The 125,384-nt window shown below is 51.5% G+C and overlaps 7 protein-coding genes across 20 annotated transcripts; 2 read left to right on the top strand and 5 right to left on the bottom strand.

The window, feature by feature from the left end:
• The first annotated feature begins 5,780 nt into the window (after positions 1-5,780).
• Positions 5,781-7,495, top strand: LOC119878038 (melanoma-associated antigen 8-like). Its single transcript, XM_038586645.1, is given in 2 exon segments — positions 5,781-6,610; positions 6,613-7,495. Coding segments are annotated over 2 exon segments (942 nt in total). The 5' UTR covers positions 5,781-5,919; the 3' UTR covers positions 6,864-7,495.
• Positions 7,496-11,464: 3,969 nt separating this feature from the next.
• LOC119878128 (melanoma-associated antigen 10-like) lies at positions 11,465-14,004 on the top strand. The gene is made up of 5 exons (XM_038588847.1): positions 11,465-11,526; positions 11,722-12,515; positions 12,611-12,718; positions 13,148-13,226; positions 13,985-14,004. The coding sequence occupies exons 2-5, from the start codon at positions 11,997-11,999 to the stop codon at positions 14,002-14,004; spliced, it is 726 nt and encodes a 241-aa protein (XP_038444775.1). The 5' UTR covers positions 11,465-11,526; positions 11,722-11,996.
• A 10,130-nt stretch (positions 14,005-24,134) lies between these two features.
• LOC119868535 (heat shock transcription factor, X-linked-like) lies at positions 24,135-25,728 on the bottom strand. Its single transcript, XM_038588510.1, has 2 exons — positions 25,594-25,728; positions 24,135-25,217 (listed from the first exon to the last, which is right to left on the bottom strand). Exons 1-2 carry the CDS (start codon positions 25,624-25,626, stop codon positions 24,720-24,722), a joined length of 531 nt encoding a protein of 176 aa, XP_038444438.1. The 5' UTR covers positions 25,627-25,728; the 3' UTR covers positions 24,135-24,719.
• A 157-nt stretch (positions 25,729-25,885) lies between these two features.
• On the bottom strand, positions 25,886-61,669 carry TMEM185A (transmembrane protein 185A). Of its 3 annotated transcripts, none has more exons than XM_038588508.1 (7): positions 61,430-61,669; positions 39,990-40,166; positions 37,058-37,265; positions 32,663-32,746; positions 29,336-29,512; positions 28,679-28,802; positions 25,886-27,555 (listed from the first exon to the last, which is right to left on the bottom strand). In XM_038588508.1, exons 1-7 carry the CDS (start codon positions 61,465-61,467, stop codon positions 27,311-27,313), a joined length of 1,053 nt encoding a protein of 350 aa, XP_038444436.1. In that variant the 5' UTR covers positions 61,468-61,669; the 3' UTR covers positions 25,886-27,310. The 3 variants fall into 3 exon arrangements, with proteins under 3 accessions (XP_038444436.1, XP_038444437.1, XP_038444435.1); XM_038588509.1 differs by lacking the exon at positions 61,430-61,669 and adding an exon at positions 60,502-60,742; XM_038588507.1 differs by lacking the exon at positions 61,430-61,669 and adding an exon at positions 57,960-58,021.
• An 8,424-nt stretch (positions 61,670-70,093) lies between these two features.
• LOC119868248 (melanoma-associated antigen 10-like) lies at positions 70,094-74,312 on the bottom strand. 12 transcript variants are annotated; one of them, XR_005386034.1, is made up of 4 exons: positions 73,751-74,312; positions 72,142-72,238; positions 71,806-71,899; positions 70,094-71,380 (listed from the first exon to the last, which is right to left on the bottom strand). XR_005386034.1 is itself a non-coding variant. In XM_038586636.1 (3 exons), the coding sequence occupies exon 3, from the start codon at positions 71,189-71,191 to the stop codon at positions 70,742-70,744; it is 450 nt and encodes a 149-aa protein (XP_038442564.1). In that variant the 5' UTR covers positions 71,192-71,380; positions 71,806-72,238; positions 73,751-74,162; the 3' UTR covers positions 70,094-70,741. The 12 variants fall into 12 exon arrangements, 11 of the variants coding, with proteins under 11 accessions (XP_038442564.1, XP_038442570.1, XP_038442567.1 ...); XM_038586636.1 differs by having other exon boundaries at positions 71,806-72,238; positions 73,751-74,162; XM_038586642.1 differs by lacking the exon at positions 72,142-72,238 and having other exon boundaries at positions 70,094-71,614; positions 73,751-74,162.
• Positions 74,313-95,382: 21,070 nt separating this feature from the next.
• LOC119868250 (melanoma-associated antigen 10-like) lies at positions 95,383-97,169 on the bottom strand. Its single transcript, XM_038586633.1, has 2 exons — positions 97,108-97,169; positions 95,383-96,912 (listed from the first exon to the last, which is right to left on the bottom strand). Exon 2 carries the CDS (start codon positions 96,635-96,637, stop codon positions 95,870-95,872), a length of 768 nt encoding a protein of 255 aa, XP_038442561.1. The 5' UTR covers positions 96,638-96,912; positions 97,108-97,169; the 3' UTR covers positions 95,383-95,869.
• A 3,970-nt stretch (positions 97,170-101,139) lies between these two features.
• Positions 101,140-104,877, bottom strand: LOC119878092 (melanoma-associated antigen 8-like). The gene is made up of 2 exons (XM_038588506.1): positions 104,728-104,877; positions 101,140-103,077 (listed from the first exon to the last, which is right to left on the bottom strand). The coding sequence occupies exon 2, from the start codon at positions 102,783-102,785 to the stop codon at positions 101,772-101,774; it is 1,014 nt and encodes a 337-aa protein (XP_038444434.1). The 5' UTR covers positions 102,786-103,077; positions 104,728-104,877; the 3' UTR covers positions 101,140-101,771.
• Between the last annotated feature and the right edge of the window lie 20,507 nt (positions 104,878-125,384).

The following is a 125,384-nucleotide window of genomic DNA, read 5'->3' as shown; positions in this document are numbered from 1 at the left end:
GAATAAACACCCAGTGCTCATCCCATCAAGTGCCCCCCTCAGTGCCCGTCACCCAGTCACCCCCACCCCCTGCCTACCTCCCCTTCCACCACCCCTAGTTCGTTTCCCAGAGTTAGGAGTCTTTGTCTCATTCATTTGGGGGATACAAAAAATAAGTGGGAAATATCAGAAAGGGAGACAGAACATAGAAAGAACTTAACAAGAAAGAAACAAAGAAGGAGAAAAAAGAAAAAAAAAAGCGATTTTGATGAGACAGGTGAAGAAAACAGAATCATATACCGTACACTACGTGTATTTTGGTCTGGTGGAAGAAACTGCACCGCAAGGGTGTAAAGAAAAAAAAAAAAAACTTACACAAATAAAATTAAAAACAATGGAAGGATAGCATGTAACTGTAAGAATGAAAACTAAAAATATTTCCTAAAAGTTTGATAAAATAAGAAATTGGTTGCAAAAGGAAAGCGAAAAAAAAAAAAATAAATAAATAAAATGGAAAGACCAAAGAATCATGGGGGAAAACGCTATGAATTGTGTATGTTATATTCCCCTAGCGCTGGAGTTTTGCGGTTCTCAGTGTTCGGTAAAGTTGGTCTGGGCCGCACGCTCTTGCTGACTTTCTGGGGGAGGGACCTGTTGCGCTGATTCTCAGGGGTCTTTGCCCCGAGTGGGCGTGCACCGCCCTTGCCAGGGGGCCAGGCTAAGTAATCTGGTCCGGGTTGCTCTCTGTGGATTTTGTTCCGTGAAGGCCTTGCAGGCCTCTTTAGAGGCTGAGAGCGAAAGTGGTGGCCTCCTCATCCCCAGCCCCAGGGCCGAAAGCTCAGGGTCCCGCTCCTTAGCGCACCCCCAGTGAAAGGCAACCCATCACTCCTGTCTCCCTGGTACCGGACCGCACACTGTGCTCACCCAGCCTGTGACCAAGCATTTCCATCTCAGGCACGGACCCTGCTTCGCCTTCCAAACCCTGCAGATTCCTGCTGTGTGGACATGTGCGCTGCTCCTCCCCAGGGGGAGCAAGGGGGGGCTTGCCGGTTCTGCCGCCTGCTGGGCTCCTGCTCGGAGAGCCTTTGCGCTGAGGGTGCTGGGACCCACTGACCCTGCTGGGTTCCAGGGCTACGGCCACCACTGGCCAAGAGCCCGCTGCAGCCGGCTTCCCTGCTCCGATGTCTGGGAGCTCTGCTGCACTCAGGCACTGTCAGTGTTCCTGTGACCCCGGGGGATCCTGAGACCACGCTGTCCCACCTAGGATTCTGCACCCGCTTCACTGTCTGAGCACCGGGCAGGCAGGGCCGTCCCTCACCGGAGCGGACTTCTAAAGGTCCGGATTCTGCGCTCTCTGCTGCTCCATCACTCTCTGGTGGAGGCTGCTGGAGCTCGCCCCCTTTTGGCTCCCCCGTATCTTCCCATGTATCGCCTCCCTTTTGCCCCCCCCCCCCCCCCCCCGCCCATCTTCCCATGTATCGCTTCCATTTCACTTCTCCACACCTCCTGTCTTGCAGAAACTGGATGCTTTTCTCTTTGTAGAGTTGCAGCTATTCTTTTTGTAGATCTCCGGTTCAGTTCTCAGGGGTTCAGAATGATTTAGTAGCTGTCTCGCTGAATTCCGGGGACCAGAGGAACTTAGGTCTCTCAACTCCTCGGCCACTTTGGACTCCCACCTCCCCCCCCCCACCCCCACCCCACCGCCCTGTGGTCTCATTCGGCCAAATGGTTGGGGAGAAGTCATCATCTTAGCAAAACTCCTTCAAACTAAAAAAAATATGGGCATTGTTTTCAATTAAATGTCCCACGCTAGTGCTCCTGGATGTAAATGCTAGAGGAGAAATCCACCTTGAAAGAACGCTTAAGCCAAAAGCACTCATATAGCAGCAAATATCCTGAATAAGTATATGCATATTCAAAATCGTAGTGAACGAAACGGACGAGAGGCGGTGCCCAGTGAACAGAAATCTGCCTTAACGTCAGAAAAATCTTTCAACTGTATTTGGGCAGCCCTGGTGGCGCAGCGGTTTGGCGCTGCCTGCAGTCTGGAGTGTGATCCTGGAGACCTGGGATCGGGTCCCACGTCGGGCTCCCAGCATGGAGCCTGCTTCTCCCTCTCCCTCTGCCTGTGTCTCTGCCTCTCTCTCTGTGTCTATGAGTAAATAAATAAAATCCTTAAAAAAAAAAAAAAAAAAGAAAAATCTTTCAACTGTATTTATCTACATTAACAAAATAATGGAACTAAAAACATCTGATCACGACTGGGTATAGAAGACTCCTTTGAAAGAAATTCAGCACTAGCTAATGGAAAAAGCTTCTATCAGAATACGATGAGGAAGGAATTTCCGTTTTCATTTCTGTGCAACTAAAACCTCACTTAAAAAAAAGGAAGTCTTGGGCAGATACTTGGTCCTGGAGAGCCTGGATCGAGTCCCGCATCGGGCTCCCTGCGTGGAGCCTGCTTCTTCCTTCTGCCTGTGTTGCTGCCTCTCTGTCTCTCTCTGTGTGTCTCATGAGTAAAGAAATAAACCTTAAAAAAAAAAAAAAAAGAAAGAAAGAAAGAAATGAAAGTCTTGAAAAACACACACAGAATAAACAACGTCCGAACAATAAATGAGGAGAAAGCCTTGGGGGACCCTGAAAGACTGCTGAGCTGGATATTGAGTCTGGGTTGGGGATGCAGGGAACATCAGGGATGTGGGGAGGGAATGCAGCCTGCATCAATGCAGATGACAGGATTGATAGGCGGAGCAATTTCCAACTTCTGCTTCTGCTTCCCAGCATAAATCTGAGGCAAGGCCTCAGAGTACACATGACATTAGCCCTGGGGTGCTAAGAGGACACGGGGAAAGACAGGATGATTGAGGCATTGGACTCTAGAGTCTATGCAAATAACCCCCTGAAATCATCTTAGTGGCAAGGAATGCCCCTTAAAAAAATCACTTAAGTAGAATATACAGAATCAACCTGAAATAGAGTAGGGAGTATCAAAGCAATTCACACAGTAAGAAAAGGTATTTTTGATAAAGTATATATATAGTCTACACCTATATAAATACATATACAAACGCATGTATAACGGGAACACACACGCACATACGTGTGTCGCTGTCCGTATTTAGGTGATATGTACGTACATTTGCATACCAGCACCTATAATCTGCACACCTTATACATACGCGTGCACTGGACACACGCTAGGTAGAGAGGGACGGTGTGTTTCTCCCGATGACGCAGCATGTCAGGGGAAAACTCCCTGCAGTGGGCCCCGCAATACGGGACACCCCTAGACACCCTTGCAGCTGCTCGGCCGCCCCCAGGAAACTAAACCTTTAACACGATGTCCCTAAAGTCTGGCTGCTGGCCAAGGGACCCCGTGGGAAGGGGCGCTTCCTCCCGGCCCCTGCCCCTGCCCTGCCCCGGGGCTATGGGCGCTGCGGCTGCACAGCAGGCCTGTGTCCTGATGAGGGCCTCCTGGGTGAGGACTGAGAGCCGACCTGTGCCAGGACGCTGGGGGCCGCCGAACCCTGCTGTGCCCCTGCCGGCAGCCCTGGGCCACCCCGGGACCAGAGCCGGTGGGGCCCGAGCCGCAGCAACCACCCCTCGGGCGCTCAGGGACGACACGTCGGGGCCTGAGAGGCTCGGTGTAAGGGGCACCGACTGAGGTCTGCAGAGAGCCGAGGCCGCAGCCCGCCCGAGTCCAGGGCAGGAGCCCGGGGAGGACAGGGGGCCCCCGCCTTGCCAGCCGGCGCGCTTCCCTCCTCCCACCCTAGCCTGGAACTCATCTCAACCCAACGTGCTGTTAGCTGTGGGGACCCCTGGCAACGGGGTCAGGACGTGATGTGACGTGGGCCGACCTCTGCGTCAGAATTGAGAGAGAGCAGAAGGCCTCGGTGCGGGGGGTCGCACTGGGGTCCCCTGGAAGGAGGCCAGGCCCGGGCCGGCGGCAGCCAGGGGAGCAGGTAGCCCCGGGAGGGGGCTCGGAGGGGGGGGGAGGGGCCCCGGAGGGCGGGGGGGGGGGGGGGGGAGGGGGGAGGGGGAGGGGGCCTGCCGGGAACCCCGAGAGAGAGGACCAGACCGGGGGAAGGGGGGCCGCGGCGTCGAGCTGAGGCCTGGATGCCGGGGCCGGGGCAGTGGCCTCGGGTCCCGGAGGCAGGACGGGACCGGCCCTCCCGGCGGGGTGAGGACTGGGGGAGAACTGCGGGGGTCCCCCGGGGTCCCCCACCCCCACCATCATGCCTCAACCCACGGCCGCCCTCCCGAGAGAGAGAGAGAGAGGAGAGAGAGAGAGAGAGGCACTGGGCCCCGCCTCGGGCTGGGGGGCCGCCTGGGGAGGCCGGACACAGCGGCCCCCAGGGAAGGATAGGGGGGGGGATGGGGGGGGTGGGTGGGGGGGGGGGGGGGGGGACCCGGCCCAGGGAGCTCAGGAGCCCATCCGGAGGGAGGTTTGCCAGGGCCTGAGGGGGGGAGGGGCACAGGGAGTGCCTGGGGGCGGGGGCCCTGGAGCCCAGGACAGAGGGGACTGGCAGGAGGTCGCCAGGGATGGGAGCCTGGGAGGCCCCCTGGGCAGGCTGGGGACCTGCCTTCGGCGGGCCGCCGGGCGGCCAGACTTCCACATCCGGGTCTCCCGAGAGACTGGGGGCCCTTGGCGTCAGGAGCACGGCCTACCTGAGGGGGCAGACGGGGAACCCCGCCCACCCTACATTGAAGGGGTGAGTGGCCCCAAGGCAGCCCTCAGGCCCAGGAGGGGATGGCCCCGAAATCTGGGTGCCCCTCCCTGGCAGCCCTGGGAAGAGAACGGGTGTGGCCTATCCCGCGGAGACCTCCTCCTCTCCAGATCTCTGGGCTCAGGGAGGGGGAGGGCCTGGGTCTGAGGGTCTGCACTCAGGCAGCAGAGGAGGCAGGTGCCCTGCCCTGCCCTCTGCCCTGCACTGCCTGGTCCGAGGGGCACCTGGCGGGGGTCGATGGTGAGAAATGAGGGGGATGCCTTCCTCAGCAGGATCCCCTGGGGACCAGGCCGCCCCGGCCGCTTTGTGTGGGCCATGGGGAGAGGCGGGACGGGTGGGCCGACTGATTTCTCTGGACTTTGGCTGGTTGCGGGGTCGGGGTAGGGGCCCTTGCAAGGAAGGTGAAAGGAGGGTGCATAAGGCCGCCGGCGAGTTCTTCCCACGCCTTGCGTGGGGTCCAGGTGAAGAGCGAGAGGCGCCCCATCCTGGCCCAGAGGGAAGCTTGAGTTGGGCCATTTCCTCCCCTGGTGCGTGATCGTGATCCGTGATACCCTTATTTGACGGCACAGGACTGAACCCCCAGAGACCTTTGGCAGGCCTGCCCAGAGCCGGTCCCCTGGCTTCCTCATGGGGAGGGTCGGGGCAGCCTGGTCTTGTGGGGGACACTTTGGCCTCAGGACCCGCAGGACAGAGGCATGGGTCCCAGGCCCTGCCAAGGGCACTGGCAGGCCAAGGAGGGGACTTGGACTGCTGGGGCCTCCCAGAGTGCGAGCCAACCTTCCTGTGTGCACTGGGGGCCCAGGGCTGGGCTGGCAGTCTGCACCCTGAGGTGCCCCTGCTTCCCTCCTGCAGGGGCCTCCAAGAACTGGCAGCGCAGCAGAGGCCTTGGTCGCCGGCAGGAGGCCCTCAGGTCACAGAGTGAAGGAGGCCATAGCAGGTCTGTGTCGCTGGACCTGGTGAGGTCCACGTGTCTCCGAGCCTGGTGCCAGGGGCTCAACTCGCCCAGCCCAACACACAGGGGACTCCTTGTGTAGCCAATCCTGATGCGGCCCGCTCTCTGCCCTGCACGGGGCCTCTCTTGGCCCACCTGCACCCGACCAGCCATCCCACCGCTGTCTTCAGCTTTAGCTCCACGCCCACACCATGCCCCTGAGGCACACGAGTCAGCTCTGGAAGCTGGAAGAAGACCCGGGAGAAGCCCAGGGCCTGGTCAATGCCCAGCTGCCAGAGGCTGAGGATGAAGACGAAGTTTCATCTCCCCCCTACCTGTGTTCCTCTTCCTCCTCCTCCCCCCTCCTCCTCCTCCTCTTGCTCCTCCCCTTCCTTGTCCAGCTCTGGCCTGTTCTTTGTGCCCCCAGAGGAGGGGTCTGAGACTGCCTGGAGTCCTCCCCAGAGCCCTCAGAGTGCCGGGCCCTCCCCCAGTGGCAGGGCACCCAGTGGCTGGAGCCAGGTGGAGTTTGCTGGCCCCAGTGGCCCAGAGGAGGAGATCTGGAACCCCTGGGAGGTGCCCGAATATGCGCAGCCCTCTGCCCAAGGAGGAGACACAATGCTCATGAGTGGGGCTGACCTGGTGGGGTTCCTGCTCCGCAAGTATCTCAACAAGCAGCCCACCAGCCAGGCAGAGGTGCTGGAGGTCCTCAGCCCAGATATGCAGGATGCCTGGCCCGAGATCTGGGGTCAAGCCTGTGAGTGCATGCAGCTGGTCTTTGGCGTAGAAGTGAAGGAAGTGGACCCCATCGCACACTCCTACGTCCTGGTCACCGTCCTGGGCCTCAGCTACGATGGGATGCTGAGCGGTGAGCAGGGCCTGCCCACGACCGGCCTCCTGGTGCTGCTCCTGGGGGTGATCCTCCTGGAGGGCGACCGTGCCCCCGAGCAGGAGGTGTGGGAAGCCCTGGGGGTCATGGGGTGTTTGCCGGCAGGCAGCACGTCATCTATGGGGAGCCCAGGGAGCTCCTCACCCACGTCTGGGTGCAGGAAGGCTACGTGGAGTACCGGCAGGTGGCGGGCAGCAACCCTGCCCGCTACGAGTTCCTGTGGGGGCCCAGGGCCCACGAGGAAACCAGCAAGCTACGGGTCATGGAGTATGTGCTATGGGTTAATAGCAGGTGGCCGGTTTCCTCCCTGGCCCCGTTTGATGAGGAAGAGTGGGCCTGAGCCCCAGAGGCGGCCAGGCCCTTTCCAGCCTTTGGTGGGGTCGGCAGCTTCTCCCGCGGGATGGGCACGAAGGGAGGCATCCCTTCGGCTGCTTCTTCCCCGTGGGCGCCTCTGGGTCTCCCTGTGTGTGTGTGTTTGTGTGTTTGTTTGTGTGTTTGTGTTGGAGAAGACAGACCACTGGGCTTTCTAGGAGTGCAGGGCCAGGGCGGCTTGGGGGCAGAAAGCAGGGTGAAAAGCCACTCTGGGGGCCTGTTCTCTGCCGCGACCCGGAGATCGAGAGCTTGGTTAACATGAGGAGGCTCTTGCACATCGCTGCTCGGATTCGGGGGATTCATCAGCTTGGGAGGCTACGTGTGTCACTGACATTCCCCCCGCCCGGACCGCCGCAGCCGCCGCCCCCCCCCCCCATCCCGAACTTCTGTACATCCCCCAGTTCAACAGTTAAGAGTTTCATCCTGTCCTGAAAACCAGCTGGCCAAAGTCCACCTTCGTCCCTGTGTGGGTCCCACCCGGATCCTCATCCCAGGCAGGGCACTGGGACAGAAATGGGTTGGGAAGCAGCAAGGACGGAGGGGTCAAAGGACGGGGTCGGGTCGTGCAGCCAATAAAAAGGAAAAGTCTTTTGTTCTGGCTTCCTGTGCCTCCTGGCCCGTTCATTCTGCAAGGGCCCAAGGAACCCGGACCGGTGTGCTCCGGCATGGGCGGGGGCCGCGGAAAGGGCGAGAAAGGGCCCGCCGGAGGCCAGGGGAGCCCTGCTGGCGGCTCCCTCACGGCCACACAGCGGCTGAGCTCTGCTCCCTGCAAGGCCCTGTGTGTGAGCAGTGAGGACACGAGGGGCCCGGGGACACGCCGCCTTCGGGGACTGTGTAGAGGCCGCCGTCCGGCAGGGAGGTGGGGAGGGGTGTCCTGAGGCCTGCGACAGCCCCAAGGGGCGAAAGGGTGACGGGGGCGGCGGCTCCCGGGGGCAGGCTCTGCAGGGTCCAAGGCCCCGGGGCCCGGGGGGGCTCTGTGGGCAGCGCGACTCCTCGTGTGCAGCTGAGGAGCGAGCAGCGGGCGGGGGACGGAGGCCGACCTCCACTCTGCCTCCAGGTCGGGAAGCGGGGACCTGAGGCTTGTGGGGGGGCGGGGGGGACACGCGCAGATTGCCTGGCGTGGCGGGAGGGCGGGCCCAGGCCGGCCAGAGTCCCTGACCTCCCAGCCTGAAGGAGGGCCCCGCCCACCTGCTCCCCCCCCCCCCGACCCCCCAGCCCGGAGCCCATCTCCGCCGGGACCCACCTGCTGGGAGCGCTGGGGACCCCTGGCACGGGGTCCGGATGTGAGGTGGGCCGACGTCCGCCTCGGAGGTCTGAGAGAGCGGAGGGCCTCGCGTGGGGGGTCGGATTGGGGTCCCCGCCGAGCGAAGGCGGGCAGGCCCGGGCTGGCGGCAGCCAGGCGAGCAGGTAGCCCCGGAGCGGCCCGGAGGGCGGCTGGAGGGGGCCTGTCGGAATCCCGAGAATCCACGCGGGGGAAGGCGGGGCCGCGGCGTGGAGCTGAGGGGTGCCCGGAGGCAGGACGGGCCCGGGCCCTCCCGGAGCAGGGGTGAGGAGCTGAGGGAGAACTGCGGGGGTCCCCCACCCCACCTTCATGCCTCCACTCCTCCCGGAGAGATGGAGGCACTGGGCCCCCTCCTTGGGACTGGGGGCGGCCCTGGGGAGGCCGGACACACGCGGCCACCCGGGAAATGCGCACTTGGGTTGTGGGGGTGGGGACAGGACCCCACGGAGCTCAGGATCCCCGTCGGAAGGGAGGTTTGCCGGGGCCTGAGGGGGACAGGGGCACAGGGGTTGCCTGTGGGGGCGGGGTGGGAGGGCAGGGACACAGGTGCACAGGACAGAGGGGACCCGGCGGAGGTCAGGGCCCACGCTAGAGGGGCCCCCGGGAAGCCGCGGAGGAGTGGGATGGGGCCAGATGGTGGCGGGGGGTGCTGCAAGCCTGGCACAGCCAGGTACCCGAGAGCCTGAGGCCTGGTTTGGTGGGAGCAGACGCTGAGGGGGGAGGGGAGGGAGGGTCCCGGGGCTAAGGGGAGGCGAGGGATGGACCCTGAGGGGGACAGAGGGGACCCGGCGGAGGTCAGGGCCCACGGTGAGCCCGGGAAGCCCGCGGGGGAGCGGGATGGGGCCGGATGGTGGCGGCGGGTGCGGCAGGCCTGGCACATCTGGGTACCCGAGAGCCTGAGTCCTGGTGTGGCGGGAGCAGACGCTGAGGGCTGAGGGGAGGGTCCCGGGGCTAAGGGGAGGCGAGGGATGGACCATTGACAGGGACAAAGAGGACCCCAGTAGAGGGTCGCCAGGGCTGTGAGGCCCCCGTGGGGATGGGTACCTGCTCTCACGTGGCGAGTATGGGTGCTCAGACTTCCACATCCGGGCCTCCTGAGGCACTGGGGGCCCCTGGCGTCAGGAGCAGGGCCTAGGACACGTGGGCAGAGGGGAGGGCCCCGGGTGGTGCTGGGAATCCCGGTGAGGATGCAGAAGAGGCCCGGGGGACCCCGCACCCCAGCCCAGAGTCGGCCCGGGAAGGTCGTGGGGGGGGGGGGATGGGAACACGTGGTGAGGCCCCACTTCTGCATCGGGGCTCTGAGAGACCAGGGGGCTGGTGTTCAGAGCAGGGCCTCCCTGAGGGGGCAGACGGTGGGCCCAGGTCCTGCTGGGTTCCTGGCGAGGATGTCCATGGAGGACGGAGGGACCCCGCACCCCAGTCCACAGTCAGTCCCGGGAGGCAGGCCGAGTGGAGCCAAGCAGAGGCCTAGGCGCCCAGGGAGCCCCGCCAGCAGGGGTGGGGAAGAAGGGCCCAGGGAGCCTGTCCCCCGCCCCCCAGCTCAGCCCCCTCTGTGAGCCCTGGGAAGCCCCCAGGCTGGGTCATGGTCCTGATGGAAAGATGGTCACTCCCTGTCCCCGGTGGGGTCCGGGAGGAGGGGAGGGCCTGGGTGTGAGCGCCCTGGCCTCCGGTAGTCTGCCCGAGGGGCCCAGGGTCAGCTAGGGCTGGAGGCGAGGATCCCCGAGGGACTGAGACCCCCGAGGGAGTGGGTTCCCAGGGAGCCCGGAGCACCACGGCCCTGCCCCTGCTTCAGCCTCGGGAGGCTGCCGGGGGTTGGACGAGTCCCGAGCTGCGTGGTCGCTTGCTTATGTGACAGGGCCTCCCACACCTGTGGCGGTTGGGCTGGAGCACTGCCTCCAGGGTGTGGGCTGCGGTGGGGTCAGGTGGAGTGGGAGGCAATGGCCCACGTGTGGCTGGTGGCCAAGGCCAGGACTACAGGGGAACTGCAGCCCTAGGAACGCAGCCTAGAGTGGGTCCTGGGAGCCCCCAGGGCCCGAGGACCTCCTGGGGCGTGCCCTGGCTTGCCAGCCAAGTCTCCTAGAGCCTGGGGAATTGGAGGAAGGAGCAGGGTTGCAGACTGCCCAGAGCCGACCCGGGGCCTGAGGGGATTGAAGGTGAGGACCAGAGGGAGGACTGACGGACCCTGGGCCCCAGCACGTGCAGTCCAGGGAAGAAGGAGGCCCCTGTGCAAGATGAGCCCATGCTACGGTCCTGATGTCCACCTCTGAGTGTTAGGGCCTGAGGGCTTGTGCTTCAAAGTAGCAGGACCTCGGGGTTGCTTGGTGAGGGTGTGTGTGGAGGGTGTATGGCCAGCGGGGAGTCAGGGTGAGGACCTTGGGGACGTCCTGGCTGGCCCCACCTGGCCCATGAGCCAAGAAGCCAGTGCAGTGGAGTGGGGCCCTGCCCTCTGGGCAGCCCACGGAGGATGGGAGAGATCTGGCCCTCAGTGGAATGCTCACTTGTCCCTGGGGCGGGTGGGGGCAGGAAGGTGGGCTGACCTGGGGTTGGTACGGTCTTGGTGTGAGGGGCACGTCTCCTCTATGGGAGGTTGGGGGCCCGGAGGAAGAGCAGGCCCTGGCAGGATAATGTTTCAGGGAGCGGAGGGCCTGGGCCTGAGGGTCTGGACTCAGGTCAGCAGAGGAGGCGGGTGCCCTGCCCTAGCCCTGGACCAGGCACTGGCGACAGTCGACGTGACATATGAGGGGATGCCTCCCACAGCAGGATCCCTAGGGACCAGGCCGCCCCAGCCGTTTGTGTGGGCCATGGGGAGAGGCGGGACAGGTGGCCCAACTGATTTCTCTGGACTTTGGCTGGTGGGGGGTCGTGGCAGGGGCCCTTGCAAGGAAGGTGCAAGGAGGGTAGCCTCAGGGCCAGCCGGAGAGTCTTCCCAGGCCTTGCGTGGGGTCCAGGTGAAGACCCAGAGGTGCCCCCATCCCAGCCCAGATGGAAGCCAGAGCTGGCCCATCCCTTATGCATGATCCAGGAAGAATCCTGGAGACTTTGGCAGGTGTGGCCAAGGCTGGGCCCCTGGCTTCCTCCTGTGGAGTGTTGGGGACCTGTGATCTTGCAGGGACAGTTTGGCCAGAGAAGGACAGGGCCGGGGCAGTCTTTTGAGAGGCTGAGGAGGGGACTCCCCACCTTGACTGCAGGAGACCTCCCAGAGAATGTGGCAGCCGTCCTGTCCACACTGGGCCCCAGGGCTGGGCTGGCAGTCTGCACCCTGAGGACCCTCCTCCTTCCCTCCTGCAGGGACTTCAAGAACTGGCAGCAGAGGCCTTGGTCTGAGGCGGGGGTCCCTCAGGACACAGAGGTGAGGAGGCGCGAGCCAGAGCCACTTGGCCAGGTGAAGTGCACGCTCTCTCTGAGCCTGATGTCAGGGGTTCTCCCAGCCCAACACAGGGGACCCCTCTGCAGGGGAGCCGGGCACGGCCCCCTGTCAGACCTGGTACCTCGGGGTGTCTTGGCCGGGCTGCCCCCTGACAAGCTCTCCCAACTCTGTCTTCAGGTTCAGCCCGAATCTGACACCATGCCCCTGAGGAATAGCAGCGAGCTTTGGAAGCAGGGAGAAGACCTAGAGGAGGCCGAGGGCCTGGGGATGCCCAGCTGTCTGGGGCTGAGGAGGAGGAGGAAGGGGAGGAGGAGGCTCCACCTTCCCCCTCTACCCCATCTCCCCCATACCACCTATCTCATCTCTCTCTATCCTCCTCCTCCTCCCCCTCCTCCTTCCCCTCCTCCTCCCCCTCCTCCTTGTCGTCTTGCCCTTCATTGTCCTTCTCTGGCATGGTCTTTGGCCCCCCAGAGGAGGGGTCTGCTACTCCCGCGGCCCTGAGTGCTCCCCAGAGCTCTCAGAGTGCCGACCGCTCCCCCAATGGTGGGGCAGCTGGTGGCCTTGGCCAGCCCGAGCCTCCTGGCCCCAGCGGCCCAGGGGAGGCGGGAGATGAGGAGCCCTTGGTGGAGGGCAGTTTCCGCATGAAGACGGCTGCCCTGGTGGTATTCCTGCTCCTCAAGTATCGCAACAAGCAGCCCACCAGCAAGGCAGAGATGCTGGAGGTCTTCACCCCAGAATACCAGGACGACTTCCCCGCCATCTTGAGCCAAGCGTCCATCTGCTTGCGGCTGGTCTTTGGCCTAGACGTGATTGAAGTGGATCCCAGGGAGCACTCCTACGTCCTCAACCCCATCCTGGGCCTCACCTGGGATGGGATGCTGAGCGATCAGTGGGGTATCCCCAAGACCAGCCTCCTGGGGCTGGTCCTGGGGTTGATCCTCCTACAGGATGGATGTGTCCTCGAGGAGGAGGTGTGGGAGACTCCGGGGTTCACAGGGGTGGCGATGGCCAAGAGCACATAGTCTATCGGGAGCCCAGGGGCCACTTCACCAACGTGTGGGTGCAGGAAGGCTACCTGCAGTGCCGGCAGGTTGCGGACAGTGACCCTGCCCGCAACGAGTTCCTTGGGTGCCCAGGGCCTACGAAGAAACTAACAAGTTTCCACCGTAGCCACGTGAGTGTGCAAAGTAGTGGCAATGAGATGTGATCCTGCCTTGGAAGCACCCACCCCACAGCTGGTGGGCACTTGGGGGCATTCTGTAGATGAGCCGCTGTGTCCCACAGAGAGGGCCAGTGGGCAGTCCTTCCTGCCACCTGACCCTTGGGTCTCCAAGACACGGCCATCAAACCCCTCAGGCCCCGCACGAGGTTCCTTTGGGAGGCCATCTGCCCGTTGCCCAGTGGCCGGGCCAGGATTGCGGGCGTCCTGCTCCTGGGGTCCAGCTGGCAGCCCCCATAGCCCCTGCTGCCTGCCCTGTCCTGTCTCTCCTGACCGTGGCCTCAGCCTGCAGACCTTTGGGCTTGGTCCTGTCTCCCCACTGCCAACTGCTCCCTCCCCAGTGCTGCTGCTCACGGCCACTCATCTTGCTGTCGGGGTCCCCAGACGGGGATCCCCTCTGCCTACCTGTGTTCCAGGGGTGCTGACCAGGCTGTGCCGCCGGCGGTGCATGTCCTAGGGGCCGGTAAATGACACTCCTAGCTGGTGACCCTGGCGACTGTGCCAGGTGGATATTCTCAGAGAACTCCTGGGTCATAGCCATAGTTCTGTGAAGCTGATGTCCTCATGAAGGCCACTGTGAGGTTGGCTCTCTGAGGCTGAGGCAGAGATGGGGTGTGTACCTATCAGCCATCCCCAGAGCTGCCGGGACCCTAGGGTCCCGAAATGGCACTTTGAGCAGAGGAAAGTGTAGTGGGTGACGGCGGTGGTAACCAGGATGCTCCCCCACACCCCGCAGGTCCCCAGGCTCACATGAGGATTTTGTAAGCAGCCGGGCAGGAGGGCCTTTGGGTCCCCAGGAGCCAGGCACTGCAGAAGGTCGGTTGCCCTACGAGAGGGGGGAGGAGGAGCACATGCCATCCTGAGGCTTGTGGCCTTGGCACAAGTCCCAGGAGCAGGCCCAGTGGGACAGTCCTGGGGGGAAGTGACTGCTGGGGCCCGGGGTTTGATCCAGGCCACCATGGACTGCTGACACTGAGCACTCAGGACGCCTGAGCACCAGCATGTGGGTCCTCGGGTAGGCATCTCTGGGATGCCAGGTCCTGTCCCACATTATCTGTATTCACACACAGCGGCCAGGTGTCTGGCAGTTGTCAGCAGGCCAAGGTGGATTATGCATGATGTCCCCTGTCCCCAGCAGGAAGTCCTGACGTTATGCAAATGCCTGAGCTGGTGTCCTGACAGGCTGGCACAAGGCACCTCAGCCATGGTCCTGCTCCTCAGGAGACCTCATTGCCGAGTGATGGCCATGCCTACTCTGAATGCACCCCCTTGGCTGGCCTCTGACCTGCTATCTGGCCTCCACCTGCCTGCCCTGTGTGACAAATACTGCTGGCACCTGCCCTGGGGTCATTCCTGGGCCCGACTTGGGCTTACCTGCCTGTCTTCAGGCACTGAGTTGGCCAAGCCAAGCTGGCCCCACCCTCAGAGAGAGCAGGAATGCCAAGGGTCCCCGGGACTGTCCCCTGTGGGGATGTAGTCGGGTCCTGAGACCCCCTGGGTTGTGTATTGATCTGCTGGCCTGTTGGGTGGCTGACGATTGGCCTGACTAGGGCAATGAGCCTGTGGGATGACATGGGGCCCCAGTCAGCTGGGAGACAAGGGGCCAGACTGGGCCAGGGTCAAGCCTGAGCCCCAGGGAGGTCCTCGAGGGGCCACAGCTCCTCCAGCCCCCTGCGTGTGCGATCCTCTCCCTCCTCCCACACTCAGTCCTGCCCCACACGGCCCCGGGTTTGGCAACCAAGTAGAACGGATGGTGACCCTGAGGCGCTGCTAAGAGGCCGCGTGGGCAGGGGTCTGTGTCAGGCTGTGGGTGGCATCGGTGCCCAGCCCTCCCACGGTCCCCCAATCATGGGACGTAAGCATTGGTACGATGTCCTCCCTGGAGGACAGGTGGACTCCTACTGATGGCAGTGAAGACCCTCAGGCCCAAGCCACCAGGCTTCGCCCTTGGAGGGCACTCAGCTGGATGGGGCATTGTACCGCTCCCCCTGCCCCTGATGGATGCTTCGCGAGGCTGACCCTGTGCATGGTCACAAGAGTCACACGGTCACAAGGGTGACACGGGAATAGTCTCCCTGTAAGGTCAAGCATTGCTGTGCATTGGGCAGGGTGACACCCGGACGTACAGGGCCCGGTCCACATTGGCATCTATGGACCCCGCAGTCGTTAGCGTGCGTCTCGGGCCTGCTTTCCCTGGGTGTGGAGATTGGGAACCAGGCAATGGTTGTCTTCTGATCCCTGGGTCCGGGGAGGAAGGAGGTCCTGCTCTCCCGGTGTGGATGTGTTACCCAGGCCTGTTCCCCACCCAGGTCACAAGTGAGCAAACGTGGTCCCTCTTGCCTGGAGCCAGCTAGCGTGACTGTCAGGTCCCTGGATGGGACACGGAGAGTCCAGCGCTGGGCTGGCCTCTAACGTCCCTGGGCTCCCTGTCCTGCTGTGGACGCTCAGCCCAGTTCTCAGAGCATGGTGGGGTCCCACCTGGAGGCTGTGGGGACGACGCCTGCTCCAATGCACCCCCAGGGATGCTCTGATGCCCCCTTCCCTGGACTGGCCCCTCCTGAGCATCCGGTTTACTCCAGGCTGCAGGGACGCAGCTAGGCAGCAGGTGGCTCATGGGGTGCTGAGCTGGGTCCTCGAGATGCCCTGGCCGAGAACAACACCTGCCCAGTACCCGTCGGCAAAGGCAGGACCGGGGGAGACCTCGTTGTGCGTGGCGTCTTTGGACAAGGCCTCGGAGTCCTGGGTGGGCCCACAGGGGCTTCTTCCACTGGTGAGGGTGGCGAGGAGCTCTGTGCGGACGCAGGACACAGGGGCACCTGTGTGCCAGGAAGGCCCCTTGGGACCCCCACGTGGAGGCTGCCAATGGACCTGGGCTCTGAGGGAGCCCCTGCCTCAGTCCCACTGAGCCAGAAGCAAGATGGGTTGTCACCTGGCCAGGCCTGCAGGGAGGGAGCGGGTCCTGAGTTGTGCGCGATGCGGAGGAGGTCAGAGTGGCAGCGGGGTCCGGCAACGAGCCGCCTGGGGGACAGAAGGCTGGAGTCACCCTGCGGAGGACACGCCCTGTCCATGTGTGTGTTGGCTTCGGCTCTTGCTTTTTAAAACGTGTTCATCATCCATTGAGTTCTGTACATTTCCGTGGACTAGATGTTGGAGAGTCTCGTGTGCACAGAAAGTGTGCTCGCCTTGCACAGAGTCTCCGGACCCTGCCGCCCCTGTTCCCCTGGTACTAGCATTGCAGATCTTGGGTCAGGGAGTTACGACTCGAGAGCTCTCTTCCTTGGGATAGTATGAGCTCAAGGTCACCAGGTCCTCAGATTGCCTCCATTTTCTGCTTGCTGCGCATGTTTCCATTCCAGCATCCCGTCCAGGGTGCCCCACCCCAGTGGGTGGTCGCGGCGTCTCCCTAAGCCTCCCCTTGGCTGCGGGAGTCTCTTGGATGCTGGTGTTGATGAGCTTGCCATTTCTGAGAAGTCTGGTCGCAGGCGCAGTAGGATGTCTGTCACCTGGGGTTGGAGAGATTTCTCCAGGCTTAGAGGGAGGCTGCAGCTTCTGGAGAGGAAGAGCACAGAGGAAAAGTGCATTTGTAGCACGCAGTCGGGAGGGTGAGGACAGATTAGGAGGAGGGTTTGCCTCTGTCCATGTTGACCTTGACCTTGTGGGGGAGGCAGTGGCAGTCAGGTGTCCCCAATGCAAAGTGACTCTTGGGCGTGCCTGTTCCACATTGCCCTGTGTGGCAGGAGTTCACTGCACAGCTCACCTCTGGGGTGAGGGACGATGCTCCCCCTCTTTGAGGGCAGAGTATCTACCCTGGTTCTCCAGAGTGTTCCCGTAGGGCAAATTTGTCTACTCCCATACAATTTTTCCTTTCCCATTCCATCACGTACTTCTCTCACTAGGGACTCAGAATGTTTCTTTGAGTTGTAGGTTACATTCCTAAATGACTTTATTTGGTCGGTCAGCTGCTCCTAGCGTCGCTCAATGAAAGGTGTCTCAGTTTCCCTTTGATGAACAATGTAGTTGGATTGGAGTTTTGTTTTGTTTTTTGTTTTTTGGTTTCTTTGTAACCAGGTCCCTACTTGGAGGCACCACAAGATACTCCAGATGCTCCAGGCTCCTTGGGAAATTAGAATATATGGATTTCTAGATTTCTAGATCTCTGTGTCTATATTATGTCTGACTCTCTCTCCATCTCTGTCTTTTTCTCCATTGCACAGGTGTCTGCCCCCGCTTCCTGACACAGGCTCCTCAAGCCCTTGTCCATGTGGGTGCTAGGAGGCTCTTTTGCCCTACCATGTAATCCTTGACCTGTGCTTTGACACAGGGCTCCTAAGCCCTTGTCAGCTCCCAAGCTATAGGAGCACGAGGGGCACCTTTTGTCCTAACCAGGGGCCCCGAGGGGGGCTCCAGGTGGCCCTAGATGCAGATTGCTCGCCAGAGAGATTAACCATAATTAGAAGGTTGGAAAGTTCAGCCCCATCCCACCATTCTCCAGAGTATGAGTGGCCCCGGACAAGCAATCAATAATCAATCATGACAACACGAGGAAGCCTCCATGAAATCCCAATATTAATGGGGTTTGGGGGCTTCCAGGAGAATGAACACCTCTACATTCCAGGAGAGTGGTGCACCCAAGTCCTCGGGCACAGGTGGGCCTGTGCTCAGGATCCTCCCAGGCCTCCCCTGGGGGTTGTCTTCACCTGGCCGCTCCTGCCCTCTACTCGATGGGTAAATGTGTTCCTCTGAGTTCCTTGAGCTGTTCTAGCAAATGTTCAGCTCCAGGGTGGGAGGGCCGAGAGAACCTCTGGTTTGTAGCCCTCTCAGTCAGAGCCGTGGGGAACCTGGGGACCTGCTCTATGGGACTGGCATCAACGGTGGGATGCGGTCTTGTGGGCCTGAGCCCCTGACCTGTAGGTCGTGGTGCTGTCTCCGTGTATAGAGTGTGGGAAGCGAATCACTAATGGAATCGGGACACCCAGCTGGTGCTGCAGGGAATCGCTTGGTGCGAGGGGTGGGGGAGGGAAAGCCCACAAAACTGTTAGATGTGTTTAGGGTGTGTCCGGTGTGTGGGAATAGAGGACAAGCTCATGGGGGGAACCGTGACGGTCTGTTAGTCGCTCATGTGGTGTATCTCCTGCCCCAGTCCGGAATCATCCTGACGTCTGAAGGCCCTGCTTACTTTCCTCCATGAATGGTTTAGAAGCCAAGATGTGCCTGCTGAGTGTGTTCCTTGCGACTGGGGTGTTACTAGTTCTTGGCCGTGTCTGCTGACAGAGCGGGGAAACCTATACACGGACCTCAGCCCTGTGTGTGTCCCTACACATTTCCTGTGCTGTGATCTACTGTTTCTACAGGAAGCTTCCCGTGGCCTCTTGCTGACCACCCCCACTCACATCCAGTTCCAGCTGGATCCTTGTTATCCTGGTTGATAAGTAAACATCCCTTTCAACAGTGAGAAACTCGGTTCCTCCCAGTGACCACCTTTTGCATACTTGTCCATTCCAGTGTTCTTGTCCGGTAGCATCAGCGGTGTTCACCTGTGTTCACCATCTCGGGGAGCAGCTCCATGGACTGGAACACTGTGCTTATGTCATCCCCTGGGGCTTTATTCCCGCAGAGTCCCCTGCCTCCAAAGCTCCTCAGCTCAGCAGGCCATTCCCTGGCCCCTCCCGTGACAGTGAGTGACAGATTTGTAATACTCCTGCCAGGGTTGGGTTCCTGGGACAGTCTGCGTGCCTCCCTGGGATTGCAGCGATGGTTGCTGTGATTGTCTGCACATGTGCACTGCACGTCCCTGAAGGTACCCTCTCGTGTGTGCGCTCTCTGGGTTTAGAGAAGCGCGTGACACCGTAGAGCCACAGGTACAGGGTGGCACTGAATGGTTTCAGTGTCCTAATGTATCCCCAGCCTTCTGCTATCGGGTCCTTCTTCCCTTTGCCCAAACCCATGGTACTAGCCCATCTTTTCAACCCGTCCTGTCATTCAGCCTTTTCTAGTTGCCACACACTGGGACCCACAGGGTGCGGGACATTTAAGACTGATTGGGAGTAATTCGAATGCTCTTTCTCTCTCGGTGAGTCTAGCTAAAGGTGGTTCACATCTCTTGATCTTTTCAGAGAACAAACATTTGTTCACCTCAATCTTCTCTGTATTTCCTTTGTCTTTGTAAGGCGTTTACGTGCAGGGAGTCTCCCACCCAGTGTGGGGCTGCAATGTCAGAGCTGTGCGCTCCCCCGACGGAGCCAGCCGGGCACCCTGTTGTCTCTCTGTTCTGTTTCACCTCTGTGTATTCTGTTCTCTCTCACTGCCTTCCCTGTGCCTGCGTAGGGTTCACTTTGCTCTCTGGCCAGCTTCCCGGTGTTGAGGGGTAGGTGTGTGGGGTTTGTGTTTGTGTTGTTGGGCCTTTATAGCTGGAGAATTCTCGGGGCTGCTTTGGCCTCATCCCGTAAGCTTTGACACGCCTGCCAGGGTTTTTGTTCATTTCAAAGCATTTGCCAGTTTCCTGTTGACTCCTGCGGTGTCCACTGATCATTGTTAGGGACCGAATAGCCATGCCTCCCAGATTCACATGTTGCCACCATACGCCCGCACCTCCGAGTGTGTGTGTTGCTGGACTTTGGGCCTTCCACGTGCTGACTGGGTTCATAGGGAGTCAGTCAACATGAGCTCTGATGCCATATGGCTGGTGTCCTCGGGAAGAGTAGGTGGGGACGTGGGGAAGGCGACAGCACCTGGGGCATGCATGCACACATGCGGGAGGACCGTGTGCAGAGGTGGCAAGAGCGTGGCCACCTGCGGGAGGAACAGAGAGATCGCAAGCTTGCTGGCACTGTACCCTTCGACTCCCGGGATTCAGATCTGGGAGAGAACCCATGACTTTTGTCCTGGCAGCCGGGACACACACACTGGAGCATGTGGGAGTAGGCTGCTTGACTTCCAGCTCTTTGAAAACTTAGAGGAGGGCTCCCAGGGTCGAGAACCGTGCTCCTTCCACCTTGGCCAGGGAACATCCGCTGTGTGACGTTGGGGACAGATGGGCACAGTTGTTTTCCAGCCCTGGGGTCTCCTGGCGCCAGGCGAGGCTTGGGTTTCCCTCCTGATCTCTGGGCCACTCGGGCTCTGCTGTGTGGGAAGCCAGCCTTGTCCCCACAGTCCCTCATGTTCTCACAGGTCTGGAGGCTCCAAGTCTAAGAACCAGGCGTTGGACATCCGGTTTTTGGGGTGGGCAAGGCTCTCATCCCGGCTCGGAGAAGGCCATATCATGTTGCTGGGTCTCTCCCGGTGCCTCGCCTCTGTGTGCAGGTGGGGCGGGGAGGCAGATGTCCACGTGTCCTCTGCTTCTCCTGGGGATGCTAGCGCTGCAGGATTAGGGCTGATGACCCGCATGGCCTCGGTCAACCTCCCCTCTTCCAAGGGGCCTTCTCAGTACATCCAGTGGTGCCAGGGCGTAGGGCTGCACCAGAACAATTTGGAAGAGGACTAAGCTGGGTCCCTCACACAGGGTGGAGATGCCTCCTGGTTCTATTGGATTCTATTGGGAGCTTCTGTCCTTCCCGACTTTGGTCTGTGCGAGTACATTTTGGGGCTCTGCTAGGTTTCCCGGGAGGGCTCCAACCCCACTAGCTGTGGGACTGTGACCAGCAGGAGTGGGCAATGACACCAGGACAGACCCGGGGCTAGTCTGGCTCATCTGGTGGACGTACCATCCTTGGTACCTGAGCTCAACCCTAGCTCCACCCCCGCTGGGCTTGGACCCTGCTGTCGTGTCAAAACCGGGAAAGTCACCTAGTCCCGCCCAGGGCCGGAGGCCTAAAAGTGGGCTCCGGCCTCCCTGTGCCCGTCCACAGGGGGTCCTGGGAGGCCAGGGCTGCCTCTGGCCTAGACTTGGGTCGAACCCTGGTCGGACCCTCCTGATGGAGGTCCGGGGCTCCCACTTCCCTCGCTGTGCCTCTGTGCATCCCGGGTGGCGGAGGTCACAGAGGAGCCTGGGGCTCCTGAAGAGCAGCTTGGCCTTTTTGGCAGGACCACCCTGGGGAGGAGGAGGCTCCTTTGCCCGGAGGCTTGGGGAGCACAGTGGACACGGCCCTTCCAGGGACCTGACAGTGAGGTCCATCCCAGCAACATGGCTGCCCGATCATTTCTGAGGACCTGTGTTGGGCCGAAGGTGGTTGCCCGGGGTACATCCCTGCACCTGTCACCACGCCACTGACCTCCTTGAGCCGGAGGTATGGACAAGACGCTGGTGGGGCCTCTCTGACACTTACCTGCTGGTGCACACTTCCCCGCAGAGGCCTTCCTCCTGAAGGTTCTCTCCAAACCCCGCCGCTGTCCCCCCCACCCCAGCGAGAGCCCAGTGCCCGAGCCCGGCGCCCGAGCCTCAGCCGGTGTCCATCCCCACAGGCCAAGCCCCTTTAGTGCCCCAGCCTGCTGGGGCTGTGGTCGACTTCTGCCGTTGATGTAGCTGAAGCGCCGGGAACGGACCAGGTGAGGAACCTCAGCACCTGGCCTCGGACTTCTCTGGGGCCCGCAGCCACCATCGGCGGTTGGGGCCGTGAGCTTGGCCACCAGGCCACAGAATGCAAGCTGCCCCCTAGCTGGAGACATGCCACTCTGCCCGAGCGTCATCCACATGGTGGCCTCACACCCCTGAAGGCCCAGCAGGCCACCGGCTCACGGGAAGGCCAACCACCTTTCTGGAGGACCAAGAATAGGAGACCTGTGGGTCTGCGGCTCCCAGGGGCCCAGTGCTGAGGCCCAGTGGGGCGGGCAAATCCATGCTAATCGGGAAGTTTGGAGGAGGAGGCACTAGTAGGCAGACTGGAGAACTAGGGACAGGGTGGGCAGGGGCAGCTGGCTCTGCCGTGTAGCTCCGGCCAGGGTCCCCTGGCATCACCCCCTTCCCTCGCAGCCGGGTAGGGGGACGATTTGAGGCAAAGCAACACCAACCAAGCTCTGTGCGGACGCTTGGGAGGGTTCTGGAGAAAACTCCTTGCACCTCCCCACCCGTGGGCTTTATCTGAATCTCCAGCCCCAGGTGTCTGGCTTTTGAGAGTGGCCTGGATCGGGAAGTGGTTTTCCTTTCAGGGAAGGATGTGTAAGAATAATTCTTCCCCTGCCAGAGTGTAGAGATGAGGCCCAAAATCAGATTCTGGGCCCCACTCCACCGACCTCTGTCCTCTGTGGGGAGGGAGCCTCTCGGGGGCAGCGCAGGCTCCTTCCCCATCTTGTGTCATAACCCACTCGTGGGATGGGGCGCTGAGGGCTGTCCCTAGCAGTGGGTTGTGACGGCCGCCATGAGGCTTGAGAGGGGAAGATCCACAGAGCTCCTGCTCCTAAGCTCACTGCCACGCCATCCTGGCCTAGAGGATTTTCTGTCTTTGCTCCCTTGCACAACCCCAACTTGGGCCCCACGTTCCGCAGGATGCCAGCTGCACTAGCTGTGTGCGAATGACGGATCTCGTGCTTTCTAACTCTTTTGGTGTAATAGAGATATTGTGCTTCTGTGTCTTGTGTATGTTGATCAAAGGCCCTCGATCCTGCGCTGGGCTCTCAGGGACACGGACAACCCCAGGGATAAGTCGGCAGCAGCTCCAGGTCTGCAGGGCAGGAATGCTTTGTGCTTTCTCAGCAGGGAGAACGAGTATGTGGAGTGCGTAGCCTACACAATGACCTCGTTTTTGCCAATTAGAGCTGGCTTTTCTGCCGTAGTGTTGTCTTGAACCCCTCGACCTGCAGTGTTCCACAGGAGTCACGAGGTCTTAAGTCAGTTGCGCCATGACGTGACCTCCCCCCACTGGAGGATGGGAAATTGGTCTGAACAGGAAGAGCTGGAACAGGAGGCAGGGTTAGGAGAGGCCCCACCAGCAGACAGGTGCCGGAGGAGGCCGGGATGAGTTGAGGGTTGTCCAGACGTGTAACCCGGGATTCCCGATCCAGGCCCAGGGCACGGGCCTCACTTTACATACCAGACCCATGCTTTGCTGGGTTGGGCCGGGCTGACCTCGCACAACAGGGAGTGTGTATGTGCATGTGTGTGCCCATGTGTGCATGCGGGTGCATGCACGCATGTTTTAAACATGAGTTGGTGAGGATAGGTTACGGATAGTAACCCTGGGCCCAGGTCGAGCTGCCCGGGAATGGGGGTAGGAAGCAAAGGCTGATTGTCTTAACTTTAGCAATTTTGGGCTTTTCCTGGCTTCCAGAGAGACCATAAGACACAGCTCCTTTGCGGTGCCCAGAGCCAGAGTCCTGTCCTGCTGCAGCAGTGATTAGGGTCATGGTAGCGAAAGGATAAAAAAGGAGGTTTTCCTCACCGTGCGGCCAGACCGCCACAAACCTACTTCACTTGTGTTCAAACGGGGTACATACCCTGGAACGCATTGTGGGGTGCATGTCTGCCCCTGGGTCCCTATCTCCTCTGTTGCAGCCCCCTCTCGTGACCCCATTTGTCTGGGTTTTGTAGGACTTCATGCATGGCTTTCCCTTTTTGGGCCAGGTCTTGGGTCCTTAAATCTTGGTTCTTCCTTACCCCTCTTCTATCCACCCTGCCAAGAAAAGCCCCACACTCTGAAGAAGCAAAGAACACTTCCTCCCTCCTTCCCCATCTCCTGTGTGGAGACCATTGCTGGGTGTGACTCATACTAATACACTTGTATTTGCATGGAGTGAACCTGCTTTAGTCTCCGGTCTGACGGTAGAGGGAAGCAGAAGCAATGAAGGGAGACTTGCATGTACACAGGAGCTGTGGAAGACCCAGAAAGGGGAGCTGAAGGTCACACAGGAAATTTTACGCAGGTGCTAGAAGCTTCTGTCAACGTGGCCGCAAGGCCCTTTAACAGGCGACAGGCGCATGTACCTCCCTTTGGACTGCCACAAACCAAAGCTTTGTGTGAAATCTCCAATTTCTTGGGGTGGTCGGAGGGGGTGCATCTGGAAAGCTGTAGCTGCCTGCTCCCTTCCCCTCAGCTCTGAACTGCAGGACCCTGGGCCCTACGGGGCTAGACCCCTTCCAGCTCTGGGGAGAGTTTATTTGCTGGGTGATGTTGCTAGGCGGGCACTTCTTTTCCACTTGCTAGTGTCTTGTAACACACATGCTGACTCTTTTCCCTCCTCTCTTCACCCCGGGAAAATACAATAAAAACCTATTGCTACTGGAAAAAAAAAAAAGCCTCAGAAACTTAGCAAGGAACAGAGGAATAGGACACCTGGGAGGCTCAGTGGTTGGGTGCCTGCATTTGGCTTGGGGCGTGATCTCGGGGTCCTGGGATCTAGTCCAACTTCAGGCTCCCTGCAGGTAGCCTGCTTCTCCCTCTGCCTGTGTCTCTGCCTCCTCTCTTTCAGTGTATCTCAAGAATAAATAAATAAAATCGTTAAAAAATTTAAAAGTAAATGTATGATTATAAATGTTTTGAGAGAGGGATTCCCAGGTCCAGTTGCTGGGGCAAAAGTCAAGTGTAGGTGCTACCGTTTGGGTACCAGCGAGCACCCCTGCACTGCAACGCTTGAGGGTTCTGGGGGACGCTGTCCCCACCCGCATCTTGGTGCTGGGGACCGGGGGGCACCTGTGAGCCCTCCGCTCCAGGGAGACCTGACATCCTGGTGTGGGGAACGCGAAGGCCCTGTGGGACCCAGGCCCCCACTCGACAGGGAAATGGGCCTGCTGCGCAGGAGCACAAGGCCCTGGTTAGCCCTGGGCCCTGATGCCCGGTGTTTGGGCCCGCCCAGCGCCTCCACACACCTCTGTTGGAGCAGAGGCGGGACCTCTGGCACCTAAGTGAGCATGCAGGGCCCCACACATGACAGCGGTGGACTGTGATCCATCCTCACCCAGGGCAGCAGTCAGAGCTCTGGTCGCCTGGCTGCTTGGCAAGAAACGTGCCAGAGGCCAGGAGCACCTGGCTTCAGCAGACAACGGCCCGGTCACCGTCCAGTTTATTGCCCTGCCCGAGGTCCGAGCCCTCTAGCTGCGGTAGGGAGAGCTGTAGGGGCAGTCTGGGCGCCCAGCCATAGGTGGCAGGTATCCCAGGAAACAGTGGCACACCGGGCAGTAGGGGAACGGGCCCAGGGAAGGAGGTATGGGGGGCATGGGGGCGACGGGCCCTGCAGCCACAATGGGCAAACACGAGTGGCACAAAGGTAGCAGCTCGGCCACGGGGAGCACCAGGGGCAGAGGGCGCCTGGCTGCCGCCCCGAGGATGGCGGGAGGGGCGGACTCGCTCCTGACCTGGGTGGTTGGAAGGTCTTGCTCTGGGCCACCTGCAGGCTCCCGCTGCTGCTCCCCCTGGTGCTCTCTGGGGGCCAGGAGCTCCTCTGGTGGCCTGCTGGCGGGCTCCGCCTCTGCTGGGCTTCCTAACTCTTCCGCCTTGTCCTCATCTTGCCTTTGGGCTGCCTTCTCGCCCACTCTCCTCTTCTTCAGCAGGTGGGGGCAGTCCTTCCTGAAGAGAGGGCTGCTGTAGAACTGTAATTGAGGTTCCAAATGGAAAGGGGGACAGAAACTCCAGGTCATGGCAGGGCCTGGGGCACCGGCAAGATGGCTCTGAGCCCCTCTGGGCTCTCAGCCAAGTGTCCCAGGGCCTCCCTCTCCGGGGGTTGCAGCCCCAAAGGAAAGCTGTGCACCTGCTGTCGCCTAGGCCTCATTCGCTGACTTGAAAGCCCCAGCGCCTTTGGCGAGGACAAGAGCCACCTGACCTGGGATTGCAGACAAGCCCACAGGGGAGTGGGGTTGGGGCTTCCTGAAGGAGCATTAGGGGACACTCAACTGCCCCCCAGCGAGCTAGCCAGTAATCACATGGCATTTTATGGCAATGTAAGCGGTTCTCAGCCTCTAGTCTCACCAGGCGATGCCTCGGGGCCACCAAAGTGCCCATTTCAGGGTAGACTGTCTCAAGCCTTGAGAATCCTCTCGGAAGGCTCCTCAGCTGTAACAAGGTGGCTCCATGGTCCCCAGCCAGAGGTCGAGTCTCCAGGGTGTCCGTCTTTCCCTCTACACTCTGTCCGTTCAGGCTGTACCTGAGGACTCATCAGAGATGTTTGGCCACCCCGGGCCACCCGAGGCCATGTGCACGCTGGCTGGGAGTTCCTGTGTCCTGGACCACATCTAAAGTAAGATGCACACGGTAGCATGGAAAAGGAGGAATCGGTTTATTGAACAGCTGCAGGGAGCAAAACTAGTGGACTGCGCCACCTTTGTCACACACCAGGGAGGGAAGGCTTTGCCACTCCAGATGCTCCCCCTCTCCCCCGGAGATGGCAGTCTGTCGGGACCCAGGCCCTGGGGTACCCAGGGTGCTGGGCATCAGTGGGGCCAGGCTGAGACACGTCAGCAGCTCCCTGCATTAAACCCTCCCCTCCTCTCCTGGGTGAGATGGTCGGTGCCCCTTTCCCTCCTGTAACAAACGGCTGCTTGTTCTCAGGCAGGAGGCTCTCCGCCTGGAGGATCTGAGTCCCTCTTTGCTCATTCAGGGCTCTCCTAGCAGCTCTCGGAAGGACTGTGTTCTTAGTTAAAAGCCTGGGGCATCCGGAAGGCTTTTTGTTTGGGGTAGACAAAAGGCCTCAGACCTTTGCAATTCCACAATCCAGTGGCTCTTCCCAGTCTCCGCAAGTCCAGCACTCTAGTTGCAGGTCATGCTGGATAGTTTTCTGACAAATGAGTATTCCCAGTACGCAGGAAAAGCATAAACCATTTCTTGCTTATTGTGGCTGTTCTGGCAGTAGCAGCTACTGTGTATGTGGAGGATTTCAGGGGGGAAATGATGATGTCCCATTAAGGGGTGACACCCCCTTTGTAGGACAGGTGTGCCAGCAGCTTTCTACTTCTGCAACAGAACACGTATATCTCCAATACAAGCTCGTAAAAAAATACTTTAACAGAATATACTGTACAGAACTAGGATTTAACACGGTATATTACAATGCTAAAATATTTGTATAAATACTATACAGGCTCGGAATCACTCCATTAGAAAGGGCTCACCAATGAGGCCATTAAAAACTGCTGTCAGCCTCACTGGAAGAGCAACTACTTCCACAGCAGGAACACAAACAGTAATAATGACAGTGGGTACTGGAGCTCGATGCCCTCAAGGAATATTTAGGTTCCTACTGACTATTCTGCAACAGCAGACGCTAAGCTACGTACTGAGGCCAGCCTGGTTTAAAAAAACCTTTTCAAAGAACACTTTTGATGGGAATTTTAGCACTTTGAAAACCAATTCCTCCTGTGGCCTGATCAGCCACCCCTAAGAGATCCAAGTTGGCTCCTGAGGCACCTGCCCAGAGGGGGTTGCTTTCTCCATGTCCCTCGTGCTCCCTCCATCACACCCACGGCTGCCGACACACACCCCACCCCAGCCCGGCTGCATGTGCCAGTCACCTGCCATTTGTGTGTCCCATCATGGCGAGTCACTGGTAGGCATTGAGTGCAAACAAGACATGAGATGGAAGTCCCCAGAGCCCCAGCTCCAGTTCTGGGTGGGGTAAACAAAGACGCAGAGGAGGGTAGAAGAGAGTGTGTGCCCCAGTCCACTGGCGTTCTGCCCGCGGGAGTGGTATCTAATCTGGCATTTCAATATTTAATTTGGGAGGTGGGAGGACATATTTCCCAGGGCTCTGGGTGATAACCACCCTGGTCTTCTTACGGAACATCGGGGCAATCTTAGGAGGTTCTGGAACGGGTGTTTCTTCTGTTTCCTCATTATCTTCATGGTGGAGGTCATAGGAGATGTTCCCATATTCTCTCAAAAACGGGAAGAGTTCAAGCAGAAACTGACAGAAATCCTTGCGAATCCCAAACCACCCTGAAAAACAAGGATGCACTTGCTTACCACACTGGCCTCCATGGGATCTGCTGTGGCTGTGCTACCCTGAACAGGAAGTTTTACTTGGACCACGTAACCCTTTCTCCCGATGCCTTAGAAATGACAACTAAGCAAGGCCTGGATACCCATGAAGGGCAAGAAGATGGGCCTGTGGCTCGCAGCTCTCTAAGCGGGGCTCCCGGGCTGGCCCACTGCGACCCCATTAGAGATCAGAAAGTGGGGGAGGTGGGGTGGTCCACTGACACAGGCCTCCCGGGTGCTCTGATGGGGGTCCCAGCAGTCAGGACTGCTCTAGCGAGCCTCAGACACATTCCCGAGGCATTGGAACTACGTCAGCATCCTCTCGCCTTCCCTATCTGGGATATGCTCACATGCGACAGAGAATGTCACCGGAAAAAGGGACTTGTCAGCATCTGGCAGGCACTGGTCCAGGCCAGCCGGCAACCCGAGCTCACAGGGCCCTCTCACAGCTGCTCCTCCAAGGCTTTGTTTGTGCTACCTATACCACAGGACCATCCACTCAGTGCTGGCTCTCCCAGTGCACCCCCCACCATCCCCTGGCTTCCAGAATGGCATGCTCTGGGGCTACCTGCAAAGGAGCTTATGGTCTAGTGAGGAAAGGACTCTTGTCAAAGATCACTTCAAAACTGAGTGTCCCATCACACAGGTGGAGAGAAGGGAGAGCAAGCAGGGCCCCACTGACAAGACACAGTGATGTCGGGAATGTCCCTTGGGAGAGCAGGGCGAGGCACAGAACCTGAGTGGACTCCCAGGGTTTGGAGGGTGATGTGGATTTTTATCTAGTCCTCAGGAGCCCCTGGAAAGCAGGTAACTTCATCCTCATGTTGCAGCAGAGGGGACAGGGCTGAGAGGCCTACCTCAAATGGCACAGTGTGCCATAGGAAGGGCATGGTGCAGGTCAGAGAAAGCAAGGTTGACAGCGCACTCTTCCCTCAGAATATTCCAGGCCTTCCTCAGGCCTACATTTCCTCTGTGACCTCCCTAACTGGGACTCTCAGGCTCATTGTTCATAGAATGGGGCCACATGCACACATGCACAGAGACACACAGGTCGAGGGCTTCCGAAGTGCTGAGTACATACAGTGGTTTCCTCCCTTCTGTCCAAAGGTGGTTGCCATCAGAGTGATCAAGGAGAGCCAAAGAGGGACAAATATTGGGATACAAGAGAATGCGTTGTGGCCATCCAGTTTGTGAACCAACAGGATCTAAGGAAAGAGAAACAGGTGAGGTCCTATTGATAAAGCATCTGAGGACGGACAATGTCTAAGGCCAGTCCAGCCCTCCCTTGTCAGGTCTCACAAGGGGTAAGGTCAGCTCCACAGAAGACTACAGATACGCTCTATCTTGTGGGGTAGCATGACACCTACTTTCATGTCCTTCTTCAGGACCAAGCAGAATCTGTATACTTGGGAGGCTTCCAACAGCAGGACTGTTATGGGAAGCTCCTTCTGGTGATCGTTCTGAGGAGTCAACGGTGCCCATTCTATAATTCTGCACAGAATGCTAACGAAAAATAACCAATTCTCTTTCTAGATATAGACAAATCCACACGTACTGATGCATCACGGCCACAAGGACTCACTTCTCACTGCCAGTCCCCCAAAAGAAAGGATGCTCTAATTTTGGCATCATGCCCTCCATCCCCACCCCCATCTACCGTGCTTTCTAGGTATACAGAGTGCTGTCACAGGACAGGGAGGGACCCAAGGCCTGAGAAGTTCTGCTGTCGAAAGCTTACCTCAAAAGTAAGGAGAGGCACGACGATCGTCATCCAGCTCAGTGCCATTGTTATGTGTGTCCTTCGCTGTTCTGCAATCACATCCATGGAACGCAGGAACAGGACAGACCACACAATGTAATAGAGGACCACCAGGCACAGAAAGGACATGAGAATCCAGAGAGGGACACACACGACCTGAGGGAAGGAGGAGAGAGAAAAATCTTTATAGTTTGTGCCCAGTACCTGAAGGGAGGCATAGCCAACCCCCTGCCGGACATCTGCAGTTAAGACAGTGCAAACATGAGTGAGGATGGCCGCCAAGCATCCCAGGACTGTGGGGACACTGGCTCAGGGCCACCGCCTGCTCCAGGACATGCTCTGCCATGGGCCACACTTGGGGAGAAGAGCTTGGTGGTTGCCCTTCTAAGATATGCTCTCACTCAGCCTGCACCTGGCTCTGCTGCAAGGGAAGCAGAGCAGTCTGCCACCCTCAGCACACCCTCTCCACAGCTGTTTGCCCATCCTGCTGGAGGCACCATGGTGGTAGACTGTGGGGCCCATGCCCCTGGGAACTTCAGCTGCCCTCCGCTCACAGGTGCAGTGACGCTGAGAGTGCTCTGCCGCCCAGTCCCTGCCCCCTCGCCAAGGCGGGTCCCATGTCTGCTGCTGTTGCACCAGAAACACCTTGCTTCACCTCCACATGAGCCCACGGGAGAAGCCCAAGGGGCCTCACCAGGCTCCCTGGTTAGATCATTCTCCCTCCTGCGCTGCTCCTTGGATCTGTCATCCCTGTCTTATGTTATCACACGGTCAATTGCTTTCTTTTGGTGTACAGTCCTATGACTTTTCACACATACGTGTGTAGAGCTGTGTAACCCCAGGCAGGACACAGGACAGCTTCTCCACCCCACAGGACTCCCTCATGCTGCCCCCTCACTGTGTCCTACCCTCACCCCACCCCCAACCCCTGGCAACCACTGATCCACTCCCTATCACTACACTTGTGTTTGTTCAAGAGCACGATGTACATAGCATCACACAGCATGTCACCTTCTGAGACTGCCTTCTCTCAATCCACAGAACGTCTGTGAGGTTCCTCCACGTTGTTACATATAACGACAGCCTGTTTCTTTTTATTGCCAAGTGGCATTCCATAGAATGGGGGCACCCACTGCCTGTTTGTCCAGCCACCCGTGGAAGGAAATGTGGGTGCTTTCCCGCTTTTGGCTGTCACAAATAAAGCTGCTACAAACACTAACACATGGGTTTTTGTATGGCTGTACATTTTCATTTTCTAGGGGAAATACCCCGGATCAGCATTGCCAAATCACATTCACTCCAGTCTGTGTCAGAGTGCCTCTACAATTCGGCAATCCCAGCAGCGAGGTGCCAGCATCCCTGCCCTCCACACCCTCACCTGCACTCCACGCTGTTTAGCTTTGCCATTCTGATGACTGTACTGTGGACCTCATCCTGGTTTTTATTTGCCTTTCCCTACTGGGTAAGGATATTCTGTTTGTGCGCTTACTTGCCACATGTATATCCTCTTTGTGAATTATCTCTTCAGGTCTCTTGCCAATCTTAAAATGAGGTTTTTTTGTTTGTTTGTTTGTTTTTTAGTTTTGAGAGTTTAGATGTTTTGGATACAAGTCCTCAGCTGGATATGTGCCTTGCGAATATTTTTTTCTTACTCTGTGGCCTGTCTTTTCATTCATTTCATTTCCATTCTGACCTTCTCTTATGGACCTTACTGTTAGTGTCACTTTTAGGGACTCCTCATCGAACCCCAGGCCCCAAAGGTTTTCTCCTATGTTTTCTTCAGACACTTTTTTGGTTTTCCATTTTGTTTTTACACCTAGGACTTGAATTGCTGTGTGGTTTTTAATCCTCTCTAGTAGCTTGGAGTTCCTGATGGTAGATTTTGCTATAAAATCTATGGAGAGTCTCCTTCCTATGCCCCTTCTCACTTAGCCACACTCACATGGGGGCCTCCTTCAGGTGGAATGCTAGGGAGCGAAGTGGCCTCCCATGGTCTCTCTTGGTCACTGCAAGAAGCATGCACTCAGACTGTTCCATCTGCTGGGACCTGCCCAGAACTGGGGCTGGAAAAAAATCTCTTCACTCACCTACAGAAAACATTCATAATTCTTTTTTTTTTTTTATATTCATAATTCTTAATCTTTTTTTTTTCTGATTGCACCTTACACTAAAAGTTTGTCTGATATTTGTTTCCTCCACATCACAACAGAAAATCCTGAACCCAATTACCATGCTCCAGATATACCACTCTAAGGATGTAGGACAGGTACCTGAACTTTTTAATCATAATTGTTTTATCAAAGACTTTGGGCAGAGGTGAAGAGTCTTGCCTTTATTCATTATGGAGATGACTATGTTCCCTTATTTTCTTCCCTGTCACCAAATGAATATTTTTTTTGGTATACTTGTTACTTTTTAAAAAGGTAAACCATGTTCATAACAGAAAATGTCTTATATGCAAAAGTACACATCAAGCAACACTGATATGACCTCATCTCCCAGAGGCACATCTTCCACCTCAGTTCTCACCTGCTTTCTAGGCATTCATAGTTGGAAGTCTAAGTCCTACTGGATTCTCTAATTTGTAGCTTACATGTATATATGATTACATATGTTTGTATCTAGACTGATCCATCCTCCTATCCACCTGCCCTTCTCTCCATCTATGCAGTCAGTTTTAACCAAACACCCAAAAACTGAAGGAACAGGTTCCAAGCATGACTTGGACCTTGCCCCGGGCAGGAATGTAAAGTGGCACAACTTTTTTGACAAGCAAGTTGACAGTATAGTTTGTATTTAAAACCTCAAAAAGTTCCCACCCTCTGGCCCAGTAATATGCTCTCTGGAGTCTTTCCTAAGAAAACAATGAAAAAAATTAGGCAAAGACTTTTAGGCACAAAAATATATGTTATATCGTGATTTATAATCACACTGGTATCAACTTCAGTGTTTGGAAGGAAGGGATGGTTTGGTAAATGCGTTTGAAGAATACTACATCAATTAAACTTTAAAAATTATGTTTACAAAGACCTTTTATTGCCATGGGAAAATGCTTCAGATGCATTAGGATAAGAGAGCAGCACACAAAACCGTGTGCATAGCACAGGCTCAGCTACCTTCACAAAGCAATAACCTCCAGCACAGGAAACCCCAAACACTAGCCATACTCTCTCCCAGTGGGTTACGGGTGATTATCATTCTATTACCTAAGCTCGTCTGTCTTTTCCAAGTTTTCTACAATGAACACAAATTACTTTTATAATTAAAAAAAGAAAAGTTTATTTAAGGATTTAAAAAGTTACATACAAGCCAGGGCCAGTGGATGATCTTGTCCAGTCTTAAGGCAATGAATATAAACTGCAGGATGTTGACAGAACACAGTATTTCTAACTAAAAATGAAGAGAAGAATCAGTTAAACAAAGTAAAAGTTGCATTCAATACTGCAATTATTTGGTTAACACACTAAAAGGCAATGCAAATTATAATATGGTAAAAGCTTTATTAAGTTATACTGGGACCTCTTGATCTTCAGCATCAAAGGAGTGAAGCAATGCAGCAGCAAAGAGAAACCTGTCCCCCACCCCAAGTCTCCTGCCTCGTGCCCTCTGCTTACTGGCTGCCCTGCCCTTTATGTGCTCTCTACCAAACAATCATCTTGTTTCCAGGTTCGTTGAATAGAGGCAATCTGTGGCAGGCACTCCAAGCATCCTTCCTGCCCCCACCCACAAATCTCTATTCCATACCTGTACTTCCTTCTCATACCCAGGGCTCAGCTCTGCATCCCACCCCTTCCTTTCTGGCTCCTTGAGGAGCCTGTCACATCCGGACATCAATTCTTTACCTCATCTTTAATCCTGCCCTTTCAACTGATCCCTCCCGGAAGCACAGAAACAAATTCAGCTCAGTCCCTTTAAACACAAAAGAACCCCAAGACCAAATGAGCCCATCCCTCCCTCAAGCTTGTATCCCTCCCAGTGCTAGCACTTGGCTTTGTGAGACATCATGGGTGCTCAGGCCCTCATGGCCTCCCTTGCCATTCTGAGCTCTCAGCACTGTGGCCCAGCCTCCAGCCCTGATCACTGGCAACTGCTTCATCAAGGTTCCCAATGCCAGATCATCCTATGGGGCACATGTGTGGCATCTCTATGAACCCTGCACGGTTTCGCCCTCCTCCTGATGCTCTAGGTAGCTCTTTTTCAGTACCCTCCTCTCCTTGAACCCTGATGCCCCCCAGAACCTTCAACCCAGTCTTCTGTCTCTGTGAGAGACACAGCCACAAATCTGTGTGCGTTCACTCGCTCAGCCTGCTGTCCATGGCCCTGACTGGCGTGACTGCCTGCTGGCTGTTGCTACCAGCTGCCCCTGATACAGCCTTCTTGCTGCATCCCAGGCCCAGCTCTCGTAGAGATGCCGCAGTCAGAGCCAGCCTCAGACTGAGTCCATTAACTGCTCACACCTTTACCCTGTCCCACTCCCTTCCAGAGAGTCCCACTCCCTTCCAGAGCCTCCCACCTTGCTGTAAGGCACCATGGCAGCCCAATCACCTGAGCCACACCACCAGCAAGCACCCTGTATTCCTCTTCCCACCCCTGAAAGCTGTTACCATGTCCTGTCTTCTCTACCACCCCAACAGCTACTGCCTTGTCAGGCCTCTCTCCTCACCAGTGCCCCCAAATGCCTCCAAAGCCTCCCACCCCCCCACTAGCCTCCCAGTCTGGAAGGCTCTCTGTTCCTGCCACTGCCTGCAAAATGAAAATCACAGGAAGCTGACTGATCTGGCCTAGAGTTTTCCCAAAGTGGTCAGTTCACAGGGCATTCAGTGAGGGAGCCATTCTTTCCTAGGCCTCTGGGCTGAAAGAAATCCTTAACAAGTTCCATTGGATTAAGTAATTAAATCTAAACTTCACATTTATATCATTGGTAGCCGTCTAAAAAAATAATAAAAGTCATATAAATCAAAAGGAAAAATTATTTTTATTTCATTCCTAAATAACCACAACTGATTCCTAAGAGGATACATGTGGCCTGCTGGTACTGTACCATTTCTTAAGGCACTGCCATCCTCATTAGCTGTTCTCCAGACAAATTCTTTTTTTTTAATTTTTTTAATTTTTTATTTTTTTTTATTATTTTTTTTCCAGATAAATTCTTACATAGTAAGTACTACCCTCCCCTCACAGTAACTACCAACAACTCCGCTTCTTCTACAATATCATCAAAACTAATGTAGGGTAACCTAATAATAAAACTGTAAACGACTTGGAGGTAGTAGTTCATATCATATCCCCACAGCAGGTTGGTATCACGTTGCTTCCCCCTCAAAAATGGCCAATATCCCATGGTGCCCTGAGAGCTCACTATGGAGGCCTGGGGCAACTCGGCGCATGCTCTGAGGACTGAGGAGCTGGCCTCCCTTCAGCCCAGTTCCTCTCTACATCCTTCCTCTCCCCCAGCTCCCACCACTCTCTCCTTTCCACTTCATGCTCCAGGCAATTTTTTAAACTGTGTGGTAAAATACATACAATGGAAAACTTACTGTCTTAGCTATCTGTAGCTATATAGCTCAGCGTCACTAAGTACCTTCATACTGTTATGCGATTGTCATCAACATCCATCTCTAGAAGTCTCTGTGTCTTGCCAAACTGTGCTCCAGTCATCTTGGGGTCACAAGAGCTCACTGTGCGTGACACTTTCTCCTGCCTCTACATCTTTGTAGAGTCTCTCTGTCTGGGAAATATCAACCCCTTCCATACCTGCATAGGGTGCGCCCTGGCAAAGCCCATTGTTCCTTCATGTCTCTGTGCAAGCCTATCCCGTCACCCCTGAGTAAATGTGGCACTCTTCTCCCCGGACACAAGCACCAGAAGGGAGCTCAACTCCTGACATAGTGTTTCTTCTTCCAGGTCAGAATGCCGAGGGGGATTATATGAATGACTCACTTTTTGTAACTCTGCATTGGGAAAATATGGTTTCATGCCCAATGCGGTCCTAACCCTTGTATATGCTTTTACTTTCTGAAAAACCAAGTTCCAAATTTGAACATGTACCTTAAACTGCTTCCTCAGTTCCTATCCAACTATATTTGGATGCTTTTCCTCAGTGCTTTTCGACCTGAGTGACACTGCCCCTGCCCCGAAGGCTAGGAACTGAGCAGGGGTGCCCCTGGGTCTCATACACACTTGTGGCAAGAGCCTCTCCACCGACATTTAGTGGAAAGAGGGCAGACAGAGGTATCCTGCCATGCATTAGACAGTCCCATTCAACAAAACATTTCCTCTCCAAAAGGCCAACAGCACGTGTCCCTCTCCTACCAAGAAACGTTGAGCCAAACAGAGAATATCTGGGACACCTGGGTAGCTCAGTGGTTGAGCGTCTGCCTTTGGCTCAGGGCATGATCCTGGAGTCCCAGGATCGAGTCCCACATAGGGTTTCCTGTGGGAAGCCTGCTTCTCCCTCTGCCTATATCTCTGCCTCTCTCTCTGTGTGTCACTCACGAATGAATGAATAAAAAATAACTTTAGAAAAACAAATAGAAAATATCTGGAATGTGTGATCCCAATGATTTTGTTTAATGTTAAGTTTTTGCAAATCATTTTTGCAGCTTGGCTTTGCTTCTTCTGCTCAGGTAACAGAGAAAACATGCAAAGCAACATGGGCATAAAGGAGAACAGTAAGGATGACTGGGTGAAAATGGTGCCTTTAGCCAGCACAGGGAGTAGAGATTCAGGTGAAGTTGGAAAAGGAGTCTGGAGCTCACGTGGAAATGTGAGTTCAGCAGTGGGAATGCTGGAGGCGACAGCGCATAAGTGGCAGTGGAGACAGGAAGTGTAAGCAAGACCATCCCCAAGGAAGTATGCACAGTGAGGACAGAAAACAGCCAAGCTTAGGCTCCTTAGTGGTGAGAATGGAGCCAAAGCAGAGGCGGCCAGTGTAGTGAAAGGCCCATGAGTGGCAGAAGCTGCTGCGTGGCTGGTGGCCAGAAAAAAAGAGCTGAAAGGGCTCACTGGCTGTGGTCGGTTTCGGGGAGTATGAGGCTGCGCAGGGAGCTTGGGGTCAGAAAGGCTCTGTTGTAGGAAGCCTTTCTGTGAATGGAAAGAAAGGCACAGGAGCCAAACAGATGACAGAGAAGCTTTTGCTGCTGTCGTTCAGTTTTCTCTTTCAGATGAGAGAGCCCACAGTTAGCAGACAGAGCGTGGATGAGCTTGGGAGCAAATGCTCAGAGGCAGCAGAAGGGGAGAGGGGGCTTCCTGGACAGGAAGAAATTCTGTCACAAGACAGCAGCAGAAACTCAGGCTGCATCTTCTACCTGCTGGTCTGCCCAAATTTCAGACCTGTCAGCCCCCTCCAAGTCCACAAGCCAGCTCCTTAACCTGAATCATTCTCTCCCCCTTTCCCTCTCTTCCTTCCTCCTTCCCTTCTCCCTTTCCCCACCTCTCCTACTGGTCCTCTCAGGAGAAGCCTAACTAACACAGCTGGCTAGGGAAAGCTGCAAAGGTGGATGAAGCCTGAGGGGCTGGGTGAAAAGCCCGAGTTCTGAAAGAAACTCTTTGAGAAAGAGAAACACAATTATTTTCACCATTTTTAGTTTCCTTATATACCACAATCTAGAGGTAAATCTTTCTGACAAAGGGCAAGACATCTACATTAGCTGACCAAAAGATTTTACTTTTTATAACATCCTTAAATAGATGAAATCTCACCTCCAGCGACCTGTCATGTCGAAAGCCCCAGACGCAAGCTGCAACGGACACGGGGGACACAAAGAACAGCGGCATGAAGACCAGCAGCCAGAAGTGGCTTCCTCTCTCGATCCGGTCACAGACCAGGACCTCAAACAGCAAGAGCAGCAAGTGGATGCCCACTGCAATTAACATGGCCTTAAACTCCACACATGTTTCTCCTTCTGCTCTAAAAAGGGACGGTAGAAGAAGAAGAAGAAAAATGCTCAGTTCAGAATCTCCAAAACAGGTAGGCTGTCTGGGCAGACACCAACATAGTATCGTTCGATACTATGAACGATAACTATAAAGCCAGAGTTATTACTTCCCTGATGGGAAACATCGATGCTTTTGTTCATGACTTTAAATTTGACTACTCCCAAGATCATTCAAGCTGATTGCTTCCACTACTAAAAATGGACAAATATCTCTTAAATCTCATGATCCTCATCTCTCAATAAATTAAAAACCATGCAGATCACATTTCACGCAATACTATAAAAATTACTAGCTGTATGAATGTGTGGGTTATAGTTCAAGAAAATACAGTAACTACTGTAAAGTACTATTCAAAAATGCCAATAAAACTATGAACGTCTTTTTTATATTTTCCTTTCTAGTCCATTAGGATGAATTAACACCTGCAGATGAAAGAGAAAGAAGAGCAGTTAAAACTGCTTCTAAGCAGAATCGGTTTAATTAGCTGTTTAAGTATCAGGCAGGAACTTATCAGATTAACAATTGAAAAATAATTAGGCTGCTAATCAGGATAATGCTTAAAGATGCATTTGGAGGGATCCCTGGGTGGTGCAGTGGTTTGGCGCCTGCCTTTGGCCCAGGGCGCGATCCTGGAGACCCAGGATCGAATCCCACATCGGGCTCCCAGTGCATGGAGCCTGCTTCTCCCTCTCTCTGTGTGTGACTATAAAAAAAAAAAAAAGATGCATTTGGAAAGCCCACAGTATTTCATTCAAAATACAAATAAACATTTATGAAGTATGTACTTGGTGATAAATACACCCGAGCTTAGGACACAGAAAATGAAGCCAGTGGTCACTTGTACAGGACCCAGCAACATTCCACTGGATAATGTTAACACTGGAATGACCATTCCTGCACACTCACTATGTTCAACTACACACATACAATTCCTTTCCTCAATCAAAAATCTTCAATTAAACCAACAGGGAAAAGCTCAAATAGCTTCTCAATATCAATTAGCAGAATCTGAAATATTTATTTACATTTTCATTCTTGGGCAGCCCAGGTAGCTCAGCGGTTTAGCGCCGCCTTCAGCCCAGGGCGTGATCCTGGAGACCCGGGATCGAGTCCCATGTCGGGCTCCCTGCATGGAGCCTGCTTCTCCATCTGCCTGTGTCTCTGTCTCTCTCTCTCTCATGAATAAATAAAATCTTTTATTTATTTATTTATTTAAAACTTTTTTTAGATTTTATTTATTTATTTATTTATTTATTTATTTATTGAGAGAGAGAGAGAGAGAGAGAGAGAGAATGGCTGGGACACAGGCAGAGGGAGAAGCAGGCTCCATGCAGGGAACCTGAGGTGGGACTCGATCCCCGATCTCCAGGATCACACCCCAGGCTGCAGGCAGCGCTAAACTGCTGCGCCACTGGGGCTGCCCAATAAAATCTTTTAAATAAATAAATAAATAAATAAGTAAAATTTTCATTCTTCGAGTTGTAAACATTAGATATCTGAAAATATATCATAAAAAAGAAAAGATTTGCAAACTGCACAGGTAATCTCAAGAAAGAAAGAAAGGAAAGAAAGGAAAGAAAGGAAAGAAGAAAGAAGAAAGAAGAAAGAAGAAAGAAGAAAGAAGAAAGAAGAAAGAAGAAAGAAGAAAGAAAAGAAAAGAAAAGAAAAGAAAAGAAAAGAAAAGAAAAGAAAAGAAAGAAAGAAAGAAAGAAAGAAAGAAAGAAAGAAAGAAAGAAAGAGAAAGGCAGGCAAAGGAAATCTAAGGACTTTAAAACAGCTTACATGCAAATGTCCCCCATCTGCCACGGCTCCTTGTATGTCTATTTTAAAGTTCTCAGATACATACGTGGTAAAGTATGTTACATGGGCTAACTCTTATTTTTAAAGTTAACCAAGGTTTAAACAGCTGCACTTTTCTCCCAGGACCAGTGCACATGTCCCACCCATCCACCGGGCATTCCCTCCCTCCCCATCTTCCCAGGGAAGGTGGAGAACAGCCCCTCAAGCCCTTCTTTTCCCTTTCTGGAGTGCCAGTCTCTGCGAGGGAGAAGAGACTCTTTGCGTCCCAGCAGCACCAGGCTATACCCCATGGCTGAGCTGACTCCAGGACCTTGAACGAACTGAGGCAGCCAAGAGGAAAGGCTCAGCCCTCTGCCCGGCCCCCAAAGGCTCTGCCCTCCTTCACAGCATCTAGGCCTCATCTCCCTGTCTTAGGGGCTCACTGTTTCCTGGCCAAGCTACCCCCCAACACCCCTTGCTAACAGTCCTAAAACCCCAGGACTAGGAGCCTGGGACAAGGGGAACCTCAGTTCTAGGACTGAACTGGAGACAGAGGTAGCCCTGATGACCAAACCAGGTCTTTGTTTTATAGACCTGCTCCTGCAAACATGGTAGTTTTATACTTTCTGGTCTAGCATAATATAACAGTTCGATATTTTGGATGCATTTTAGATTACATTGGCTTTTGTGGGCTGGCTAGGATCTTAAGCACCCCAAACAACACTGCTTTTATTTAAAAATGCATATCAAACACCTAATTTTTTTAAAACTTAGAACAGAACTCAGTTTGCCTATATTATAGTTCTTATAAAACCCCAGATAGGCAAAGAAAAATAGTCCTTAGTTAATCAAAAGTGAAAAACAAGATATTGCTCCCTGAGGGTAGAGACTGATAGGTTTCATAAAGCAGCATTACCGATATTGGGGATTCCGTGCCCAGACTCCAGTCCCAACTGAGGCTCCCACAATGACCATCAGCTTCCACAGCCATATCGGAGCGAAGACAGCCCAGTAGCTCCACTGAATGATGCCATCCAGACGGAGGGCCAGCAGGACAGAGAATAGCAGGAGACAGGCATAGATGAGGAATTTACTAGGAGAAAAGTAAAATGATTAACGAAGACTCACTTTTACAAATATATGACACCGAAGGGAGAGTACTGACAGCAGTATTTGTGAGCATGCATGGAGTCGCTAGTTCAACAATCATGTACTGGAAGGTTCCCTGTAGTAGGTGCACTGGGTTAGGGGGCTGGGAAGTACACAGAAGGACCAAAATAAGGTCCCTGCTTCCCAGGGCTTCCTGGTGGGTGGGTGGGGTGGTCTACACCAAAACAGAGCAGTACAGTAGGGCCTGTGGTGTGCTGGAACACTGCTCGGGTGCAGTGTGAGAGATCCTAAAAGACCACACCTGGCTTCCTTCTGTCTGGGGGCACCAGGAGGCAGAGAAGTGGTGCCCCTGGAACGGGTTCCAGAAGGTATGTGGGGAGCTGCTGGGCAAGACAGGCCGTGAGATGAGGAAGCATTGCAAACAGAAGGAACCAGACATACCAAGACATGGAGGCTGAAAAAGGCTGACATGTTAGGAGATGATCAAGTTTTGTCACCGACTCATCACTGGATTCTATTTTTAAAAGGGTATGGCACTTTTAATCTGCCGTGTTCAGATACAGTCACATTTTAGTACATGTATCATACTTTCTGTGATTGAACAGAACACACACACACACACACACACACATACACACACACTCACATTTCCCATAAAAGGGGAAGAGGATGTCCTTGAAATATCAATTAGAAATTACACTGTTGAGGAATTCTAGTTCTAGCAAAGTTTCACAAAGTAAGGGGCATGGGGTTTTTCTTCTCACCTTAAATAATAAACTGGACAAAATTTATGAAACAAGAGCTTTCAGATACTGGACAACAAAGGCTGGTCCAGCAAAGGACTGTGATGACAAGAAGGAAGGGAGGAAGGAAGAAAATAAAGGCGGTAAACTTTATTACGGCTCCAGCTTATTGCCTAGAGGCAGTTCCCAGGATGCAGCAAGAAAGTACTTAACTCCCAACCCTACTGATGATTACTTGAAACGTAAATGGTTTACCAGTTAAAAGACAGATTATCAGATTAGGTTAAAAGGCAGGACAACTATATGCTACCTGTAAGAAATCCACTTCATCTACCTATAAAATCACAGACTAAAACTAAAAGGACAGAAAAAGTTATATCAAGAAAGCACTAACCAAAAGGAAGCTGGAGTGACATATTAATATCTGTTCTAGTCTTCTAGTGTTACTCTAACAAACCACCGCAAATGTGGCAGGTTAAAACAATACAAATGTATTATCTCACGGCTGTATGTGTCAGAAGTCCAGAAAGGCTTGGTTGGTTTAGCTGTTCACATGCTTATGAGGCTGAAATCAAGATGTCAGCTGGCTGGACTCTTACCAAGGGATCCTGGGAATAATCTGCTTCCAAGTTCACTCAGGTTGCCGGCAATTTGGTTTCCTGTGGCCGTGGGACTGAGATCGCAGTTTCCTCACTGGCTGTCAGCTGGGGCTGCCCTTGGGTCCCCTAGGTCTCTCTGGTCCCTGCGTATAAGCCTTCACATCTCAAAGCAAGCAACAGCATACAATGAGAATCTTTCTCACGCTTAAAATTCTTCTGGCTTCTCCTTCTGCCATATCGCTCCTGTTTCCGACGACAGTTCTCTGCTTAAGAGCGCATGTGATTAGACAGGGTCCACCTGGATAATCCAGGCTACTATTCCTATCATCAAGTCCATAACTGCAGTAGGCAGAATTCTAAAGATGTTCTCCAAGATTCCTGTCCTCTGCTTATTCAATCAAATACTAATCTAGGTACAACCACAAAAAGACTTTGTAGATAGAATTAAGGTTACTAATCAGGTGGCCTTAAAATAGGGAGATTAGCCCAGATTATCCAGGTGAGCCCAATGTAATCATATGAATCCTTAAAAGCAGAAAAGGGAGGCCTACGAGTGAGTCAGAGAGAGGTAGCAGAAGAGAGAGGAGGCAGAAGGGGAAGTCAGAAAAATTCTAAACATGAGAAGGATTCAACCTGCCTTTGCTGGCTTTGAAGGTGGAGGAAGGGAGCCATGAGCCAATAAATGCAGGCAGATTCTAGAGGTTGAGAATGATTCCTGCTGATCCAGCAAGAAAAATGAACGGGTTCTTAGCCCTATAACTGGAAGAAACTAAATTCTGACAACAACCCAAAAAAATCTGGAAGCAGATTAATCCCCAGAGCCCCAGAAAGGAATGCAGCCCTGCCAACACCCTGATTTTGGCCTTGTTAAACTCTAAGCAAAAAAATCCAACTTAGCTCTGCTCTACCTATACTTCTGAACCACAGAAATGTGAGATAATAAGTTCTGTGTAGTTTTAAGACACCAAATCTGTGGTAATCTGTCATGGAAACAATAGAAACAAATATTACAACCTTAGATACTTCTGCAAAGTCCCCCTTACCATGTAACTTAACAGTCAGAGAGGTTCCAGAGCCTAAAGCCTGGAAATCTTTGGGGGGCCACTTTGCCTGCCACAATATAAAACAAGGTATGTGGGTTTTTTGTTTTGTTTTTAAAGATTTATTTAGTTATTCATGAGAGAGAGAGAGAGAGAGAGAGAGAGAGAGGCAGAGAAGGCAGAGGGAAAAGCAGGCTCCCTGTGTGGAGCCTGATGCGGGACTAGATCTCAGGACCTGGGATCATGCCCCAAGCCAAAAGCAGTCACTCAACCACTGAGCCACCCAGGTGCCCCAAGGTATGTGTTTTTGAACAAGAAATATTACCAGGGACAAATAGGGGCAGTCCATAATGATAAAGAGGTCAATTTGTCAAAGAGGATCCAATAACTGTAAATATTTGTATACCTAGTAACAAAGCTTCATAATACATGTAGAAAATATTAAGGAAAAATGGAAAAATCTACAATTATTATTGGAAATTAACACTTCTTTCTCAATAACTGATAGAACACATAGAGATTACTAAGGATACACAAGTTTGTAATAATCAACCAACATGACCTAATTGATATTGATATAGCATTCCTCCTCCAACAGCATAATACAAAATTCCTTTCAAATGCACATAGAATACTCATCAAGATAGACTGAAATCTGGGTCATAAAACAAGACTCAACAAATTTAAAAGGATCAAAATCGTTCGAAGTAAATCTCTACACACAATGAAATTAAACTAAAAATCAACAACAGAAAGCTATCTGGAAAATTCTCAAAATGCTTGTAAATTAAACAACTTTGTTCTAAATAATCCACAGACAAAAGAAAAAATACACAAGAAGCATTTGAAAAATTCCAGACTAAATGAAAGTGGAAACAAAGTTTACTGACACTTGTGAACTCCAGCTAAAGTGGTACTAAAGGGAACTTTATAGCATCAAATGCTTTCATTGATCTAAAGTCAATGCTCTAAGATGCACTTCAAGAAACTAGGAAGAGGGGCACCTGGGTGGCTCAGTCCTTAGGCGTCTGCCTTCAACTCAGGTCATGATCCCACCAGTCCAGGCCAGTGGGGTTTCCTACTCAGCGGGGAGTCTGCTTCTGCCCTCCCCACACTTGTGCATACAAATGTGCATGCTCTTTCTCTAATAAATAAATAAAATCTTTAAAAAAAAAGAAACTAGGAAGAAAAGGAGATTTTTAAAAGCAGAAGAAAGGAATTCATAAACATAAGTAAAATCAATGAAACTAAAACCTGGTTCTTTGAAAAGATCAAGAAAAATAGTAAACCTATATAGTCAGAGTGATCAGAAGAAAACAGTAGACAAAAATCACCAATATCAGAAATGAAAGCAGGGGCATTACTACAAATCCTACAAACATTACAGGGATTAAAAGGGGATACTAATGAACAAGTTTATTCAAGTAAATTTCTTGGAAGAAAGACATTATCAAAATTTACACAAGAAGAAATATTTTCATATTTCTTCACAGCTATAGGGATAGCTATAGATAAACTAAAATTGTAGTTAAAATCCTTCTCACGAATAAACTGTCAGGCTCTGAAAAAAATCTATCAAATACGTAAAGAAGAAATAGTACCAACTTTTCACAAATTCTTACAGAAAGAGATGAGAGGGGGATAATTCCCAATTTACTTAATGAGGCTAGCATTACCCTGATACCAAAATCTGACCAAGAAAGAAAACTATTCTTCATGAAGATAGATGCAAAAAATAAAAACCTTAAAAATTATCAATCTGAATCCAGCAATATATAAAGAAGATATTACAGTATGACCAAGTGTGGTTTAGTCAGGATTACACGCTTGGTTTAGCATTTGAAACCAATTAATGTAACTCACTGTATTAATAGAATGAAAAAGAAAAAACATGATTATTTCAACAGTTCCAGAAAAAGCACTTGACATAATTCACTACCCACTCAATATAAAAGCTCTGAACAAATTAGGAATAGAAGGGTATCTATGAAAATAATGTTTAATGCTGCAAGACTAAATACTTGCCCTAAAATTAGAAACAAGGCAAGTACCTCTACTTCAATAAATCTATTCAACATTTTACTGGAGGTTCTACCATAACAATAATACAAGAAAAAGAGATAAAAACGATAACGAATTGAAAGGAAGGAGTAAATCTGGTATTTGCAGACAACATGACAATATATGTAGAAAATCCTAGCTAATCTAACAACAAGAAAAAATAAAACCTGCCTCCAAATCATATAAGTGAATTTAACAAAGTTGCAGGATACAAGGTAAATGTACAAAAAATATTATTATATTTCTTTTTTGAATTTTTTTTTAATTTTTATTTATTTATGATAGTCACAGAGAGAGAGAGAGAGGCAGAGACACAGGCAGAGGGAGAAGCAGGCTCCATGCACCGGGAGCCCGACATGGGATTCGATCCAGGGTCTCCCGGATCGGGCCCTGGGCCAAAGGCAGGCGCCAATCCGCTGCGCCACCCAGGGATCCCTTATTATATTTCTTTATGCTAGCAATGAAAAACTGGGACACTGGTTTTTGTTTTTTTTTATAAACTATCATTTACTGAATTGGCATCATGATGACACTAAATTCATATCTTTCAATAGTAACTCTGAATGTGAACGGGCTTAATGACCCCAACAAAAGGCGCAGGGTTTCAGGCTGGATGAAAAAGCAAGACCCATCTATTTGCTGTCTACAAGAGACTCATTTTAGACATAAGGACACCTACAGCCTGAAAATAAAAGGTTGGAGAACCATGTACCATTCAAATGGTCCTCAAGAGAAAGCTTGGATAGCCATTCTTATATCAGATGAACTAAAGTTTATCCTGAAGACTGTAATGAGAGATGAAGAGGGACATGATATCATACTTAAAGGATCTATCCAATAAGAGGACTTAACAATCATCAATATATATGCCCCAAATGCGGAAGCTGCCAAGTATATCAATTAATAACCAAAGTTAAGACTTACTTAGATAATAATATACTTATACTTCATGACTTCAATGTAGCGCTTTCTGCAATCGACAGGTTATCTAAGCACAACATTTCCAAAGAAACGAGAGCTTTAAATGATACACTGGACAAGATGGATTTCACAGATATTTCCAGAACTTTACATCTAAACGCAACTGAATACACATTCTTCTCAAGAGCACATGGAACTTTCTCCAGAATAGACCACATACTGGGTCACAAATCAGGTCTTAACCAATACAAAAGACTGGGATTGTCCCCTGCATATTTTCAGACCATAGTGCTTTGAAATTAGAACTAAACCACAAGAAGAAGTTTGGAAGGATTTCAAACACGTGGAGGTTAAGGACCATCCTGCTAAAAGATGAAAGGGTCAACCAGGAAATTAAGGAAGAATTAAAAAGATTCATGGAAACTAATGAGAATGAAGATACAACCATTCAAATTCTTTGGGACACAGCAAAAGCAGTCTTGAGGGGGAAATACATCACAATACAAGCATCCATTCAAAAACTGGAAAGAAAAAAAAAAACTGGAAAGAACACAAATAGAAAAGCTAACCTTACACCTAAAGGAGCTGGAGAAAAAACAGCAAATAGATCCTACACCCAGCAGAAGAAGAGAGTTAATAAAGATTCGAGCAGAACTCAATGAAATCGAGACTAGAAGAACTGTGGAACAGATCAACAAAACCAGGAGTTGTTTCTTTGAAATAATTAATAAGATAGATAAACTATTAGCCAGCCTTATTAAAAAGAAGAGAGAGAAGACTCAAATTAATAACATCATGAATGAGAAAGGAGATCACTATGAACACCAAGGAAATACAAACGATTTTAAAAACATATTATGAGCAGCTATACGCCAATAAATTAGGCAATCTAGAAGAAATGGACACATTCCTGGAAAGCCACAAACTACCAAAACTGGAACAGGAAGAAATAGAAAACCTGAACAGGCCAATAACCAGGGAGGAAATTGAAGCAATCATCAAAAACCTCCCAAGACACAAAAGTCCAGGGCCAGATGGCTTCCCAGGGGAATTCTCTCAAACGTTTAAAGAAGCAACCGTACCTATTCTACTAAAGCTGTTCAGAAAGATATAAAGAGATGGAGTACTTCCAAACTCATTCTATGAGGCCAGCATCACCTTAATTCCAAAACCAGACAAAGACCCCACCAAAAAGGAGAATTACAGACCAATATCCCTGATGAACATGGATGCAGAAATTCTCAACAAGATACTAGCCAATAGGATCCAACAGTACATTATGAAAATTATTCACCATGAGCAAGTGGGATTTATCCCCCCGGGATGCAAGGCTGGTTCAACACTCGTGAAACAATCAATGTGATTGATCATATCAGCAAGAGAAAAAACAAGAACCATATGATCCTCTCAATAGAGGCAGAGAAGGCAGTTGACAAAATATAGCATCCATTCCTGATCAAAACTCTTTAGTGTAGAGATAGAGGGAACATTCCTCAGCATCATAAAAGCCATCCACAAAAAGCCCATAGCAAATATCATTCTCAATGGGTAAACACTCGGAGCCTTTCCCCTAAGATCAGGAACAAGACAGGGATGTCCACTCTCACCACTGCTATTCAACATAGTACTAGAAATCCTAGCCTCAGCAATCAGACAACAAAAAGACATTAAAGGCATTCGAATTGGCAAAGAAGAAGTCAAACTCTCCCTCTTCGCAGATGACATGATACTCTACATAGAAAACCCAAAAGCCTCCACCTCAAGATTGCTAGAACTCATACAGCAATTTTGCAGTGTGGCAGGATACAAAATCAATGCCCAGAAGTCAGTAGCATTTCTATACACTAACAATGAGACTGAAGAAAGAGAAATTAAAGAGTCAATCCCATTTCCAATTGCACCCAAAAGCATAAGATACCTAGGAATAAACCTAACCAAAGAGGTAAAGGATCTATACCCTAAGAACTACAGAACACTTCTGAAAGAAATTGAGGAGGACACAAAGAGATAGAAAAATATTCCTTGATCATGGATTGGAAGAATTAATATTGTGAAAATGTCAATGTTACTTACCCAGGGCAATTTACACGTTTAATGCAATCCCTATCAAAATACCATGGACTTTCTTCAGAGAGTTGGAACAAATCATCTTAAGGTTTGTGTGGAATGAGAAAAGACCCCGAATAGCCAGGGGAATATTAAAAAAAGAAAACCATAGCTGGGGGTATCACAATGCCAGATTTCAGGTTGTACTGCAAAGCTGTGGTCATCAATACAGTGTGGTACTGGCACAAAAACAGACACATAGATCAATGGAACAGAATAGAGAATCCAGAAGTGGACCCTCATCTTTATGGTCAACTAATATTCAACAAAGGAGGAAAGACTCTCCATTGGACAAAAGACAGTCTCTTCAATAAATGGTGCTGGGAAAATTGGACATCCACCTGCAGAAGAATGAAACTAGACCATTCTCTTACATCATACACAATGATAAACTCAAAATGGAAGAAATATCTTAATATGAGACAAGATTCCATCAAAATCCTAGAGGAGAGCACAGGCAACACCCTTTTTGAACTTGGCCACAGTAACTTCTTGCAAGATACATCCAAACTATCATTCACTACAACTTTCCTAAAAATCTAAAACTATTCTAAAATTAAAAGTTCATGAAGACTGCCATTTAAAAACATCATCAAAATATGAAATACTGAAATAAATGTTAACAAAAGATGTGCAAGACCTGTACACTGAAACCTACCAAACACTATTAAAGATCTAAACCAATGAAGAGTTACCATGTTTATAGATTAGAAAATTTGGTATTGTTAAGATTTACATACTCTGTGTATTAATTTCCTATGGTTCCTATAACAAATTACCACCAACTTGGTGGCTTAAAACAATAGATGCTTATTCTCTTATAGTTTTGGAGGCCAGAAGTCCAAATGAAGTATAAACTCAAGTAAAAACCTCAAAAAATATACATGGTAACACTTATAATGAGATTTCCAAATCTCCTTTAATACATACAGTAACAATTATAATGGTAACAATTAAAAAAAACTAGTGGGAAGACCATCAGATTTGGAAAGGTTGCTATCTAGAATATAATATACTGCCTTTTTGTGTCACAATATTCTCATCTATAAAATCAGAGTAACATGTACCTCACAAGGTGGTTGTAAGTTAAAGATAATGAATACAAAAAATGCTTTGTGTAAAGCACTACATTAGTGGTTCTCAAAAATTTTTGTATCAGGATTCCTTTACACTCTTAAAAATTACTGAGGAACCCAAAAGCTTTGTTTATATGGGTCATATCTATTGTTATTCACTGTATAAGATTTTAAAATGGTTATTTTTGAAATATTTATTAGTTCACTTAAAAATAATAGTCATTATATATTAACACAAGTAACATAATTTTAATGAGAAAAAACATTTTTCACAATTTTTTATAGTTTTGAAAATTTTTTATTTTTTATTTTTTATTATTTTTTATTTTTTTAAATGTTAGGGAGTATCCCCCTTTATTTTTTATTTATTTATTTATTTATTTATATTTATGATAGTCACAGAGAGAGAGAGAGAGAGAGGCAGAGACACAGGCAGAGGGAGAAGCAGGCTCCATGCACCGGGATCCTGATGTGGGACTCGATCCCGGGCTCCAGGATTGCGCCCTGGGCCAAAGGCAGGCGCTAAACCACTGCGCCACCCAGGGATCCCTAGTTTTGAAAATTTTTTAAATGTCTGGCTTCATAAAAGACACCTAGATTTTAATATCTACATCGTGCATTCATTCTATTGCAATATGTTGTTTTGATTTGAGCATATGAAGGAAATCTGGCTTCACAGAGATTTGTAGTTAGAAAAGAACTGAGTATTTTAATAGCTCTTTCATATAATGGTGGATATTCTTCTTTGACAGAATACTAAAAGTCAACCAGTGGTACTTTCCTGAAGGTTAACTGTGATGTGGAATCTGAAACCCTATCAATGAACTTTTTGTTGTCCACTACATTAAAATCCATGGGTCTCTTGCACTTAGAATGAATGTTTTATCCCTGCATTAATTATAATACCATGTGGGTTGATTGAAAAATATTAGTTCACTGAGTAATAAAAATTTTTCACATGTTGACTCATTTCACTATACAAAGGCAAAAAAATCACAGTAGTTATTATCACAACCCATTTTATAAGAAATATGTTAAGTAATGGGAGGCTGTCAAATTCATGGGTAGATAAAACTTTTCAATAACTCTTTTTTTATAAGATTTTATCCATTCATTCATGAGAGACACAGAGAAGCAGAGACACAGGCAGAGGGAGAAGCAGGATCTCTGCAGGGAGCCCAATGCAGGACCCAATTGCAGGACCCCAGGATCACGATTGGAGCCGAAGGCAGACGCTCAACCACTGAGCCACCCAGGCTTCCCAAAACTTCTAAAAAATTCAGATTTTCCCTTGAAAGCTCCAATTTTACAGTTTACAAAAACACCATCAGTTGTTTTCCTTGTTGAAAATACTGAAGGCACTCCAACAACTGTTGTTTGAATTTTAAATTAGGTTTGTGTTTATTGTGTATCAGTGCTGTTATTTCCAAGCTACAAGTTCACTTGGATTTTCAGGGAAAATGTCTGCCAAATGCCCTAATACAAATAGCCATAGTCCTGTTAGTTGTTCTCCCAGGTAAAAATGGGTGTTCCATGAAAAAAGGCAGCTTGTAGCCCAGGCACATAAGTGGGTTTTCTGTTGTTGTAAGTTATCTCTACACCCAACATGGGGCTTGAACTTACAACCTTGAGATCAAGAGTTGCAGACTCTACTGACTATGCCAACCAGGCACCCCCACAAATGTTTTCCCTTGAGTCAACCACTGTACTTCAGTATACAGCAGACAGATTTTTTGCATTCTTCCTATTTTGTCACACAGAATATTAGGCAGATGTTTGCTCAAAGGTCAATATTTAATGAGACTGGTATTTTTTTATACTTTATTAAGGACATCCTTATGTGAACTGGCTTTAAAAAAAAAAAAAACTGCAAGCAGACCGCAGTGAAGAATCCAATGACTATTAGCATGGTTTCCTGTCACCAGCTTGATTCATGCTCAGGTGCCAGCAGTTTATCCAGCACTGCTTTTGTACCATAAGTGCAAATGTCAACACAGACAGAGGCACAGAACATCCTAGTATTATGAAAACAGCTGCGGGGCAGCCTAAGGTGGCTCAGCGGTTTAGCGCTGCCTTCAGCCTGGGGCATGATCCTGGAGACCCGGTATGGATCCCACATCGGGCTCCCTGCATGGAGCCTGCTTCTCCCCCTGCCTGTGTCTCTGCCTCTCTCTGCCTCTCTCCCCCTCCCTCCCTCTCTCTCTCTCTCTCACATAAATAATAAAATCTTAAAAAAAAAACAGCTATGGCCTTGCAGAAAGGTTCTCAAGCCCCACCCCCAAGGGGAGTCTGTGAAAAATGGTTTGATAACTGCTGCACTAAATATATGTTAGTTATGATTATTAATTCTCAAACCAAGTGAGGCTCTTTGTGAGGTGCTACAAAGCCAAAGAGAGCTACCACTGAAAGCTGCCAAGGTAAGAATGACCTCACCACTAGCCTCTAAAGAAGAAATAGGCTTGAGGGGGACTCACAAGCTAATGGAAATGGAGTTATCACCACAGAGAAGGAATCAGCAGAAGCGACTTTTTCTCTCTGAAAGCACAAGGGAGATATAGTGGAAAAAACTAGAAAACCAGACTAATTTGTCAACCAAAGCCTATGGCTACACATACCATTACCAGAAACAATGGATGGACTTGAAAACAGACTTTTAGAAAAGATAAGTGAATGAGAACATTAACAAATGCAAGGACAATGGTAAACATAGGATTCATAGGTAAATTAAATAATACATAGAGGTAAAATTTTTCTAAAGAATTTTCAAACTATAAACAAAAAATAGATGAGATACTGGGAGAGTAAACCCTCCGAGTTAAACTCATGATCTTCCCTGAAAGAGGTTTCTTTTAATTTAATTGAAGAAAATAGTAGGAATTTATGAGAATAGAAGTACCAAAATGTTTAAAATGTTGGGAAACTGATTACTTCATAGTTTTTGATGTAGTTTAGGGAAATTATGGGACGCCTGGGTGGGTCCTCGGATGAGCATCTGCCTTTGGCTCAGGGCATGATCCCAGCCCAGGGACTGCGTTCCATATCGGGCTCCTCACAGGAAGCCTGCTTTTCCTTCTGCCTATGTCTCTGCCTCTGTCTCTGTGTCTCTCATAAATAAATAAATAAAATCTTTAAAAATTTTTAAAGGAAATTAAGAGCTCTGGGTCTATTACATGAAAAATGAAAAGCAGAAACAAGATGAACTTACAAGAGGACAAATAATAATACAAAAATATAATTCCTACTTCAAATACTGGGGTTGAAAAATACAAATAGGATGAAACGTTCTTTTTTTTTTTTTAAAGATTTAGTTATTTATGATAGACACAGATAGAGAGAGAGAGGCAGAGACACAGGCAGAGGGAGAAGCAGGCTCCATGCCAAGAGCCCGATGCGGGACTCGATCCCGGGACTACAGGATCACACCCTGGGCCAAAGGCAGGCGCTGAACCACTGAGCCACCCAGGGATCCCCGGATGAAACATTCTTATACTACTCACCTATTACTATCAAAATTACCACCAACATAATGACTTTAAAAAGTATAAATTTATTATCTTTACTGTCCCAGACATCAAATGTCTGAAATGGTTCTCTCACTGGGCTAAAATCAAGTGCCACCAGAGCTGTGATCCTTTCAGAGTCTCTAGGAGAAGATAGTTTCCCTGCCTGACCAGCTGCCAGATGCTGCCTTGTAGCCCCTTGGCTCATGGCCCCTTCCTCCAGTTTCAAAGCCAGTGGGGGAGAGTTCAGTCCTCCTTACATCGACTCACTCTGACCTCTTCTGCCTCCCTCTTCTACATTTAAGACCTGTGATTATTGGCCTTGCCAGGGAATCCAGAATAATCTCCCTATTTTCAAGGCAGCTGATTAGCAACCTTAATTCCATCTGCTACATTAATTCCTCTTTGCTATATAATGGAATATATTCCCAGGTTCCTAGAATTAGGATGTGTGTATATTTGGGGGGGGGCATTATTCTGCCTATCATAGACCTATAATAAGAAAGTTCACTTACTGGATTAAAAAACTAAATCTGTTGCATTCAAGAGTCACATTTGCAACTGATTTCAAAAGTCAAACCAACTGCAAGAAAGGAGATGACAGGGGATCCCTGGGTGGCGCAGTGGTTTGGCGCCTGCCTTTGGCCCAGGGCGCGATCCTGGAGACCCGGGATCGAATCCCACATCAGGCTCCCGGTGCATGGAGCCTGCTTCTCCCTCTGCCTGTGTCTCTGCCTCTCTCTCTCTGTGACTATCATAAATAAAATTAAAAAAAAAAAAAAAAAGAAAGGAGATGACAAAGTTTATCATGTCTGGGTGAGGGTAAGAGCAGCAGTCTATTAGTAATCTGGTAGATTTCAAAGATAAATTATTAAAATGTTAAAATGACTAATAATGAAAATGTAAACAATGAAAACCTATCAATATGGCCATAGACTATGACACTAATCTGACCATTTTTCTTTTAATAATATACATAGATATTTTCATTGTGGGCTTCTACATGCTACTATTTATTAAATAATCACAGATAAAGTTGACAAAATTCCTAAGGAAACTATGGAAATGAACACTAGAGTACATAAAAATAGCATGATTCTCTCTACAGAGAGTGTCAAGTAGCAGGAAAAAAATTAGGCTTTCTTTACATACACACAGATTTTTGCAGATGGGGGACAAAAAGGATCATGAGGCACTGACACACAATAAACACAAATCTAAGGAGGGCAGATGTAACAAGTACTGTGCGTTACATGCAACTGATGAATCACTAAATTCTACCCCTGAAACTAATAATACACTACATGTTAACTACAATTTAAGTAAAATCTTTCAAAGATAAAATAAAATTTAAAAAACCGTTTGAGGGGATCCCTGGGTGACTCAGCACTTTAGCGCATGCCTTCGGCCCAGGGTGCGATCCTGGAGTCCCAGGATCGAGTCCCACATCGGGCTCCCAGTATGGAGTCTGCTTCTCCCTCTGCCTGTGTCTCTGCCTCTCTCTCTCTCTATGTCTATCATAAATAATAAAATCTTTAAAAAAAACTGTTTGAGTGCTTTCAACGTATGGAATGTATAAAAATGAAAAAGGAAGTCTCTGCCCAGAAGTTAGCTCACAGACTAATAGGAACAGAGGGAGGAGATAAGATTTTTTGAAGTATTAAACAGTTTTGCTGTATCCCAGGGGACTGGAACACTCAGAGTAAATTCTGTAAATCTTGCGGGGGGGTGGGGGGAGGCGCAGGAAGCTAGGCAACCAGGAGGTAAGGCACCAGAGGAAATAAGGGGAAAGTATGCTAGGGTAACGAGGTAGAGGGATTTGGATACTAAGGTAAAGTCCTTGGAATTTATTAATAGGCAATGGGGAGACCCTGAAGATTTTCTGAACAGAAAAAAAGGCACAGAACAATGTGTAAGGTAGATTGTAACTGGCAGAGATTGGAAGCAGAAATTCTACACAATTCATAATAAACTGACAACAATAGACTGAATGTTGCCTAACCATATGGATCTTTTTCAATGTCCACTTGTGAAGCAGTGCAGCAGAGCCAAAGAGATTATTTGTGCAGCTCTGTTTGAATTGTCAGTTCTTCATGAGCAAAATGCAGACAATACTATCTCTAACAGGCAGTGCTGAGGTAAGAATTAAATAACCTATCAGAAAGCACCTATTGCAAGGTCTGGCACCTAGCAGGTAAGAGCCAATAAATGCTTGTTTCCTTCCTTAAGTAATGACTAAATCCACGATGAAACTGAACACTATTGGAGAATATTTAAAATACTACTAAAACATTAAAACATCTGGGCTGCTGCCAAAGCAAGGTTCAGAGAAAACATAACCACTCCCAAAGTAGAACTAAAAGCAAAAAAGAAAAGAAAAAAAGAGGCAAAGGGAAAACTAATGAACTAAGTCTTTATCTAAGAAATTTAGGGAGGGGAAAAAACCCAAAGGAGCCAAAATATGGAAATAGTAAAACTAAAAGCAGAAATACAGATACAAAAGTGAACCAATCAGTAACACCAACAGCTGGTTCTTTGAAAAAAATGAACTACAAAGTTGGTCAAATAACATACAAAGTTGGTCAAATAACATACTCAGAAATTTTAGAAGATGTAATTTATACACACATTTGTAATTGGGGAAGAAGGTATGTCAACTATACCAACACATTTGACAGCCAAGTTAAAAAGATGACTGCATATCCAATAGGGAATTCCAAACCTCACTGGTGAGCAGAGAATGTGATGCAGTAATAACACAATGACCAGAAAATTTATTTAACAAAAAAGTCAGTCAAAGCCTAAACTACTTTGAGTCACTTTTCAAGAAACATTTAGACCGGAGTCCAAGTATAAAAATAGATTTTGCTTAATTCTCCACAAACCAGCAAATGGAAGTTCCGCTGGATATTGTGGCATAAACCACTACTTCCTAGATTTCACTTTTCCAATTATACCTTTACAGTGGATGTCTTCCACTCTATAAATCTGCCATGCTAGTACACAATCACTATGGAGCGTTACAGGGGTCAAACTACAAAGCTAGTATCCTCTCTGAAATGTATACGGAGCTTTCTGCTTGAGGCTCAAATTCTCTCTCTCCCCACTTTGTAGGGAAAATAAAGGGATGGAGGGAGGGAAAGGTAGGAAAGAGATGACTCTGAGTGTCAAAGTTCCAATATCTGTTTTCTGCAAATCAAAAGAATGCAGATGGACTCATTTTAGATCCATCAGTCTTTTCCAGTTACATGCAGCAGGCATACACACATGCACATGCATACACATGTACACACAAACGCATGCATGCACACACACTTTGGGTGACACATCCCTGTGGATGCCTGTCTACTACTTCAGAGAATGGCTCCAACTGACAAACTGCTGACACTCTCCCAAACTGTTAAAGGGACTGTATCTCTTACACTGAGCAGAACCTTACTGACAAAATTTAAATTCTCTTAGTGCCAATTTTAATTGGTTTCATTAAGATGAAAAATGTTTAAAAGCATATAACCATAAGATGTAAGAAAGCACAAAAGCCCAATAAAAACAAGTCACTCTTAAGGAGAACTAGAATGAGGCCAGACTGGAAGTTTATCAGCTATGCAATCATGTGTGTGTGTGTGGGGGGGGGATTCACTCTCCCTAAGCCTATCTCCTCCTGGATTTGCTCACATATTAATTCACTAAGATTGGGGGATGTGGAAGCCTTGTGTAAATGATCGATTTTACCTATGTTTTGCTGCCAGGAGTATTCTAAAAGAGAAAAGTTGTAACAATCCCACTTAGCAATTGTTTTTCTCCCTACTAGGCCATAGCTGACAAAATAAGAATCATTAGATATAAGGAGCCTATCTCAATTCAAGGCTTGCATCTTGAATTCTAGTACAGGTACAACCTATGATCAGGCAAGGCAACTGGAAACCTCAAGCTCAGTATTGGGAGGCTTAACTCCTAGAGTCCTAGGAAACCATCTAAAACTCCTCCCACCCACTGTCTCTCCCCTATAACAGAGTCTCCGATGGTACATGTCTATTTGTACTCAACATCCACTCATTCAGCGCATTTATTGAATGCCTCAACATCCTGGACTTCAAAGAGCTCACAGCCAAGAAAAACATGTGATATGTGTGTAATTATCAAGTAATGGGAATGATATTTTTAAAACCAGAAATTATGCATTCAAATGGGACTTGTCGCCTTTAAACAGTCCCCCTGGGAGGCAATGAGCTAATTCCACTTCATTGTTCAAACCACCTTTAGAGCTTTCCTCCTGGAATTGCCTTAAGAACCTGCAGTCTCTTCTTTTGAATACCCTCAATGGTGCCAACTCTTCACTGAGAGCGAATTCAATTTTTGGAAATGGCCAAAAGTCAGTCAGAGCCAAGTTTAATGAGTAAGATGCATGATCAAACTAGGTGGCACTATTTTCGTTCAAAAATGATCCATGATTATTAAGCAATGAGACAGATTTCCTTATATGATTTGTAATCTGACTCTGAAGGAAATTTCAGATGAGTAACAAGGAATATGAATAGTGGAATTGGTAGATACATATTTCTTTTTCCTAAGTAACTTCTTAGAGGAATAATATTCATTTGGATGTGTAAGCTTAGATATAAGTTTTGCTTTGTGTAATCACAATTCATAAATAGAAGGTTCCTTGGGATGTTGGACCCATTGTGTCATGGGCAGGCCTGTCACTAAATTAGAGAGGTCGCATGGCACGCAGGAATGAGCACAGGCTTCAGAAGATCAACTGACTCACGTCAGAATCCTGGCCTGGCCCCTTGCTGCCTGTGTGACTTCAGGGATGTCGCAAGGTCTCTAAGACTCTGCAAAACAAGGCTGATCATCTAACTTGCAGAGTTGTTGCAAAGATGTGAGATAATGCCCAACCCATGCTAGGTGCCCCATAAGTCACACTGATGATTAATAATAACCTCAGCATAATTGAGAGGTTTTCCTTACTCTAGGTGGCTTGCGATGACAGAACAACAGGTAAACAAACAGAAATTTGGGTGGTGGGTGAGTAGGTCATGAAAAGAACCAATATACGCTCACTACCTTTGGGTCTGGAGCCAGCTTTAAAACAAAAAAAGTAATATGTAAATAATATTTGCAGTAATCATTATTAATACCACATGTACTATTTTTAAATCATAGGACATGTGCCACCTGCAATGCTGCCACCACACTGACATTTCGTCTGAGCATACCAGGCCCTCTCAGGAACCCTGTGCCTCTACATCCTCTGTCCCTCCTAACATGCCTGCCCTCTTGTCTGACAAAACCCTACAATTATACCCTCCAAGATCACATCATGGAACCTTCCTTGACTGTTCTGCCAGAACTGGTGGCTCTACCCCTCGTGCTTCCACAGCATTTGGTTCCCATCTCTGGAATGCCTGTTTCTGTGGTGAATTTTAACTTCTCTTCCAATTTCTGCTTCTACTGCCAGGTTTGAGCATGGAGAGGAATTGTTTCTGTACTTAGAAACACCTAGAGCATCTCTTGGCACACAGTAGGAACTTGGGAGATGTTTGATGAATGCTTTAAATATAAATATTTTATAAATGACTGGTAAAGGCCAGGTAGCTACCTTTTGTTAACAGTTACCAGAAATCACATCCATTTTTCCTAAATTCAAAGAAGAGACAAGATAACTTACACAGACAACAGAATGGATTTAGAAGTTGTGGCATATGGAAACTTCTAAACACTACTGACCTCCTTAGTACTCCGTGCTCCCATGAGCAGCATCCCTCAGCTTTCATCCCAGACCAGGACACCTGTGGGATGCACCACACTGTCAGGAGTTCACTGCAGATGATTCAGAAGGCCTAGCAGAGTTCTCACAGCCTTCCAGCACTGCCGGGCTACCATGGCTAAAAGGCCTTCTCCAAGCCAGCAACTCCAGCAAGTTAGCAGAAAATATCAAGGCTCCATAGTGTGGCCAGGGTGCTGGCTTAATGCCACCTACTCCCAGATCCCCACCTCCTACAAGCACCTCAGAATCAGTCTGCCAATTCTGTACACTACTGATAGTCTCCTATTCAATGAAGAAGGCTCCCTCACTGTTATGTTAGAAAGCATCAGGCATTCAGAGAAGGACTTGGTGGGTCCAGTGTGCCTGTTTCAGCGAGTCTTAACCTGTATAACTAAAAAGAAGTCCATGATCAACCAGTTCTGTGCCAGATGGAAATAGGCAGAGGGTCAGCTGGCAGCCTTGTGCATCTGAGCGCTGACATTTGTGAATCATTGTCCGTTACTGCAGTTTTCCAGAGCCCTGGCAATACAGCAGTGGGTTCAGACTCATCAAGATCAAAAGACTGGAAAGGAGATTTGGAGCCATGGCCCATGCCCTGGAACCCACAAAACCATGACAGTGACTATTTTTGTGACACACATAATCCACAGAGTAAAGGCAGCCACGTTCTGCCTTAGCGTCACGGTCTTTCCTGTCTCTCTAATGGAATGACTGCATTCTGAAGGAGGGCAGAATACGAGAAGAAAGAGAACCAAGCCACAGACCACCAGAAAAGCCATGATTGGAAGAAGCTGTTTTAGATTTCTCCTATAGGCTCTGGAGAGTCATCCATCCATTTTGTAAATATTTACTGAGTCAGGTGCTATTCCAGGTATGCAGGATAACATAATGGACAGAAATCATGGCCATGGTCCCATGAAGCTTATAGTTTAGTAGGGGAGAAAGGCACTAATCAAATAAGCACACAAATATAAGGGTACAAATAACTGCTATGATGGAAGAATTCAGCATACTACAGAGACTGTATAAACAAATATCAGTGGACTTATTAAGTCAGAAAGGCTTCCCTCAGCAAGTAACAAGTGAGCTAAGTTCTCAAGGATAAATAAGAATTAACTAGATCAGGAGGAGAGGAGAGGGAAACATTCCTGGCAAAGAGAACAGCATGTGCCAATGTCCTGGGGTTTCTACCCAGGGGGATGTTGAACTGGCTCCAAATCAGATGCAGGGAGAAAGGCAGCAGCACCAAGGTTAGAGACCCTGGCACAAGGTATTTTCCTGTCTACGCCCCCTTGGTTTGCACTCTAGTTGTCTAGAAGGACCTCCTCCGCATGGAACAAGACTAAAGAACAATGTCAAAAACTAGGTGTGCCCCCAAGGCATGACACAACAGACCTTCCAATATTACCTGGCCACTGTCCTAGCAGTCACCACTGGGAGGCAACAGGAATGACACAACAGACCTGCCAGTATTACCTGGCCACTGTCTTAGCAGTCACCACTGGGAGGCAACAGGACTCCCACTGAAGCAACACTGTATCAGGAAAATGATGCCCTATAAAAGGTCTATAAACTTAGAGATACATTTCAATCCCAGTAGAATTAAAGTGTTGGTAAATATATTGATGATTACTATAAATCCTTTTAGATAGCTAATATTTCATTGTAATTTTCATACACCAATTTTTGGGGGTGGTGAAGGGGCTGCAGGAAAAGAAAGTGGTGAAGGATGTTATCTTTGCAGCACTATTGTGCTTTGGCAACTGTCAGCTAGTTAGAACACCTGAGGCAGTTCTTGGGTTCTGAATTATCTGTCACCTTGCAAAATAGTGCTGGAGCTATCTATTTGTAAAGCACTTTGCAATCAATCATTAATTTGGCTTCCCATCCTGCTGAGATTATACTCATTGTACAGATAAAGCAGATAAGCAAGTGGCCCAAGGATACAAAACAATTCAGATTTTACTTATCTTTCTTACCACCCTCACCAAACAATGTAGACACACAAGGCCCTTCCAGCTCCAGCCCCAGTTCTGCTACCCTGTAGATCAATCTTCAGCCCTAGGAGCAGCAGAGGGAGGTGCTGCAGTCCTTCTCCCTCACTTTCTCTCAACACGCTCCTCTATGCAAAATGCCTTTGAGGCCAACAATGATAATGACTACACTGTGATAGGGACATTGGCACTCCAGACTGGAATATGAACTCAGTAGTGCTCAAAGACGTATAAGAGCACCTAGGAAGTCACAATGGCTTGTAGTTTAAAATGTCACTGTCCCCAGGGAGTCTGCACTCCTAACAGTCTCTCCCAAGACTTCCCTTCATCCCCCACAAGCAACCCAGGCAGTGGTCTCCTCAGGGCTCCCACAGTGCAACACTGCACAGTGCTGTAAATCATCGATTTACATATTCTACTCCATCCCTAAACTGGGACCTCCCAGAATCTGAAGCACATGGCATGGGACCTAGCGTACAAAAGGCTGATTGAGGGCACAGCTTCGCACCAGCAAATAAGGGAAACAGGTATTTCTTCACAGACTGGTGGATTTGGAAGATCAATTAGGCCAACTCCTTATTCTTCAGATGAGGAGAGAATATGTAACCCAGTCACATGGGGCCTGGTCTTCAATCCAGGTCTTTTGGCTCAGTTTAGTTCCACAAACATTTTATAAGGGCCTGCTCTGTTTCAGATGCCGCCGCCACCGTGGGAGGTGCTGGGAATAGTGAGATATGCAGGAGATGGGTCTCAGCTTCAGGGAGCGCACAGCCTGGGGGAGGGAACAGAGTTACAGAACACTTGGGCAAGTGCAAGGACAGGCGCTGGATTCCTTCCTCAGTCAGTGTTCTCTCCACATAGTCCACTGGATATTCCCCAGCTGGGAAGCAGGACGGCAATATCTACTTCCTGCAAATAAACTTACAGTGAAGACTGATGAGAAACGGCGCACGGAAAATCGTCAGGTTCACCCCCAGAGGCATTATGTAAGGTATTGCCATACCCTGATACCGACTCCAAGGATTCAACGTCGTTTCAGATATCACCCGACAAAGCAGCAAAACAAGCGAGGGGTGGGCATACATGCAAAGAAAACCTCAAGGGCTCAGAGAAACTGGAGGAAACAGTTGGGGGGGGGCAGTAGGGGTGTTGGGTCAAGCGACAGGGCCCCGGCGCGTGGAACCGAGGGCAGGCAGCGGGGTGCGGGAAGAGGGGACGCCAGGGGAGCGTTGGGCCAGCAGCGAGGGTGGGCTGGCCAAGAGGAACCCGGCTCCCGCGGGGCCGAGGCCCGGGGTGGGGTGGGGTGGGGTGGGGGCGCTGAAGGCACCGGGCGCGGGAACGGGAAGTGCTGCCCGGAGCGCCGCTCGCACCGCGGGGAGCTACCCCGCCGCCCGCCGCAGCCTCACGGCCGCCGCGCCTCCCCAGCAGCGCCTCACCTCGGGTTGAAGTCCTGGAAGAGGCCCCTCAGGTTCATGGCGGAGAACTTCGCCGCGGCGGCCTCCTCCTCCCCCCTCCCCCCGCGCCGCGCAGCCTGCGCGTTACAGCGGGTTCATAGTGCCAGCGCGAGCCGTGTCCCCGCTGCCGCCGCCGCCGCCGCCGCCGCCTTCACCACCTTCGTCGCCGTCACCACCTTAGTCGCCGCCGCCGCCCGGAGAAACCTGAGCCACCGCCCCCCGCCCCTCCTTCCGGGCTTCCGTACGGCGGCGGCGCATGCGCCCAGCCCCGCCCCGTCGGCCGGGAAAGCGCCGCGAGCGAGCCTCGTGCGACGCCGCCCTCACAACTGGCGGCATGCGGCCCCGGGTTCGTGCGGGGGACGTGGAGGCTATGAGAGGCGGGGAGCCCGGGTGAGGCGGCTCGGTCCAGGCCTGCGGGAAAGGAGCGCACCACCCGGAAAGGTCTTCGCAGGCACCTGTCACCTTAGCCCGCGCTGCCTTCCGGAGATTTCCCCTGAGACTCGCGGTGGGGCTGGGGGAGTTGTGGCCACGGGGACTCGTTGCGCTTTGGCGATCTTACCCCAGGCTTCACGTGTCCTGTCGGTGACTCCCAAGTCTGCATCTCAACTTCCCTCCCAAGGCCCAGACCAGCATATGGCCACATGCTGCTGGGAAGTCCCACACTCCGGTTACCCTGTGCCACAGTCATCTTTCCTCCCAACCGCCTTCTCCTCCTGGGCTGCCCTCTCTGTTGGCAGCAGACCTATTCATGGGGGCATGTCACACTGGGGATCGGGTAGTCATCCTCCCATTTACTAACCTAGTTAGAGACTCCTTGGTCCCTGCCTAAGCTTTGTGGTCACTTCCCACCTGGACTCTTCCTCCACTCTTGGTCATCCTATTTATAACTGCTAGCTTCATCTCCCTTAGACAAGTCAACATCTTTACGCCTCAATTTTTCTTCTCTGCAAAATGGAGATGATAAAACCAACTTCCTAAACTTTGATGGCATAGCATGCATAGCACTGCTTGGCTCACGCCAGTTGCTCAGGGAGTGCTGTTACTCTCCAGCGCTCTTCCCAGGCCCTACCTCCTCAAAGAGTCTATTTACTTTTGGAATTCGAGAGCTGGACAAGTTCACAGCAGGTGACCTACTCTACCTTCTTCACTTCCTGCTTATTTAAGACTTTCCATGAGCACAGCAATACCTTACACATTAGTCTAGCATCATTATGGATAATAGTTGTACTTTGTTACAATAACAGAGTTTCATGAATGGCAATTTTTATATGGGTTAGCCCTGGGGGCAGCTTGAGAAGATCACAGTTATTATGATAGTCATACCTTGTCATGATGTATCATCTTTCTTCTGAGAAACTGAAAACATTTCACAAGTGGTAATTAGGCTTCCCAAACCCACTGGAGAATGGATATTACCACAGGAGCTGCTTTTAAGGATGAGTAACCTGAATCAGGTTTGTCAGCTGCTGAAGCACCAGAAACCAGTCCCAGGCTTTTTGGTCCAGCTTCCTTGCCCATCCTCTGGGTACAGTCTAGTGTCTACCCCTGAGGAGGTTCTCAGTGAACATTTAAATACAGAAGAGAAAGCTGAGGCACAGAGAGGTTTGTATGGTGTGCCTTGGGCTACCCAGCTAGTACAGGCAAGTGGGAGGCGGCTGGAACTGCAGCCCGCACTCTGCAATGAAGTACTTGCCAACACCATCTTAATTACCAGTGACCTACCATAAACAGGCATTAAGATGGTTTGTGCTAAGATGCTTTAACAACAGCTACTCTTGCCCTTTCAAAAACTTCACCGACCGAGACCAAGTAGGCTGCTCAGAGGCCAGAGTCTTGAGGGCAGGCACTACTTTGGTAAGGTCCCAGGGAGTCCCAGAGCTGATGCACAGCTCTGCAGCTCACAGTCCCCCAGACATGACCAGATATGAGGGCTGCCCGGCCTGAGGAACAGAACACTAATGCACAAACCAATTGTTGTAATCTTTTGCTCTGATGAGCCAAATTGCTGAGGGGAGCTTATAGGCCTGTCCATGGGAACATAAGGGAAGCATTGAACTATTCCAAGGCCTCACATCACCAATCCTCACGAAGTGGATGTATCTGGACTGCCTTCAGTTCACAGGAGGCCCAGCCCTGTACTCTACTGGTGCACTCATGGAAATAAAAATCAGAATATCCAGGTGTCCCTCTTGTCCTCTCTCTGGCAAGTGCAAAAGACCCTGCTGCCAATGTACTGCCAACTCCTGACCTCCCATTCAGTGTCTCACCCTGACCAAAGGCCCAAAGCTTTACTGGCCTGTGTGCACAGACCCATGAGTTACCCAGACATTGAGGAAAGATTCTGGGCCATACACAGGATGATGCCCACATCATCTCCCCTAGCAAATTTTGATTCACCACCAAATTTCAGGGCCATCTTATTACTACAGATTCTTAATGTTCCTTATTCAAAGGCATGAAATGGCACAGAATTGAAAAAGCATGACCCCAAATAAGCCAGAAAGCACATCCATGTGGCTTTGGAGTGGGTACATGTTACAGTGTCCCAGAAACATCAGCATATAACATGGTTTTGAAGACTACCTTGGATTTGTACCATCCTTCTGATAAGTTGGTGGCTTGTCCAATTCAACATTCACACTGGCTCCAAAGTGATTGTGTGGAGGGCAGGCTTCTGAAGAGCAGGGCTGTGAAGGAGAGAATCTGGTACATTCAGGCACTTGGGTCATAGAGGGCCTGGGTTAGGGGAAAAAAGTGGCTGTGGCCTGGGGCACAGCAGGGTGGACAGAGCATGGAGTTATAAGACTCAAACCAGCTTCACCACTGCTCCAGTGGAAGGAGAAAGAGCTGGGATCCAATCCTGGGGAAGGCCAGCAGGCCCCCTAAACTCCCTGGGGGGGGGATCAGCTTGACAATGTCTTCAGCCAAGAGACACAAGATGCCAGCTGAAGGCTAAGTCACTTTCAACCTGACATTCTCCACTCTAAGTTCCCCAAAGTCCACATCCTGAATTCCACCAATTAGAGAATCACAGGAGTCCCCAGGACTCTGCTTGCAAAATGCACCACTTGCTTCCTGAGGCAGCCCTTTTTCTGGCTACTTCAAGTTGACTTGGGTAAGTGTGTCATCATTCTGTTCCTGAGATCTCCCTGAGAGGTGGCTGGAGTCTGGACAGGGGGGCTGTAGGACATATAGCTGGGTTTGGGGACTCCAGGAACTTGGGGAGGAGGCTAGGAGCAATGGAAGAAGCCAAGAAGGTAATATGTATGGTTCTGCTTGGATTTCAAGCTGCAAATCCTTGGTCTTCTTCAAGGGCCCAGAAGGAGCCACTTTATCATGGAGATGTCCCCAAGGAGCTGTAAATTGCAACCATGGAGAGATGAGAGGGAAGGAAGGAAGTCCCAAAGCACCATTGGCCCTCTTGTCACCAAGGGCGGCTCAGGAAGCAAGTGGGCCAGCATCCTTTCTGGAGCACACTTCCCAGTGAAGGGAGCAGGGACTATTTCCTATTGGAAGGTGGAGTGGGCAGGCTGTGTCTGGGCCTACAGAGCCACCATGGTGTCCCTGTATTATCCTCCTTGGACCTCTCCTGTCACCAGGGGCTCCAGGAAGGCTTCCCAGGTGGAGAGAGAGGCTCCTAGGACCTCGTCCTCCAGTGAGATGCGCCTGTAAAGACCAGGTCAAGTACATGTGGCCAGGCCTCCTGGGCAGACAGGAAGAAACATCCCTGTAAGAGGTTACCAAGCAGCTGCCCACACAATTCCCTTCTCTCTTCACTCCTGTCATGTTCTCATTCCTGCATCTCCACTCATGGCTTGCCTTTTGCCCTTTGTGATTCCATACTGGCTTTCTGCCACATGTCTCTGGGACCCTCTGCCCTTCACATAAGATGCCCTCTTATTTCTCATGTTTTCTCCTTTAAAAAATATTTTATTTATTTATTCATGAGAGACACAGAGACACAGAGGGAGAAGCAGGCTCCGTACGGGGAGCCTGATGCAGGACTTGATGCCAGGACCCCGGGATCACAACCTGAGCCAAAGGCAGACGCTCCACCACTGAGCCACCCGGGCATCCTCCCCCATGTCTTCTCCTAATGCACCCTTTTGGCTGGGGCAGCTTGCAGCCTTCATTCCTTCTGTCACTTTCAGCTAATGTCTTTCTCAAAGCATCCGCTTTGTGCCTGGTGCTGTGAAAAGCACTGTTAATACACCGTGTTGTATGTGATCACCTTCCAGGACAGGAGAACTGCTGAGCCAGTAAGAGAAGAAAGGGGATTATAGGCAGAGAGAACACTTGCAAAGGCACAGAGGTCATGCAAGTGGAGGCAGGTGGAGCTTTGGAGAAAACTGTCATCTATGTTCATTCTCTGTGGAGTCTGAGTCTCTGTGGAGTGTGGAGGCACCCTCCTTTCAGGCAGGTCCTCTAGGTTGGGCTCTGAGAGCTCATCACAAAAGTGTTTTCCTGGGGCGCCTGGGTGGCTCCGATGGTTTAGCCTCTGCCTTCAGCTTAGGTCATGATCCTGGAATATCCTGGATCGAGTCCCACGTCTGTCAGGCTCCCGGCTCAGTGGGAGCCCTTTCCTTCTGCCGTTCCCCCTGCTTGTGCTCTCTCTCTTTGTCAAATATATAAAAATATATATTTTTTAAAAAAGTGTTTTCCTCAGCCTGACCCTGGAACAGAACAGGAACTGACCTGGGCCATGCGAGATCCTGTGTGTAAACACAGCATATTGAGCCAAGCAACATGAAGCCATGTCTCAGTGAGCTTGATCCATACATTTCTAATACAGGTGGATGGCTTTCTCCCAGTCTCCAGTCCATCCTGGGATCCTGTGGCCTAAAATGATTATTTTCTCTGGCTTGACATACAGCACACTCCCCCTTACCCTGGTCTATTTGCAACCCTAGGCCTGTGCACAGTGAGGACTCAGCTCCTGAATCCCTTTAGCCAGCAGCTCCCTCCCTGCATCCTGCATCCAGTCAGTAACCAGGGAGCCCCTGGGAGATACAGGCAGGAGTCACAATGTCCCAAGATCCCTTCAAAGAAGCAGGGCTCCCTCCCCCAGGCCTCAAACTGGGACCCCAGCATCTGCCAGGAGCAATGATCTATTATTCCTCAGCCTGTAGTAGCTGCAGGCTTATCTGCAGGCACCCACTCTCCTTTCTGCTCCACATTCTCCAGGTCACTGACACACTGAGGGTTTTTGAGTGTTATTACATAATAAGTTAGACCACGTTTGCACATGCCCATCCACTTGAGATGGACCATCCATTTGTTAACTAATTGTCAAGGGAGGAAAACATTGCATCAGCCAATTTACATGTGGATTGTAAATTGTGTAAATGTGTAAATTGTTGGATCAGACAGAAACTGATTCAACAATATTAAAATGTGGGGGAGAATGTATATCTCAGATGCTCAGAAGTAATAGCTCCTTAGTGCCCACCTACTTTGACAATAATTTTATATACAGATGACAACTTGTATATAATTTTTCTTAGGGGTTGAATTACACTCCCCTGAAAATTATGCTGAACTACTAATCCCAAAGAAAAGAGAGGTGACCTTATTTGGACATACCATCTTGGCAGATGTACTCCAGGTCAGATGAGCTCATTAGAGGGGGCCATAAGGAGTCTGACTGGTGTCCTCATAAGAAGAGGGGAAATTGGACATACAAAAGTACAGAAGGAAGGCAGCCATGTGAGAAGGAAAATCCTGGATTGATGAGACTGAGAGCCAAGGAAAAATTGGGGGTGCGAGATGCTGGAAGAGGCAAGAACAGAACCTTCTCCAGAGCTTTCAGGGGGAGCATGGCCCTACAAACACCTTGAGTGTGGACTGTGAGCATCCATAATTGTGAGAAAAGAAATCTGCCCACATTCAATTTGTGGTACCTTGGTAGGTAGTCCTAGGAAATGAGTATAGTCTCAAGTCAAGGCACAAATCTTCCCCATCTTACCAAAGAGGAAACAGAGAGCCAGATACTGGACCCGCTCATGTGTCCCTTCACAACCCAATTGGATTACCATGTATTCTGAAACGGAGATGAGGAGTGATGGGCTCTAGGACAGAAGGTGTAAGGATAGTTTTCACTTGGAGGTGAGTGTTGAACTGTGGCCACTGCAGGCTGCTCAGAGGTTCAGGCCTGGCCACTGCTCTCAGGACTTCCACTCCAGTCTGGTCCCCTTCTCTTCCAGGCAACTGAGAGACCCAATGTTCTCCTGCAGGCCCACTGCCCGGAGAGGTTGGAAGTCAGACACACAGCAGGCCAGTAGTTTGAAAAACATACCCACCCGGCCTGTGCAAATTCACTGCATCCCCACAATGAGAGTTTCTTATAGTGACTTAGGACAGTCTCTTCATCTGAGTGCTAGGTACATGTGCTTTTGACCCTGGATGCTATTTCAGGAGGTCCCTTGGAGTCACACCCCATATGTGCTCGTGAAGAGTTACAGGGCAGCTGTCCGGGAATCTGTCACAGAAGAAGGCAGGCAAGACCCAGGAAAGAAGTCAACTCCTCCCCACGGAGGCTGGAATTTAGGGCAGGATGTGTCATGGCTGGGGGATGGGGGCTTAACAGAGAAGCAGAACCATGGATGAGACGCCCCAAGGCAGAATGTAAAGTGGCAGGCTTGGGGCATATAGGGAAAGTCAAGACTTCCTGCTGAGGACCGGGGATCTCCTGCCTAATCCACCTTGGCCTGGTGACAACTGCCAGACACCTGGCCACTGTGTGTGAACACAGACATTGTGGGATAGGACCTGGCACCCTGGAGATGCCTCACCGAGGACCCTCGTGCTGGTGCTCAGGCGCCCTGAGTGCTCCATGCCAGCAGTCCATGGTGGCCTGGATCAAACCCTGGGCCCAGCAGTCACTTTCCTCCCAGGACAGCACGCAGGGTCCCGGCATCCAACCACGACTGGCCCACAGGCCTGCACCTGGGACTTCTGCCAAGGCCACCAGCCTCAGGATGGCGGGTGCTCCTCATCCCCCCTCTCGTGAAAGGGCCGACCTTCTGCACTGCCTGCCAACTGGGGACCCAAAGGCCCTCCTGCCCGCCTGCTTGCAAAACCCTCATGTGAACCTGAGGGCCTGTGGGGTGTGGGGGAGCATACCAGTGACCACCGCCATCACTCACTACACTTTCCTCTGCTCAAAGTGCCATTTCGGGACCCCAGGGTCCGAGGCAACTCTGGGGATGACTGACAGATCCACACCCCCTCTCTGGGTCAGCCTCAGAAAGCCAACCTCACAGTGGCCTTCACAAGGACACCAGCTTCACGGAGTGATGGCTATCACCCAGGAGTTCTCTGACAAGAACCACCAGGGACAGTCTCCACAGTCACCAGGCTAGGAGTGTCATTACCGGCCCCTAGGACACGGCCTGGGACCTAGGACCCGGGACCCAGGCCTGGGCCTAGGACCGGCCCTGCCGACGCGGCCTGGTCAGCACCCCTGGGAGCACAGGTAGGCAGAGAGGGGATCCCTGTCTGGGGACCCCCACAGCAAGATGAGTGCCAGTGAGCAGCAGCACTGGGTAGGGAGCGGTTGGCAGTGGGGAAAGAGGACTAAGCCATAAGGTCTGCAGGCTGAGGCCACGGTCAGGAGAGACAGGGCAGGGCAAGCAGCCGGGGCTGTGGGGGCTGTCCGGCTGCACCCCAGGACAGGACGCCCCCGATCCCAGCCAGGCAACTGGTCAGCGGGCAGCCGGCCTCCTGAAGGAGCCTCGTGTGGGGCCTGAGGGGATTGATGGCCGCGTCTCGGGGACCCGAGGGTCAGGTGGCAGGAAGGACTGCCCACCGGCCCTCTAAGTGGGGTACAGTGACTCTTCTGCAGAATGCCCCCACGTGCCCACCAGCTGTGGGGCAGGTGCTTCCAAGGCAGGATTACATCTGATTGTCACTACTATGCACACTCACCTGGCTGTGGTGGTTCAGGAATAGGGATCCCTCCTCACTCCTAGCACCTTGCTGCACTTCCCATGGCAAGAACCTCGAAAATCTCCACGGGCTGACAACGTGCTCTTTCCCCTGATGCACTGCCACCTGCCAGTCTCTGTTACTGTCCCATTTCAGGAGAGACCGGCACACGGGACCACTGGCGACTGAGGACCGTTAGTGGTTGGGAGAAGGTCCAGCCTTATTGTAACGTCCACCACCACACCCCCTGCCCTAAGAATTTGCTGTTCCTGTGACATATCCCAGGATGGGAGAGCAAGGGGAACCGAAGAGAAACTGAGCAGAATGAGCTGTCTGCACACGACCCTCTCAGACCACATAGGATTCAATGGCCGTGACGCTGGGGCAGTCTTCTTGCCTCACTGGGGGCAACTCAGACCTCCCACAATTCCAGGAAAAGCTCAGGGCTGGTTGGCTGGCTCAGGTCTCAGGGCACCCCTCCCTGCCTTCCTGTGGGATAGTGGCCGCTAGACACAGTCCTGGAAGGCAGTGTGACCCCGGGCCCCTCATGTCCTCTCTGAGCTCAGCTGCTCTGTGGCCATGAGGCAGCTGCCAGCAGGGCTCCCTTGGCCTCAGACAGGACCCTTCTCTTCCGTTCCTGAAAAACCAAGTGAATGCAGGAGCGCACATCGACGGTACTTTGGAAAAATGACACACGGCATAGATAAGAAGCAAAAGTGAACACTGTTTATTTTCCTATTTCCACACTCCAGCACTTGCCTGCTGCACTCTTGGCCTTTCCAACAAATTCCAATGCCAATGCCCTGTGATTTCATCCAGAACCCAAACAAGGAGGGAAGGTCTCCCAACTTGTATCCAGGACATGACAAAACTCTTAACTCTTGAACTGGGGAAGTACGAATGGGAAGGGGTGCATGTCACTCACACTGGGCTGCAGAAAACTTCTATCTCAAAAGAACAAACATGGAGAGCTTCCTCAAAGCAACCAAACACTGGATGTTGGGGTTATCGCAGAGCCCAGGGCCCCAGAGAGGCTCTTGGCCCTGCATTCTCCCAACCTGCCCTGGCCCTTAACTCCTGAGAACACCCAGGACTTTCTCTTTACACACCCAACAGGAAAACACAGGGAGGAAGCACCCTAAGGTCTCCCTTCATGCCGACCCCACCAAAGCTTGGAAAGGGCCTAGCTACCCCTGGGGCTCTGGCCCCATCTTCCTTATCCACCAACCTCTTCTCACAGGGCCAGGGAGGAACTCACATCATTGCTACGGACCAGGAGCACATAGTCGATGACCTGCAACTTACTGGTTTCCTCATAGGCCCTGGGACCCCACAGGAACTCGTAATAGGCAGGATCGATCCTGCCACCTACCGGCATTGCATGTAGCATTCCTGCACCCAGACATTGGTGAGGAGGTCCCTGGGCTCCCCATAGATGATGTGCTCTTGTCCATCGTACACCCCTGTGACCCCCAGAGCCTCCCACACCTCCTCCTCGGTGGCACAGTCGTCCTGCAGGAGGACCAACCACAGGACCAGCCCCAGGAGGCTGGTCTTGGGCAGGCCCCACTGATCGCTCAGCATCCCATCCCAGGTGAGGCCCAGGATGGGGTTGAGGACGTAGGAGTGCTCCCTGGGATCCACTTCAATCACGTCTAGGCCAAAGACCAGCTGCATGCATCTGGATGCTTGGCTCAAGATGACGGGGAAGTCGTCCTGGTATTCTGGAGTGACGACCTCCAGCATCTCTACCTTGGTGGTGGGCTGCTTGATGCGATACTTGAGAAGCAGGAACATCAACAGGGCAAACATCTTCATGTGGAAACTGCCCTCCACCAAGGACTCCTCATCTCCTCCCTCCGCTGGATGCTGGGGCCAGGAAGCTCAGGCTGATCAAGGCCACCAGAAGCCCCACCACTGGGGGAGGGGTCAGCACTCTGAGAGCACTGGGGAACACTCAGGGCCGTGGGAGTAGCAGATCCCTCCTCTGGGGGGCCAAAGACCATGCTAGAAAAGGACAAGGAAGGGGAAGAAGAGAAGGAGGAGAAGGAGGAGGGGGGGAGGAGGAGGAGGAGTACAGAATGAGAGGAGACACAGGATACGGAAGAGAAGGGGGAGAAGGGGAAGATGGAACATCTTTCTTTCCCTCCTCCTCCACCTCAGCCCCAGAGAGCTGGGCATCCACCAGGCCCCAGGCCTCTTCTGGGTCTTCTGCCACCTTCCAAAGTTCGATGCTCTTACCTAGGGGCATGGTAACACATTCAGGCTGAACCTGAAGACAGTTGGGAGAGCTTGTCAGGGGGCAGCCCGGCCAAGATACCCTGAGGTGCCAGGGCTGACAGGGGGCCGTGCCCGGCTCCCCTGCAGAGAGCTACACTGTGTTGGGCTGGGAGAACCCCTGAAACCAGGGACGGAGAGAGCGTGCACCTCACCTGGACAAGTGGCACTGGCCCGCGTCAACTCTGGTCTGTGACCTGAGGGACCCCTGCCTCAGATCGATTCCTCTGCTGTCACTTCTTGAAGTCCCTGCAGGAAGGAAGGAGAAGGCGCCTCTGGGTGCAGACCGCCAGCCCAGCCCTGGGCCCCAGTGTGGACAGGAGGGCTGGCACATTCTCTGGGAGGTCTCCAGCAGTCAAGGTGGGGAGTCCCCTCCTTAGCCTCTCAAAAGACTGCCCCGGCCCTGTCCTTCTCAGGCCAAACTGTCCCTGCAAGATCACAGGTCCCCAACACTCAACAGGAGGAAGCCAGGGGCCCAGCTGTGGCCAAACCTGTCAAAGTCTCCAGGACTGGTCCTGGATCATGCACAAAGGATGGGCCAGCTCTGGCTTCCATCTGGGCTCGAATGGGGCGCCTCTCGCTCTTCACCTGGAGCACACAGAAGGCCAGAGAAGAATCCTCGGCTGGCCCTGAGGCCACCCTCCTTGCACCTTCCTTGCAAGGGCCCCTGCCACGACCCTCCACCAGCCAAAGTCCAGAGAAATCAGTCGGTCTACCCTCCCACCCCTCCATATGGTCCACACAAACGTCCGGGCGGCCCGGTTCCTAGGGATCCTGCTGAGGAAGGCATCTGCTCATTTCTCACCTTGACCCCTGCCAGGGCCTGGATCACGGCCAGGGCAGGGCACCCGCCTCCTCTGCTGACCTAAGTCCAGACACTCAGGCACAGGCCCTCTCCTCTCTGAGCTCAAGGATCTGGAGAGGAGGAGGGGCTCCCCCAGACAGGACCGGCCCTGGTTCCCTTCCCAGGGCTGCCAGGGAGGGGCACCCAGATTTCGGGGCAATAACCTCCTGGACCTGAGGCCTGGCTAGGGGGCCACCGACCCCATCAGTGTGGGGTGGGCAGAGGTCCACCCTCTGCCCCCTCAGGGAAGCCCTGCTCCTGACCCCAAGGGTCCCCAGTGTCTCGGGAGACCCAGATGTGGAAGTCTGGCCGCCCTGCCTCAGGCTGGAGGGCAGATCCCCAACTCCCAGGGGAACTCAGCCCTGGCGACTATCTGCCTGTTCCCCTCTGGCAGCTCAGTGTCCATCCCTCGCCTCCCCTTAGCCCCTGGACCCTCCCCCCCGCTCAGTGTCTGCTCCCGCCACACCAGGCCCCAGGCTCTCGGGTACCCGGATGTCCCAGGCCTGCCTCACCCGCCGCCACCATCCGGCCCCGTCCCGCTCCTCCGCGGCCTTCCCGGGCTCACCGTGGGCCCTGACCTCCGTCGGGTCCCCTCTGTCCCCCTCAGGGTCCATCCCTCGCCTCCCCTTAGCCCCGGGACCCTCCCTCCAGCACCCTCAGCGTCTGCTCCCGCCACACCAGGCCTCAGGCTCTCGGGTACCCGGATGTCCCAGGCCTTCCGCACCCGCCGCCACCATCCGGCCCCATTCGGCTCCTCCGCGGCCTTCCCGGCTCACCATGGGCCCTGACCTCCGCCGGGTCCCCTCTGTCCTGGGCTCCTTGGTCCCTCCCCCCCTCAGGCCCTGGCAAACTTCCCTTAGGATTGGGCTCCTGAGCTCCCTGGGCTCGGGTCCCCAACCCCCCCCCCAGCCCATTTCCCGGGTGGCCGTGTGTGTCCGGCCTCCCCAGGGCCGCCCCCAGCCCCGAGGTGGGGGCCCAGTGACTCTCTCTCGCAGGGAGGAGTGGAGGCATGAAGGTGGGGTGGGGGACCCCCGCAGTTCTCCCTCAGCTCCTCACCCCACTCCGGGGAGGGCCCGGGCCCGTCCTGCCTCCGGGGATCCGAGGCCTCTGCCCCAGGCCCCGGCATCCAGGCCTCAGCTCGACGCCGCGGCCCCACCTTCCCCCGTGTGGTCTCTCAGGGTTCAGAAAGAGCCCCCCCACCCCCCGCCGCCCTCCGGGGCCCCTCCCCCGCCCTCGGAGCCCCCTCCCGGGGCTACCTGCTGCCCGGCTGCCGCCGGCCCGGGCCTGGCCTCCTTCCAGGGGACCCCAATGCGCCCCCCACACGAGGCCCTCCGCTCCCTCAGACCTCCGAGGCGGAAGTCGGCCCACGTCACATCCGGACCCCGTGCCAGGGGTCCCTAAGGGCTGGTTGCACGTCCGCGGGAGATGGGCTCTGCGTGGCGGGGGTAGGAGGACACCTGTGGGAGGCTCCCTGGGTCCTCTCGCGGGTCCTCCCTCCCCGGACTCGGGCGGGCTGCGGCCTCGGCTCTCTGCAGACCTCAGTCGGTGCCCCTTACACCGAGCCTCTCAGGCCCCGACGTGTCGTCCCTGAGCGCCCGAGGGGTGGTTGCTGCGGCTCGGGCCCCACCGGCTCTGCAGGTCCCGGGGTGGCCCAGGGCTGCCGGCAGGGGCACAGCAGGGTTCGGCGGCCCCCAGCGTCCTGGCACAGGTCGGCTCTCAGTCCTCACCCAGGAGGCCCTCATCAGGACACAGGCCTGCTGTGCAGCCGCAGCGCCCATAGCCCCGGGGCAGGGCAGGGGCAGGGGCCGGGAGGAAGCGCCCCTTCCCACGGGGTCCCTTGGCCAGCAGCCAGACTTTAGGGACATCGTGTTAAAGGTTTAGTTTCCTGGGGGCGGCCGAGCAGCTGCAAGGGTGTCTAGGGGTGTCCCGTATTGCGGGGCCCACTGCAGGGAGTTTTCCCCTGACATGCTGCGTCATCGGGAGAAACACACCGTCCCTCTCTACCTAGCGTGTGTCCAGTGCACGCGTATGTATAAGGTGTGCAGATTATAGGTGCTGGTATGCAAATGTACGTACATATCACCTAAATACGGACAGCGACACGTATGTGCGTGTGTGTTCCCGTTATACATGCGTTTGTATATGTATTTATACCAAATGTGGAAGAAGGCGGTCATGTGAGAGACTCAACTGCCCATTGCTGACTTTCAAGATGGAGGAAGCATCTATGAGCCAAAGATGGTGGTCACCCTCTGGGTGTTGGAAAAGTCATGAAAACACATTTCTCCTTGGAGACTTCCCAAAGCATCACAGCCCTGCTCATGGCTTGATGTTAGCCCAGTGAGACTCTCCTGGGACTTCTGACTTCCAACATTTGTGTTGTTCCATTAATGAATTTGTGTTGTGCCACTAACTTTGTGGTGATCTGTTACCACAGCAATAGGAAAGTAATACAGTTTCAAAGAAACTGGAAATAGGAAGGGAGCTATCATATTTTGGAGGACATGGAGGGGACATAATGACTGCATGTAATGGTGCCATCCTGGGCTGCAAAGAAAAAGGGCACATTTCTACCCCTTTGCCCCCAGGGCTCTTGGCCCCTTGGCCACTGTATGGTCCCTCCGACTGTACCACCACTCTGGACAATTGCAGGTGGCCAACTGGAAAATACACAGAAGTCTGTGGCTGAGGTGCAGAGACAAGACCACCCAAGAGGATGGTGCATGCCTCCTCCCACATTACTCCTTGCAGGGTCAAGGATCCTATCCCCCCAGTGAGAGAAAATGAGGGACAAGTTTGAGGGACTGGGTCCTGACAGTTGGAGAATGGCCAGCACGAAGCTGGGGGTGTAGGAAACACATGAGGCTGTTTCTACAGAAGCCTCAGGAGTCAAGGGATCTGTTACCACACTGTGAGTTCACAGAGCACAGTCCACTGTCTTTTATTATTAGGGGACCTAAGTCAGGCACACATGATTTCCTAGGGGCAAGACTCCAGATCCTGTGCCTTTAAGGTGCAAGGCCAGGGTGGAGGTGTTCAAAAGAGGAGCTGCCCCACAGGAAGCTGTCTGTCCCCGGTGGTTCTTGTCAGAGAATCATGGGTCATAGCCACCGCTCCGTGAAGCTGGTGTCCTCGTGAAGGCCACTGCCAGTTGGCTTTCTGAGGCTGAGCCAGGGAGGGGGTGTGGACCACTCTGCCATCCCCAGAGCTGCCTGTGCCTCTGGGGTTTGGAAACGAGCATTTTGAACAGAGGAAAGTGTAGTAGGTGATGGCGGTGGTCACTGGGATACTCCCCCACACCCACAGGCCCTCGGGCTCACATGAGGATTTTGTAAGCAGCCGGGCAGGAGGGCTTTCGGGCCCCAGGCAGCAGGCTGTGCAGAAGGTCGGCCTCCCACGAGAGGGGTGAGAAGGAGCACCTGCCATCCTGAGGCTGGTGGCCTTGGCACAAGTCCCAGGAGCAGACCCTGTGAGGCAGTTGAGGCTGGACGCGGAGACACCTCTGCTAATGTTGCTTGCTGTGGGGAACTGGTGGGTCCAGAGTTCAGAAGGACTGGTGAGCTGTAGGAGCTAGGACACCCCTGGGCCTCCTACCCCCTTTGTTGGAGTCATTCTGGGGTGCATCTCTTTAGCCACAGCCTCTTGTGTGGACACATCCACCCAGGCCCTGAGCTGTTGTAAGCAGGGCAAAGCAAGTCAGACAATAGCTCCCTGGCCTTGAGGACTCACTCTCGGTCCTTATCTTCCCGATCTGAGAAGCCTCTGGTTTTTCCCAGGTAGAGCAAAAGACCTGCTCTACACTCTGGTCTCCTTTGCGAGGAGTTGAGGTGCTGCCTGGCTCTTGCCAGACCTGCCCTGTGGCAGATACCCCTGCAGGTGTCCTAAGGCCCTTCGTGGGCAAATAAGTGTTTGCAGGTCTCCATCTGGCATCATTGAGAGCCTCCTGCTAAAATCCGGGGAAGACAGCTGGGAGGTAGGGCTAGCACAGGGGTTGCAGGGCTTGAGGAAGGAATGGATTCCAGAAATGTCTATGCGATGGAAGAATGCAGACTAGTGTATGATGCTGGCTTAGAAGTTAAAGGAAGGGAAAGAAGTGAAGAAGATTCAGGAAGGTTGTGTTGCACACTGCCTGGTTTTGTGTGCTTATGTTTGCTTTTCCTTTGAATCTTTCTTTCTTTTTCTGAAACTTAGCCATTACCTTTTGTTCAGTTGCTCTTTGCCCTTTTTATTTTAAAAACTTCAACAAACTCTTAATTTTAAACTATTTTCTTGGGATCCCTGGGTGGCGCAGCGGTTTGGCGCCTGCCTTTGGCCCAGGGCGCGATCCTGGAGACCCGGGATCAAATCCCACGTCAGGCTCCCGGTGCATGGAGCCTGCTTCTCCCTCTGCCTGTGTCTCTGCCTCTCTCTCTCTCTCCGTGTGACTATCATGAATAAATAAATTTAAAAAAAAAGAAAAAAAATTTAAACTATTTTCTTTTCGACTTGTAAAAAATTTGCAAAGATAGTCACAGTTTCTTTACGCCCCTCACTCAGTTTCCCATTATTAACCACTTCCGTCAATGTGGCACATTTGTTGCAATTAATGGGGTAATTTTGACACTTTACTTATTAGTAACTGAAGCCATACTTTACTCAGACTTAGGCAGTGTTTACCCAGAGTCTGTTTTCTGTTCCAGGATCCCACCAACATACCGCCTTACATTATTTCTAGTGTTTCTTTGGCTGTGGCAGTTTCTTTTTTTTCTGAGGAGCTTGACTCTTTTGGGGAGGAGTGATTAAATATTTTGTACATTGGCCCTCAGTCTCGATGTTTCTGAACTTTTACTCATGATTAGTCAGGAGTTCTGTGTTTTGGAAGGAAGCTACAGCGGTGAAGTGCTACTGTCATCACATCCTACCAGCACTACATACCAGTAACTTGATTTATCACTGATGAGGTTTACCTTGATCACCTGACCAAGTTAATGCCTCTTAGGTGTTAAACTTACTGGTGTCAGCCCCCTTTCCATACTGTCCTCTTTGGAAGAAAGTCACCGTATGTGGCCCACACTTCAGTTTCTAAGGAGTTATGCTCTACCATTTTGAAGTGAGTGTATCTGTGTAATCCAGAATTGTTCTCCATTGGAGATCTGCCTATTTTCCCATATTTATGTGTTTAATAAGTCAAAGTCTTTTCTCAGTACACACACATGGGCACTTCTATTACACTTTGGGTTAAAATCCAACACCATTCTATATCTTTGTGTTGTTTAACTTGTTCCAGGTTTGGCCACTGGGTGCTCTTCCTGTTAGCTCCCTCTGTGTGTACCTTCCTCACGCTCCTGGAAATGTTTTCATTGGTTTGTTTTTATGTATTTGGTTTTTTTTTTTTAGCATTTCTTTATTTTCAGGCACTAAAAGATGCTTCAGACTCATCTTGCATATTTCCCTGTCCCATTTCTAGAATCAGCAATTCTTCCATGGAGCCCTTGTTCCATTTACCGTAGTATAATATGAGAAACCTAGGTCTGTGTACTACGTACACACATTGCATCTGGGGTCAGTGCTCCTACGGCTCCTTGGCTGACAGAGGAAGAAATTATATGTGTATTCACTACCCTGTGTGTATTCACATATGTATACAAATTTTAGATGTAATCATTTATATGTGTATTAAGCTACATAAGAGTTTTTACTGATGTTTTTGGCTCTAATCCACCACCACCTAGATCACTATAGCTTCCTCCTCTACAGTGAAAAACCTTGAGATTTGGACGTTGTTTATATGTCAGTGTCCTGTTGTCTCTGCTGGGTTATCATGGTTATCTCTGAAGGAGCTGCTGAAATAGAATTTGTGGATGGGCTAAGCATCAGTTCAGCTCCAGAACTCCCTGGAACCTCATCAAAGCTATGCCTGCCCTCTAGCCTCTGGACTCTGATAAGGCTACCTGGCCCCTGTCTATGGAGCTCTTGAAAGGTCAAGAGTACCCGTTATTTGAGTGTCTGAACTGATGAACAATTCAACTTTTGATGCTTTTGGGGGTTGAGATCACCTGTAACTAACTTTGGTCTTCCTTATCTGTCTGGAAAGTATTTCTTTCTACCAGAGCATAAGCTACAGGGTAAGCTGGATCCCAAGATGAGTATTTGTTTCCTCACCTTTATTTAGCTTTTTGACTCACAGAATGTTATACGAGCTTTTGGTGCCTCAGTGCTTTTTCTCTATTCTGTATTTGAATAGTCACTGGGAAGCTCCTCGAGGCTGGCAATTAGACTCTACCCAGAGGGAGGGCAGGATAGCTGGATGAAAAACAAACACTCCTCAGATTCCACCCTGCTATATGTTACTCATCCTTAAAACCAACTTATATAATTATATACATTCTCCAGTGAGTGTTGGAAAGCCTAATTAGAAATTGAGAGATGTGCCCAAGTTCTCAGATTAAAGGTGATACATCATGGGAAATCATGAGTTGATACTTTGATTGATTATGATCAATCAAGTAATAATGATTCTCTCAAGCTTTTCCTTAAATAAATACCATAGAATTGCCTATTTGAAACTCTACTATGGTGTAAAGTGTGAGTGTTTTCTATAACAATACTAGATGAATGTTGAAGGTATTGCTGTAATCACAAAAACTCTCAAATTGGCTGTAAGTGAAGACAGCATACTAGGTCACCTTCTGTGATGTGGTGTAGTGTGGTATGGCCTAACACAAACTAAAAGAACACCTGCAAAGATTCGGATCTCAATTTTGATTCGATGCATTGAAGGAAATTTCCATTAAATCAGTATGTGACAGCTAAGAAAACCTGGTTCATTGAAAAGACCAAAAATTTTGACAAACATTTAGTAAGAGAGAGAGAAAAAAGAAGTCTCAACTACTAATATAAAAAATGAAAGTCGGGGTAGTATTACAGTTCTTTTTTTTAAAGAAGATTTTATTTATTTATTTATGAGAGAAGCAGAGACATACACAGAAGGAGAAGCAGGTGCCCTGCGGGGAGCCTGATGTGGGACAGGACCCCGGGACCACAGGATCATGCCCTGAGCCAAAGGCAGATGCTCAACCCCTGAGCCACCCAGGCGCCCCAGTAAAATAAGTCTTAAAGAAACCAACAGGATTGTAAAAGAGTACTCTGAACAATTATACTTCAAGATATTATATAATCTAAATGAACTGGGTATAATTTTAAAAACATAAGCAACCAAAGTAACTCAAGAGGAAAAGAAAATTCAAACAGATCTAAAAGGTAAGGAGAATGAATTCGTGATCAAAAGTGTCAAAGAAAGAACATCCCAAGACCAGGTGACTTCACTCGTGAATGCTACCAATACTTGATAGAAGAAAGAAATCCTTAATTTCTTCCCAAAATATGGAAGAGGAGGGAATACTTCCTATCTCATTCTGTGTGGGCAGCAGTACCGAGGAAGTAAAGCCTGACAAAGACATCAAAACAAACAAACAAACAAACAAACAAACAACCTGACACACTTTCATGATTAAAAAAAAAAAACTTTCAACAAACTAGAAATAAAGGAAAACTTTAACATGTTAAAAGGTATTCAGGAAAGATCCACATCTAACATACTGAATGTCAAAGACTGAACTTTTCCCATTAAGCCAAGAAATAAGAAAGAAGCCAAGGGCCGCCTAGATGGCTCTGTCGGTTAAGCAGCTGTCTCTTGATTTCTACTCAGGTCATGATCTCAGGATTTTGAGATCAGGCCCTGCATTGGGCTCCATGCTCAGGAGCATCTGCCTGAGATTCTCTCTTTCCCTCTTCCTCTCCCTCTCCCCCTCCCTCTCTCTCTAAAATAAATAATAAATAATATTCTTTTAAAAGCCGAGAATGCCTGCTTTTGCTACCTTTATTTTTATTACACTGTAAGTGCTAGCCAGAGTGATTAGGCAAAAAAATACTTTTTAATAAATAATAAATAAATAATCATAATAATAAAGACAAAGTGGAGAAAAAAGTAAAAAAAAAAAGTAAAAGGAGAATCAAATGCTTAAAAATAAGTTTATCCAAGGAAATACAAGACTTGTACACTAAAAACTACAAAATATTCCTCAAAGTAATTAAAGAAGATTTCAGGATATGGAAAGATATCTTGCGTTCATGGAGCTGAAGACTTACTTTTGTTAAGATAGAAGTTGTACTAAAGCAGTTTACAGATTCAATACAATCCCAGTAAGAAATCCCAACAATCCTGTTTGAAGAAATGGAAAAGCTGATTCCAAAGTGCATATGAAGGGACACCTGGGTGGTTCAGCGATTGAGCATCTGCCTTTGGCTCAGGTGGTGATCCCAAGGTCCTGGGATTGAGTCCCAAAAGGGAGTCTGCTTTCCCTCTGCCTATGTCTCTACCTCTCTCTTTCTCTGTCTCTCATGAATAAATAAATAAAACCTAATGAATAAATAAAGAAGTAAAGAAAGTGTATATGGAGTGCAGATGCCCCTTGGATAATTCTGTTGGTATTCTTTGCGTAAATACCTCGTAGTAAAGAACCGAGATCAATAGGTGAACTATCAATAGGTGAATGGATATATTGGAAATTTACTGTCTGGCACGTTCGTGGTAGGAATGAAAAATGGTGCAGCTGTTGTAAAAGATGTTTGCCAGTGGTAAAAGTCTATCAGTTTGTCAAAAAGTTAAACTTTTTAAAATTTATATTTATATTTTTTACTTTAATCTATATGACAATTCCAGTCCAATGTATATGCTCATTAAAATGGGAAACAGGTATTTAAACTATTACCTGTGTAGAAATGTTTACCAAAATTCACAATAGCAAAAGGATGAAGCAACCCAAATGTCCATCAATTTGCGAATGAATAAGCAAGATGTATAGGCCTATAAAGAAATATTCAGCTGCGAAAAAGAATGAAGTCCCGATATAGGCTTTAGCATGGATGCATCCTAAAAACTGCTGACTGCAAGAAGCCAGACACAAAGATATCATATTGCAAATTCTGATTATTAAGAAATACACAGAATGGGTATATTCATATAGAAAGCAGAGTAGCGGTTGACAGGGTATGAGGGAGGAGGGAATGGGCAGTGACCACTTAACGGATGCGAGGTTTGCTTTTGGTGTGATGCAAGTGCTTTGGAATCAGACAGAGGCTATAGTCGTACAACACCGCAAATGTATGAAATGGCACTGAATTGGACACTGTAGAATGATTTCGTGTTATGTGTATTTACCTTAAATTAAAAAAATAAATATTGATAAATTTGTGAAACAAGAAAGCATGAATCCTCTGGAAACCAAGGAGTGCCTTCCCCTTCACTCAATTGCCCTTTGCCCTCAACCTCGGGTCATGCTCCGCAGCCTAACATGCTGGGTTAAAGGTCTAGCCCGAGCCTCTGCATCTGGCCTCGTCTTTTGCCTTCCACCACTCTGTAGCCTTTCTCTTTTCGTACTTGGAACTGTTTTCTCTGACATTGAGCAACCAGGTCCTCATTATCTCAACTACATTCACTATTCATTCCCACCTAGTAAACAGATGAGCAATTAGAGGTTTGCTAAGTCCTCTCCTGTGAAACCCAGATATACTAATTGGGGTACAGAACTCGTGTGCCATTCAATGCGGTCTGGCTGTTCTTAGAAGAAATATACACAGGATCGGATGTGTCCATATAAAAGGGACATTGGCATTGACCCTGGACCTTCTGTTAACTGGGTGACATGAATTTAAGGAGCAAGGGGATCCGAGGAAACTGGTGAGAGGGTCTAATTCAGGCTGCTGGCCATGTGCACAGGAAATGCTGGGCGCATGCTAGCGGTAGAAACTTACTTAGGGGCCAGTGAAGATTTTTCAGGTGTGGCTGAGTCTTGACTAGCCGGACATCCCAAGACACTCTCTGCTACAGGGCACATGGCAGAGAATGGCTGGTGGTGACAAGACCGATCAGTAAAAATAAAATCTATCACCTGTTCAGGTGTGAGCTGCTGAGAGCATAACTAAGACAGAGACTGGGGGTGGAGAGGACAGAGACACAGAATGTACTCACGAGCCCTCCACTGCTTTCCTCAGAAAGGACACTTTTCCAACAGCCACCCGCTGCCCACAAGCTTCACTTCCTCTTCACTCCTGGAGCCATGTAATCCGAGACTACATTTTTGCTTGAACTCCATCCTACTTGCCAGCGAGGCTTCTCCTTTAGTTTAGCAAACCTAACTGTGGTTCTGGCTTCATTCACCCAGATGGCACCCCCAGATCTCAGCAAGAAGGACTACACAGTTGTGAGGAAAATCTTAAAACATCCCTAAAGAGTTACTGTGTCCCTTCTATCTCCACTACAGCATCTCATATGATACTCTGGAATGTAGTCTGCAGGTTATGGTTCTTCTCAGGTTGTTTAAATGTTTTAGGTTGGATTCTTCAAATTGGCAGACTTTTTCTTCCTTTGAAATCCCTTGCCATCCCTAAATGAATAGCAAAGCCCCAGTTAACAGAAACCAAGAAAAGGACCACCCTAATCCTCACTCCTTTCACCAACTAGACTCTGGGTCCTTCCCACTCTCCCTCCACAAAACCCTTTGCCAACCACTGATAACTTTGGGAGTTCTCAACCAGATGAAGATCTCTAGGGTGAGATCTTGAGGACACTGCCTCATGTCTCTGAGAACTTGAGAAACTATATAAAATGGGAATGATCATGTTTCCCACAGACAGTTTGCAGTAACTGTTGTGATAAATAAAACACCAATGCCCACAGAATGTGTGCTGAATCGAGAGTGTCTGTAATCTTAAGCTCCCATTGCCTTCTTGTAGGCATTCAGGGAATTGCCTTTTAGCATGAAAAAAAGACCTAGTACCCAAATAGGTTTTTATACACACACACACACACACACACACACACCCTGGGTGGAGAGTCAAGAATGTCTTGAGTGTCTGGAGCACAAGTGTAAAGTATCGAGGGATAAAGGACTCATGGCTACTGCAGCCTAGTTGGAGTTTGAAACTCTATGGCACTGTAGATATGTGTGTATTGTGGGGGGCTTGAACATATGATTGGATTCTGGAAACAATGGAAGCATCCTCTATTTCAAAAAACAAGCAATAGCTATTCTTGTGTTCCTTTTCAGCTTTGGTTGCCAGCTTCATTCGCAAACCACCAGACACATCCCACACACAGCCAGCCAGCCACAGACATGTGAAGACTCTTCCTACCATCTCCTGCTGGGTTCAGGAAGAACTTCATGGAATGAATGCTCTCTTCTCTTACCCAGAGAGGCACTCGCTTTGGAATGCTTCATTCTTCCCTTTCTGCCTGTCTCTTCCCAGGCCAGTTTCGTTAGTGTTACTGAACCTAAAATTAATCTCAGGTATATGTAAGTATGCTAGATGGTTGTGCATAATAGTTACTGAAAAGCATTGGCGTAATTCTTCATGAAGTCATGTTAGGCGATAGTTTCTTAGATATGACAGTCTCAATCTGCTTGAGCTAGCATAACAAAACACTATAGACTGGGTGGCTTACCCAACAGTAATTTATTTCTCATGGTTCTGGAGACTGGAAGTCCAAGACCAAGGTCTGGCAGGATTCAATTTCCAGTCAAATTCCTCTCTTGTTTTGAAGATAGGCACTTTCTTTCTGTATCCTCATATGGCCTTTTGTCCGTGCTCACACACAGAAGGATAGTATAAGCACACTAATCCCATCATGAGGATCCCACCACCCGTAAACTCATCTAATTCTATCTCCTGAAGGCCTATCTCCAAACACCATGGCATGGGGAGCTTTAACATGAATGTGGGGGTAGGGACACAGATCAGTCCATAGCAGATACCAATACCCAAATGACAAAAATATAGATAACTTAAATTTCATAAAAATTAAAAATGCTTCTGCTTCAAAGGACATCATTTAAAAAAATACCACCCACAGATTGGGAGAAAATACTTGTTCATCATGCATAAATGTGTAGTATACAGAGTATATAAAGAACTGTCATGGGGATCCCTGGGTGACTCAGCAGTTTAGAGCCTGCTTTCGGCCCAGGGTGTGATACTGGGGGTCCTGGAATCAAGTCCCACATGGGGCTCCCTGCATGGAGCCTGCTTCTCCCTCTGCCTATGTCTCTGCCCTCTCTCTCTCTCTCTCTGTGTGTCTCTCATGAATAAATAAATAAGATCTTAAAAAAAAGAAAATCAAAAAAAAAAAAAAAGAAAATCAGTACAATGCCGTGAAAGAATAAAATGATGGCAAGAAAAACTCCTTGTAGAGTTAGCAAGCTGAGCCAATGTCCTCCAAGTGCTGGAAGGACAGCTCTACCATTTAGGAAGAAATGACCAATGTAGTAAGAAATGGCAAATAGGAAGTCAAATTAGGTTTGGAGGGGTGGATACAATAATCCAATGGGCTCCAGAAGTAGAAAATCAAGCCTTTGCCTAAAGTATCCACTGGTACATTCAAGAGACAGCAACTTTTTTTTTAAGATTTATTTATTTTTGAGAGAAAGAGAGAGAGAGAGATGCAGAGACACCGGCAGAGGGAGAAGCAGGCTCCATGCAGGGAGCCCGACATGGGACTTGATCCCAGGTTCCCAGGATCACGCCCTGGGCTAAAGGCGGAGCTAAACCCTTGAGTCATTTGAGCTGCCCAAGAGACAGAGACTTGTAACTCTATTTCTAATTGGGGGAACATTGTGGCCCCTCTCCTGCTGGTGTACACATTCAATACCATTACCAAGAAACAAGTGGCTGCACAGACTGAATTCTGGGTTTCACTTCCCTATCACTGTTATTGGGACTGTGAGGCAAATACGCAGTAAGTTAGTTCACTTTTGCTTAAATCAAAATCTAAGAATTTGTGTCTGGTTACCAACTCCACCATTCTAGTGACAGAGAAATCAAACTAGTCAAGGTGATACCCAAGCTAAATAAATAAATAAATAAATAAATAAATAAATAAATAAATAAGCCTACAAGTGAGATCCAAATGGAAACTGTAACTGTGTACATGACTGTAGGTTAGAGGATTCAGGCCATCCAATAGGGAAATGCAGCAGGTGTTTTCCAGTTCCTCATCAAGACTTCCTGCTTTAGCACAATGGCTCTCTAAGCTGGAGACCAGCATTTGGTAAGCCTAATCATCGTTGGTAACTCTCCCTAGGAGACTGATTGCAATGATTCCCAGTGAATGATCTGATTCATCTCATAAGCCATTCCATAGAATCTGTTTGACTTTGAATTACAAATTCTTTACCAATATCTAAATATGTATTATTTCTCAGGCATTGAAGTGAACATAACCTTGAAAGCTCACTACTCCAAGGAATGGACATACACTGTTCTGTGACATGGAACAAACTTTTATAGCAGACAGTAAGTGTACTGCTGAGGATCTGGTGGGATTTTACCTATATTTTCATAAGCAGAACTATATTCTTAGCTCAAAAATGTTTTGTGACAGGGTCGTTGTCACAAGATGAACTGTCGATATGAATGGCGTGGGGGAACCAGACAGACCTTCCAAGGACAGAGCAAGGGATGGCTGATGGCCTGGTAGGTAGGCAGCATTCTGCTGTAAGGCAGTTTGGATTCTGGAATTTGGTAGTCAACCTCAAGTGTTTCAAGGTATGAATTTAAGTTGGGGAAAAATGGGAACATGGGAAGATTGAATAGACACCAAGGACTTGGTCACAGCTGGGTGGCAGGGCCCTCCACCCAAGGGACTTGGGAAGGTGTGTACTCCATAGGACATTAGCCAGCAAAGGGGAAATTTGGTAGGCTCTGTTTTCACTGAAGCCCTGAGGAAGGAGCTCCAGGTTCCTCAACGTGGTCTGCCTCTGACTTGTTGGTGAGATGGAGCCGAGGTCAGTAGGGTACTATGGCTCCAGGTGGACAGGTTTCATAGCTGTAGCGCAGGGAACATTATTACCTATACTGCAGGACTTAGTCAGAACTTGGGGATGTGCTTGGAGTTACATTTGTGCTATAGACACAGGAGGCTGTAACATCTCTTCCCTCCCACAGCTGTCTCTTTCGATCCACCAAAGAAACCTCAGGCTCCGAGAGCTGCTGGGAGAACCGAGAGTGAGCACAGAGGGAAACAGAACCTCCAGGCTGAGTCTCCTGCCTGAGGACAAGCAGCGTTTGTTACAGGAGGGACAGGGGCACCGATGGACTCACCCAGGAGAGAAGGGGAGGTTTTAACACGGGGGGCAGCAGACATGTCTCGTTCTGGCCCCACTGACGCCCAGCACCCCTGGTACCCCCGGTACCCCCGGGCCCCAGGTCCTGGCAGCCTGTTGTCTCCGGGGGAGAGGGGGAGCATCTGGAGTGGCAAAGCCTTCCCTGCCTGGTGTGTGACAAAGGTGGCAGAGTGCACAAGTTTTGCTCCCTGCAGCTATTCCTCCTTTTCCACGCTACCATGTGCATCGTACTTTAGACGTGGTTCAGGACCCGGGAACTCCCAGCCAGCGTGCACAAGGCCTCGGGTGGGCATGGGTGGCCAAACATCTCAAAAGAGTCCTCAGGTACAGCCTGAACGGACAGAGTGTAGAGGGAAAGACGGACACCCTGGATACTCGACCTCTGGCTGGGGACCATGCAGGCACCTTGTTACAGCTGTGGAGCCTGCCGAGAGGATCCTCGAGGCTCGAGACAGTCCACCCTCAAACGGGCACTTTGGTGGTCCCGAGGCATCACCTGGTGACACCAGGGGCTGAGGACCGCTTACATTGCCATAAAATGCCCTGTGATTTCTGGCTAGATTGCCCTGGCTGGCTCTGCGCTAACTCAGGCGGTGTTTCAGCCCAGGGTTTTCATCTGCTGCTGATGGGATGTGCGTTACAGGAAGCCAGAGGCCACAGCTATTTAGGACTTGCTGTTAGACAAATGCTCTCAAGTCTGGAGACACAGAAATCTCCGGTGGTCATCGAGTGCCAAGCCAGAATATAGTTGGGGAGGAGTTGGCAACGTGCACGAGGGGGAGAATGTGCTAGAGAGGCTTCCCTGCCTGGCCACCTCTTACTGATCCTCCCAGCCGCACAGCCCAGAGAAGGATCTCTGAGCTCATACCCCGGGCACGAGCCGAGACTGGTATCCCTGCTATGTCGGTCAAGGGAGGTACGTCTCAAGTAACCACAGGATGTGTTTGATGGTCAGCAAACAGAACACATGTCTTGTCCTGCTTGATTCATAAATCATAAATCCCCCTGAGTGTAGCGCTGCCCCGGCCACGGCAAATCACTCTGGCCCAGCCCGCTCCCTTAGGAACTGACACTCACACCCACGTCCTCATCCCCTTCCTAAGATTCCTTACCCCGGGAAGACCTCAGCTCATCGGAGGTACATTGAGTTGGCCTCTGGATCTGGGGCTTCCACATGCCCCCCAAGCCGAATCACACCCTGTTGGGAAAACTACTTTTCTATAAACGTCAGCAGGAGCAACCTGGCTGAAATATCAGGCCACAGGGATAGGCCCAGGGGGGACAAGCATCAGGAGGATCACCTGCTTTTCCATGGGGGCATGGCCGTAGGATGGATGGACCCCCTCCCACCCGCAGCAGCCCCAGGCTGCCCTTCTCTCTGTCCCTTCTTGAGTGAAGGTGCCAAAGGGTGACCGGTGGGAGGGTGGAGTCGTCGGAATCTTTAGGCCACACTTCGAGAGGGGTCATCGAGCTGGGTTTCATATTCTCTTCCTGGTGCAGATTCTTTTCTGGAAGATGCTTTGGCTAGTTTTCTCGATGCAAAAATAAGTTTGTCAACAATAAAGCCCCAAAAGAACATGGAGAAGAGCAACACATTATATTGACACAAACCAGGCCACCTAGCAATCACACAGTCAGCCATGCATGAAGTCCTACAAAACCCAGACAAATGGGGTCACGAGAGGGGGCTGCAACAGGGGAGACAGGGACCCAGGGGCAGACATGCACCCCAGGACGCGTTCCAGCGCACGTGTCCCATTTGAACACAGTGAGGTAGGTTTGTGGTGATCTGGCCGCACGTTGAGGAAAACCTCCTTTTATCCTTTTGCTACCACGACCCTAATCACTGCTGCAGCAGGACAGGACTCTGGCTCTGGGCGCCGCAAAGGGGCCGTGCCTTATGGTCTCTCTGGAAGCCAGGAAAAGCCCAGAATTGCTAAGGTTAAGACAATCAGCCTTTGCTTCCTACCCCCATCCCCGGGCAGCTGGACCTGGGTCCAGGGTTACTAACCGTAACCTATCCTCACCAACTCATGTTTAAAACACACGTGCACGCACCCGCGTGCACACACACGGGCACACACGCACACACACACGCCCTGTTGTGCGAGGTTGGCCCGGCCCAACCCAGCAAAGGATGGGTCTGGTATGTAAAGTGAGGCCCGTGCCCCGGGCCTAGAAGTCTGAATCAGGAATCCCGGGTTACACGTCTGGACAACCCTCAACTCATCCCGGCCTCCCCCGGCACCTGTCTGCCGGTGGGGCCTCTCCTAACCCTGCCTCCTGTTCCAGCTCTTCCTGTTCAGACCAATTTCCCATCCTCCAGTGGGGGGAGGTCACGTCATGGCGCAACTGACTTAAGACCTGGCGTCTCCCGTGGAACACTGCAGGTCGAGGGGTTCAAGAGAACACTACGGCAGAAAAGCCAGCTCTAATTGGCAGAAACGAGGTCGTTGAGTCGGCTACGCACTCCACATACTCGTTCTCCCTGCTGAGAAAGCACAAAGCATTCCTGCCCTGCAGACCTGGAGCTGCTGCCGACTTATCCCTGGGGTTGCCCGTGTCCCTGAGAGCCCAGCGCAGGATCGAGGGCCTTTGATCAACATACACAAGACACAGAAGCACAATATCTCTATTACACCAAAAGAGTTAGAAAGCACGAGATCCGTCATTCGCGCACAGCTAGTGCAGCTGGCATCCTGCGGAACGTGGGGCCCAAGTTGGGGTTGTGCAAGGGAGCAAAGACAGAAAATCCTCTAGGCCAGGATGGCGTGGCAGTGAGCTTAGGAGCAGGAGCTCTGTGGCTCTTCCCCGCTCAAGCCCCATGGCGGCCGTCACAACCCACTGCTAGGGACAGCCCTCAGCGCCCCATCCCACGAGTGGGTTATGACACAAGATGGGGAAGGAGCCTGCGCTGCCCCCGAGAGGCTCCCTCCCCACAGAGGACAGAGGTCCATGGGGTGGACCCACCAATCCAATCTCGGGCCTTATCTCTACACTCTGGCAGGGGAAGAATTATTCTTACATATCCTTCCCTGAAACGAAAACCACTTCCTGATCCAGGCCACTCTCAAAAGCCCGCCCTGTCCCCAGTTCTCCACTCTGCCCACTAGTGCCTCCTCCTCCAAACTTCCTGATTAGCATGGATTTGCCTGCCCCACTGGGGCTCAGCACTGGGCCCCTGGGAACTGCAGGGCCACGGGTCTCCTATTCTTGGTCCTCCAGAAAGGCAGCTGGCCTTCCCGTGAGCCGGTGGCCTGCTGGGCCTTCAGGGGTGTGAGGCCACCATGAGGCCAACGTTCTGGCAAAGTGGCATGTCTCTGGCTAAGGGGCAGCTTGCATTCCATGGCCTGGTGGCCGAGCTCGCGGCCCCGGGCCGCCGGGGGTGGCTTCGAGCCCCAGAGAAGTCCGAGGCCAGGTGCTGAGGTTCCTCACCTGGTCCGTTCCAGGCGCTTCAGCAACATGGAAGACGGAGCTTGCCCGCAGCCCCGGCAGGCTGAAGCACCAGAGGGGCTTGGTCTGTGGGCCGGGATGCCAGCAGGGGCTCGGGTGTTGGGCACTCCCTGGGGTGGGGGCGACAGCCGCGGGGTTTGGAGAGAACCTTCAGGAGGAAAGCCTCTGCGGGGAAGTGTGCACCGTAGACTGGCAGGTTAATGTCAGAGGCTCCGCCAGGGTCTTGTGCATACCTCCGGCTCTAGCAAGTCAGTGGAGTGGTGCAAGGTGCAGGGACACGTCCCAGGCCACCATGTTCGGCCCAGCGCAGGCCCTCAGAAATGGTCGGGGGTCCATGTTGCTGGGATGGACGTCGCCGCCAGGTCCCTGGAGGGCTGGGCCCACTGTGCTCCTCCAGCCTCCAAGCAAAGGAACCTCCTCCTCCCCAGGGTGGTCCTGGCAAAAAGCCAAGCTGCTCCTCGGGAGCCCCCAGGCTCCTCCGGGACCTCCGCCACCCGGGATGCACGGAGGTACAGCCAGGGAAGTGGGAGCCCCAGACCTCCATCAGGAGGGTCCTAACGGGGTTCGACCCGAATCTAGGCCAGAGGCAGCCCCAGCCTCCTGGGAACCCCTGTGGACGGGCACAGGGTCCCCTTTTAGCCCCCTTTTAGGTCTCTGGCCCTGGGAGGTATTCGGTGACTTTCTTGGATTTGGCATGACAGCGGGGGCCGAGCCCAGCGGCTGGGGGGTGGGTTGAGCTCAGGTACCAAGGATGGTATGTCCACCAGATGAGCTAAACTAGCCCCGGGGCTGTCCTGTTGGCATTGCCCACTCCTGCTGGTCACAGTTCCAAAGCTAGTGGGGTGGGGACCTCCCGGGAAACCTAGTAGAGCCCCAAAATGAACCCGCACAGACCAAAATCGGGAAGGACAGATGGCTCCCGATTAGAACCGGATAGAACCGGGAGGCATCCCCACCCTGTGTGAGGGACCAAGCTGAGTCCTCTTCCAAATTGCTCTGGTGCAGCCCTATGCCCCGGGACCACTGGTTGTGCCAAGAGGCACCCTAGGGAGGCGGGAGGGTGATCGAGGCCATGCAGGTCATCGGCCCAAATCCGGCAGCCCTAGCGTCCCCATGAGAAGTGGAGGACACGTGGACATCTGCCTCCCCGCCCCACCTGCGCACAGAGGTGGGGCCGCGGGAGGGACCCAGTGACACGAAGGCCTTTTCTGAGCCGGGAAGAGAGGCTTGCCCACCCCGGAAACCAAATGGTCTAAACCCTGGTTCTTGAAGTTGGAGCCTCCAAACCTGCGAGAACATGAGGGGCTGCGGGGACACGGCCGGCTTCCCACAGAGCAGAACCCGAGCGGCCCGGAGCTCAGGAGGGGAACCCACGCCTCCTCGCCCGGCACCAGGAGACCCCGGGGCCGGAAGACAGCTGTGCCCATCTGTCCCCAGCGTCACACAGTGGATGTTCCCTGGACGAGGTGGAAGGAGCATGGTCTTCGACCCTGGGAGCCCACGTGCGAGTTTTCAAAAAGCTAGAAGTCACGCAGCCCACTCCAACATGCCCGAGCACGCGTGTCCCGGCTGCCAGGACAAAAGTCATGGGTTCCCTCCCAGATCTGAAGCCCGGGAGTTGAAGGGTACGGTGCCGGCAGGCTCACGACCTCTCTGTTCCTTCTGCGAGTGGCCACACTGTTGCCGCCTCTGCACACGGTCCCCCCCGCGTGCGTGCACGCCCCAGGCGCTGTCGCCTTCCCCACGTCCCCTCCTACTCTTCCTGAGGACACCAGCCATATGGCTTTAGAGTTCATGTTCACTGGCTCCGTCTGAACCCCGTCAGCACTTGGAAGGCCCAAAGTCCAGCAACACACACATTCGGAGGTGCTGGCGTATGGTGGCAACATGTGAATCTGGGAGGCACGGCGATTTGGTCCCTAACAATGACCAGTGGACACCCTGGGAGTCAACAGGAAGACAACCCGTGGGGGAGGCCCGGGAGGATCCTGCACACAGGGCCACCTGTGCCCGAAGATTTGGGTGGCACCACTCTCCTGGAATGTGGAGGTGTTCACCCTCCTGGAAGCCCCCCACATCCCATTAATATTGGGATATCATGGAGGCATCCACGTGTTGCCACGATTGATTATTGATTGCTTGAGCCTGGGTAACACATCCTCAGCGTGACAGAACGACTTCCCTCCTCACGGGCCCGGGATCAGAAGATGAGCGTTGCCTGGTTCCCAATCTCCACATCCGGAGAAAGCAGGCCCGAGACACACGCTAACGACCGCGATGTCTGTGGACGCCAATGTGGACCAGGCCTTGTACGTCGGGGTGGCACCCTGCCAAAGTACAGCAATGCTTGACCTTGCAGGGAGACTATGCCCGTGTCACCCTTGTGACCGTATGAGCCGTGTGACCGTGCACACGATCAGGCTAGCGGAACGTCCATCGGGGCAGGGGGAGCCGTACAACGCCCCAGCAGGTGAGCGCCCTCCAGGGGCCAAGCCCGAAGGTGTGGACCTCAGGGTCCTCCCTGCCGCCAGCAGGGGTCCAGCTGTCCTCCGAGGGGGGGGGGGGTCATCTTGCCGACGCTCCACGTCCCATGATTGGGGGACCGTGGGAGTGCCGGGCACCGATGCCACCAGCAGCCTGACACAGACCCCTGCCCACGCGACCTCTTAGTAGCGCCTCGGGGTCACGATCCTTTCTACCTGGATGCCAGGCCCCAGGGACACGTGGGGGCAGGACCGAGTGTGTGAGGAAGGAGAGGATCGCACACGCATGGGGCTGGAAGAGCTATGCTCCCTCGAGGGCCACCCTGGGGTTCAGGCGTGGCCCCGGCCGAGTCTGGCCCCTTGTCGCCCAGCTGAATGGGGCCCCATGTCATCCCGCAGGCTCATTGCCCTGGGCAGGCTGCACGTCAGCCACCCATCAGGTCAGCAGGTGAATACTCAACCCAGGGGGTCTAAGGACCCGCACTGCATCCCCACAGGGGACAGTCCCGGGGATCCTTGGCACTCCCGCTCTCTCTGGGGGTGGGGACAGCCTGGCTTGGCTAACTCTGGCCCTGAGGACAGGCAGGGAGGCCCAAGTCGGGCCCAGGAATGGCCCAGGGCAGGTGCCAGTGGTATTGTCACACAGGGCAGGCAGGTAGAGGCCAGACAGTAGGTCAGAGCCCGGCCAAGGGGGTGCATTCAAAGCAGGCTTGGCCATCGCTGGGCACGGGGGCTCCTGAGGAGCAGAACCGCAGCTGAGGCGCCTCTTGCCAGCCTGTCAGGGCACCGGCTCAGGGCATCTAGAGAATGTCAGGACTTCTTGCTGAGGACAGGGGACCTCGTGCATAATCCGCCGTGGCCTGCTGACAACTGCCAGACACCTGGCCGCTGTGTGTGAATACAGACATTGCGGGACAGGACCTGGCACCCCGGAGATGCCTCCCCAAGGACCCACATGCTGGTACTCGGGCATCCTGAGTGCTCCGTGCCAGCAGTCCATGGTGGCCTGGATCAAACCCCGGGCCCCAGCAGTCAATTCTCTCCCAGGAGAGCATGCAGGGTCCCCGCATCCAGCCGGGGCTGTCCCACAGGGCCTGATCCTGGGACTTGTCCCAAGGCCACAAGCCTCAGGATGGTGGGTGCTCCTCCTTCCCCCTCTCGTGGGGTAACTGACCTTCTGCACTTCCTGCCTCCTGGGGACCCAAAGGCCCTCCTGCCCGGCTCTTACAGAATCCTCATGTGAGCCAGGGGGCCTGTGGGGTGTGGGGGAGCATCCCGGTCACCACTGCCATCACCCACTACACTTTCCTCTGCTCAAAGTACCCTTTTCGGGACCCTAGGGTCCCGGCGGCTCTGGGGATGGCTGATAGGTACACACCCCGTCTCTGCCTTAGCCTCATAGAACCAACCTCGCAGTGGCCTTCACGAGGACACCAGCTTCACAGAACGATGGCTATAACCCAGGAGTTCTCTGACAATACCCACTTGGCACAGTCGCCAGGGTCACCAGGCTAGGAGTGTCATTTACCAGCCCCTAGGACATGGACCACCAGAGAACCCTGGTCAGCACCCCCGGGAGCACAAGTAGGCAGAGAGGGACGGCCAGAGCAAGATGAGTGCCTGTGAGCAGCAGCACTGGGGAGAGAGCAGTTGGCAGTGGGGAGACAGGACCAAGCCCCAAGGTCTGCAGGCTGAGGCCACGGTCAGGAAAGACAGGGCAGGGTGGGCAGCAGAGGCTGTGGGGGCTGCCGACTGGGCCCCAGAAGCAGGACGTCCCAGATCCTGCCCCGGCCACTGGGCAGCGGGCTGCCGGACTCCCGAAGGAACCTGGTGCGGGGCATGAGGGGTTTGATGGCCGTGACTCGGGGATCCAAGGGTCAGGTGGCAGGAAGGACTGCCCACCAGGGCCTCTCTGTGGGGCACAGAGGCTCGTCTACAGAATGTCCCTACGCATCCACCGGCTGTGGGGCGGGTGCTTCCAAGGCAGGATCACATCTGATGGTCACTACTTTGCACACTCACCTGGCTGTGGTGGTTCAGGGGCAGCAATCCCTCCTCAATCCTAGCACCTTGCTGCAATTACTGTGGCAGGAACCTCAGAAATCTCCATGGGCTGGCAATGTGCTCTTTCCCCTGATGCACTGCCACTTGCCATTCTCTGCTACTGTCCCATTTCAGGAGAGACCGGCACACGGGACCACTGACAAATGAGGACCGTTAGTGGTTGGGAGAAGGTCCAGCCTTATTGTAACGTCCACCACCACACCCCCTGTCTTAAGAATTTGCTGTTCCTGTGACATATCCCAGGATGGGAGAGCAAGGGGAACCGAAGAGAAACTGAGCAGAATGAGCTGTCTGCACACGACCCTCCAAGACCACATAGGATTCAATGGCCGTGACGCCGGGGTAGGCTTCTTGCCCCTCTGGGGGCAACACAGAGCTCCCACAATTCCAGGAAAAGCTCGGGGCTGGCAAGCTGGCGCAGGTCTCAGGGCACCCTCCCCGCATTCCCGTGGGGATTCCCGCCGCTAGACACAGTCCCTGAAGGTGGCGTGACCCTGGTCCCCTCTTGTCCTCACTGCTCACACGCAGAGCCTTGCAGGGAGCAGAGCTCAGCCGATGTGTGGCCATGAGGGAGCTGCCAGCAGGGCTCCCCTGGCGTTAGGACCCTTCTCTCCCGTTCCTGAAAAACCAAGTGAATGCAGCAGCGCACATCGACGTTGCTTTGGAAAAATGGCACACGGCAGGGGTAGAAATGAGAAGTGAACAAGGTTTATTTTCCTATTTCCATACTCCAGCACTTGCCTGCTGCACTCTTGGCCTTTCCAACAGATTCCAACGCCATTGCCCTGTGATTTCATCCAGAACCCAAACAAGGAGGGAAGGTCTCCCAAATTGTATGCAGGACATGACAAAACTCTAACACTTGAGCTTGGCAAGTATGATCTCAAAGGGGTGCGTGTCACTCACACACGGGGCTGGGGAACCCTTCTGTCCCAAGGAACAAACATGGGGAGCTTCCTCAAAGAAACCAAGCTCTGGATGCCAGGGTCATTGCAGAGCCCAGGCCCCCAGGGAGGCTCTTGGCCCTGCTTTCCCCCTACTTGCCCTGGCCCTTAACCCCTGAGAACGCCCAGGCTTTTCTCTTTACACACCCAACAGGACAACACCGGGAGGAAGCACCCTAAGGCCTCCCTTCATACCGGCCCCACAAAAGATTGGAAAGGGCCTGGCTGCCCTTGGAGCTGCAGCTCCCTCTTCCTTATCTCAGAATCTGTTCTCACAGGACCAGGGAGGACCCCAGGTTTTTGCTACCGACCTGGAGCATAAAGTCCATGACCTGAAGGTTGTTGGTTTCCTCGGAGGACCTGGGCCCCCACAGGAACTCAAAGCGGGCAGGGTCGCTGCCTGCCACCTGCCGGCGCCCCAGGTAGCCTTCCTGCACACAGACGGTGAGGTGGTCCCCAGGCTCCCCACAGACGATTTGCTCTTGGCCATCTTTCATCCCCGTGAACCCCAGAGCCTCCCACACCTCCTCGGAGACACATCCGTCCTGCAGGAGGATCAACCCCAGGACCAGCCCCAGGAGGCTGGTCTTGGGGATACCCCACTGATCGCTCAGCATCCCATCCCAGGTGAGGCCCAGGATGGGGTTGAGGACGTAGGAGTGCTCCCTGGGATCCACTTCAATCACGTCTAGGCCAAAGACCAGCCGCAAGCAGATGGACGCTTGGCTCAAGATGGCGGGGAAGTCGTCCTGGTATTCTGGGGTGAAGACCTCCAGCATCTCTGCCTTGCTGGTGGGCTGCTTGTTGCGATACTTGAGGAGCAGGAATACCACCAGGGCAGCCGTCTTCATGCGGAAACTGCCCTCCACCAAGGGCTCCTCATCTCCCGCCTCCCCTGGGCCGCTGGGGCCAGGAGGCTCGGGCTGGCCAAGGCCACCAGCTGCCCCACCATTGGGGGAGCGGTCGGCACTCTGAGAGCTCTGGGGAGCACTCAGGGCCGCGGGAGTAGCAGACCCCTCCTCTGGGGGGCCAAAGACCATGCCAGAGAAGGACAATGAAGGGCAAGACGACAAGGAGGAGGGGGAGGAGGAGGGGAAGGAGGAGGGGGAGGAGGAGGAGGATAGAGAGAGATGAGATAGGTGGTATGGGGGAGATGGGGTAGAGGGGGAAGGTGGAGCCTCCTCCTCCCCTTCCTCCTCCTCCTCAGCCCCAGACAGCTGGGCATCCCCAGGCCCTCGGCCTCCTCTAGGTCTTCTCCCTGCTTCCAAAGCTCGCTGCTATTCCTCAGGGGCATGGTGTCAGATTCGGGCTGAACCTGAAGACAGAGTTGGGAGAGCTTGTCAGGGGGCAGCCCGGCCAAGACACCCCGAGGTACCAGGTCTGACAGGGGGCCGTGCCCGGCTCCCCTGCAGAGGGGTCCCCTGTGTTGGGCTGGGAGAACCCCTGACATCAGGCTCAGAGAGAGCGTGCACTTCACCTGGCCAAGTGGCTCTGGCTCGCGCCTCCTCACCTCTGTGTCCTGAGGGACCCCCGCCTCAGACCAAGGCCTCTGCTGCCAGTTCTTGAAGTCCCTGCAGGAGGGAAGGAGGAGGGTCCTCAGGGTGCAGACTGCCAGCCCAGCCCTGGGGCCCAGTGTGGACAGGACGGCTGCCACATTCTCTGGGAGGTCTCCTGCAGTCAAGGTGGGGAGTCCCCTCCTCAGCCTCTCAAAAGACTGCCCCGGCCCTGTCCTTCTCTGGCCAAACTGTCCCTGCAAGATCACAGGTCCCCAACACTCCACAGGAGGAAGCCAGGGGCCCAGCCTTGGCCACACCTGCCAAAGTCTCCAGGATTCTTCCTGGATCATGCATAAGGGATGGGCCAGCTCTGGCTTCCATCTGGGCTGGGATGGGGGCACCTCTGGGTCTTCACCTGGACCCCACGCAAGGCCTGGGAAGACTCTCCGGCTGGCCCTGAGGCTACCCTCCTTGCACCTTCCTTGCAAGGGCCCCTGCCACGACCCCCCACCAGCCAAAGTCCAGAGAAATCAGTTGGGCCACCTGTCCCGCCTCTCCCCATGGCCCACACAAACGGCTGGGGCGGCCTGGTCCCTAGGGATCCTGCTGTGGGAGGCATCCCCTCATATGTCACGTCGACTGTCGCCAGTGCCTGGTCCAGGGCTAGGGCAGGGCACCCGCCTCCTCTGCTGACCTGAGTCCAGACCCTCAGGCCCAGGCCCTCCGCTCCCTGAAACATTATCCTGCCAGGGCCTGCTCTTCCTCCGGGCCCCCAACCTCCCATAGAGGAGACGTGCCCCTCACACCAAGACCGTACCAACCCCAGGTCAGCCCACCTTCCTGCCCCCACCCGCCCCAGGGACAAGTGAGCATTCCACTGAGGGCCAGATCTCTCCCATCCTCCGTGGGCTGCCCAGAGGGCAGGGCCCCACTCCACTGCACTGGCTTCTTGGCTCATGGGCCAGGTGGGGCCAGCCAGGACGTCCCCAAGGTCCTCACCCTGACTCCCCGCTGGCCATACACCCTCCACACACACCCTCACCAAGCAACCCCGAGGTCCTGCTACTTTGAAGCACAAGCCCTCAGGCCCTAACACTCAGAGGTGGACATCAGGACCGTAGCATGGGCTCATCTTGCACAGGGGCCTCCTTCTTCCCTGGACTGCACGTGCTGGGGCCCAGGGTCCGTCAGTCCTCCCTCTGGTCCTCACCTTCAATCCCCTCAGGCCCCGGGTCGGCTCTGGGCAGTCTGCAACCCTGCTCCTTCCTCCAATTCCCCAGGCTCTAGGAGACTTGGCTGGCAAGCCAGGGCACGCCCCAGGAGGTCCTCGGGCCCTGGGGGCTCCCAGGACCCACTCTAGGCTGCGTTCCTAGGGCTGCAGTTCCCCTGTAGTCCTGGCCTTGGCCACCAGCCACACGTGGGCCATTGCCTCCCACTCCACCTGACCCCACCGCAGCCCACACCCTGGAGGCAGTGCTCCAGCCCAACCGCCACAGGTGTGGGAGGCCCTGTCACATAAGCAAGCGACCACGCAGCTCGGGACTCGTCCAACCCCCGGCAGCCTCCCGAGGCTGAAGCAGGGGCAGGGCCGTGGTGCTCCGGGCTCCCTGGGAACCCACTCCCTCGGGGGTCTCAGTCCCTCGGGGATCCTCGCCTCCAGCCCTAGCTGACCCTGGGCCCCTCGGGCAGACTACCGGAGGCCAGGGCGCTCACACCCAGGCCCTCCCCTCCTCCCGGACCCCACCGGGGACAGGGAGTGACCATCTTTCCATCAGGACCATGACCCAGCCTGGGGGCTTCCCAGGGCTCACAGAGGGGGCTGAGCTGGGGGGCGGGGGACAGGCTCCCTGGGCCCTTCTTCCCCACCCCTGCTGGCGGGGCTCCCTGGGCGCCTAGGCCTCTGCTTGGCTCCACTCGGCCTGCCTCCCGGGACTGACTGTGGACTGGGGTGCGGGGTCCCTCCGTCCTCCATGGACATCCTCGCCAGGAACCCAGCAGGACCTGGGCCCACCGTCTGCCCCCTCAGGGAGGCCCTGCTCTGAACACCAGCCCCCTGGTCTCTCAGAGCCCCGATGCAGAAGTGGGGCCTCACCACGTGTTCCCATCCCCCCCCCCCCACGACCTTCCCGGGCCGACTCTGGGCTGGGGTGCGGGGTCCCCCGGGCCTCTTCTGCATCCTCACCGGGATTCCCAGCACCACCCGGGGCCCTCCCCTCTGCCCACGTGTCCTAGGCCCTGCTCCTGACGCCAGGGGCCCCCAGTGCCTCAGGAGGCCCGGATGTGGAAGTCTGAGCACCCATACTCCCACGTGAGAGCAGGTACCCATCCCCACGGGGGCCTCACAGCCCTGGCGACCCTCTACTGGGGTCCTCTTTGTCCCTGTCAATGGTCCATCCCTCGCCTCCCCTTAGCCCCGGGACCCTCCCCTCAGCCCTCAGCGTCTGCTCCCGCCACACCAGGACTCAGGCTCTCGGGTACCCAGATGTGCCAGGCCTGCCGCACCCGCCGCCACCATCCGGCCCCATCCCGCTCCCCCGCGGGCTTCCCGGGCTCACCGTGGGCCCTGACCTCCGCCGGGTCCCCTCTGTCCCCCTCAGGGTCCATCCCTCGCCTCCCCTTAGCCCCGGGACCCTCCCTCCCCTCCCCCCTCAGCGTCTGCTCCCACCAAACCAGGCCTCAGGCTCTCGGGTACCTGGCTGTGCCAGGCTTGCAGCACCCCCCGCCACCATCTGGCCCCATCCCACTCCTCCGCGGCTTCCCGGGGGCCCCTCTAGCGTGGGCCCTGACCTCCGCCGGGTCCCCTCTGTCCTGTGCACCTGTGTCCCTGCCCTCCCACCCCGCCCCCACAGGCAACCCCTGTGCCCCTGTCCCCCTCAGGCCCCGGCAAACCTCCCTTCCGACGGGGATCCTGAGCTCCGTGGGGTCCTGTCCCCACCCCCACAACCCAAGTGCGCATTTCCCGGGTGGCCGCGTGTGTCCGGCCTCCCCAGGGCCGCCCCCCAGTCCCAAGGAGGGGGCCCAGTGCCTCCATCTCTCCGGGAGGAGTGGAGGCATGAAGGTGGGGTGGGGGACCCCCGCAGTTCTCCCTCAGCTCCTCACCCCTGCTCCGGGAGGGCCCGGGCCCGTCCTGCCTCCGGGCACCCCTCAGCTCCACGCCGCGGCCCCGCCTTCCCCCGCGTGGATTCTCGGGATTCCCGACAGGCCCCCTCCAGCCGCCCTCCGGGCCGCTCCGGGGCTACCTGCTCGCCTGGCTGCCGCCAGCCCGGGCCTGCCCGCCTTCGCTCGGCGGGGACCCCAATCCGACCCCCCACGCGAGGCCCTCCGCTCTCTCAGACCTCCGAGGCGGACGTCGGCCCACCTCACATCCGGACCCCGTGCCAGGGGTCCCCAGCGCTCCCAGCAGGTGGGTCCGGCGGAGATGGGCTCCAGGCTGGGGGGTCGGGGGGGGGGGGGAGCAGGTGGGCGGGGCCCTCCTTCAGGCTGGGAGGTCAGGGACTCTGGCCGGCCTGGGCCCGCCCTCCCGCCACGCCAGGCAATCTGCGCGTGTCCCCCCCGCCCCCCCACAAGCCTCAGGTCCCCGCTTCCCGACCTGGAGGCAGAGTGGAGGTCGGCCTCCGTCCCCCGCCCGCTGCTCGCTCCTCAGCTGCACACGAGGAGTCGCGCTGCCCACAGAGCCCCCCCGGGCCCCGGGGCCTTGGACCCTGCAGAGCCTGCCCCCGGGAGCCGCCGCCCCCGTCACCCTTTCGCCCCTTGGGGCTGTCGCAGGCCTCAGGACACCCCTCCCCACCTCCCTGCCGGACGGCGGCCTCTACACAGTCCCCGAAGGCGGCGTGTCCCCGGGCCCCTCGTGTCCTCACTGCTCACACACAGGGCCTTGCAGGGAGCAGAGCTCAGCCGCTGTGTGGCCGTGAGGGAGCCGCCAGCAGGGCTCCCCTGGCCTCCGGCGGGCCCTTTCTCGCCCTTTCCGCGGCCCCCGCCCATGCCGGAGCACACCGGTCCGGGTTCCTTGGGCCCTTGCAGAATGAACGGGCCAGGAGGCACAGGAAGCCAGAACAAAAGACTTTTCCTTTTTATTGGCTGCACGACCCGACCCCGTCCTTTGACCCCTCCGTCCTTGCTGCTTCCCAACCCATTTCTGTCCCAGTGCCCTGCCTGGGATGAGGATCCGGGTGGGACCCACACAGGGACGAAGGTGGACTTTGGCCAGCTGGTTTTCAGGACAGGATGAAACTCTTAACTGTTGAACTGGGGGATGTACAGAAGTTCGGGATGGGGGGGGGGGGCGGCGGCTGCGGCGGTCCGGGCGGGGGGAATGTCAGTGACACACGTAGCCTCCCAAGCTGATGAATCCCCCGAATCCGAGCAGCGATGTGCAAGAGCCTCCTCATGTTAACCAAGCTCTCGATCTCCGGGTCGCGGCAGAGAACAGGCCCCCAGAGTGGCTTTTCACCCTGCTTTCTGCCCCCAAGCCGCCCTGGCCCTGCACTCCTAGAAAGCCCAGTGGTCTGTCTTCTCCAACACAAACACACAAACAAACACACAAACACACACACACAGGGAGACCCAGAGGCGCCCACGGGGAAGAAGCAGCCGAAGGGATGCCTCCCTTCGTGCCCATCCCGCGGGAGAAGCTGCCGACCCCACCAAAGGCTGGAAAGGGCCTGGCCGCCTCTGGGGCTCAGGCCCACTCTTCCTCATCAAACGGGGCCAGGGAGGAAACCGGCCACCTGCTATTAACCCATAGCACATACTCCATGACCCGTAGCTTGCTGGTTTCCTCGTGGGCCCTGGGCCCCCACAGGAACTCGTAGCGGGCAGGGTTGCTGCCCGCCACCTGCCGGTACTCCACGTAGCCTTCCTGCACCCAGACGTGGGTGAGGAGCTCCCTGGGCTCCCCATAGATGACGTGCTGCCTGCCGGCAAACACCCCCATGACCCCCAGGGCTTCCCACACCTCCTGCTCGGGGGCACGGTCGCCCTCCAGGAGGATCACCCCCAGGAGCAGCACCAGGAGGCCGGTCGTGGGCAGGCCCTGCTCACCGCTCAGCATCCCATCGTAGCTGAGGCCCAGGACGGTGACCAGGACGTAGGAGTGTGCGATGGGGTCCACTTCCTTCACTTCTACGCCAAAGACCAGCTGCATGCACTCACAGGCTTGACCCCAGATCTCGGGCCAGGCATCCTGCATATCTGGGCTGAGGACCTCCAGCACCTCTGCCTGGCTGGTGGGCTGCTTGTTGAGATACTTGCGGAGCAGGAACCCCACCAGGTCAGCCCCACTCATGAGCATTGTGTCTCCTCCTTGGGCAGAGGGCTGCGCATATTCGGGCACCTCCCAGGGGTTCCAGATCTCCTCCTCTGGGCCACTGGGGCCAGCAAACTCCACCTGGCTCCAGCCACTGGGTGCCCTGCCACTGGGGGAGGGCCCGGCACTCTGAGGGCTCTGGGGAGGACTCCAGGCAGTCTCAGACCCCTCCTCTGGGGGCACAAAGAACAGGCCAGAGCTGGACAAGGAAGGGGAGGAGCAAGAGGAGGAGGAGGAGGGGGAGGAGGAGGAAGAGGAACACAGGTAGGGGGGAGATGAAACTTCGTCTTCATCCTCAGCCTCTGGCAGCTGGGCATTGACCAGGCCCTGGGCTTCTCCCGGGTCTTCTTCCAGCTTCCAGAGCTGACTCGTGTGCCTCAGGGGCATGGTGTGGGCGTGGAGCTAAAGCTGAAGACAGCGGTGGGATGGCTGGTCGGGGTGCAGGTGGGCCAAGAGAGGCCCCGTGCCAGGGCAGAGAGCGGGCCGCATCAGGATTGGCTACACAAGGAGTCCCCTGTGTGTTGGGCTGGGCGAGTTGAGCCCCTGGCACCAGGCTCGGAGACAACGTGGACCTCACCAGGTCCAGCGACACAGACCTGCTATGCCTCCTTCACTCTGTGACCTGAGGGCCTCCTGCCGGCGACCAAGGCCTCTGCTGCGCTGCCAGTTCTTGGAGCCCCTGCAGGAGGGAAGCAGGGGGCACCTCAGGGTGCAGACTGCCAGCCCAGCCCTGGGCCCCCAGTGCACACAGGAAGGTTGGCTCGCACTCTGGGAGGCCCCCAGCAGTCCAAGTCCCCTCCTTGGCCTGCCAGTGCCCTTGGCAGGGCCTGGGACCCAGGCCTCTGTCTGCGGTCCTGAGGCCAAAGTGTCCCCACAAGACCAGGCTGCCCCGACCCTCCCCATGAGGAAGCCAGGGGACCGGCTCTGGGCAGGCCTGCCAAAGGTCTCTGGGGGTTCATCCTGTGCCGTCAAATAAGGGATCACGGATCACGGATCACGCACCAGGGGAGGAATGGCCCAACTCAAGCTTCCCTCTGGGCCAGGATGGGGCGCCTCTCGCTCTTCACCTGGACCCCACGCAAGGCGTGGGAAGACTCTCCGGCTGGCCCTGAGGCCACCCTCCTTGCACCTTCCTTGCAAGGGCCCCTACCCCGACCCCGCAACCAGCCAAAGTCCAGAGAAATCAGTCGGCCCACCCGTCCCGCCTCTCCCCATGGCCCACACAAGCGGCCGGGGCGGCCTGGTCCCCAGGGATCCTGCTGAGGAAGGCATCCCCTCATTTCTCACCTCGACCCCCGCCAGGGCCTGGACCAGGGCAGGGCAGGGCAGGGCAGGGCAGGGCAGGGCACCTGCCTCCTCTGCTGACCTGAGTGCAGACCCTCAGACCCAGGCCCTCCCCTCCCTGAGCCCAGAGATCTGGAGAGGAGGAGGGTCTCCGCGGGATAGGCCACACCCCGGGTTCTCTTCCCAGGGCTGCCAGGGAGGGGCACCCAGATTTCGGGGCCATCCCCTCCTGGGCCTGAGGGCTGCCTTGGGGGCCACTCACCCCTTCAATGTAGGGTGGGCGGGGGTCCACCGTCTGCCCCCTCAGGGAGGCCGTGCTCCTGACGCCAAGGGCCCCCAGTCTCTCGGGAGACCCGGATGTGGAAGTCTGGCCGCCCGGCGGCCCGCCCGAAGGCAGGTCCCCAGCCTGCCCAGGGGGCCTCCCAGGCCTCCCATCCCTGGCGACCTCCTGCCAGGTCCCCTCTGTCCTGGGCTCCAGGGCCCCCGCCCCCACAGGCACTCCCTGTGCCCCTCCCCCCCTCAGGCCCTGGCAAACCTCCCTCCGGATGGGCTCCTGAGCTCCCTGGGCTCGGGTCCCCCCCCCACCCCCCACCCCCCCCGAGGCGCATTTCCCCGGGGGCCGCGTGTGTCCGGCCTCCCCAGGGCGGCCCCCCAGCCCCGAGGCGGGGGCCCAGTGCCTCTCTCTCTCTCTCTCTCTCTCTCTCTCTCTCTCTCGGGGAGGGCGGGCCGTGGGTTGAGGCATGATGGTGGGGTGGGGGACCCCGGGGGACCCCCGCAGTTCTCCCTCAGGTCCTCACCCCGCTCCGGGGAGGGCCGGGTCCCGTCCTGCCTCCGGGGACCCGAGGCCACTGCCCCAGGCCCCGGCATCCAGGCCTCAGCTCGACGCCGCGGCCCCGCCTTCCCCCGGTCATGGTCCTCTCTCGGGGTTCCCGGCAGGCCCCCTCCCCCCTCCCCCCTCCCCCCTCCCCCCTCCCCCCTCCCCCCCCCCCCCCCCGCCGCCCTCCGGGGCCCCTCCCCCGCCCTCCGAGCCCCCTCCCGGGGCTACCTGCTCCCCTGGCTGCCGCCGGCCCGGGCCTGGCCTCCTTCCAGGGGACCCCAGTGCGACCCCCCGCACCGAGGCCTTCTGCTCTCTCTCAATTCTGACGCAGAGGTCGGCCCACGTCACATCACGTCCTGACCCCGTTGCCAGGGGTCCCCACAGCTAACAGCACGTTGGGTTGAGATGAGTTCCAGGCTAGGGTGGGAGGAGGGAAGCGCGCCGGCTGGCAAGGCGGGGGCCCCCTGTCCTCCCCGGGCTCCTGCCCTGGACTCGGGCGGGCTGCGGCCTCGGCTCTCTGCAGACCTCAGTCGGTGCCCCTTACACCGAGCCTCTCAGGCCCCGACGTGTCGTCCCTGAGCGCCCGAGGGGTGGTTGCTGCGGCTCGGGCCCCACCGGCTCTGCAGGTCCCGGGGTGGCCCAGGGCTGCCGGCAGGGGCACAGCAGGGTTCGGCGGCCCCCAGCGTCCTGGCACAGGTCGGCTCTCAGTCCTCACCCAGGAGGCCCTCATCAGGACACAGGCCTGCTGTGCAGCCGCAGCGCCCATAGCCCCGGGGCAGGGCAGGGGCAGGGGCCGGGAGGAAGCGCCCCTTCCCACGGGGTCCCTTGGCCAGCAGCCAGACTTTAGGGACATCGTGTTAAAGGTTTAGTTTCCTGGGGGCGGCCGAGCAGCTGCAAGGGTGTCTAGGGGTGTCCCGTATTGCGGGGCCCACTGCAGGGAGTTTTCCCCTGACATGCTGCGTCATCGGGAGAAACACACCGTCCCTCTCTACCTAGCGTGTGTCCAGTGCACGCGTATGTATAAGGTGTGCAGATTATAGGTGCTGGTATGCAAATGTACGTACATATCACCTAAATACGGACAGCGACACACGTATGTGCGTGTGTGTTCCCGTTATACATGCGTTTGTATATGTATTTATATAGGTGTAGACTATATATATACTTTATCAAAAATACCTTTTCTTACTGTGTGAATTGCTTTGATACTCCCTACTCTATTTCAGGTTGATTCTGTATATTCTACTTAAGTGATTTTTTTAAGGGGCATTCCTTGCCACTAAGATGATTTCAGGGGGTTATTTGCATAGACTCTAGAGTCCAATGCCTCAATCATCCTGTCTTTCCCCGTGTCCTCTTAGCACCCCAGGGCTAATGTCATGTGTACTCTGAGGCCTTGCCTCAGATTTATGCTGGGAAGCAGAAGCAGAAGTTGGAAATTGCTCCGCCTATCAATCCTGTCATCTGCATTGATGCAGGCTGCATTCCCTCCCCACATCCCTGATGTTCCCTGCATCCCCAACCCAGACTCAATATCCAGCTCAGCAGTCTTCAGGGTCCCCCAAGGCTTTCTCCTCATTTATTGTTCGGACGTTGTTTATTCTGTGTGTGTTTTTCAAGACTTTCATTTCTTTCTTTCTTTCTTTTTTTTTTTTTTTAAGGTTTTATTTCTTTACTCATGAGACACACAGAGAGAGACAGAGAGGCAGCAACACAGGCAGAAGGAGAAGCAGGCTCCACGCAGGGAGCCCGATGCGGGACTCGATCCAGGCTCTCCAGGACCAAGTATCTGCCCAAGACTTCCTTTTTTTTTTAAGTGAGGTTTTAGTTGCACAGAAATGAAAACGGAAATTCCTTCCTCATCGTATTCTGATAGAAGCTTTTTCCATTAGCTAGTGCTGAATTTCTTTCAAAGGAGTCTTCTATACCCAGTCGTGATCAGATGTTTTTAGTTCCATTATTTTGTTAATGTAGATAAATACAGTTGAAAGATTTTTCTTTTTTTTTTTTTTTTTTTTAAGGATTTTATTTATTTACTCATAGACACAGAGAGAGAGGCAGAGACACAGGCAGAGGGAGAGGGAGAAGCAGGCTCCATGCTGGGAGCCCGACGTGGGACCCGATCCCAGGTCTCCAGGATCACACTCCAGACTGCAGGCAGCGCCAAACCGCTGCGCCACCAGGGCTGCCCAAATACAGTTGAAAGATTTTTCTGACGTTAAGGCAGATTTCTGTTCACTGGGCACCGCCTCTCGTCCGTTTCGTTCACTACGATTTTGAATATGCATATACTTATTCAGGATATTTGCTGCTATATGAGTGCTTTTGGCTTAAGCGTTCTTTCAAGGTGGATTTCTCCTCTAGCATTTACATCCAGGAGCACTAGCGTGGGACATTTAATTGAAAACAATGCCCATATTTTTCTTTAGTTTGAAGGAGTTTTGCTAAGATGATGACTTCTCCCCAACCATTTGGCCGAATGAGACCACAGGGCGGTGGGGTGGGGGTGGGGGGGGGGAGGTGGGAGTCCAAAGTGGCCGAGGAGTTGAGAGACCTAAGTTCCTCTGGTCCCCGGAATTCAGCGAGACAGCTACTAAATCATTCTGAACCCCTGAGAACTGAACCGGAGATCTACAAAAAGAATAGCTGCAACTCTACAAAGAGAAAAGCATCCAGTTTCTGCAAGACAGGAGGTGTGGAGAAGTGAAATGGAAGCGATACATGGGAAGATGGGCGGGGGGGGGGGGGGGGGGCAAAAGGGAGGCGATACATGGGAAGATACGGGGGAGCCAAAAGGGGGCGAGCTCCAGCAGCCTCCACCAGAGAGTGATGGAGCAGCAGAGAGCGCAGAATCCGGACCTTTAGAAGTCCGCTCCGGTGAGGGACGGCCCTGCCTGCCCGGTGCTCAGACAGTGAAGCGGGTGCAGAATCCTAGGTGGGACAGCGTGGTCTCAGGATCCCCCGGGGTCACAGGAACACTGACAGTGCCTGAGTGCAGCAGAGCTCCCAGACATCGGAGCAGGGAAGCCGGCTGCAGCGGGCTCTTGGCCAGTGGTGGCCGTAGCCCTGGAACCCAGCAGGGTCAGTGGGTCCCAGCACCCTCAGCGCAAAGGCTCTCCGAGCAGGAGCCCAGCAGGCGGCAGAACCGGCAAGCCCCCCCTTGCTCCCCCTGGGGAGGAGCAGCGCACATGTCCACACAGCAGGAATCTGCAGGGTTTGGAAGGCGAAGCAGGGTCCGTGCCTGAGATGGAAATGCTTGGTCACAGGCTGGGTGAGCACAGTGTGCGGTCCGGTACCAGGGAGACAGGAGTGATGGGTTGCCTTTCACTGGGGGTGCGCTAAGGAGCGGGACCCTGAGCTTTCGGCCCTGGGGCTGGGGATGAGGAGGCCACCACTTTCGCTCTCAGCCTCTAAAGAGGCCTGCAAGGCCTTCACGGAACAAAATCCACAGAGAGCAACCCGGACCAGATTACTTAGCCTGGCCCCCTGGCAAGGGCGGTGCATGCCCACTCGGGGCAAAGACCCCTGAGAATCAGCGCAACAGGTCCCTCCCCCAGAAAGTCAGCAAGAGCGTGCGGCCCAGACCAACTTTACCGAACACTGAGAACCGCAAAACTCCAGCGCTAGGGGAATATAACATACACAATTCATAGCGTTTTCCCCCATGATTCTTTGGTCTTTCCATTTTATTTATTTATTTTTTTTTTCGCTTTCCTTTTGCAACCAATTTCTTATTTTATCAAACTTTTAGGAAATATTTTTTAGTTTTCATTCTTACAGTTACATGCTATCCTTCCATTGTTTTTAATTTTATTTGTGTAAGTTTTTTTTTTTTTTTCTTTACACCCTTGCGGTGCAGTTTCTTCCACCAGACCAAAATACACGTAGTGTACGGTATATGATTCTGTTTTCTTCACCTGTCTCATCAAAATCGCTTTTTTTTTCTTTTTTCTCCTTCTTTGTTTCTTTCTTGTTAAGTTCTTTCTATGTTCTGTCTCCCTTTCTGATATTTCCCACTTATTTTTTGTATCCCCCAAATGAATGAGACAAAGACTCCTAACTCTGGGAAACGAACTAGGGGTGGTGGAAGGGGAGGTAGGCAGGGGGGGGGGGTGACTGGGTGACGGGCACTGAGGGGGGCACTTGATGGGATGAGCACTGGGTGTTATTCTATATGTTGACAAATTGAACACCAATAAAAAATAAATTTATAAAAAATAAAAAAATAAGGTCTTTCTAAATTTTCATCTTTACAGTTACATTCTATCCTGTCAATGTATTTAATATATATAATATATATGCAAGGTATTTTTTCTTTACAATTGTGAAGCCATCTTTTTTTTTTTTTAATTTTGTTGTTTATTTATTCATGACAGACACAGAGAGAGGGAGGCAGAGACCCAGGCAGAGGGAGAAGACCGCTGAGCTGCCGGGGCTGCCCTTCTTCACAATTTTGAGATGTAGTTTCCTCTAACCGAAGGAAATACACTCAGAATATAGTGTATTGCTCTGTTTTCTTCACCTGTCTGTTGATATTTCTTCTTTTTTTCTCTTTTAATTTTCATTTTTACAATTGCATTCTATCCTTTCCTTGTATTCTATTCAATTTGTTTAGTACCTATAAAAGTTTTCCTTTTGTTACAATTTTGGGATTTAGTTTTCTAACAAACGGACCAAAATACACACAGGATCCAGTGTATTACTCTATTCTCTTCACCTGTCTGATTATATTCTCTCTTTTTAATTTTTCTTTTCAGTTCTGGGTCTCTTGTGATTTGTGTAGTGTATATTTCTCTGGGGACATTGTTGCCATTTCAGTATTTTGTTCTCTCATTCATCGATTCTTCTCTGCACAGATGGAAAAAACCTCATCTCATAAAAGAGAACCAAAGGCAGTACTGAATGCCAGGAACCTAGTGAGTATGGACATAAGTAACATGGTAGAACTAAAGTTCAGAATAATGATTATAAAGATACTATCGGGGCTTGAATAAAGCATCAAAGACACTAGACAAAGCCTTTCTGGAGAAATAAAAGAACTAAAATCTAATCAAGTTGAAATTTCAAAAAGGCTATCAATGAGAAGCATTAAAAAATGGAGGCGCAAAAAAAAAAATGGAGGCTCTGACTGCTCGGATAATTGAGGCAGAAGATAGAATTAGTGACATAGGGCAGCCCGAGTGGCCTAGCGGTTTAGCGCCTGCCTTCAGCCCAGGGCGTGATCCTGGAAAACCCGGGATCGAGTCCCATGTGGGGCTCTCTGCATGGAGCTCAATGTTTCTGCCACAGTTGAACACCTCCCTTCATTTGTATAACCCACCCGGCCCCTTCCAGGACAGCACTCCAGTGATCCTCTCGCCATGCTCTGTCCCATGCACTCTGGGTCCTGGCCACAGAGGGCCCCATCACCACTTCCAAATAGGACGGCCCTTTGCACTTACATTTTGCTTGGATATTTTTTCCACCTGCAGCGACCTTCCCCCTCTGTCTCCGAAGGCTGCCTCTTCCATGGAGCCTTCCCCTGTTCTTCCACAGAGACCCAATCTCAGCCTTCCACCTCTCTTCTGCACACCTCTTTTGGGGTGCCTCTGCCCCAAGTGTTTGGGTGCTTTTCTTTAGACTCCACTAGACTCAAATTCTACATTCTGTGTTAGCAATCGCCGCTTTGCCTGCCATACCCTCTTGGTTCCCTGTACACAGTGGGCACTTAATATCTAACAAAGTGGATTGTCCCTGGACTGGCCTGATGCGGAGGAAGGGCAGTGGCTATCTAACTAGGAAAAGATTCAGTCCAGAAAATCAAGGTAAACTGTCTCAGGAAAGCAGCGAGGAATCCAGGAATATGACAGCAGAGACCAAGGAAAAATAATCCCGGCTTGAACTGAGCTCGCCCTGTTCAGAGACATCCACTCTCACAACAGCGAGATCGCATCCGACATTCCAAAAGCGACAGTGGTCTTGGCCCTTCCGACGGCAATGCTCTCCCCACAGTCACTGCTACCTCTCAGGTTGGCAGTTGTGGGAGCAACAGGGGATCTGGCCTGTGCAGCTCATATCCTCAAATCTGACGCTCCTGTTTCTGACGTTTCCATTTGTAAAATGCCACGTCCCCCACCTGCTACACTAGGCTAGATCGAGTGTGCGGAGTACAGAAGTCACAGATTATTTATTTGCCTGTCTCCACCTGAGAAAGCACCTGGAAACCAGGAGAAAACAAAGAACAGAGCTTTCAGGAAGAGGGTGGAAGGGGGACTAGAAAGGTTCATTCCCTTTTGACTGTAAGCTGGTATTTGTTATTCAGTCATGAAAAAGTTTCTCCTGAAGAGCGGAGGGAATCTTGCTCAGAAGTGATGGAGAAACTCTGGCTTGTAGCACGGGCTCAGTAATGGGACTTTCTACAAAGCCTCCACTCAAGAAATCTTGCGTGATGACTCCTGACCTTTGAAGATGCAAGGCCCCTATATTCAGCACATCACAAGCAACAGAAGGCAGAGGCCCAAAGCACCACCAAGCCACCGGAAGTGTGGAGTCCCCAGGGAACCTTGCTGCTGTGCAGAGTCTTGCTTCCAGGGGCTGAGCTGGGCCTGACATCCTGCTTCCAACTGGCCTGCAAGTGAGGCACATGCTACTTACTGGTTAGAACCACGGGTGGACAATGGAGCAGAGGAAAAATTTCAGACCTATGACATCTGACCCGAGAATAAGCAACTTCATGCCCTTCCAGAGAAGGGAAGTTATAGTCTAGAAAAAGCAGCCTTGGGGTTCCTCCAGGAGGATTCTGGATGCACCATGGTGGTCCCCCTACTCCCCAAGGCTTGAGATTTGATCAAGACCCCTACCCCCTAACCCCGCCACATTTGGCCCCTCCTTCCTGCTTAAGGATCCACCTGAGGGATGGTTACAAAGAGCAGGGAAGAGCACAGGAGTGCAGGAAAGGGTGTGTGTGCAAAGTGGGCAGGGTGTGGAAGTGGAGGCCAGGCTCCTTTGCGACCTCCCTGATAGGTTTGTTCCTGAAGTGCTGGAGAGAGGAGGGGGATCATCCTTTAGGGACTCTCTGGGGCAAACGGGGGACACCCTACCCTTCTTCACAGCCTCGGGTCCTCAAGGAGATGACGAGCCCACTCTGGAGTTGCCCTTTCAGTTCCTGCCAGTCCTCTTCCGGCCCTTAGCTCCTTTAATTCGGACTGGCCCACCCCCAACAAAGGGTCGCTGCCAGGGGCACGGAGACTTCTGTGTGCGCTAGCCTACAATGGCCAAGCCTTGGGCCCAGGGCCTTGGGGCGCTGCGCAGGTGCTGTTGCTCCCAGGATCGCGGCTCGGCAAGTATCCTCACCAAGAGGGCTCCTTACATGTGCAAGTGCAGGTGGCACCTGGGATAGATGTTTTCTGTGTCCGCTAAGAAGGGGTGTAGCCGTGATTAGCAGGGGCCACAGACAGCGGCTCACAGACCAGGAGAAATCATTTCTCTCTCAGGTGGAAGCCACAGATACATAGCTCAGGGCAGGCTTGCTGGTTCTGTTCTGCCACCGAGTGCTTTGGAATCCTGAGTCCTTCTGACTTCTTGCCTTGTTTTCTCTTAAAGATTTCATCCATCTATTCATGAGACACACACACACAGAGAGAGAGAGAGAGAGAGAGAGAGAGAAGCAGAGGGAGAGGGAGAGGCAGAGACACAGGCAGAGGGAGAAGCAGGCTCCATGCAGGAGCCCGACGTGGGACTCGATTCCGGCTCTACAGGATCACAACCTGGCCTGAAGGTGGCCCTAAACGCCTGAGCCACCCAGGCTGCCCGGCTTCTTTCCTCCACGGTACATAGGCAGGGTTCCCAAGGTTCCCTCATGGTCCAAGCTGCTGTTCCAGCTCCAGCCATCCTGTAAGCGTCCCAGCCAAGAGGAGTGAGGAGCAACTGAAGAAGCAGGTTAAAGGGCACAGGCCACAGGCTCTTCTCGGAAGGCTGCTGCACGTTTTCCCGAGACACTTTCATGACACCAGTGTCTCCTTGGCCAGAGCTTAGTCTCATGGCAACATTTAACTTCAGGAAGCTGAAAGGGAAGGCTTGAGATTATGGAAGAGGAGGAAAGTGGCTCTTACGGGGCAGTGCAGAGTCTCTCCTTCATCTTAACACTTGCCCCGAAGCAACGTTGAAGTTCTCCATGATACTGCTGCACTCTCTCTATAAGACGAGGTTGTGGTGGCCGTGTCCAATTTGGAAATAGTGTCACTCTGCCCCTACAATGACTTTTTGCAGAGGTGGGGCTGGTAAACCATTGCTGTTCTGGGTTGCTTCACTAGGATTTAGTAAGACAATCTCTTTCTTTTTCCTTTTAAGATCTATTACTTATTTGTGAGAGAGAGAGAGAGAGAGAGAGGAGAGAGAATGTGAGAACATGAGTGGGAGTAGGGGCAGAGGGAAAGAGAGAGAGAGAATCCCAACAGGCTCCACATCCAGCACTGCCGCCTCACACAGGGCTTGATCCCACAACCCCAGAATCGTGACCTGAGCCATAATCAAGACTCAGACACTCAATCGACTGAGTCACCCAGGCGCCCCAGTAATGCAATTTCTTACAGCATCATTGTTTAATCTTTAAATGTGTGATTTGGGGATCCCTGGGTGGCTCAGCAGTTTAGAGCATGCCTTCGTCCCAGGGCGTGATCCCAGAGTCCCAGATTCGAGTCCCACATCGGCCTCTTTGCATGGAGCCTGCTTCTCCCTCTCTCTCTCTCTCTCTCTCTCTCTCTCTCTCTCTCTCTCATTTAAATAAATAGAATCTTTAAAAAAAATAAGCATATGATTTATGAATGTTTCCTCTTTGGGAACTTTGGAACTTCAGTCAGTTGATCATGGGCTCTTAGCTCCAAGCTTCCCTCCCCCATCCCAAGCCACGTTTCATCCTACCTGCCGGTCTCAGAGAAGGGACTGCCCTCACCCTGATGGTACTAATCCTGCCTCTGTGCCCTGTTTCAAAGCTCTGACAACTCTCAAGGGACCTTCATGACAATTTTTTTTAATTTCATATATTGAATCTTCTTCTATTTCTTTTTTTTTTTTTAAGATTTTATTTATTTATTCATGATAGTCACAGAGAGAGAGAGAGAGAGAGAGAGAGGCAGAGACACAGGCAGAGGGAGAAGCGGGCTCCATGCACCGGGAGCCCGACGTGGGATTCGATCCCGGGTCTCCAGGATCGCGCCCTGGGCCAAAGGCAGGCGCCAAACCGCTGCGCCACCCAGGGATCCCACGAATCTTCTTCTATTTCTGCTCAACTTTCTGCCTAATCAGACATTTTTCCCTCTAGCCAATATGTATTTCCTTCCTCCTCTATCTTCTGCTTTGTTCACAGCTTCTGCTGCATCACTGCTCCTCAGTTCATTGCATTTAATATTTCCACCATTCGTATGTTATATACGTAAGTAACCTGAAAAGAATAGATAACTGGAAATTATTAACTGGAAAGGAATTAATATGTGATAAGCTTTGAGTATTCATCACCTTTGTTTTTAGTATATTTTATTTCATTATGATTGTCTCCAACAATGATCATGGGTATTGGTCCAATTACTATTGGAGGAGGGCAATGAGGGCAGGACTTCCAGTTCACTCGTGAGCTGGACCCCAGCCATGGGAGGTTCCTCACCTCCTCCCCTGTGCATTCTGCTTACCTTCCCTGATCCCAGAAGCTGCCAAAGGATGTAGCCCTGAGATACAGCGTGGTGTTGTGACCATCTGGATGGTAGTCGTGAATGAACCCAGTTAAGGCTTCTAGATAAACTCTTAGGATTCTGGAGGGCAGATGTAGAGATCGAGTCATCTTGCAGCCACCCAAGAAAAGTCTCATATATAAGTTCCCTTGTTTATTAAACCTGCTACCTCCCGATCCGGAGTGGCCTTCATCTTTCTTTGATCTCACCCTGTCCTCCATATATGGGACCCAGTTTCAGATTATACCCAGGAATCTCCCGAAAAGGTTACAAACCAGCAATTACCTAAACTCATGGTTCCTTAGTTTGCTCATCTCTTAGATAAGTCTAGGGATATTCCAAACCTCTTGGGTTTTCAGGGAGGATGCCTGCTTTCAACTCCTGTTACCAAACTTGCTTCCCCCAAAGGCTGCTTTCTGGTCTTCCCTGACTCCTGGTTCCTAGGCCCTTTCCCAGGGCTAACTACTCTTTGCCTATCCTTCAGCCTGCCACCCCAGCCTTCTGTCCTTCTATGTCCTGGTTCTTTGGATTCTGATCAGACCTCTCCATACTGCCATACCACAGGACCTTGTAATAATAGGCCACACAGACATTCACAGTGGCTTTTGCTTCCGTCTTGTCACCCCATTAATTTGTTCAGCCATTTAGTCAACAGACTTTTTGTAATTATAGTTAATACAAACTCAGCAGTCACTGTATGCCACGCACCATTCCAACTACTTTACCTGTTAATTGTCACAACATACCCAAGAGGAATTTTAAAAGTTTAAAAAGCATAATTTACTAGTAAAGCCATCTGGTCCCGAGTGTTCTTTTTGTACAAAGGGGTTTGATTTTAAAAAAAAGAAAAAGAAAAAAAGGAAAGTTGTTTGATCAGTAATTCAATTTTTTACTCGTTATGTAGATCTATTCTGACTCGCTTCTTGAGTCAGTGTTGGTTTTCTGTGTCTTCTAGGAAACTCTACATTTTATACATTCCTTCTCCTTTCTCAGCATACAGTTATGCATAGTATTTCCATCGAATCCTTTTTATTTGTATATTGTCTACTCTTTCATTCTTGATTTGAGTAATTTGAAACTTCTCTTTTCCTGAATGATCTGATTATAGGTTTGCCAAATGTGTACCCCTGGATTATTCAATCACTAGCTGGTCTTCGCTTTGAGAAGTGTGTGGCCCTGGCTCAACTTATTGCTTAGTCATTTACCAGTGGCCATCCTTAGAAGATTGTGACTTTGGCTATATCGTAAAGACACATCCCATAGAAGCTAATAGGGACTATCAGCTAATCACAATATTTGAGGCAGGGCAGCAAGTTGTTTCTTGAAGGGGGAATCTCATAGTCAATGACTGGATTCTCCCTATGCCTTAGAGACTGTGGCTTAGCACTGTTGAAATGTGGATAGGGTACCTGGGTGGCTCAATGGTGGAGCATGTGCTTTTGGCTCATGTCGTGATCCAGGGGTCCTAGAATTGAGTCCCGCATTGGGCTCACCACCCAGCAGGGAGTCTCCTTCTCCCTCTGCCCGTGTCACTGCCTCTCTCTGTAACTCTCATGAATAGATAAATATAATCTTTAAAACAAATAAAAAAGAAATGCAGGTATAAGAGCATTGCTGCTCCTGTCTTAAAAGGCAGCCCATGCACACACTCCCAAATGACAGAAATTCAAGTTTTTGAGTAGGAGTCTGCAACTCATTCTTAGACCCCAGGTAGGAGATCCATCTTATTTTTTTATCAATAGTATTTTTTATTTAGGTATAATTCACATAACTAAATCCACCCCATTAAAATATGTAATTTTGTGATTTTAGTATATTCACAGGATTGTAAAACCGTCACCACTGTCTCAGTCGAGAATATTTTCATTACCCCCGAGTCATTCCCTTTTAAGGAATGACTTAGAGGACTTCCATAGCCATTAGGAATCATGCCCTTTTACCCATAAACTCTGGCAGTAACTGATCTGCTTCATCTGTGGATTTGCCTGTTATAGTAATTTAACTTAGCACAATATTTGAACGGTTGATCTATTTGGAAGCAAGTATCAGTCCCTCCTTTTTTTTTTTCATAAGTGTTTATTCATTCCTTTTGAATGCATGACACAGTATGACATTTTCTTTACCCATCTGTTGATGTACCATTGGGTTCTTTCTGCATTCAGAATATTATGAAAAACGCTGGTGTGAATATTCAGGCACATAATTTTGTGTGGACATGTGTTTCAGTTCTCTTGCGTATATATGTAGGAATGGAATTGATAGGTCGTATGATAACTTTGTGTTTAACTTTCTTAGGATCTTTCTAAATGTTTTTCAAAGTAGCTGCATCCTTTTATATTCCCAGTACCAATATATGTGGTTTCCAATGTCTTCACGTCCTTCCAACATTTATCCTTTTTTATTATATCCATCCTATAGGTGTTGTAGCAGTAGGAGTTCAACCAGAGAAACAGAACCTGGAGTATATAAATAGTACATAAATCAGGAGTGAGCAGCAGAACAATAGAGGTTTGGTCAGAAAATGCACGGGGGATGGCACAGCATAACATAGGCTTTCCTGACTGATACAGTCTCTGAGGGCCCTTCCAGGTCTAACATCATACACATCTAGAAACCAAGGTGGCAGAGAGGGTGAAAGAAGCAGTTTACATTCTGTAATAAGTGAAACAAAGCCTAAGTTGTGGGCACATATACCAGTATGCTTTTTGTTTCCTTTAGTTCTTCCATGAGCTGGCATCTCCCAGGAACTTGGGTCACAGTTTATTGGCTCCCTCCAATGTACCAGGCAGTGTGGCAGCACTTGACACAATTCAGGAATGAAGCCTCATGGCAGTACTGGCAAAGGTTCCTTAAGATGTTGGGAAATTTTGAATAGCAAGCAGTTTTAATGTATTTACAACTAATTTGAAAGCAACTGGTTTGGGGTCCCTTAAACAGAATTGGAATGACTTGCAACAGCTGTTTCTCTGGAAACCTCACAGGAAGCTGCCTGTCTGGCTCCTGTCACTGGTACTTCTTCCCTGCAGGGAACTGCCTTTTCAGGTGCTGAGTTCTTTTTGTCTGTTCTGGGCTGACAGCCAGGGCGAGAAAGCAGCGTGCATCCTCACATACTAGGGGAGCAGATGTATGGGAAAACCCAAGTGTGGGTTTAGAAGAAGAGAGACGTCCCAGGGAGGTTCCTCAAAGAGTTAAAAATAGACCTGCCCTATGACCCAGCAATTGCACTGTTGGGGATTTACCCCAAAGATACAGATGCAGTGAAACGCCGGGACACCTGCACCCCGATGTTTATAGCAGCAATGGCCACGATAGCCAAACTGTGGAAGGAGCCTTGGTGTCCAACGAAAGATGAATGGATAAAGAAGATGTGGTTTATGTATACAATGGAATATTACTCAGCTATTAGAAATGACAAATACCCACCATTTGCTTCAACGTGGATGGAACCAGAGGGTATTATGCTGAGTGAAGTAAGTCAGTCGGAGAAGGACAAACATTATATGTTCTCATTCATTTGGGGAATATAAATAATAGTGAAAGGGAATATAAGGGAAGGGAGAAGAAATGTGTGGGCAATATCAGAAAGGGAGACAGAATATAAAGACTGCTAACTCTGGGAAACGAACTAGGGCGGGGGTGGGAGTGAATGGGTGACGGGCACTGGGGGTTATTCTGTATGTTAGTAAATTGAACACCAATAAAAAATAAATTAAAAAAAAAGAAGAAGAGAGACGTGATAGAACTATTTAGAGGCTGATCCCAAATATGAGAATCCTGTTGGCATCAATTTTCCATCTGGGCCAAGGCTCCCAACTACATCTCAAGTAACCACAGGATGTATTTGATGGTCAGCAAACAAAACACATGCCTTGTCCTGCTTGACTCATAAATCATGACAGGGTGGTGGAAAGATATGCATGAGTATTTGGGGGGTGAGACGCGCATATCAGGATATTGATCGATTATTTATGTAGATGAGAAGAGCCTACTGAGTGGCCAACATCCAGTTTCAAATTATTCCTTGTTACCACTACATTCTGTAATGCTGGCAGAAGTGAAAGGCAGGAGGAAATTCAAGTTAGACTCTGAGATTTAGCTACTGGAAGCTTAAGTCAGAGGTAAACGGGGTGTCCATGTATTTTGAGAGAAATTCCAGAACTACAGCCCCCTAGGTTTTGGGTTTGGGCTCCATCAAAAGCCAGAAACTAAGCCTATTGTGCCTTGTTTCTTGCTTTAGCAAATGAGATCATCCCCATGACCCGCTGTATAAATTGAATATTCTAGTAAGAGCTTGATATTTTTATCGTGATGACAGCAATATACATATCCTGCAGGAAGTCAGGGAGGTCATGGACAATCAAGAAAAGCTTCAGCATAGTTAAATAAACAGTCACCAAAATTTAAAGACAACCTACAGAATGGGAGAAGATATTTGCAAATGACCTATCAGATAAAGGGCTAGTATCCAAGATCTATAAAGAACTTATTAAACTCAACAGCAAAGAAACAAACAATCCAATCATGAAATGGACAAAAGACATGAACAAAAGTGTTGACCAATGAAGATATACACACGGCCAACAATCACATGAGAAAATGTTCCACATCCCTTGCATTCAGGGAAATACAAATAAAAACCACAATGAGATACCACCTTACACCAGTGAGAATGGGGATAATTAACAAGACAGGAAACAACTAATGTTGGAGAGGATGTGGAGTTAGGGGAAGCCTCTTGCCCTGTTGGTGGAATGTGAACTGGTGCAGCCACTGTGGGAAACTGTGTGGAGGTTCCTCAAAGAGTTAAAAATAGACCTGCCCTACGACCCAGCAATTGCACTGCTGGGGATTTACCCCAAAGATACAGATGCAGTGAAACATGAGGACACCGGCACCACAATGTTTATAGCAGCAATGTCCACAATAGCCAAACTGTGGAAGGAGCCTCGGTGTCCATCAAAAGATGAACGGTTTAAAGAAGCTGTGGTCTATGTATACAATGGAATATTCCTCAGCCATCAGTAAGGGACAAATACCCACCATTTGCTTCAACGTGGATGGAACCAGAGGGTATTATGCTGAGTGAAGTAAGTCAATCATAGGATAAACATTATATGATCTCATTGATTTGGGGAATATAAAAATAGTGGAAGGGAATAAAGGGGAAAGGAGAGAAAATTAGTGGGAAGTATCAGTGAGGGTGACAGAAGATGAGAGACATCTAACCCTGGGAAATGAACTAGGGGTGGTAGAAAGGGAGGTGGGCAGGGGGTGGGGGTGGACTGGGTGACGGGCACTGAGGGGGGCACTTGATGGGATGAGCACTGGGTGTTATGGTATATGTTGGCAAATTGAACAGCAATAAAAACAAATTCATAAAAAGAAGATTTTATTTATTTATTTAAGACAGAGAAAGAGAACATGAGCAGGGGAGACAGGCAGAAGGTAGAGGGACAAGCAGACTCCCGCTGAGCAGGGAGTCCAACACAGGGCTTGATCCCAGGACCCTGAGATGCCCAGTAGATAAACCTTTTTTTTTAAACATTTTTTTTAATTTTTATTTATTTATGATAGTCACAGAGAGAGAGAGAGAGAGAGGCAGAGACACAGGCAGAGGCAGAAGCAGGCTCCATGCACCGAGAGCCCGACGTGGGATTCGATCCCGGGTCTCCAGGATCGCACCCTGGGCCAAAGGCAGGTGCTAACCTGCTGCGCCACCCAGGGATCCCCTAGATAAACCTTTGAAAAAAAAATATTACCATGTCTGCTGCTGAGGAAAAGAGAAAGCACAGAAATGGCATACTGGCTTCAGATGGGACACACAATGCTTCTGCTCATATCTCAGTGACAATAGCTAGTTACATGACCCTTCCTAACTACAAGCCAACTGGAAATGTGGTGTCCCTGTTTCCAGGGGTAAAAGGAAGACAAGATGTGGTGAGTATTTGTAGTCTCTCCCACACATTGTTACACAGTAAGTGGTGCTCAATTAAGAGTGACCCTTGTAATTTGTGATGACCACAAGCTTCTTCATTTCTTACAGGAATTTCTGAGAAGGCCAGGTTTGCCTTGGATAATCTCCAAATTTTTAAGCACCTACTATATGACAGATGCTTTCAAATACAATATCATGTAATTTTAAGAGGATCATGTAAATGTCAGTGGGTGGATTTGCCATTCTTTACTCAATAGTACCTTTCTATGCTGCCCGTTGCAACTATCATGTCAGTAGGCTGAGAATTTTCTCCTTCCTTTTGATCCATGAGTCACATCTCAACCTTTGAGTATCTGTTGACCTCCACATGACTGAACTTGCCTGAACACCAGCACCAGTGCTATTAGGCACACTGCAAGCCAGGACTTTCCTGTGGGCTGGTACGCAGAAAAGAGGCCAGAGAAGGATGGTTATTTTTTTCCCATTTTAATCTGAGCTAGCACGTCCACTAAGGCACCATTTTTCACCTCGTAGGAGGGTTTTTAAGAGTTCAACCTAATAGATATTTGCTCCACACTGACTTCCATGGTCTTCTCTCACTACAACTATTGAGGGGAACTCTGGGTTTTGATCTCCTAGGTAAGTTCATTTCTCTGCATATGTGTTTAGTAGCCAGTTTCAAATAGGGCATCCCATTAAAATTTTACGGCAACTATCAGGGAGGTTCAAAACCCTCTCTTTAACGTCAGGTCTGTATCCAAAGATCTAGTCAATTATGCAGCCAATCAGACTACTCACAAACCCACTTGGAGAGACATTTTGAGAATGTGTTCAATTTGCGAGAAGGACTGCCGGTGTTTAAATGTCCTTACCCAAAGTCAAAGGACTGTGGCTATTAAAGGGATTCCAAGGTGAGGACAGTATCGCGGGGGTGCTTTTGCAGGGGTTAGGCACACTCCATGTCAGGGGAGGCCAGAAGACCCTGTGCATCCTGGAGAGGAGGTAGCAGTGATAAGCTGGCCAGCAGGCAGGTACCAGAGGTGGACAGGTGGACACATGGGAGAAGACCAGGGAAGGATGCTGTCATGTGGGGGAAGTGCTGCAACTGAACAGAAATGGTGGCATCTGCAGAGTATACTCTGAACAAAACTCAGACAATCTCCAAACTGTATTTGATTCTCAGTGTCACCTGCCTTCCTTAGCCCAGTCTCAGTACCTTCGCCACGGCATACTTTCTTTGTCACATCTTCCAAATAGTTATTAGTTTGTGTGTGCAGCAGGCCCTTGATCTTGCTATAGTGATGTACCATACACTATTTTTCTGAAGTCTCTTACTAATTCAGGATATCCCACATACCTATTTCTCTGAATTCCCTCTATAGTTCATCATAATGTTATGCAACATTATCTTACTTTTCATACTCATTTATTTTGATATGCATATTTCTGGCTCTGTTCTAGTGTACTTTTTGGTTTTTTAAATATTTTTATTTATTTATTCATGAGAGACACACAGAAAGAGAGAGAGAGAGGCAGAGACACAGGCAGAGGAAGAAGCAGGCTCCATGCAGGGAGCCGATGTGGGACTCGATCCCGGGTCTCCAGGATCTACCCTGGGCTGCAGGCGGTGCTAAACCACTGAGCCACTGGGGCTGCACTGTTCTAGTGTACTTTGAATGGTATAGGTAAAAGCATACATCTGTGTCTTATCCGTGTCTTCAATGGGAATGCACCTCGCATTTCACTTTTAAGTATATGTGGAGTAGCTATTAGGAAAATTGCTAAAAGTTTTTGTCTTGTACTCATGGTGATTTTTTTTCCAAGGGCTTTTATCATACCCATTGGCATGATGTAATGTTTCCCTTTAATTTGTCAGCCTGGGGAATTACAATTCAAAGTATTTTTCTACTTTAAATCATATTTTCACTTAACCACAGCCTGCTTGTTCACTCAATTCACTGTTGTTTTTTTTAATTTTTATTTATTCATGATAGGCACACAGTGAGAGAGAGAGAGGCAGAGACACAGGCAGAGGGAGAAGCAGGCTCCATGCACCGGGAGCCCGACGTGGACTCGATCCCGGATCTCCAGGATCGCGCCCTGGGCCAAAGGGCAGGCGCCAAACCGCTGCGCCATCCAGGGATCCCTCAATTCACTGTTATACTGAATATGGTATTACTTTATTAGCATATTTGCTACTCTAAGAGTGAACTGGCTCAAGTGTTTTCAGTGTGGAAATGGGGTGCTCATCTGGTTTGAGAGTATAGAGAGCTAGCCTAGAAAAATAAGTTAAAGTACTCCCCATATTTTTGTATGCTTTGGGAGTCTTGAGTTAAGATGGAGATAAGTTTTTCTTGATCACTTGTGGAATTGGCCACCCAAACTGCCTGTCCAGGAACAGGATAGTTTGGGTGTTGGCTATGGTTTCAGTTTGTATTGTTTAATTAAATTTTCTATTTCTCTTTGGACTGATTTGGTCCTTTATCTTTTTAAAAATATTGTCCATTTCACCCAGGATTTCACCCATGTAATTGCATGATATTTATAATAAAAACCTTTATTACAGAAAGTCTAAAACACACACAATAGTAGAGAATAGTATAACAACCCAGTATACCTGATAGCCAGCAGTAATCCTCTTTAGTACATGGCCAGTCTGGTTCCAATATACCCCTCACCTTCCCACATCTCTGCCAATGGAAGAGGGGATCCTCAGACACTCAGATCAGATGGATCTTCAGAGGAGGATCATCTGAGACACTATGCTTTTTCATCTCAACTCATCAGTATTTCTATATGCATTTCCAAAAGACAAAGAATCTTTGGTAAAACATAGATGCAATGCAATTATCATTTCTACAAATCTGAAGAAGTTATGTAGTATCAAATATCCAGTTACTTTTCACATTTAAGTTATCTGGAAATTTTATGTTTCTTCTGAATCAGAAATATGGCCTATATTCTGTGATTTTTTTGGTTATATCCTTTAAGTCTTTTTTAATCAATAGATTTCCCCCCGCATCCCCCTTTTCTCCCCTTGCAGTTATTGTTCTTGAGGGAAAAAAGCAGGTCAAATTTTGTGACATTTCCCATAATCTGAATTATGTTGAACAAAACAGTTTGGTGTCCTTGAACATGTACTTTGGCCTTCTTTTTCTTTAAATTGATAGTCCCAGGTAGACACTTGATCAAATTTCTTTTCTGCTGTATTTTATTTCTTAAAAAAAAACAAGATTGCTACATAGATAATGCTACGTACTTCAGTATGAGGAAAACAATATCTATTGTCCTCTGTGCTGAAGTTGGCAGTCATTGATGATCATCACTTTTATTTGTGTGTTGAGGGTTGAAGAAATGGGAATTCTCTGGTTCTCCTCATTTGTTCTTAGCATATTAGCTGAAAAAACTTCTATATGTAGAAAAATTTCTGCATCCAACATTTGGTTATCCTGAGAGGATCATGTATTTATTCTGTGTCTTACATCATTTAAATATCTTCTGCATCTATATTTTGTACAGTTTTAACTGACTATTTACATTTGATTTTTCTCTTTAGTACCTGTTAATATTTGCAAAAAAAAATGTCTGTTTTATGAGTATTTTCAAAGAATTGCCATTTGTTTGTTGGTCTTACTGCTTTCTAATTTGTTATTTCTACACTTATCTTCATTATTCCTAACCTTTTATTCCTTTGGGTTCAATTCAATGTTCATGCCCTAGCTTCTTGAATTTCTTGGGTACTTTACTTCTTTTATCTGATGCATCTATTTAAGACTATATATTATTTTTGATTTCCAGTTGGGGCTCTACCCGCACATGTCATGCTATAGCTTCATGCTCATTGTTTAATTTTTAAAGATTTATTTATTTTTCTTGGAGGAGGTGTATCAGAATACAGCATGCGAACCTTACTTTGTGGGGTGGCAGGGAATTAGTAGCCAGAGTGCCAGGATCACAGCTGGCCCGCCATCCATCCTTCTTCTTAAGAGTGGAGTTCGAGCTATTTTCTCATGAACTGCCTGTTTGCTCACCTTCCTCAACCGGGTGTTAGGAAGGGTTAAAAGTGTTTAGTAAGAACATGTACTTATCAGTATTCATGAATGGTGCCATTTAAACTCCCATATGAGAACGATGCTTTGCTCATTTGGAGACCAAAATATTTCACAAGAACCATATTTGGTTTATGTGTGTGTTCCCTCTTGCCTCTCTCAGGGCAAGCTCCATCCAGTGGCAGCTCTACATCATGGCCCCAAACCCAGGAAAGCAGGAAGTCTTGATGAGGAACTGGAAACACCGGCCGCATTTCCCTATTGGATGGCATGAATCCTCTAACCGATGGTTATGTACATGATTACAGTTTCCATATGGATCTCACTGATAGGCTTTTTTTTTTTTTTTTTTTTTTTTGCTTGGGTATCACCTTGACTAGCTTGATTTCTCTGTCACTAGGATGGTGGAGTTGCTAACTAGACACAAATTCTTAGGTTTTGACTTAAGCGAAAATGAACTAATTTACTGCGTACTTGCCTCACAAGCTCACTTCCCAATAACAGTGATAGGATAGTGAAACCCAGAATTCGGGCTGTGCAGGCACTTGTTTCTTGGTCCTGGCATTGTCGGTGTCCAACGAAAGATGAATGGATAAAGAAGATGTGGTTTATGTATACAATGGAATATTACTCAGCTATTAGAAATGACAAATACCCACCATTTGCTTCAACGTGGATGGAACTGGAGGGTATTATGCTGAGTGAAGTAAGTCAGTCGGAGAAGGACAAACTTATGTTCTCATTCATTTGGGGAATATAAATAATAGTGAAAGGGAAAATAAGGGAAGGGAGAAGAAATGTGTGGGAAATATCAGAAAGGGAGACAGAACGTAAAGACTGCTAACTCTGGGAAACGAACTAGGGGTGGGTAGAAGGAGGAGGGCGGGGGGTGGGAGTGAATGGGTGACGGGCACTGGGTATTATTTGTATGTTAGTAAATTGAACACCAATAAAAAAAAAATAGAAAAAAAAAATAAAAATAAAAATAAAGGCAGAGACAGAAAAAAAAAAAAAAAAAAAAAAAAAAAAAAAAAAAGAATATACCAGCAGGAGAAGGGCCACAATGTTCCCCCAATTAGAAATAGAGTTAAAAGTCTCTGTCTCTAGGGCAGCCTGGGTGGTTCAGAGGTTTAGCGCTGCCTTTGGCCCAGGGCAATATCCTGGAGACTTGGGATCGAGTTCCACATCGGGCTCCTGTAT

The sequence above is a fragment of the Canis lupus genome, chromosome X (genome assembly GCF_011100685.1).
Source record: "Canis lupus familiaris isolate Mischka breed German Shepherd chromosome X, alternate assembly UU_Cfam_GSD_1.0, whole genome shotgun sequence".
Taxonomy (NCBI): domain Eukaryota; kingdom Metazoa; phylum Chordata; class Mammalia; order Carnivora; family Canidae; genus Canis; species Canis lupus.
This window is presented reverse-complemented; position numbering and strand designations above follow the sequence as displayed.

What these genes read in the sequence shown, in the direction of transcription:
- LOC119878128 (XM_038588847.1), top strand. Translation starts at nt 11,997, where the DNA reads ATGGTCTTTGGCCCCCCAGAGGAGGGGTCTGCTACTCCCGCGGCCCTG. An exon ending in GATGTGTCCTCGAGGAGGAG is followed by an intron (nt 12,516 to 12,610) that starts GTGTGGGAGACT and finishes GTGTGGGTGCAG; the next exon opens with GAAGGCTACCTGCAGTGCCG. An exon ending in GGTGCATGTCCTAGGGGCCG is followed by an intron (nt 13,227 to 13,984) that starts GTAAATGACACT and finishes CCTGCTCCTCAG; the next exon opens with GAGACCTCATTGCCGAGTGA.
- LOC119868535 (XM_038588510.1), bottom strand. Translation starts at nt 25,626, where the DNA reads ATGGGCACTTTGGTGGCCCCGAGGCATCGCCTG. An exon ending in TGGCCCCGAGGCATCGCCTG is followed by an intron (nt 25,218 to 25,593) that starts GTGAGACTAGAG and finishes CCTCAATTACAG; the next exon opens with TTCTACAGCAGCCCTCTCTT.
- TMEM185A (XM_038588507.1), bottom strand. Translation starts at nt 58,006, where the DNA reads ATGAAAGCTGAGGGATGCTGCTCATGGGAGCACGGAGTACTAAGGAG. An exon ending in GAGCACGGAGTACTAAGGAG is followed by an intron (nt 40,167 to 57,959) that starts GTCAGTAGTGTT and finishes CTTTTCTCCTAG; the next exon opens with TAAATTCCTCATCTATGCCT. An exon ending in ACAGAAGGGAGGAAACCACT is followed by an intron (nt 27,556 to 28,678) that starts GTATGTACTCAG and finishes CTTGTTTTTCAG; the next exon opens with GGTGGTTTGGGATTCGCAAG.
- LOC119868248 (XM_038586636.1), bottom strand. Translation starts at nt 71,191, where the DNA reads ATGAAGATGTTTGCCCTGTTGATGTTCCTGCTTCTCAAGTATCGCATC.
- LOC119868250 (XM_038586633.1), bottom strand. Translation starts at nt 96,637, where the DNA reads ATGGTCTTTGGCCCCCCAGAGGAGGGGTCTGCTACTCCCGCGGCCCTG.
- LOC119878092 (XM_038588506.1), bottom strand. Translation starts at nt 102,785, where the DNA reads ATGCCCCTGAGGCACACGAGTCAGCTCTGGAAGCTGGAAGAAGACCCG.